Raw genomic sequence first — 143,568 nt, 5'->3', positions numbered from 1 at the left:
GCATGACGACTTATCCTAAGGAAAAAATATGGAATGTGGGTAGAGATTTATGTCTGAAACCGTTTATCATGACCTTACTTGTCGTAGTGGAAAACAAGAAACAATGCCACTTCCAACAGGAAGGGACTGGGGAAGTGGAATCTTCACAAGTAGATCTACACGATGGATGGCTACTGAGCAGGGTTCTCCACCTCAGGACCATCAGCACTGGGGGCTGGGTGATTCTTTGATGTGGCATCTGGTCTGTGCTTTGTGAGATGTTCAGCAGCCAGTCGGAATGCTCCCCATTCCAACCAGCTGTGATGACCAAAAATGTCTCCAGACATTGCTAAATGCCCCCCAGGGGGCAAAATCACCCTCGGTTGAGAAACACTGCTGTACGTTCAAGAAAAATAATACTTCTTAATGCCATGGGAAATGCTTTCATTGTTGTGCAGGGTTGAAAACAAAAGATGAAACATGTATCTTCAACTATATCCACACATAAAATAGGGAAAGGGCTGTGTTCATACACAAAGTGCTGCAATGTTCTTACTGAGGAAGGGCACTGTGTACCCCGAAGGCACTGCGCACACCTTGCGAAGGAAACATACCAAAATGTTAACAATAATCTTTGGGAGATGGGTAGAATTGTGAAAGATTTCCTTTTATTTCCTTATTTTTGTGTTTAAACATTCACTCACTCATTCATTCAACAGGTATTTCTGGATTACCTACCACATGTCAAGCATTATTTTGGGCCCTGGGGGATGGCTGTGTGCAAGACAGACGCAGATATTACACTGAACTCTCCCTCCACATAGGTTAATTTCTAGGGTAGGGGGATGGGGCTAGGAAGGACAGACATTAAACCCAGCACTTGCGAAGAACAACACTCGAACACAGTGAGAGAATCAATTCAGTTCAGTAGCTCAGTCGTGTCCAACTTCTTGCGACCCCATAAATCACAGTATGCCAGGCCTCCCTGTCCATCACCAACTCCCGGAGTTCACTCAAACTCATGTCCATTGAGTCTGTGATGCCATCCAGCCATCTCATCCTCTGTCGTCCCCTTCTCCTCCTGCCCCCAATCCCTCCCAGCATTAGGGTCTTTTCCAATGAGTCAACTCTTCACATGAGGTGGCCAAACTATTGGAGTCTCAGCTTCAGCATTAGTCCTTCCAATGAACACCCAGGACTGATCTCCTTTAGGATGGACTGGTTGGATCTCCTTGCAGTCCAAGGGATTCTCAAGAGTCTTCTCCAACACCACAGTTCAAAAGCATCAATTCTTTGGCGCTCAGCTTTCTTCACAGTCCAACTCTCACATCCATACATGACCACAGGAAAAACCATAGCCTTGACTAGACGGACCTTTGTTGGCAAAGTAGTATCTCTGCTTTTTAATGTGCTATGTAGGTTGGTCATAACTTTCCTTCCAAGGAGTAAGCGTCTTTTAATTTCATGGCTGCAATCACCATCTGCAGTGATTTTGGAGCCTAAAAAAAATAAAGTCTGCCACTGTTTCCCCATCTATTTCCCATGAAGTGATGGGACCAGATGCTATGATCTTCGTTTTCTGAATGTTGAGCTTTAAGCCAACTTTTTCACTCTCCCCTCACTTTCCTCAAGAGGCTTTTTAGTTCCTCTTCACTTTCTGCCATAAGGGTGGTGTCATCTGAATATCTGAGGTTATTGATATTTCTCTCAGCAATCTTGATTCCAGCTTGTGCTTCTTCCAGCCCAGCATTTCTCATGATGTACTCTGCATAGAAGTTAAATAAGCAGGGTGACAATATACAGCCTTGACGTGCTCCTTTTCCTATTTGGAACCAGTCTGTTGTTCCATGTCCAGTTCTAACTGTTGCTTCCTGATTTGCATATAGGTTTCTCAAGAGGCAGGTCAGGTGGTCTGGTATTCCCATCTCTTGAAGAATTTTCCACAGTTTATTGTGATCCACACAGTCAAAGGCTTTGGCATAGTCAATAAAGCAGAAATAGATGTTTTTCTGGAACTCTCTTGCTTTTTCAATGATCCAGCGGATGTTGGCAATTTGGTCTCTGGTTCCTCTGCCTTTTCTAAAACCAGCTTGAATATCTGGAAGTTCACGTATTGCTGAAGCCTGGCTTGGAGAATTTTGAGCATTACTTTACCAACGTGTGAGATGAGTGCAATTGTGCGGTAGTTTGAGCATTCTTTGGCATTGCCTTTGTTTGGGATTGGAATGAAAACTGACCTTTTCCAGTCCTGTGGCCACTGCTGAGTTTTCCAAATTTGCTGGCATATTGAGTGCAGCACTTTCACAGCATCATCTTTCAGGATTAGAAATAGCTCAGCTGGAATTCCATCACCTCCACTAGCTTTGTTCGTAGTGATGCTTTCTAAGGCCCACTTGACTTCACATTTCACGATGTCTGGCTCTAGGTGAGTGATCCCACCATCGTGATTATCTGGGTTGTGAACATCTTTTTTGTACAGTTCTTCTTGCCACCTCTTCTTAATATCTTCTGCTTCTGTTAGGTCCATACCATTTCTGTCCTTTATCGAACCCATCTTTGCATGAAATGTTCCCTTGGTATCTCTAATTTTCTTGAAGAGATCTCTAGTCTTTCCCATTCTGTTGTTTTCCTCTATTTCTTTGCATTGATTGCTGAGGAAGGCTTTCTTATCTCTCCTTGCTATTCTTTGGAACTCTGCATTCAGATGTTTATATCTTTCCTTTCCACCTTTGCTTTTCGCTTCTCTTCTTTTCACAGCTATTTGTAAGGCCTCCCCAGACAGCCATTTTGGTTTTTTGCATTTCTTTTCCATGGGGATAATCTTGATCCCTGTCTCCTGTACAATGTCATGAACCTCCATCCATAGTTCATCAGGCACTCTGTCTATCAGATCTAGTCCCTTAAATCTATTTTTCACTTCCACTGTATAATCATAAGGGATTTGATTTAGGTCATACCTGAATGGTCTAGTGGTTTTCCCTACTTTCTTCAATTTAAGTCTGAATTTGGCAATAAGGAGTTCATGATCTGAGCCACAGTCAGCTCCTGGTCTTGTTTTTGCTGACTGTATAGAGCTTCTCCATCTTTGGCTGCAAAGAATATAATCAATCTGATTTCGGTGTTGACCACCTGGTGATGTCCATGTGGAGAGTCTTCTCTTGTGTTGTTGGAAGAGGGTGTTTGTTATGACCAGTGCATTTTCTTGGCAAAACTCTATTAGTCTTTGCCTTGCTTCATTCTGTGTTCCAAGGCCAAATTTGCCTGTTACTCCAGGTGTTTCTTGACTTCCTACTTTTGCATTCCAGTCCCCTATAATGAAAAGGACATCTTTTTTGGGTGTTAGTTCTAGAAGGTCTTGTAGGTCTTCATAGAACTGTTCAACTTCAGCTTCTTCAGCGTTACTGGTTGGGGCATAGGCTTGGATTACCATGATATTGAATGGTTTGCCTTGGAAACTAACAGAGATCATTCTGTCGTTTTTGAGATTGCATCCAAGTACTGCATTTCAGATTCTTTTGTTGACCGTGATGGCTACTCCATTTCTTCTAAGGGATTCCTGCCCACAGTAGTAGATATAATGGTCATCTGAGTTAAATTCACCCATTCCAGCCCATTTTAGTTCACTGATTCCTAGAATGTCGACGTTCACTCTTGCCATCTCCTGTTTGACCACTTCCAGTTTGCCTTGACTCGTGGACCTGACATTCCAGGTTCGTATGCAATATTGCTCTTTACAGCATCAGACCTTGCTTCTATCACCAGTCACATCCACAACTGGGTACTGTTTTTGCTTTGGCTCCATTCCTTCATTCTTTCTGGAGTTATTTCTCCACTGATCTCCAGTAGCATATTAGGCACCTACTGACCTGGGGAGTTCCCCTTTCAGTATGCTATCATTTTGCCTTTTCATACTGTTCATGGGGTTCTCAAGGCAAGAATACTGAAGTGGTTTGCCATTCCCTTCTCCAGTGGACCACATTCTGTCAGACCTCTCCACCATGACCCGCCCATCTTGGGTGGCCCCACGGGCATGGCTTAGTTTCATTGAGTTAGACAAGGCTGTGGTCCTAGTGTGATTAGATTGACTAGTTTTCTGTGATTATGGTTTCAGTGTGTCTGCCCTCCGATGCCCTCTCACAACACCTACCGTCTTACTTGGGTTTCTCTTACCTTGGGCGTGGGGTATCTCTTCATGGCTGCTCCAGCAAAGCGCAGCCGCTGCTCCTTACCTTGGACGAGGGGTATCTCCTCATGGCCACCCCTCCTGACCTTGAACGTGGAATAGCTCCTCTCGGCCCTCATGCACCTGCGCAGCCGCCGCTCCTTGGACTTGAGAGAATGAAACACAATAAAAGCAAGACAGAGGAGAGAGACCTGGCCTGGCCCTTAGTACCCACTCCATGAAATAAAGAGTCCTTCAAAGCTTTTACATAGGGAAGCTAAATTACCTGATTTCCACTTAAAAATAATTTGTATAAAAAGTTTTCTTTTTTTTTTTCATAAAATGTATTTTCCAATAATTTTGTTTGGGATTTTTTTCCTGGTCTTTTTTAAAAAATTAATTTATTTTTTAAGTATTTTTTATTGGAGTATCATTGCTTTGGAAAGATAACACATGTCTGTGCTTATGCAAATTCAAGCAGCATCAAGGAAAACGTAAGAGAGAGTAGAAAAAAATCATGAAATGCAGCCACACAGGGTAAAGCCACAGCCAATACGTCAGTGGACATCTTTTCCAGCACGCTTCTCACTCTCCTCTCTCTCCCTCTGTTCCTGCCTATCTCTGCCTCTCCTTATAAATATATAAAAACGTTTTATGCAAGTGGATCCAAACCATTCATGCTGATTTGTAACCTGCTCTTTTCCTGCCCTTTGTAATTTTATGCTCATTGTAAACTTTCCACAGTGGGCATATATTACTTTTATAATCCGGAACATTAAAAAAAGCAAAAGACCACAAAAAATAAAGTGAAACCCACAAATACAGGATGAGGGATTGCTGGCTGTGCAATAAGACGGTGAAGAAAGGCTTTGGGGTTTAGGTGACCACAAACTCAGCATGAGTTGACGGCATAATGTGGTTTCTAGTTTCAGTTCAGTTCATGTTATCAGACAATTCTCCAGCTCCGAGTCTGGGAAAAGCAAAGGGCAAGATGAACAGGCTTCTTTGGGCTCAGCTCAGGGGAATTCAGTGTCTGCTCAGTCCCCCTGCCTCCCAACTTTCAAAGCACCTACTACCATGTGTTAAACCAACATGATACCAGCTAATGTTTAGTGAATGGAGTTTGGTGAACTCTGTGCCAGGCACTGTTCTAAAAGCTTTAGGTATATTAATGCATTTAATTCAACCAACAACCTCAGGACAGGGAGGCCATTACTATTCTCATTTTACAGATGGAGAAATTAAAGTGCAGAGAAGCTGTGTAACGTGCCCGAGGTCCCACAGCTTACTAAACACAAGAGGAACAGGGTCTGCCCTCAAGGAAGAAAGAAAGTGAAGTCGCTCAGTTGTCTCCGACTCTTTGCGACCCCATGGACTGTAGCCCACCAGGCTCCTCTGTCCTTGGAATTTTCAGGCAAGAGTACTGGAGTGGGTTGCCATTTCCTTCTCCAGGGGATCTTCCTAACCTAGGGATTGAACCTGGGTCTCCCACATTGCAAGCTTTACCATCTGAGCCACCATGGAAGCCCCAAGGAGCAGACAGTCAAAAAGACAACTACAACAAACTTACATTAATTCATTCCATGAACATTCACCACGTGAGGGGTCCCATGAATATATCCTCTTGGTCTGGCCTCAGTGGTTGTTCTTTTCTTTCAGTCATCCAACAGATGTTTGTTGAGCACCAACCATGTGTCAGACACAGCGGTAGACCCTGAGGAGACAGAGGTGAACAAGAAAAGTCCTCACAGTCCAACACACAGTTGAGTGGGTGATGCTGGTATTGTTGTTCAGTCACTAAGTCATGTCCGACTCTTTGCGACCCCATGGACTGCAGCACGCCAGGCCTCCCTGTCCATCACTATGTCCTGGAGCTTTCTCAAACTCATGTCCATTGAGTCGGTGATGCCATCCAACTATCTCATCCTCTGTCACCCCCTTCTCCTCCCACCTCCAATCTTTCCCAGCATCAGGGTCTTTTCCAATGTGTTGGCTCTTCACATCAGGTGACCAAAGTATTGGAGCTTTTCAGCATCAGTCCTTCCCATGAATATTCCGGGCTGATTTCCTTTAGGATGGACTGGTTGGGTCTCCTTGCTGAGTGGGTGATAGAAACACTAACCAAGCAAACAAGTACATGATTTCCTTTAACACGGGAGTAAATCCTATGAAGGAGAATCAAGCAAGGCGAGGGCTGGCATGACCAGTGTGGGGGTCTGAGCAGGAAAGCCAGTGTAGCGCATTTAGAGAAGTCTGTCAGGGAAAGCCTCTCTGATAAGGTGGCTTTGGAAAAGGGATCTGAATGAAGTGAGGGAGAAAGTGTTGGGAACAGGTGGGACGGTGCAATCCAGGCATGGAGAATGGACGTGCAAAGCCCTCGTGGCATGAACAAGCTTAGACAGGCCAAGAACGCCCAGGAGACCAATGTGTCTGGACCAGAGTGAGTGAGGCAGGATTGTAGGAGAGGCCGGCTGAGAGGTGGTCAGGCGTCGGAACACGCATGGGGGATGTGGCTGCTGGGTGGGACTATATCACATCTAGGCTTCAAGTTTTAAGCAGGGAGGTGACAAGACCTGATGTCCACTTTTGAAAGATCACCGGGCTGGAGGACAGGAGGGAAGGGGGACAGCAAGGGAGCTAGCACTGATGGGTCAAGATTGGGGTGGCGGTGAGGGGCCCGTGAGAGTCGATTCATTATTCCAATTAGCACTGACCGGACCTGCGGATGGGTGAGACGCAGGATGCGAGGGAGAGAGAGGAAGCAGGATGGCTCCAGGGGTGACGTCTACTTAGAAGCAGAAGCCTGAAGGCAAGTGGGTTTTAGGAACTTGATCTGCTTTGAGATGTGGCCAGACTCCTCCAGGTGGGAAGCTGGAAGTAAGAGTCTGGGGCCAGAGTCAAGGCTCAGGTGTGGAGATGGACATCTGGGAGGTGTCAGCATGTAGGGACTCTGTCCATAACCTCAGACTGGCTGAAACCCCCTCAGGAGAGGGTGGGGAAGAGCTCTGGGTGCTCCGACACTGATGGTTTTGGAATAAGAGACAAATCCCAGGAGGGAACCTGAGAGGTGTGGCCGGGGGAAAAAGGAGGGAAACCAAGGGTGTGGAGTCTTAGAAGCCAGTGCTTGAGACGGGAGGGAAAAAGCAGCTTTGACAAAGATTGCTCGGAAGGTGAGGGAGATGAAACCTGAGATCGCCCGCTTCGGCGGCTGGTTGCCGCTATACGTGAGGCATCTTCTCTTTGGCAGCCACAGACCGAGGATTCCCAATTCCTTGTTCCAGCCACAGACCCGCCGGCAACAATAATGACCTCTCTGCTCACCCAGGTGTCTGACCAAGGATCATAAGAAAGTTTTGGCCAGTGACCTGGCACCGCCCTCCAAGACCCCTCCAGGCACAGGGCCCCTCCTGGCCAGCAAGAGCTGAACCATACATGCTGCGGTTTGCCACAGGCCCTGGCCTGCAGCGTCCGCCTCCTCCATGCCTATTCACCCCGCGGCCTGGGATGATGGCCCTGCACCGGGGAAGGGGTAGATCGCTGGGAGGGTTCAAGAACCTCAGGAGAGTCCTTGTCCACTCAAAGGTGGCAGAAGGCACATTCTGTACTGCAAGCTCTGATCTTGGTCATCAGAAATGAACTCCTCCTTCCAACTGCTTTCCTCTCCTTCCTGCTCCTCCAGGACCAAACTCAACCATCCATTACCACGCCTCCTGCCCCACCTAACATAGCCCATCTCCCTTTTCAGGGGTCTCTTACAGTTCACAGTGCCTCTAAGTCTGCCAGCCCTTCTCCCTTTTTCCTCATCCCATGCACTCCCATTGTCTGCTATAGGAGATAACAGGGAAGGAGGAACAGAAGTTGGAGATACTGATGGGGTAATGATGATGAATATCCATATCCCTTACTGAGCATCTCTCCATGCCTGGCCTCGCAAGACTTGTCATATAGATTTCCCAACAGCCACTGAGGTAGGTGCTCTCATGGGGCAGTGGCCGTCCCTGACACCTGCAGGACAGCAGCAAAACCCACTATTTGTTAAGCATTTTTGATACGTCAGGTTTGGGATAAGCACCTTCTGCTCACTCTTCTTCCAGCCTAACGTCAACGGTAGGAGACACTCTTGCAACATCCATTTTGCAGGTGAGAAAAGGCTGTGCTGTTAAGGGAAAGAGTAAGTTGTGGATCAGAGTTCAACACTGGATTGCAGGGAGCAGGGGGATACGGGGGCAGAGAGACTCCGGAAATTCCTGCTAACTGTTGTTGCCACCCTGAGAAATGCGGGCGCAAGGGTGCATTGGACATTGGGTGAGGGAGCAGGTAAATAACACGACCCGCTTCCCTGTAAGTTCTTACCCTGGAGGAGGGATCCGTGAGTCTGTAACCTGTGGCACTGGGTGGGCTGCTGGAGAGAAATGAGGGGCGTGGCCACCAGGGGTCCCGATGACTTGAATGTGTCCCCAGAGGAACAGGGGCAGCCCTTGCATTTTTGTGGCCTGAGGTGGAAATTTGAAACAATAAGGAAGGGAGAAAAGTGACAGAAACAAGAAAGAAAAAGCAAGGAAACAATAAAATGTTACCATCTTGCAGGCGCCAGGCTGGGCGATGAAACCGCTAATGAGCCCGAGGTTCGCAGAGCCCAGCATCTAATTCAAACCAGACAGATAACAGCCCCAGAATGTATAAGAGCAATGGGGGAATGTGCCCTTGAGGAAGAGCTGGGGTTGGAGTCTCCCACACTCGCTGTGCTGCCCATCCAGCACAAGGTTGGGTCCAGCCAGGGTGGCGGGGAGAGACAGGGTAGTGAGAGTGTACCCATCTGGTCCAGCAAGCCGTCCTGCTGTCTCCTCGCAGGGAACCATCCATAGCATCACTGGAGGCCAGCCCACCCGCAGCTCCACCCCTCCCCATCGCAATCAGCATTTCATGTCGGGGGATGGAGATCCTGCTACACTTTTTTCCCCCCTATTTTGCCTACTTTTGAGTATTTGCAAGTGTTTTATTTTAGCTCACTTTTCATCAAGGCACTTGTTCATTTGAGTAATCTGTTATAACTGTATCTTGATCATTATACTGTGACTTGACTCCTTTCCAAGTACTTTGAGTTCTTTTTAGGTGTCTGGGAAAAGGATAATGTAGGGATGCTGGAGGGCAGCCTGGGTTTGAATCCCAGCTCCACCAGTACTAGCTGTGCCATTTGGACAAATAATTAACCTCTCTGTGCCGCCGTTTCCCACCTTTGAAATGGAGACAACGATAGTCTCTACCTCCTAAGCTTGTTGTCAAAATTAAATGAGATGATACATGTGCAAACCATTGGCATTGAGTAAGCACTCTGTGCGCTTAGGTGTTTTGTCTACTTTGATACTTTTTATTTATTTGTTTACTCAAGTATTATTTGAGCATTTCCTGAAGTCAGGTGATGGGTTAGGAACCAGGGAGGCAATAGAGAATGTGACAGGTCCCTGCCCTCATGGTGCCCCCTGTTCAGTCGGAAAGGCAGACCAGCCAAGAGTGACTGTAACACAGCGTACTGGGGGTGAGGGAGCAGAGACCACAACAAAGGCACCTAGGGAGTCATAAGCAATCAGAGGAGGCTTCCTGGAGGAGGTGACATCACAGTTACACCTTGAAGGACACGCAGGCACTAAGCAGTATAGAGAGACTGAGTATCTCAGCTGGAGAGAGAACAGGGTTTGCAAAGACTGATGAGCATAAAATGCCTAGATTCTCTCAGAGAACTGCAAACAGCGCTGCAAAGTCACGTGTGACGGGGATGAGGCAGCTGATACGGCTATGGAGGGAGCCAGGTGCCAGGCCCAAAGGGGCCCCCTAAGCCTTGGATGCTGGGCTGAGTTTGAACACTGTTCTAAAATTGATTTAAATCTTGCTTTTGAGCTTCTATTCCTCATTTATAAGCCTAGGATATCGTGCAGAGCTGTTAGGATGAAATTATACACGTCCTGTGCTTTGCACCAGGTCTGCCACGTAGCGAAAGTCATGCTAGCTGTAGTGAATATTGTTATTCTGATCAAGCAGAATTCTTGGGAGACTAAATGAGATAAGGCAGGGAAAGTTCTCAGTACTCAATAAAAGAGCATGATTGTTAAGAATTCGAGTTCTGGAGCCAGACTGCTTGGGTTTGTATCCTGGATCCACCACCCAAGAGTGGGCCAGTTCCCTCACCTTTCTGACCCTCAGTTTCCTCATCTGTAAAATGGGGGCAAAACTCCATAGCCTTGTGAGGAAGAAGAATGCATGTAAAGGGCCTACCTATTCCTGGCAAATGCTAACGCCTCAATGAAATTAAAAAGTTGGCAATTATTAGTGGTTACTCATTTTAAGTAGTATCTTTGCATCCTCCACCGGTTAGTTACACACAACCTCCACAACCTCTGATTATACACAAGACTATTTGGATACATATTAATAGTTTATTAGCAGCCAGGTTTTTTTCCAGATGGTCAGATCAGATCAGATCAGTCGCTCAGTCATGTCCGACTCTTTGCGACCCCATGAATCACAGCACGCCAGGCCTCCCTGTCCATCACCAACTCCTGGAGTTCACTCAGACTCACGTCCATCGAGTCAGTGATGCCATCCAGCCATCTCATCCTCTTTCGTCCCCTTCTCCTCCTGCCCCCAATCCCTCCCGGCATCAGAGTCTTTTCCAATGAGTCAACTCTTCACATGAGGTGGCCAAAGTACTGGAGTTTCAGCTTCAGCATCATTCCTTCCAAAGAAATCCCAGGACTGATCTCCTTCAGAATGGACTAGTTGGATCTCCTCTCAGTCCAAGGGACTCTCAAGAGTCTTCTCCAACACCACAGTTCAAAAGCATCAATTCTTCGGTGCTCAGCCTTCTTCACAGTCCAACTCTAACATCCATACATGACCACAGGAAAAACCATAGCCTTGACTAGACGAACCTTTGTTGGCAAAGTAATGTCTCTGCTATACATCAAATTCACATTCTACTGCTTTTTCAACTTGGATGACGTTCACAAGCCACTTAAAGTTACTGTGGAATTAACAGGTAAACAGAGAGACCTCTGCTAAATGCCATGTCCTTGACATTCAGTATCAATGTTGTTTGCTGTTAGTCACTAAGTCGTGTCTGACTCTGTGATCTCATGGACTGTAGCCCGCCACGCTGCTCTGTCCTTGGGATTCTCCAGGCTAGAATACTGGAGTGGGTTGCCACTTCCTTCTCCAGGGGAATCTTCCCAAACCAGGGATCGAGCCCATGTCTCTGATTTGGCAGGTGGATTTTTTTATGACTGAGCCACCAGGGAAGCCCCATCAGTATCAATAGTCCGTGTTATTAACAACAAGCACCTGTGCTGCACCACACATGTAACAGAGAGCTTTGGTATCTGTCACACTTCGAAGTGAGGCAGCACTTTGTATAATGGAGATGGAGACTTGGAGAGCTCAGGGGGCAGCCAGCATTCAAACTAAGGTGTGTGTGCGTGATGTCACACATTCGAAGTGTGATGGATACCAAAACTCTGTTACATGTGTGGTGCAGGACAGGTGCTCGTTGTTAATAACACAGACTATTGATACCGATGGGGCTTCCCCGGTGGCTCAGTGGTAAAGAATCCACCTGCCAAGCAAGAGACGTGGGTTTGGTCTCCCGGGAAGATCCCCTGGAGAAGGAAATGGCAACCCACTCCAGTATTCTTGCCTGGAGAATCCCACGGACGGAGGAGCCTGGTGGGCTACAGTCCATGAGATCGCAGAGTCAGACCTGACTTGGTGTTCTGAGTCAGGTTGTGTTTTCTCAGTGGTCCCCTTTCTGAGCTGAGTGCTGACGTCTTGGGTAGGCATTGGCTCTTATCCACCCCCTTACCAGCCTTCCTCTCCCCACAGGGTCTTCTCTGCGTAAGGAAGATCCGTTTCTCCAGGTTTCGCAGAACAGCCTTTCCTCTGTATTCTCCATAGAGCCTCCCTTTGGGGATAGATGAAGTATTGCCTCTCCTCAGATTCCCGCAGAAGCTGCAGTGACCTGTAGATCAAAGAGCTGGGTAGGCTCACCTACTATCCAGCTTTGGGGGCCCTTGTGCCTCCCACAAGCAACTGGAAATGTTCTTCCGAGTGTGTGAGGTGGGTGCTAGAGTCCACAGTGTAATGAAAGTGACCAAAAAAAGCAACGGACTGAGGGTTAACTTCTGACCTGCCGTGAAAAGTCACTGCCCCGTTCTGAGCACCAGTTACCCCATCTGGAAAATGGAGAACGTGGATGAGTTGCCCTGCCTTCCTCACAGGATACGGTGCTACTGTGCAGTTTATTATAAACCTCAAGGAACAATGTGCAGAAGGTCACCCAGCTGACTGAACACAGATAATAAGTATCCACTCTGTGGGGACAACATCGTAAGAATTTCTTAAGCACTGAGAGCGAAAATTCCTTACATTTCCCAAGCCACCACTGATCCGATGCTTCAGTTCCGTTGCATTCTTTTGATTGTAAGTGACAGATGATGAGGACTGAAAGGAAGAGGGACAGACAGAGACCGGCAAATCCTAACAAAAAGAAAAATGCTTCGGGCAAAATGATGAGACTGGAGGGAGATGGGGAACAGAGAGGTGCCTGTGACAATTAAAGGGGCTGAAAAACCAACGCAGAAAGAGTGAAGGGTGCCCGGACGGAGAGTGAGGACTGGGCGGGGCCGGAGGTGAGGACCGGAGAGGCTGCGGCTGGGGAGGGCGGGTGCAGGGCAGGGGGCAGTACACCCGACACCGCCCAGGGCTGGGCCACAAGGGCCCCGAGACATGAGTGATGGATGGGCGAGAATCAGCCAGTGAGTGGTCACAGGACCAGGGCTGCGTGATTCCTCAACTGCATGGCTCTGAGTCGGGTTGACGAGACAATATGTGCTCCCCAGACCCCACCAGAGAAAAGCCCATCTTGTTTGGTTCCTGATGCCAGAGCCTCCTATCAACCCCCAAAGTCCAGTCCAGAAGACCAGTGTCTGCTGACCACTCAGATATTAACCTTTGTACGTTAGATCAAGGATGGCTAGAAGGTCACAGGAGCGTGGAAACTTGAGGCCTGCTTGTCCAACCCTACCGCTCTCCCTGTCCGCTGTGAAATTTATTCAAGGCTCAGAGGGGAGGAGACCTGTTCAAATCACAAAGGGAGATAGAAGCTGCCCAGAAGCATTGCCTGAGCCTCCTGGCTTTGGAGAAGTACACAGAATGGGTGGGGGTGGAGAACGAGGGGCAAGAGGGAGGCTCGAAAGAGGAAGGAGGCGGGTGAGAGGATGGAGGATGGGGAAGCAGGGGCAGGGGGTGCGGAGGGCAAGGAGGAAATGGCGGGGAGCGGGGGGCACCAGTCCCCTATGCCCGAGCCGGTGTTCACGTTCGCAGACGGGTCTCCAGCGCCCAGAAGAAGGCCCGGCACTTGCAGGAATTTGATAAACATTTGCTTCAGATCTTGACGCAGAGGAACGCCTTCTGGTGACACTCCTGCCCTCGGCCAGAGTCTACCGTGGCCACCCTTAGGACTGGGGTGAGCTGGAGCTGAGGTTAGTACAGGGTGTGGCGGAGCTGGGAGCGGAGTTGAGGCCTGGCCTAGGAGAAAACTGACATCGGGTTGAACCATGGACAGGGCCAGAGTCAGGGCAGGGGTGCGTGGAGATACTCAGAGCCCGGGCTGGTGCTGAATGGGATTTCAAGGTGGGTGCTGAGGTCCAGCCTGAATTGAGCTGGTGCGGGAATGACCTGGAGATTTGGGCTAAGGCTGGTTCTGAGGCTATTGGAGGGATAGGACCTGGGGCCCCTTCCTTCCCTTGCCCTGGTCCCACGCCTCTCTCCACCAAGGCGTGCCCAGTGGGTTCTCCCCAGAGTCCTGCCGGAAGCCCCCTGGAGCCCAGGTTCCATTCTGAGAATCAGGGTTGGAGCTTGAGACACGGAGGTGCCCCAGGGTAGGGAGGGAGGAGGGGAACCAGCTCCCATTGAGATGGAGCATCCTAACAGCTCTGCTGGACTGGCCCGAAAGGAGCAAGGCCCTGCCACTGACTGCCTGTTCACAAGAGGAACACACCGAGTGAGACTCTGAGGCGACCGTGAACATGCATCAGTGTTGCGGCTTCTTCAGTCCCTGATTTTTAGGGAACCTGCATTGCAGGGCAGGATTCTTCCCAGAAGCTGCCCCGACCCCTGAGCTCATGGGTTAATGGGAGCCTGGTTTCTGCTGCACAAGGCTTGGCAGGGAGGTGTTGATAGAGCGGAGAGCAGAGATCAGAACTCTGTAACTGGGAAGACCCGAGATCCACCCTCTGAGTCTCTGTTCCCACCTCTGTAAAACATCATAGGATCTGCTGTCAGGCAAACCTCCATTTTATTTTTTTTTAAATAATAATAATAATAATTATTTATTTATTTATTCTAATTGGAGGCTAATTACTTTACAATATTGTAGTGCCATACACTGACATGAATCAGCCATGGGTGTACATGTGTCCCATATCCTGAACCCTCCTCCCACCCCCCTCTGCATCCCATCCCTCAGGGTCATCCCAATCCACCGGCCCTGAGTGCCCTGTCTCATACATTAACCCTGGACTGGCGATCTATTTCACATATGGTAATATCCATGTTTCAGTGCTATTCTCTCAAATCATCCCACCCTCGCCTTCTCCCACAGAGTCCCAAAGACTGTTCTATACATCGGTGTCTCTTTTGCTGTCTCGCATACAGGGTCATCATTACCATCTTTCTAAATTCCATATATATGCGTTAGTATACTGTATTGGTGTTTTTCTTTCTGACTTACTTCACTCTGTATAATAGGCTCCGGTTTCATCCACCTCATTAGAATGGATTCAAATGCATCCTCTTTAATGGCTGAGTAATATTCCATTGTGTATATGTACCACAGCTTTCTTATCCATTCATCTGCTGATGGACATCTGGGTTGCATCCATGTCCTGGCTATTGTAAACAGTGCTGCGATGAACATTGGGGCACACGTGTCTCTTTCAATTCTGCAAACCTCCGTTTTAGTCTTAGCTCTAGAACCTGTAACTCTGGGCTCAGAGAGGTTAGGTTTAAATTTCAGCTTTGCCACTCATTATCTGGGGGAATCTGAGCAAGTCACTTTGCCTTTCGGGGCCTCCATTTCCTCATCTGTAAAATGGGCAAAATAAGAGTATCTATCTCATAGGAACACATTGGTCAGAAGAAACGGTTGCAAGCAACAGAAGCGGACTCTTTCTCCCCTGAGCGCAAAGGGGATTTATCGGAAGGACCGTGGGAGCCCACAGAATCCACAGGAAGCTGAAAGACTAGGCCTAGAGAGCAGCCAGAGAGCAAGGAAAGACGCAGGACAGGGCAGAGGCCCGAGCAGCCCAGGTGCAGTGACGACCCCGACCGTCCCTGGACCCTCCCATCGCTCGTTCTCAGTGCTCATGGCCCCGCCTAAGCGACGGGACAACGCCCTGCCCATTTCTTCGGTTTCCATAGTGGAGGAGCGTGACTTCCTACCACTGCAGGGTCACCAGGGATTCCCCAGGGATCATCAGGTACTCATGAGAAGGGAGGTTGGAGCTAACAGCAAAGGTTCAGGATCGGGGCCTTTGAGGACAAGGTAAGACATTGCTCGTGGTTCCCTGATGCCTGGCACCAAGGAGCGCTCCTGGAATGGCAACCGCTAGCTGTGGTGGTGCCTGCCTGCAGAGACCCCTGGACGGTATTAACAGCGGCAGACACCACAGAGCGGGCAGTGGTGCTCGCCAGGAAACTGTCTACTCATCAGGCAGCCTGGTGTGAAGAAACGAGCCCTTGAGGGACTTCCCTGGTGGTTCAGTGGGTTAAAAATCCAACGGCCAATGCAGGGGACACAGGTTCGATCCCCAGTCCAAGAAGGCCTCACATGAGTCACATGAGTGCAGCAGGCAACTAAGCCGATGCGCCACAGCTACTGAAGCTCACACACCCTCGAGCCGCTGCTCTGCAAGAGAAGCCACCACAATGAGAAGCCCTCGTGCAATTAGAGAGGAGCCCGCCTGCTGCAACTAGAGGAGGCCCACCTGCGGCCGTGAAGACCCCGCAGAGCCAGAAGGAGAGGAAGGGAGGAAGAAACAGGCCCTCGGCCAGGAGTCCGACTCTGCTTCTCATCGCTCCCCTGGCACCAATTAGCAACACAGTCCTGACAGGCCCCTCACCAGCCCTGAGCTCCCAGGTTCTCAGCTGAAAAAAGCAGCATCGCGCGGCCGGCCCCGGTGGCTGTGTGACCGGAAGTTGGGAGGAGCATAGGAGCTAACACAGGGGAGTATTGTTTTGAAATGTTTCATGTTTTCTAATAAATCTAAAATCTTTTAAAAATGATTCACATCCCATAAAATTTACCCTCTTAAAGTATACAATCCTATCGTTTTTATTATAGTTCCAGGGTTGTGCAACCATCACCACTAATTCCAGAACATTTCATCACCCCCTCCCCCTGAAAGAAACCCTGTACCCATTAGCAGCCACTCTTCATTCCTCTGGCTCAGCCCCTGAAAACCACGAATCTGTCTGCCGTCTCTGTGGATTTGCCCGTTCCGGGCATTTCACATAAATGGGAATCATGCGATACGTGGTCTTTTAAATCTGTTTTCAAGGTTCATCTGTGTTGCAGGATACATAGATATCTCATTCCTTTTTCAGGGCTGGGCAACATTCCATTGAAGCAATGTATCGTGCTCTGTTTGCCCATTCACGCAGGACTGTTTTAGCACGCACAGGCCTGGGGCCGGGGCATCCAGTGTTCTCAGAGTGAGAGGCCAGTGCAAACCAGGAGGAGCGGCCTTGTCTGGATGCAAAGGTGTGCAGCAGCCTGAGCAGATCAGTCTCTGGCCCTATACACTCTTCAAGTACCTGAAGTCATTCCAGAAATCCCCTGGATTCTGAGCATAAAGACTTCTTGCTACCCAGGCTCTGAGATTTCTAGCACCTCTGCCTCAAACCCCAGGCTACTGTGTGCACTACAGTGGGGACTTGCTGAGGATGAGGTAGCAGACACAGTCCTGGACCAGGCACGTGGTCAGTACTCAACATGTACTTGGATGGATAAATGGATGGATCGAGATATATGGATGACTGTGTGGGAGGTTGCAAATAGAGGTGAATAGGCAGAAAGATGTGTGGGTAGAAAGATGGATGGATGGAAGGTTGGATTGCTAAATGGACTGGTGGGTAGTGCTGGCTCTGCAATCTTGCCAAGACCTACCTTATGCAAAGGAGAGAGAGACACTTCTTACCAAGAGAGAAATCCTAGCCCAAGACATTCTTGACCTAAAGGACCTATCTATTATTCATGGACTAACTCCTATTCAGGAAGGACTGAATGTCAAATCTTTGGAAGTTTAAATCAAAATGATCTTGGTTATGCTCAGCACATAGTAGGTACTTAATACCTGGTAAGCAAATGGATGAATGAGCCAATGGCTTAAACAACTGAGCACCTCTCTTCTCCCCCCATTTTATGTATCTAGAGAGTGACACTCATAAACTAGTAAAGTGACACCTAAGGTCATCCAGCAGACCAGGGGCAGAGAGTGGTGTGGAATCCAGGCCAACTAGAAGCCCAGCATTCTTTCCCCCGTACCTGGCATGCCCTAGTCCCTGATCTCAGCGGGGACATCTCATACAAACCAGACAAGACGTTCCATGCCTTGGAGTTTGTGTTCTCGTACTTGTGACAAGGAGGTCACTGAAGTGACCACATGTCTATTTGGTGTTTGTTTAAGAGCGGTAGTGTGCGCAGACTCAAGAATGCAAAGGCAAATACCTCTTGGCAGGAGCTTCCATCTTCCCGTTGTCCAGCTGCAGCACGTCAGGTGTATGGGGCTCTCGAGATAAGCTGGCTTTGACACATCACAGATGCCTTCCCACCTCACAGGGAGGTTGTGACGGCCCCTTGTGACAGGGACACTGACATTCAGCATCTGGGTAGCATCTTATGTGAGCCAGTGACTCCGCCGGGCACACAGTAAGTGCTTAACGAATGGTGGCTGCCTTCATTAAATAATAACACTCCCTGGGGCCCAGGCTTCCTTATCAGGCTTCACAGTTTTCAGCAGCATTGGACTGGGAGTCAGGAGGTCTGGTTCTAACCCCAGCCCTGCTACACACTCTCAGTGTGACCATGGCTGTCTAACCTCCCTGGGTCTTAGTTTTTCCGTCTGCAGCATGGAGATAATCATACCCTCCTCTCAGGGCTGCTAGGGAAACAGCAGGAGAGACAGCCTATGAGGGTCCTTTGCATGTGATATACTAAGCTGCTGCTGCTGCTGCTAAGTCGCTTCAGTCCTGTCCGACTCTGTGCGACCCCATAGACGGCAGCCCACCAGGCTCCCCCATCCCTGGGATTCTCCAGGCAAGAACACTGGAGTGGGTGGCAAAACACCAAGAGTCAAATCTGGCCCACCACCTGCTTTGGTAAATAAAGTTTTACAGGAACACAGTCACACTCCTTCACATGTGTATTGTCTGTGGCTTCTTTTATGCTACAACAGCAGAGTTGAGTAGTTACAACAGAGACTGTAAGGCCTGCAAGGTCTAAGACATTTATCATCTACCCATTTACCAAAAAAAGGTGGCCAGCTCCTGCCACTGAGCAGGGATTCCCAGGTCTCAGCTGCACAGATTTCTCCCCCATTCTCGGGAACTTGTTAGAAGCATACTCTCAGGCCCGCCTCAAGGCTGCCATTCAGTAGCTCTCGGGCTCGGCCTGCGTAACTCCTTTTTGACAAGTGTTTCTAGTGATTCTGATAAAGGGAGGTTCCCAGTCCAGATTTTGAAACAGACTGGGGTAGACAGAGCTGAGATCAAAACCCTACTTCTCTGCGTCCTGTCTGTATGACGGGGCACAAGTCATTTAAATTCTCTGAGTCGGCATTCTCATCTACAAAATGGGGATGACAATGCCTGTCCCTTAGGGCCCCTGGGAAAGTTAAACACAAATCTCTATGAAGTGCTCAGTTGGGTCCGGGTCCTCAGTAATTGACAGTGTTCTTTTTCTTTGATGGGGACAACTTTTAAAGTGTTTGTTGAATTTGTTACAACCTTGCTTCGGTTTTATGTTTTGCTCTTTTGGCCCCAAGGCTTGTGGGATCTTAGCTCTCCCAACAGGGATCAAACCTGTAGCCTCTGCATTGGAAGCAGAAGTCTTAACCCCTGGACTGCCGGGGAGGTCCCGACAGTTTTCTTTCCTTCCTGCATCCCGATACCTTCTCTTTTAACCCCTGGGCAAGCTTCTTCTCAGTTCTCCCAGAACTCTCCTAGGGCCCGCCCCCAGCCCTGCTGCAGCTTCGCTGAGGGATCCTACTCCCCCAGCATTTTGTAAGAGGCAGCATCAGGGGGCTGGTCTGCTAGAGCCTGGAGCTCTCGGCCTGTTTCTGACACTGAAACTGCTGCCAGCTGTGTGTTTACACATTTACTCTCATAATATTTGCTTTCCGTGGCCATTATTTGCCTGACGTCAGATGAAAATGATCAACTCCCCACGAGGGCTTTCAAAAAGCAAGGTCAGCACCTCCCTGTCCCCCCTTCACCGTCCCATCCCTTCTCTCCGTTTCCTAAACTAACCACCCTCCAGGCAACGAGTAACTTAGCAAAATGTGTTGACACGAGACCAAGAGAACAGGTACATTCTGATCCCTGACTATCACTGACTTTGGCAATCCTGGGCAAGTCTGGTTCTTTCCCTGAGCTTCGGTGCGTCATCTCTGCCCTGAGAGGTCTGGCTTATCTGGTCTCTCAGGAGCCTCCCCGCACCACGGTTCTGTGACTCAGGGACCCTAAGATCCTTCTAGGTGGGAAGATTTCAGAGTTTACCTGGCTCTTCCCTCCCAAGCTGATGGAAGGATAGGAAGAAAAGAGAACAGCGATTGTGAAAACAAAGCCACACTTCTCTTTATCTTCAACCTTGCAAACAGCACAATCTTTCTCTCATCAAGATAGAAAAGAAAAACAGAAAAACTACAAGCTCTCCTATTAGATCATCTCCTGGAGGCATGTTCCTCCATTACAGCAAATACTCCGCACCCCCAAATATCTTGGGGAGACTGGGGAGGGACCATAAGTTGAGCTTCTCCCACCCATCTGCCACTTACTCATGCTTGCTTAAGTCACAGGTGAAGCCAACTACTCCCCAGGGCCAGGTCTGTTTCCCAGGGAGGAGGAAGGGTTACACACAGGTTCAAGAGAAGAGAAAATTGCCGAAGTCAAGTCAGGGAGTCCCTGATCCCAATGACACGTCCGTCTGTATCAAGTACGCAGTGAGAGTCCAGTGAGGAGGGGACCCACACCTCCAGAGGACTAAACAAATCTTCACCTGAAACCTCAGCCTGAAACACTGTAGAAAGATGCGTGGAACCCCACGCGGCCGGGCACAAGGCAGGCGGGATCGGGCAGTGGTCGAAGGAGCTCCGTGAAGTCAGACAGACCCCGTGCAAGCTGCGTCATCCTGCCGGCATGGGCTCTGCCAACTGTGAAATGGAAATTGCTTAGGAGTTATCCCTCGTGGGGCCATTGGAATTTCAGGAAGGTAGTCAGGGGAAGGGCCCAAGCCAGTTCTAAGTTCACCTAGGGCTTTATCAAACGTTCTTCTCCTGCCTTAAGAAGTGTTGCTGAATGATGTTCTGAGGGTATTGTGTGTGTGTGTGTGTGTTAGTCGCTCAGTAGTGTCTGACGCTCTGTGACCCCATGGACTGCAGCCCGCCAGGCTCCTCTGTCCATGGAATTCTCCAGGCAAGAAGACTGGAGTGGGTTGCCATTTCTTTCTCCAATGTGAGTTTTAGTAGTAGTAGTTTAGTTGCTAAGTTGTGTCCAGCTCTTGCAACCCCACAGACTAGCCTGCCATGTTTCTCTGCCCATGGGATTCTCCAGGCAAGAATACTGGAGTGGGTTGCCATTTCCTTCTCCACTGAGGGTAATGATACCTTATTCAGGCATACAGAACGTCCGAGTTCAGAGAAGCACTCACACAAGCGCTCTCATTACAGCGTCGCTTACCACCGGCCCACAAAGCAGACACCATTGTTCCATTTTACAGCTGCTGAAGCGGAGGCTCAAAGAGGCGAAGCCGTGTCGAGAGCTCACCGTAATTCAGCAGCAGGCTGAGGGCCGCGGCCTGGCCTCCGGTCAGGGCTCTGGCACGTCCTCTCACAGGGCAGGGCCTGTGTGGCCTGAGCGGGTCTAGCTGTGCTCAGGGGCCCACCCCCAGGCACTAGCCCCCGGCCTCCCAGATCCTCTCCGGCCTCAAGTGGACGTTCTGGGCCGTCGGCGGGAGGCTCATGGAGAACTGTGAGGACACAGCGCCCTCAAGTGGCTGCTGTGCAGCAGTGCGAGAAGCTGAGGTCGCAAGTGCGTGCCTGCGCACTCAGGAGTCTGACGCTTTCAGAAAAACCTCAGTTTCAAAGGGCTGCAGCCCAGATCAGGCGCACAGCCCCATGACTGCCTGCACCTGTCCCAGCTGAGTCCCTGGGTCACTGGCTCCTTGACACCCAGTAGTCCCTCTATCCCAAGGCTCTTAGAATTTCATTATTTTAACCTGGGAAGAAACTTAATTACCACCTAAACTAACGATTTCTTTGCACAAAGGAAATTCTTTTTTTTTTTTTTTTTTTTATGTATTTCATTTTTAAAATTTTATTTTGTTTTTTGGGCCTTGCCAGGAGGCACGCGGGATCTTGGTTTCCTGTTGTTGTTGTTCAGTCGCCTAATCGTGTCTGACTCTTTGCGACCCCATGGACTGCAGCATGCCAGGCCTCCCTGTCCCTCACCATCTCCCAGAGTTTGCCCAAGTTCATGTTCACTGCATCAGCGATGCCGTCCAGCTGTCTCATCCTCTGACGCCCTCTTCTCCTTCTGCCCTCACTCTTTCCCAGCACCAGGGTCTTTTCCAATGAGTAGGCGGTTCGCATCAAATGACCAGAATACTAGAATACTTGAGCGTCAGCTTCCGCATCAGTCCTTCCAGTGAATATTCAGGGTTGTCCTCCCTTAAGATTGACTGGTTTGATCTCTTTGCTGTCCAAGGGACTTTCAGGAGTCTCCTCCAGCACCACAGTTCGAAGGCATCAATTCTTTGGTGTTCTGCTTTCTTTATGGTCCAGCTCTCACAACCGTGCGTGACCACTGGGAAGACCATAGCCTTGACTTAGTTCCCTGGCCAGGGGTCAAACCAGCGCCCCCTGGGTTAGGAGCATGGAGTTTTAACCCCTGGACCTTCAGGGAAGATGCCAACACAGAGGAAATTATTGAATGCAGAGTGGAGATGGCACATCCAAGGTCACATAGGAAGTGAGTGGAGACCAGAGCCCAGATTGCCCGTCTTTTCATTCAGACCCAGCCGGAAGTTCAGAGAAGCTGGGCTCACCAACCCTGCACCTGCCTCCCACCTGCTTCCTTTCTCCCCTCTGCCCCCAGGGTTGCCAGACACACCAGGCAGAGTGGGGCAGGTCGAAGAGGCAAAGCGCCAGCAACAGGCACTCACACTCTTGATGACTGTGTGACCTTGTGCAGGTTACTTGACCTCTCTGCGCCCCAGTTTCCTCCTTGGTGAAATGAATAATAAAATAATAGCGCCCACGTCAGGGTCGCTGTGAAGACCAAAAAGATGCCAAGCAGAAAAGACCAGCGGCACATTCCTGGTGGGTAGTGGCCAGCCCCCAAACATGTAACCCCTGCCACAATTTTTATTTTATATCGTTGGTGCCCTTAATTCACTGGCTTACTTCTAGGGGGCTAAAAGGTCTCCCAAGTACATCTCTCCTCCTCCCTTCTCTCGCTCATTTCTTCTCCTCAAACCTTAAAGTGGCAAAGGAATCCCCAGCCCCTGAATTTCACATCTCTCCCATGTGGGGTGCTGCAGACCCCAGCCCCTGAATTTCACATCTCTCCCATGTGGGGTGCTGCAGACCCCAGCCCCTGAATTTCACATCTCTCCCATGTGGGGGTGCTGCAGACCCCAGCCCCTGAATTTCACATCTCTCCCATGTGGGGTGCTGCAGACCCCAGCCCCTGAATTTCACATCTCTCCCATGTGGGGTGCTGCAGACCCCAGCCCCTGAATTTCACATCTCTCCCATGTGGGGTGCTGCAGACGAGGTGGCCTGGGTGGGAACTGAAGCGTGCACACTGCTCCCTTGCGGGTCATCAGGCCACGGTGAGCTGGGCTGAATTTCAGAGATGGGCTGAAACCCCTCAGGGTTCCTCTGGGGCCAAGAAGACACGAGCACGAGCAACACCTTCCAGGGCTTCTGGAATAATTCAAAAGGGCCCAGCTCTATCAGTCAGATGTCACCAGGCTCCGCTTTCATGATGGAGCCTTGAAAATCCCTCCTTGGTTTTTTTTTTTTGCTTCCCAACAGGCTTGGAGGCAGGCAGATGTAGGGTCAAATCCTGGCCCTACTGGTCACAGAGCTGTGTGATGTTGGGAAAGACTTGACACCTCTAAGCCTCAGTTTCCTCATCTGTAAAGTGGGGTGATGACAGGATTGCACAGAGCTGTTGGATCTGGAAGAAGGTGGACAGTGCAGTACACAAAGTGTGGCCCTTCGACTCGCTTTTGAACAGCAACTCAGGATAAAGTCAGCATTTTGCCCCCAAAGTCTCATCTTTCTCTTGGAGTCCCTGTCCTGGTAGGTGGCAGCATCTACCCAGTGACCCAAGGACACGAGACTCATGTCCTCCTACCTCGCGTCAGCTCGGTGAGTGAGGAGGTCAGTTCATCACGCCTTCCTTGCCGGCCGACCCTGTTCAGCCTCTTCAGCCACTGCTCTTGATCCAGAATTAGGTTCTGACGGTTCCTCCTTCCACATAGCATGAACAGTAGCTACTCAACAGATGGAAGTGATTCTTTTTATTCCCACGCCCCGCCCCCTGCACAAGATGCAAATTCTCCGAAGGCAAGATAGATCTTATTTGGGCTTCTCAGGTGGCGCTGGTGGTACAGAGCCTGCGTGCCCATGCAGGAGACATAACAGACATGGGTTCGACCCCTGGGTCGGGAAGATCCCCTGGAGGAGGGCATGGCAACCCACCCCAGTTTTCTTGCCCAGAGAATCCCATGGACAGAGCAGCCTGAAAGGCTATGATCCATAGGGTCTCAAGGAGTCAGACACGACTGAAGCAACTTAATACGTACATATCTTATTTATCTTTGTATCCCCAGAAAATATCATGGGCCCTGGCCATAGCAGAAGTTAGTAGACGTTTTTAATGGAAGGATGAATGGATGTGACTGAAAGAAGAGAAAAAATATGTAAGAACTGCCATTTATCTGATAATGAGGCAGTGACAGAAACATGCAGGGCACTTTACAGAGTGATGTCTTTGAATTCTCACCTCAACCACGGAAACAATTTCTTTCTCCCTAGTTTATAGGAGAGGAACCTGGCTCAGAGAGGTGAAGACACCTGCCAGAAACCATGGTGATGATGTTGGTGACACAGCCCAGATCCAGGGTCACTCCTCTCTGGCTGTAAACCCCATGTGATATCCACTTCTCCACACTTCTTCCTAAGAGGGGGGCAAGTCAGAATAGCAGCCAGCACCTGAAGGAAATAATAACTGCATTATTTAGAGCTTGTTAAAGTTGTCAGGGGACTTCCCTGGCCATCAGGTAGTTTATACTCCACCCTTCCAATGTAGGGAGCACGGGTTTTATCCCTGGTCAGGGAAGTTCCATGGGGTGTGGCCAAAATATGAATTAATTTTTAAAAGATTAATGAAAAAGAAAGCTTGTAGGTGCTTCACTTACTATCTCATTTAATCCTCACAAGAAGGGAGGCTGCTATTTATCACCCCCATTATACAGATGAGAAAACTGAGGCAGAGAGAGCTTGGGTAACTGCCAGCAGATGCCCGACTCTTTACTGCTACATAAGCCATTCTGTCCCCCAGATGCTCGGGGTACCTGTTGCAGCACAGAAGGACAGACCTGGAAGGGGAGTCTTGGGTCTGAAAGTCAGAAGCAGTATAGACAAGGACGCACAAATGTCTCCAGGCATTCAGGACCAGGGTATTAGGACGCCCAGGAGATGCTGCTGTTATTACTGGCATTAGTAACATACTCTGTTATTACAGATGCTATGTAGGAATATACTATCAAATTACTTACACTGTCCTGGCAGGTTACAGTCTTCAGAGCCCTTTCGCAAGCACAAGCAATTTTTCCTCACCAAAGTCCTTCAAGATATACAAGGCAGGGGATAGTATCACAATCTTACAAAGCAAATAGCTTCTGGTAAAGAGTCCGCCCGCAATGTGGGAGACCTGGGTTCAATCCCTGGGTTGGGAAGATCCCCTGGAGAAGGGAAAAGCTACTCACTCCAGTATTTCGGCCTGGAGAATTCCATGGACTGTATAGTCCATGGGGTCACAAAGACTCAGACACGACTGAGTGACTTTCACTTTCAGAGGAGTAAGGCGAACACCTTAAGGTCATGCAGCGAGGAGGTAGTCATATGGATCCGGACCTACGGTGTTCTAACTCATCTGTGTGGTTTCTCACGTACCTGCAGCCTCTCTGAGACCCTACATGGTATGGCACAGGTCTTGTTTAGAAAGTTGATGGCGTGTCAGCAGAGGAGGATGGGAGGAGAGAAAGCAGGACCATTAGGGATCTCAGGAGGGCAGCTCTGCCCTGCACTGCGGCAACTGGACAAGACAGAACAGGAAAAGACAATCCGGGCCTCCCGGGGCCCCCTCCCGGGGTCTTAACCTCTGCTCTGTGCTGCACGCCATCCTGGCAACCCAGAGGCTGACGCAAGGTGGCGCCCTTGGCCAGGGAGCTGACTGGAGTGAGCCGAGGCCGCAGACAAGGCAGCCGGTGTTTCCGCCCAGCGTCTGATGAGCCAGCTTTCCATTCGAAAGGCTCTTCCAAGCCTCCTCTACTGAAATCCTAGGTCAGTCCTCTCGAATCCACTGATAACCGAGCCACATGCTTAATCAGGGGTGGTGCACAGTTACGGCTAGCCCCGTGCATCCAAACAAGGGCGGATGCAGATTTTAAGGACCGTCCAGTGGGTTTCAGCAGATAAATCTTTCTAACGTTTATTGTGCACTTCCAATGGGACAGGCATGATGCTTCCTCTGCATGTAAGGTTGTCAGATAAAATTCAGGGGCCCCACTTAAATTTGAATTCCAGATAAACAAGGAATCATTTATTAGGATAAGTATTTCCCATTTACTGCACAGGGCATATTTGTACTAAAAAAAAAAAAAAAAATCCCTGCTTATCTGGAATTCAGATTTCACTGAGCATCCTGTATTTCTCTTTGCCAAATCTGACAACCCTATCTGTATTATTTCATCCTTACAGCCACTGAGGAGGAAGATTCTGGAACCATCTTCACCTCAACCTGCATCGTAACCAAGGTTCCAAGTCACTTCTGACTTGCCCAGATTGCTGTGCAGCAGGTGAAGTGTGGGGCTGTGGTTCCAGCTCTGCCCGATGTCCAAATCTGCACCAGTTTCCTCTCTGATCAACACAAGGGGCAGAGGGGGAAAAAAGACTGCATTCCTCTGTTCTGTCCAGGAAGTGACCAGTTAACATGGTCTTTGAAGGCGCCAAATGGAAATGTTCTCCATGTGATAATAATAGAGGTTCCATTGTAAAACGAGAAAGGGTCTTAGAAAGCATCCAGCTGAGTAGGCAGTTGAGATTTGGGGCTAAAACGTGGGCTCTGGAAACAGACTGGTAAAAGCCAAGCTCTATTCGTCATCAGCTGGGAGACTTTGAGCAAATGACCTTGCTTTGCTTTGCTTTCACTGTTAAGAATATGAGGAAATGCTATCATGGTAGGGTTGTTTAAGGATTAAATGAGCTAATACATATACAGCACTTATTTTTTGTTTTCATTTTTTAAAATTGGAGTATAATTGCTTTACAATGGGGTGTTAGTTTCTGCTGCGAAACAAGGCAAATCAGGCATATGTGTACATATACCTGCTCCCTCCCGAGCCTCCCACCCTACTCCCATCCCCCCAGGTCATCACAGAGCACCGGGCTGTGCTCCCTGTGCTGCACAGCAGCCTCCCACCAGCTGGATATCTGCACTTAGAACAGTGCCTTGTGCTTGTGAAAGTCGCTCAGTCACGTCCAGCCTTTTGTGACCCCATGGACTATACAGTCCATGGGATTCTCCAGGCCAGGAGACTGGAATGGGTTAGCCTTTCCCTTCTCCAAGGGATCTTTTCAACCCAAGGATCGAACCCAGGTCTCCCGCATTGCAGGGGGATTCTTTACCAGCTGAGCCACCAGGGAAGCCCAGCCAGGCACTTGCAATCACCCTTATATATATATATACACACTTACATAAATATAAGCTCTGTATATATGTAGCCCACCCACTTTACTTCACAAAGGGGATCACTGGAGCCCAGAGAGGGGGCAGTCTTGCTGAGGCCACACAGCAGGTAAGTGGCGAAGCCAACCCTCAGTCCCAGGTCTCCACACGGTAGGTGAGGATGTCCGTCTCAAAGGAAGGAGAGGAATCAACATCGCGCAGCAGGGAAGAGTCCATTTCTCGAACTTCCAACCCTGGTTTCTCCCATGACAGCTGGTACAATGGGATCATTGACACATCTGAGATCATTGACACAGCTGAAATCTTCTGGTTCTTTTTCTCCAATACAGTAGCGTAAATTCACTTTATTCCCTCCACGAACATTTACTGGAGAGGGGGCGTTGGGGTGGGGGGGGGTGGGGCTGCCACATGCCAGACACTGGGTTAGGCACACAGGACAGAAAAGCGAGTATATACTAAGAGACCCTGGTGTGATTAGTAGCAGGAGTGGGGACCCCAAGGCCTGTGGAAGCCAGAGGAGGGCCATGTGGCCAGCAGATGAGAGTGATGGAGAGGCAAGTGAGAGCTGATCTGAGCCCCTCAGGACAAAGGTGGCTGGCCAGGTAAAGAAGGGGCAGGAAAAACCTTCTAGGTTGAAGGGACAGCACAGGTGAAAGCCTAGTGAAGTGAAAGTGCAATTCGCCCAGTCGTGTCTGACTCTTGGCCATCCCGTGCAGCATACAGTCCACGGAATTCTCCAGGCCGGAATACTGGAGTGGGTTGCCATTCCCTTCTCCAGGGGATCTTCTCAATCCAGCGATCGAACCCAGGTCTCACATGTTGCAGGCAGATTCTTTACCAGCTGAGCCACAAGGGAAGCCCAAGACTACTGGAGTGGGTAGCTTATCCCTTCTCCAGCGGATTTTCCCGACCCAGGAATTGAACCGGGGTCTCCTGCATTGCAGGAGGATTCTTTACCAACTGAGCTATCAGGGAAGCCCTGGTGAAACCCTAGAGGCAAACCCCAAAACATGCCATCCTCTGCCGGGCCCATGACAAAGAGACTGGGGTTATATGCAAGTGAACCAAATGCTCCCCACAGTGCCCTGAGCGGGCAGGGTAGCAAGCTCCCTCCAGTGGGATGGCTGCCCCATGGTTAAGAAAAAAAAAAAGGCCAAAAAAGCTTTCATGTCATAAGGAAACCACTGTTCGCCCAAACTGCCAAGCAGGACCCAAATCAATACACTTAAGGAGGGACTCTGCCTTGGAGACAGGCTTGGGTTTGCCCTTGGTGCTGTTTTGAATATAAATTCATCCACCATGGAATGGAGGCCAGGTATCACAGCACATCCTGAGAGTCACCAGAATCAAAGCTGGGTGAGGGCGGAAGGCAGAGCTTCGGCAAATCTCCATCTGTCTCATCCTGACTTGTTCGACCGACACAGAAGCACAGTTCTGATTGCTATCAGGTCGGAGAAGCAGGCAGCTTTGCCCTTTGCAGTTGGTGTGGCTACAGCCCCTGGGTTCCGGACTTTCCCCCCAGATGGCCTTGTGCTCACTTGGACCTTCCTCTGAATGTCATCGACACCAAGGTCATTGGCAGCACTGCATCTCTGAGGGGCCAGGGGTATTTGCTGGTTATTGGATGATATTTCTTCCTGGGTCCTAAGGGAGCCTCCATTGTGTGAATGCCAGGAAGTCTGAAATCCTGCATTGCTAAAACCATTGACATCATCTATGCCCAGCAGCTCCCTCTCCTGCAGGTGCTCGCCGTTCTGCTACTGGGCACGAGTCTTTAGTCAGCGTCTCCTGGCCTCACCAGGGCGACCCCAACATCATTCTCACAGGCTTGAGGTTTCGTCTCTGGCTGAAGGCAGGTCACAGCCACAAGCCGTAAATGGCCACAACCCACCAGCTGTCCGAGTCAAAATGATGGGGGACCATCTCTGACTCTTGCCTGTCCCTCAGCACCCCCTTGGCCATCAAGTCCTGCAGCTCCTTCCCTCCCAAGCCTCTCCCTGCCCACTTTCTCCACCACCCCTCATGACCACTCTGGTCAAAGCCACCATGATCGCAAGCCTGGGCACTCTTAGCCACCTAGTAGCCTGTCCGGCAGCCTATGGTCCTAGGTGATCTATTTGCTGTTCTGCTGCTAGAGTGACAATTCTAAAATTAGAATTGGATCTTCCTGCTTAAAACCCTTCCAGTCACTCATTCATTCAGTCAGCCAGTTATTCACCTCTTCAATAAATATTTTGGTCGACCACATGCCAAACATTATTTATTATATGGTTAGGAATACGTCAAGACGGACGAAACCCCTGCCTTCATAGATTTACCGTCTAGTGCCTGTGTATTGAGAAATATACATGGAAACGGGTGAAAGTTGTCAAGCAGTGGTAAGCGCTGGGAATAAAAATAAACCAGAAAAGGAGATTTATTGATGGAGGAAAACGCCACGCTCTCTAGGGTGGTCAGGAAGGCCCCTCTGAGGATTGTTTGAATAGAAACCTGAACGCAGTAGGGGCCTAGAGCTACATGAGATGTGTCCTGGGCAATAACAGGATACTTCATTCCATAAAAAACAATATCCCATAGCAAACAGTATAATATTTTCTGAGTGCATAAAACTTAGCCAAAGAGAACTGGTTGGTCATCTTTGCAAAAACCTAGGAGATGTTTAGAAAAGCTTTCATTAGCTATATAACCTTCAGTAACTGACTTACCAGGCTTCTCTGGTGGCTCAGATGGTTAAAAAATCAGCCTGCAATGTGCAAGACCTGGGTTCAATTACTGGGTTGGGAAGATCCCCTGGAGAAGGAACAGCTCAGTATTCTGGCCTGAAGAATTCCATGGACAGAAGAGCCTGGCAGGCTACAGTCCATGGGGTCGCAAAGAGTCAGACATGACTGAACGACTTTCACACAACTGACTTTCCATGCCATTTCTGTTTTTCATCTATAAAATGGAGATTCTATCATTAATACCCACTCATCAGGTTGTTCTAAAGATGAAATGAGTTAATGCATATGACGTGCTTTAGCATGGCTCCTGGTACTTGTCAGCTATGATTCGGATCGTCATGTCATCACTTGTTAATGGGGATCAGGATCCCTTTGAGATTATGGAAGTGCACACGTATACACATACAATTCAACCTACCATTTTGGATGTTTACAGATTCCCTGAGGTCCATCCACAACTCTCCCCAGTGGTGGGGGAGGACCACATGTCCAGAACTCCAACTCCAGATTCAACCAGAGAAGCTCCGTGTTAACACGTTTTACATATTTGCATATTGTGTTTCTACATGTGATTTCATTGGAAGGAAAATATGAAAAGGGCTCTTTTCCATCTCATTTTGCAGATGAGGAAACTGAAGGCCAGTGATGGGTAGAAACACAACCCAAAGTCACAGAGTAAATTAGAGGCAGAGTCAGAAGGGAATCTACATCTCTTGTCTTCCAAGTTAGTGGGGAATATGAAAGGGAAATTGGCAGAGGCGTCACTGGGTAAAAATGGTCCCGCTGGACTGGGCATAGCTTAGTGGACGAGAGCATGGGTTTGAAAGACAGGCCTGGGTAATGAATCCTGAACTGGCCACTTATTCACCTTGAGTAAGGTTCTTAACCTCTCTGACCATCAGTTTGTCCTAAAATGATATAAAAAAATACTCAAAAGTCTTTATATTGTGAAGGGGTAGTGCTGAATGTGGGATGGAAAAGCAGTTTATGTAAACATGTTTGACATCAGGTTCAGATATGTCTCAAAGTCCTTCTGACCACGCATGCCTGCATTTATTCTGGATGAAAGTGATAAGATAGTCACTAAAAGAATCTGTGAGGTGGAAGGGAACGAGCCTTTGCCGTGCAGAGCGCAACAGGCCTGGGTGCAGGTCAGGGAACTGGAGAGGCTCTCCGCGGGGCTCGGCACCTGTTCCAAGTGCAGTCCTCAGTGGTGGCCAACTCTGTGACCCCGTGGACGGTAGCCCGCCAGGCTCCTCTGTCTATGAAAGTCTCCAGGCAAGGATACTGGAGTGGGTTACCGTTTCATTCTCCAGGCGATCTTCCCGACCCAGGGATCAAACCCAGGTCTCCGGCATTGCAGGCAGATTCTTTACTGTCTGAGCTACGACATGTAGCTGTGCCCTGTATGCTACTCTCTGGAAAATTCTACCTGGGACAAGATGGTTCTGTTGTTGCATTTACTGCTCCTCAACTGCATGCTTAGGGGAAAGAAATTTTGAGACACACTAATAATACCCACGTCATAGAACTGTTGTGACATTTGGAAAAGACAATGGATGTAACAAGTTTCACTCTGTGCTTGGCACGGAGTAAACTTCTGATGAGCGTGTGCTGATTTTAGAAACGTGAGGTCACTGTCACTGTTGAAAGCAAGAACAAAAAATGATGGGGTGTGGTCCGTGTCATTTATCACAGAATCCCTCAGACTTGGCACGGTGCCTGGAACACAGTAGGTGCTCAATAAATTTGGGAAGAACGACTATAGTCTGGGTGGAAGGATGAACAGCAAAATGGAAAAATGCTTGTTGGATTCATTATAAAAAATATAGAAGCATAAAGGAGAAGCCTTTACAAAACTCTTGAGAAAATTCCTACCACGCAGTCAGTGCACATTTAGTGAGCACGTTCTCTGTTCCAGGCACTGTTCCCCGTGTGGGGACTGAACCATGAACAAAGCGGGCTGTTTTGTTCCTTTGGGGTCTCTGTTCTCATGGAGCTCACATTTAAGTGTGCGGAGATAGCTAATAAATGAATAAACGTGATTTAATAATTGGGGCCATGAAGAAAAATAAAGCGAAAGAAAGGATCTAGGGAGTAATGGAGATGCTGTTATAAATAGTGAAAATCTCTCCAAGAAATGACATTTGAGCAGACACATGAGTGAAGCCATGTGGATATCTGAGGGAAGAGCTTTCCACACTTGAAAACAGTTGAAAAGAGAACACATGCGTTTTATCCAGTACCTAGGCCTCATTCTCAATCGACTTAAACAAAATAAAGACTCTTTGTAGTGCACTGCCTAAAAGTTGAACAGAAATCTACTCCACATGAAAGGCAAACCTTTAGTTAATCTGTTTTTGTTGTTATTGAAATCTTAAGTACCTCCTTTATCGCAGATGGCTCAAAACCTGCAGGGAAAGAGATGCTTTAGAAACACAATTCCAAATGAAAAACAAAAGAACCCAGCAATGATAATGGCCTCACAAGAAATAACTTCAAATTGTGAGTGCGCTGCTTGATGAGATTAAACAGTTGGAGGCAAATGATGCAAGCCCCAAAAAGGAAAATATTCCTATGAATCACTTCACAAATCCCGTGCTGGAGCACATCAAACTCAGCAATTTTCTGTTTGGGGAATAGTCATCCACTTACTCAAGAAACATTATAGAACATCCAATTATTGTGCTTCATGGCTTGAAAGATTACTTGAACCCAGATTTAGTTTATAGAGCTTTCATCTTGCCCCAGGTTGGCACATATTTATTATTTTTATTTTATTTACTATTATTTTATTTTTCAATTTAATTTTTGCTTTTATTTCCAGTCCATTCACCTTTCCCCCGTAGGCCCTGTTCTCAGGTTCTCGGTCCCTTTTATTTATATGTATAAATTCATTCACATAAACAAGATGTGATGTTGCTATGTGTGCATATTAATGTACGTAAGTGATATGTTGCTACATATCTGACTCTGCTTCTTTGAGATCTATTCATGTTGATTAACGTAGAGCTAGTCTTCTTTTTGATGGTAGCCTTATATTCCATCATTGACATGTGTTTTATTCAGTTATCCCTTACCAGGGCTTCCCTGGTGGCTCAGAAGGCAAAGAGTCTGCCTGCAGTGCAGGAGACCTGCGTTCAGTCCCTGGGTCGAAAAGATCCCCTGGAGAAGGGAATGGCTACCCATTCCAGTATTCTTGCCTGGACAACTCCATGAACATAGGAGCCTGGCAGGCTACAGTCCATGAGGTTGCCAAGAGTTGGACACGACTGAGTGACGAACACATACTTGGGAGTTTAACACATACACACTGCCATAGTTAAAATAGATAACCATCAAGGACCTACTGCATAGGCAGGCTTTAACAGAGATTTAACAGAGAACTCTGCTAAAATTCTGCAATAACCTAAATGGGAAAAGAATTTGAAAAAGAAGAGATACATGTATATGTATAACTGAATCACTTTGCTGCACACTTGAAACCACCACAACTTTGTTATTCAATGATACGCCAACATAATACAACATTTTTAAAAGACAAAAAAGAACATTTAAGTTATTTCTAATTCTGTTAGTATAAACTAGTGCTGCAATAAACATCCTTGAATATTTATATCTCGTAATGTACTTAATCAAGAATTTCTCTGGTGTTTACACTCAAGACAGGATTTTCAGTGTACAGTGATATGCATTGTGTCCATATCACTAAATATCCCCCAAATTTCTCTCCTAAAGACTGTACCAATGTTCACTCCCTGAACAGTGCCTAAAAGTTGCATTTTCCCCACATCTTTGGCACTTTGATATTATCCCATATTTTCCCTTTGGCTGTAAAGTGGCATCCATTTCTTTTTGGCTTTCTTTGATCATTAATAAGGTTAAACACCTGTATCTGTATATTAGCCATTCTAGTCTCTGGTTTCCTCCTCTATGAATTGCTTGCCCATACTTTCTTTTCACATTTTTATATAAAATTCTCCTCCTCCTTTTTTTCCCCTATGTTGTACATTTAGGATATTAAAGTCAGTCATATACGTCGAAAACATATTCTCCCAGTCTGTTAATTGCCAGTTAACTCTGTCTCTGGTGCTCAGTTTTTTCCATTCTTAATTCAAAAAACAAACTCTGATTTTAATTGGACACCAGGCCTCCTGGCATAAAGACTACACTTTCCAGCATACTTCGATGTAAGAGAAGGTATTATGGGAAATATGCAGGAAATATTCTTAAAGAAGAAGAGCTCCATTCTGTCCTTTTCTCCTTCTCACCAGTTGGAGTACCGGGTCATGAGTTGGGAGCCACCTGCTAAGGATGGAAAAACTGTGATGGAAGGACCAGATTCATGATGCCAGGCCCTGGACTGCTTACACATCTCAGAGCTAAACCTAAATCTAACAGATACAAGCAAAGTCTCCTTCGTCAAATCCATCTGTTTCCTCCTTCAAGATATTCTTGCTGATTTCAAAGTCATGGTGATATTTGCCTACACTTTTCTTCTAATAGTTTTTGTAGCGTTGCTTTTTCACACGGTTCTTAATCCATCTGGAAATATTCTGATTTGTTTCAGGAGGCTACCTTCATTTTCTTTACAATATGAGCCAATTCTCCCCCCACCACTTATTCAACAGTAATTGTTTCCTCACTGAGCTGTGATACCATCTCCACCATTTACCAAGACAGGATTTTCAGTGTACGGTGATACGCATTATCACTGGTTCTCAGCTCTACTTTGAACAATAGTGATATTGGGAAGTATATGTCGCATACATGTGGTATACAGAAGTAAATGTGTGGTTTCCATGTTAAGTGGATATCTTTTTTTTTTTTTTTTTTAATATAGTGTCTGCTGGCTCAGTGGTAAAGAATTTGCCTTCCAATGTAGGAGATGTGGATTCAATCCCTAGGTTGGGAAGATCCCCTTGAGAAGGAAATGGCAACCCAATTCAGTATTCTTGCCTGGGAAATCCCACAGACAGAGGAGCCTGGTTGGCTACAGTCCATGGGGTTGCAAAAAGTCAGACAGAACTTAGCAACAGAACAACATCTTTAACATTAGATCTTAGTTTCTCTTGTCATGTCATCTTTATCCCATGGATTATTTAGAGAGATGATTTTTAATTTTCAGACACACGTCCATTTTCCCTTTGTTAGTGATTTCTGCTTCTATTGCATTTGATTTAGATAGTTGTTCAATATGATGTCACTTCTTAAAATTTATTAATCATTCCTTTGTAGCTTAATATATGATCCCTTTTTACACATTTCATGTGATTTTGAGAATAATTTGTATTCTGGCTGTGTGGGTATATATAAAAGCTTAAACTCATAATTGTTCAAAAATCCTTTGAACTTTTTAACAAACTCTGCCCTCCTTATCAGTTTCTGAGAAGTATATGTTAAACTCACCAGCTACTGTTGGAAATTCACCTACTTTGCCTTGTAAGTCTATCAGATAAAAATATTTCTAAGTTATATTATTAGGCGCATATATGGTTATACTTGTTATGTTTCCTCAGTGTAAAGTTCTTTTTACTGATATTTGTGGCCCCTTTTAGTCCGTATAGATGCCTTGTGGGTCTAGCTTTCTTCTAACTTGTATTTGCTTGGTATATACTTCTGATCATCTGGGTTTTAACTTGCTGAGTAAGGAGCATGTTTACATGAAATGATGTTTAAAGGCGTACAGTGAATAGTTTTGCTCGTACCCAGTTTCCATCCACCGTATGCCAGTCATCAATCCATTGTCTCTCAGCTCTAAATGCATTCTTTTTTGTGTTGCTTTGTGATACTAGAAGTAGACCCTGTAAACATTTCTCCTTTGGCAGATGGTATCACGCTACACCTTGTCAAGCAGAGAGGGCTGAGGGAAACTGCAAGAGGAAAGGGCTTATCTTCTGATTCTGATGCTTTTCTTTCTGGCTTTTATAGCGTGGCTGCCAGCAGATGGCTTCCTTGCTAGCCAGTGGCTTCTCTGTCAGAGATGTGCGGGAAACAGTGGTGCACACGCTCCAGCATCCCATGGCCCTTAGAGGCAGCAGCTTACTCTCTACACCTGTGTCCTATATGGTAGCCAGTGTCCAAATGTGGGAACTTAGAGTCAAATATAATTAAACTAAAATCGATTTTAAAATTCAGTTCTGCAGCCTCCCTAGCTACATTTCAAGTCTTTCACAGCTGCACGTGGCTGGTTGACTATTGCACTGGACAGTGCAGATGTGGAACATGTCCATCGTCGCAGAATGTTCACCTGGTTGGTGATGCTTTAGCAGCTTCTCTATTTCTCTTAGGAGTTTTAGCTAGTAATTCTTTACATTGTTCAAATTAATTTTATCCTAGTTACATTGCTGTGCTGTGCTTAGTCACTCGGTCGTCTGAGTGACTCTTTGCAACCCCATGGACTGTAGCTGGCCAGGCTCCTCTGTCCATGGGGATTCTCCAGGCAAGAATACTGGAGTGGGTTGTCATGCCCTCCTCCAGGGGATCTTCCCAACCCAGGGATTGAACCCAGGTCTCCCGCATTGCAGGCCAACTTGTCACCATCTGAGCCACCAACATAGCCCAAGAATACTGGAGTGGTAGCCTATCCCTTCTCCAGGGGATCTTCCTGACCTAGGAATTAAACTGGTATCTCCTGCATTGCAGGCAGATTCATACTAGCTGAGCCACCAGGGAAGTCCACTAGTTGCATTACCAACTAATAATACTTTTTATTATTTCCTGTTCTGATTTCCCTGGTTTCTGGCTGCTGGTTGGCCCATGAATGATACACATTCTATGTTTCATATGTAACTTACCAATATGTTTATGCAAATATGAGCAAATACAAATATATATTCCTTTTTTAAGCTTTTTATTTTGTATTGGGGTATAGCCAATTATGGGTTTCCCTGGTGGCTCAGAGGGTAAAGAATCTGCCTGCAATGCAGGAGACCTGGTTTTGGTCCCTGTGGTGGGAAGATCCCCTGGAGAAGGGAATGGCTACCCACTCCAGTATTCTTGCCTGGAGAACTCCATGGACAGAGGAGCCTGGTGGGTTACGGTCCATGGGGTCGCAAAGAGTCAGACACAACTGAGCAACTAATACATACACATAGCCGATTAACATTGTGATAGTTTCAAGTGAACAGCAAAGGGATTCAGCCATACAAATATATATATCCTTTCTTCCCCAAACTCCCCTGCCATCCAGGGCGTTACATAACATTGAGCAGAGTTCCATGTGCTATACCGTAGGTCCTTGTTGGTTATCCATTTTAAATATACTAGTGTGTACATGTCCACCCCAAAGTCCCTAAGTAATGCTTCCCCTCATCCTTCCCCCAACCCCGCAACCATAAGTCCATTCTCTAAGACTGTGAGTCTTTTTCTGTTTTGTAAGTTCATCTGTATTAACAAATATATGTTCCTATCTCTATCCACTCCAACACATACACTTATTTACACAAAGACAGCAAACTACGTATATAGAGCAGAAGTCTGACAAACGACTGCCAGCAGGCCAAATCTAGCTAAATCTGTCCACACCCATATGTATTATCTGATTGCTTCCAGGCTACAAATGGCAAGTTGAAAGTCAAGAAGCTGCGACAGAGATTGCATGGCTCGCAAAGTCAAAAATATTTACTGTCTGGTCTTTTACCAAAAAAAAAAAAAAGTTTGTTGATCTCTGTTCTTCGTCTTGCTTTTTAAATTTAGTAATATATATAGGAGTTCTTTCTCTGTGAGAATGTTAGTGCTTCCTCACTCTTTTTGAAGCTGTATACTATTCAACTGAGTGGACACATCACAACATACTTAAGTTTGTTCCTTTGGTTTAAATCCCATCTTTTTTTCCTATTTCAAGGGTTATTTCAGTGAATAACTTTGTATATGCATCATTTTGTACATCTGTAGGTACATAGACAAAATAAGCACCTGGAAGTGAAATTATTGATCAAAGGGAAAATGCATTTGTAAAGTTTGATAAAATTTGTTAGTCTTGGGACTTGTCTGTTGGCCCAGGGATTGAGTCCACCTGCCAATGCAGGGGATGTGGATTTGCCCCCTGAGCCGGGAAGATTCCACATTAGCTACATAGTGACTAAGCCCATGTGCTAGAGCCCACAAGCCTCAGCTACTGAAACTCGCACGCCCTCGAGGGCTGTGATCCACAGCAGGAGAAGTCTGCACAGGGCAACTAGAGAGCAGCCCCCACCTGCCACAGCTGGAGAAAGCCCGTGAGCAGCCACAAGGGCCCGGGGCAGCCCAGATAAGTAAAGAAATGAAAGTCTTAAGTCCACACAGGAATGGTACTAATCTACATTCCAATCAGCGATGGAGTGCCTGTTTCCCATCTCATTGTCAAATTTCCAGAATTTTTTGAAATTTGATAGGTTTAAAAAAAAAAGATATTTCAGAGTAGTTTTACTTTGCATTGTTCATATCATGAGTGGGTTGAGCACATTTGTGTGTGTTTATAGGCCATCTTCATGTCTTTTTGTCTGAACTATCTCTTGATGTCTTTTTTTTTTTCCTTTGATTTTTAGAAGACTTTCAGTCTTATTCTTATTAATTTCTAGAAGCTCCTTTAGGGAAATTAGATCTTCATCTATACTATCTGTGGCAAATAAATCCTCCCAGGTTGCCATTTTTGTTTAAATTTTATTTATGAGCCTTTTAAAAACTCTGGCTAAATTGATCAATCTTTTCTTTTTCAGTTTTTAGATTTTGAATCAATTAGAAAGTCCTGCAGTACCTCAAGGTTATAAGGAAATTTGCTCATTTTTTCCTCTAGTACTTTAATGTCTACAATTACATAGCCTTAGTTCTTTGATCTATTTTTAGTTTATCCCAGCATAACATGTGAGGTATAGATAAAACTCTTTTTTCAAATGATTATCCAGTTATCCTCAAACCATTAATTATAAAGTTTAACTTTACTCTTATACCTTTAGAATATATTAAACTTCTGTATGAATTTTGGTCTAATCTTGGACTTTCTATTTTATTCCATTGGTCTGTCTGTTTATGTGCTAATTATTCACTGTTTTAATTGTTGAGGCTTTACAATGCAATTTAATATGATAGGTCTGGTTCTTCATATTCTTTGTTGTTTATTTTTTCCATAAGTAATTTAAAATCACCTTGTCCACTTGCAGAAAAAAAAATATGTTGTTGTGTTTGCTGAGAATTAACATTTTTATATTTAGTCTTCTTGATATTTAAGAAATGATGTATCTTTCCTCTCAAGTTTTCTGTTGTATTCTGCATCAATATTTGAAGTTTATACTTAAAATTAATTGATAATTTATTTTTTGTTACTATTGTATGTATGGTCTTTTCTTCTATTATCTCCTCTAAGTAGTTTCTGTATAAAGTTTATTCATCGGTATATCAGTCAGAGTTCTTCAGAGAAACAGAATCAAAAGGATACATATAGACATGAAAGAGTTTTATTTTGGGAATTCAGTTCAGCTCAGCTCAGTCGCTCAGTCATGTCCGACTCTTTGCGACCCCATGGACTGCAGCATGCCAGGCTTCCTGTTCATCACCAACTGCTGGAGCTTGCTCAAACTCATGTCCATTGAGTCAGTGATGCCATCCAACCATCTTATCCTCTGTAGTCCCCTTCTCCTCCTGCCTTCAATCTTTCCTAGCATCAGGGTCTTTTCTAATCAGTCAGCTTTCACATAGCTCACCTGGAATTCCATCACCTCCACTAGCTTTGTTCCCATAGTGATGCTTCCTAAGGCCCATTTGACTTCCATTCCAGGATGTCTGGCTGTAGATGAATGATCACACCACCATGGTTATCTGGGGCATGAAGATCTTTCTTGTATAGTTCTTTTGTGTATTCTTGCCACCTCTTCTTAATATCTTTTGCTTCTGATAGGTCCATACCATTTCTGCCCTTTATTGTGCCCATCTTTGCAAGAAATATTCCCTTGGTATCTCGAATTTTCTTGAGGAGATCTCTAATCTTTCCCATTCTATTGTTTCCCTCTATTTCTTTGCATTGATCACTGAGGAAGGCTTTCTTATCTCTCCTTGCTATTCTTTGGAACTCTGCATTCAAATGGGTATATCTTTCCTTTTCTCCTCTGCTTTTTGCTTCTCTTCTTTCCTCAGCTATTTGTAAGGCCTCCTCAAACAACCATTTTGTCTTTTTGCATTTCTTTTCTTGGGGATGGTCTTGATCACTGCCTCCTGTACAATGTCACAAACCTCCATCCATAGTTCATCAGGCACTCTATCAGATCTAATCCCTTAAATCTATTTGTCACTTCCACCCTATAATTGTAAGGGATTTGATTTAGGTCATAACTGAGTGGTCTAGTGGTTTTCCCTACTTTCTTCAATTTAAGTCTGAATTTGGCAATAAGGAGTTCATGATCTGAGCCACAGTCAGCTCCTGGTCTTGTTTTTGCTGACTGTATAGAGCTTCTCCATCTTTGGCTGCATAGAATATAATCAATCTGATTTCGGTGCTGGCCATCTGGTGATGTCCATGTGTAGAGTCTTCCCTTGTGTTGTTGAAAGAGGGTGTTTGCTATGACCAGTGCATTCTCTTGGCAAAACTCTATTAGCCTTTGCCCTGCTTCATTCTGTACTCCAAGGCCAAATTTGCCTGTTACTCCAAGTATCTCTTAACTTCCTACTTTTGCATTCCAGTCCCCTATGATGAAAAGGACATCATTTTGTTAGTTTTAGAAGGTCTTATAGGTCTTCATAGAAACATTCAACTTCAGCTTCTTCAGCATTACTGGTTGGGGCATAGACTTGGATTACTGTGATATTTGGTTTGCCTTGGAAGCAAACAGAGATCATTCTGTCATTTTTGAGATTGCCCCCAAGTACTGTATTTTGGACTCTTTATTGACTATGAAGGCTATTACATTTCTTCTAAGGTATTCTTGCCCACAGTAGTAGATACAATTGTCATCTGAATTAAATTTGCCAATTCCAGTCTATTTTAGTTTTCTGATTCCTAAAATGTCAATGTTCACTCTTGCCATCTCTTGCTTGACCACTTCCAATTTACCTTGATTCACGGACCTAACATTCCATGTTTCTATGTAATATTGTTCTTTACAGCATCGGACTTTACTTCCATCACCAGTCATATCCACAAATGGGTGTTGTTTTCACTTTGGCTCTTTCTCTTGATTCTTTCTGGAGTTATTTCTCCACTCTTCTCCAGTAGCAAAATTGGGCACCTACCGACCTAGGGCATTCATCTTTCAGTGTTCTATCTTTCTGCCTTTTTATACTGTTCATGGGGTTCTCAAGGCGAGAACACTGAAGTGGTTTGCTATTCCCTTCTCCAGTGGACCATGTTTTGTCATAACTCTTCACCAGGACCTGTTCATCTTTGGTGGCCCTGCACGGCATGGTTCATAGTTTCATTCAGTTAGACAAGGCTGTGGTCCATGTGATCAGTTTGATTAGTTTTCTGTGATTGTGGTTTTCATTCTGTCTGCCCTCGGACTGATAAGGATAAGAAGTTTATGGAAGCTTCCTGATGGGAGAGACTGACTGTAGGACAAACTGGGTTTTGTTCTGCTGGGTGGGGCCATGCTCAGTAAATCTTTAACTCAGTTTTCAGTTGATGGGAGGGGCTGTGTTCCCTCCCTGTTGTTTGACCTGAGGCCAAACTATGGTGAAGTTAATGAAGATAATGGTGACCTCCTTCAAAAGGTCCTGTGCATGCACTGCTGTACTCAGTGCCCCAGACCCTGCAGCAGGCCACCGCCTCTGCACCCTGTACCCACACTTCTGCTGGAGACTCCTGGACACTCACAGGCAAGTCTGGGTCAGTTTCTTGTGGGATCACTGCTTCTTTCTCCTGGGTCCTGGTGCACATGAAGTTTTCTTTGTGCCCTCCAAGAGTCTGTTTCCCCAGTCCTGTGTAAGTTCTGTAATCAAATCCCACTGGCCTCCAAAGTCAAATTCTCTGGGGGTTCTCAATCCCTTTGTCAGATCCCTAGGTTGGAAAATCTGTTGTGGGTCACAGAACTTTCTTACCAGTGCGAGAATTTATTTGGTGTAATTGTTCTGCAGTTTGTGGAAACAGTGAGAGATTCTATTTGGGGGCGGGGGGTGGGCTCCAAAATCACTGCAGGTGGTGACTGCAGCCATGAAATTAAAAGACGCTTACTCCTTGGAAGAAAAGTTATGACCAACCTAGATAGCATATTCAAAAGCAGAGACATTACTTTGCTAACAAAGGTTCGTCTAGTCAAGGCTATGGTTTTTCCTGTGATCATGTATGGATGTGAGAGTTGGACTGTGAAGAAGGCTGAGCACTGAAGAATTGATGCTTTTGAACTGTGGTGTTGGAGAAGACTCTTGAGAATCCCTTGGACTGCAAGGAGATCCAACCAGTCCATTCTGAAGGAGATCAGTCCTGGGATTTCTTTGGAAGGAATGATGCTAAAGCTGAAACTCCAGTACTTTGGCCACCTCATGCGAAGAGTTGACTCATTGGAAAAGACTCTGATGCTGGGAGGGATTGGGGGCAGGAGGAGAAGGGGACGACAGAGGATGAGATGGCTGGATGGCATCGCTGACTCGATGGACGTGAGTCTGGGTGAACTCTGGGAGTTGGTGATGGACAGGGAGGGCTGGCGTGCTGTGATTCATGGGGTCGCAAAGAGTCGGACATGACTGAGCGACTGAACTGAACTGAACTGAACTGAAGTGTGGTGAAGTCGCTCAGTCATGTTCTGACTCTTTGCGACCCCATGGACTGTAGGCTACAAGGCTCCTCCATCCATGAGATTTTCCAGGCAAGAGTACTGGAGTGGGTTGCCATTTCCTTGTCCAGTGGATCTTCCCAACCCTGGGATCGAACCCAGGTCTCCCGCATTGTAGGCACCTGCTTTTACCATCTGAGCCACCAGGGAAGTCACACGATACACTAATTAAAAGAGATCATAATAACATACAAAAATCAGTATGCTTCTAAACACTAACAAGAAACTATTAAAAAAGATAATTAAGAAAACAATCTTATTTACAATGGCATCAAAAAAATAAAATGTGTAGGAATAACTTTAACCAAGAAGATGAAAAGCTTATACACTGAAAACTAAAACATTGATGAAAGAAAATAGACACAAATAAAGAAACACATCTTGTGTACATGGATTGGAAGAATTCATGTTTTTAAAATGTCCATATTATTCAAGATAATCTACAGGTTCAGTGCAAACTTTTTCAAAATTTCAATGGCATTTTTTTTTTTCAGGAATATAGAAACAATCCTAAAGTTCATATAGAGCCACAAAAGTCCTCAAAGACCCAAAGCAATTTTGAGCAAGAAGAACAAAACTGGAGGCCTTCCACTTCTTGATTTCAAAATTTCAATGTATTACAAAGCTACAGTAATCAAGCAGTATGGTAGTGGCATTAAGAAAGACATATAGACAAATGAAACAGAATTGAGAGTCCAGAAATGATAACCTCTTCTAATAAGTGATGTTGGACAAACTGGATATTCACATGCAAAAGAATGAAACTGAATCCTGTCTTATACCATATACAAAATCCAACTAAAAATAAATTCAAGACTTAAATACAAGACCCCAAACCATGAAACTCCTAGAAGAAAAGAAAAACATAGGAAAATTCTTTTCTTGAAATTGATCTTAGTGATGATTTCTTGGGTATGACAACAAAAGTGAAAGTACACATGTGGGATTATGCCAAACTAAGAAGCTCTGAAGAGCACAAGAAATACTAACAGTGAAAGACAACCAATTCTACAGAATGGGAGAAAACACTTGCAAACTATATATATAATAAAGGGTTAATAACTGAGCTATCGGGGAAGCCCATACAACTTAATAGCAAAATAATAATAACAACTACGTGATGTTAAAATGAGATGCGAGAATTTTGTCAAAGAAAGAGATACTACTGCTGCTGCTGCTAAGTCGCTTCAGTCACGTCCAGCTCTGTGCGACCCCATAGACGGCAGCCCACCAGGCTCCTCCGTCCCTGGGATTCTCCAAGCAAGAACACTGGAGTGGGTTGCCATTACCTTCTCCAGTGCATGAAAGTGAAAAGTGAAAGTGAAGTCGCTCAGTCGTGTCCGACTCTTAGCGACCCCATGGACTGCAGCCCACCAGGCTCCTCCGTCCATGGGATTTGCCAGGCAAGAGTACTGGAGTGGGGTGCCATTGCCTTCTCTGGAGAAACTCTGAAAGTATAAACCAATAAAAACTTCCTAGAACTAATAATTATATTAAGGTTGCAGGATACAAAGTTAACATTAAAATGTCAATACTTTACAACATGCCGTCAATGAAAAGTAAATTTTGAAATTAAAAATACAATACTACTTAACAGCCCACAAGATTAAATACTTAAGTATAGACCAAACAGAATATGTTTGAGATCTTTATGAAGAAAACTACAAGATTCTGGTAAAACATAAAAGTAAATAAATGGAGGACTATGGGGCTTCCTGGATGGCTCAGACGGTAAAGAATCTGCCTGCAATGCAGGAGACCCAGGTTCGATCCCTGGGTTGTGAAGAAACCCTAGAGAAGGGAATGGCAATCCACCCCAGTATCCTTGCTTGGAGAATTCCAAGAACAGAGGAACCTGGTGGGCTACAGTCCACGGGGTGGCAAAGAGTAGGACATGACTGAGCGACCAACACTTTCACTTTCATTCCATGTTCATGGATATGAAGACCAAACACTGTCAAGATATCAGTTCTTTCAAACTAGATCTATGTACCCTATGCAATCTCAAGGAAAATCTCAGTAAATAATTTTGTGGATTTTGACAAACTGATTCTAAAGTTTTTATGGAGAGACAAGAGACCCAATGGCCAACACAATATTGAAGGAGAAGGACAAAGTTGGACACTACCCAACTTCAATACTTACTATAAAACCATGGAAAACAAGACTGTGGTATAAGCAAAAGAATAAATCAGTAGAACAGAATAAAGAGCCCAGAAATAAACCCATATAAAGTCAACTAATACTTGACAAAAGTAGCAAAGGTAATACAACGGAGTGAAGATGGTTTCAACAAATGACACTGGAGCAACTGGACATCCACATGCAAATAAATGAAGCTGGACACAGACTTTACTTTTCACAAAATCAATTCAAAATAGATCACAGACAGAAATGTAAAATGCAAAGCTCCTAGACAATAACATAGGAGAAAATCTAGATAATCTTGGCTATAGTGATGACTTTTTTGGATACAAACCAAAGGCAGAATCCATGAAAGAAAGAATCAAGCTGGGCTCATTATAATTAAACTTTCTGGCTCTGCAAAACACTATGTTAAGAGAATAAGAAGACAAGCCACAGACTGGGAGAAAATATTTGCAGAAGACATACCTGAAAAGAACTATTATTCAAATTATACAAAGAACTCTTAACACTCAACAATAAGAAAACAAACAACCTGATTTTAAAATAGACCAAAGACCTTAATAGATCCCTCTCCAAAGAGGATAAACAGATGGCAAGTAAGCATATCAAAAGATACTCCACAACATGTATCATCAGGGAAATGCACATTAAAACAACGGGATACTGCTCTATACCTCCTAGAATGGCCAAAATTCAGAACACTGACAACACTAAATGCTGGTAAGACTGTGGAGCTGTGGGAACTCGCACGCCCTGCTGGTGGAATTCAAAATGGTACCGCTACTTCGGAAAATAATTTGGCAGTTTCTTACAAAACTAAACAGATTTTTCTTATATGATCCAATACTTGTGCTCCTTGGTATTAACCCAAACAAACTGAAAAGCTATGGCCACACAAGAACCTGCACACAGATGTGTATAATACCTCTATTCATAATTGTCAAAACTTGGAAGCAACCAAGACGTCTTTCAATGGGTGAATGGATGAGTAAACTGTGGTACGTTCAGAAGATGGAATATTACTCAGTGCTAAAAGATAATAAGATACCGAGCCATGAAAAGACATAAAAGAAACTTAAATGTATATTACCAAGTGAAAGAAAGTAAAAGTGAAAGTTGCTCAGTCGTGTCTGCCTTTTTGCGACCCCTTGGACTATACGGTCCATGGAATTCTCCAGGGCAGAATACTGGAGTGGGTAGCCTTTCCCTTCTTCTCCAGGGGATCTTCCCAACCCAGGGATTGAACCCAAGGCTCCTGCATTGTGGGTAGATTCTTTACCAGCTGAGCCACAAAGGAAGCCCTAAGTGAAAGAAGCCAATCTTAAGAGGTTATATATTGCATGATTCCAGCTATGCAACATTCTGGAGAAGGAGCAACTATGGAGACTGTAAAGGCCAGTGACCTTCAGGGGTCTGGGGGCAGGGAGGATGAATAGGGAGAACACAGAGGACTTATTTATTTTTCAAGTTTTTTTTTAGCTTTATTTTTTATTTTTTAATTTTTATTTTATTTTTTAACTTTACAATATTGTATTGGTTTTGCCATATATCAAAATGAATCCACCACAGGTATACATGTGTTCCCCATCCCGAACCCTTCTCCCTCCTCCCTCCCCGTACCATCCCTCTGGGTCGTCCCAGTGTACCAGCCCCAAGCATCCAGTATCGTGCATCGAACCTGGACTGGCGACTCGTTTCATATATGATATTATATATGTTTCAATGCCATTGTCCCAAGTCATCCCACCCTGTCCCTCTCCCACAGAGTCCAAAAGACTGTTCTATACATCAGTGTCTCTTTTGCTGTCTTGTATACAGGGTTATTGTTACCATCTTTCTAAATTCCATATATATGTGTTAGTATACTGTATTGGTGTTTTTCTTTCTGGCTTACTTCACTCTGTATAATAGGCTCCAGTTTCATCCACCTCATTAGAACTGATTCAAATGTATTCTTTTTAATGGCTGATAATACTCCATTGTGTATATGTACCATAGCTAGATGAATATAATTTTTAAATTATAAACATAGCATATGAACACATTTATTAGAAAAACTCAATCATTACCAAATACATAGCAGAAAAGTGAAAAGCCATCTGCAAATCTCAGGCTCTGCCTTATATACAGATGTCAAGCAGTTAGGTGGGTTTACAAATTTTTATTTTTACAATAATTTTTGAATAGGAAATATATGCTAATAGTTCAAAATTCAAAAGTTACCAAGTAGTTTATAGGAAAAATTGTCTCTTTCCCTGTTTTCAGCAATTAAATTCCCTCCCTTGAAGAAAATCCTATTAACAGTATATATATTTGTGGGCTTTTTTAAAACTTTTTATTTTATAATGGGGTATAGTGATCTCTGGAGAAGGCAATGGCACCCCACTCTAGTACTCTTGCCTGGAAAATCCCACGGACGGGGGAGCCTGGTGGGCTGCCATCTGTGGGGTTGCACAGAGTCGGACACTACTGAGCGACTTCACTTTTGCTTTTCACTTCACGTATTAGAGAAGGCAATGGCAACCCACTCCAGTATTCTTGCCTGGAGAATCCCAGGGACGGGGGAGCCTGGTGGGCTGCCATCTATGGGGTCGCACAGAGTCGGACACGACTGAAGTGATGCAGCAGCAGCATAGTGATCCCCGGTGGCTCCGTGGTAAAGAACCTGCCTGCCTGCCAATGTAGGAGACCCAGATTCAATCCCTGGGTCACTGAAATCCAGTGGAGGAGGAAAGATCCCCTGGAGGAGGGAATGGCAACCCACTCCAGTATTCTTGCCCGGGAAATCCCACGGACAGAGGAGACTGGCTGGTTACAGTCCATGGGGTCTCAAAAGAGTCGGGTACGACTTAGCGACTAAGCAACATTTGTGTTTTTTTAACACTTTTTATTTTATATTGAAGTATAGGTAATTAACAATACTGTGTTAGTTTCAAGAGTACAGCAAAGGGGTTTTAGAGCAGTGAAACTACTCTGCATAATGCTGCAGTGGTGAATACATGTTATGTTGTTGTCGTTCAGTCCCTAAGTCGTGTCTGACTCTTTGGGACCTCACGGATTATAGCTTGCCAGGCTCCTCTGTTCATGGGATTTTCTAGGCAAGAGTACTGGGGTAGTCAACCCCTGGGTCAGGAAGATCCCCTGGAGTAGGATACATATTATGCATTTGACCAAACCCAGAGAATGTACACCACCATGAGTGAACCCTAATATAAACTTTGGGTGATAAGGGATAGAGGAACACCAGAAATTTATATATTTTCCTCTCAATTTTGCTGTGAACCTAAAACTGCTCTTAAAAATAAAAATATTCTATATCTTGATATAGTGATGGTTACATGAGTGTATGTACTTGCCAAAATGCCACTTTAAATGTGGAGAAGGAAATAGCAACCCACTCCAGTATTCTTGCCTGGAGAATCTCATGCAGGGTATAGTCCATGGGGTCACAAAGAGTTGGACGCAACTGAACAGGCACACATACAGGCACTTTAAGTGAGTACACTTTTTCTTTTATGTAAATTATATTTAATAAAGTCCATTCTCGATGAGATGACAGATTACACTGGCCTCAGTCTGCAGAACAAAGTAAAGGATAATTTTATTTTAATAAAACTGCAGGAGGAGGATAGGTGAGAGATATAATTCATTCAAACTTTGGCCATGGAAACAGAGTATATTTAGAGGTAAAATCAACAAGACTTGGTGACTAGTTGAGGGTGAATGACAAACGTGTCAAGGACAATTCCCAGCTGTCTAACCCAAGCGATCAGGTAGAGAGTGATGGGTGGGCTGTTCTCGCTGAGCTCAGGAGCTGCAGGGGAGAAGCAGACTGGGCTGGAAAATTACAGCTTCTGTTTTGGATTAGATGGATACGATGGGCCTGTGAGCCATCTCCAAAGATGTTGATTCCGTGAGGCTGAATGCAATACAGCCTCTTGTCTCAGGAGAAATTGAGATTCACGATATAAGACATAAGCAGACCAGACCCCACAGAAGTACCCTCGACTCTTACTGGCTGGGAGCCCCTTTGGAGCGAGGTAGTCTCTCCCTTCTCTTGTTTTTTTTGTCATCTCGGATGGATGAGCAAGCTGACCTTTCTGAGTCATTTGGAAAATTCCAACAGCATCCTCATCTGAGACTCTCTGGCCTCCACTGGGCAAGATCTGAAGACAAGCTTCGTTTGGATTGAAGAAAAGGGTAGTGGAATTCTAACACTTAAAAAGCCAGGGAAAAGAAGGCTAAGGCCCAGATACCTACTCTAGCAGATAAAAAGCATATGCTGAGCCTCTAGCAAACTTCACTTCTACAAATAACACCACCGCCTTGGGGAACAGCAGAGACATTTGACCAGGCGGCAGCTGTGCAGAGAGTGCTATTTAAAGACACAGCTTTTGCAGCCCAAGGACTCTGGGCTTAAGATTTGATTGGAAGGCGGAGAGAAGACTGAGGAAAGAACCAGATTTGGGGAAAAACATCACCAGGTGGTTGGCTGCTGATATGAACTCTGAATATGTTAAATGAGCTCATTTTAATAAAATTATGTCTATCCATCTCTTTCTGAGTAAATTAAATGTGTTAATTCACAGAAAGCAGTCGGAACAGTGTCCAGCTCATGGTGCTTATTGAAAAGAAACTGTCCTTATTACCGTCATTATCTCCCCATCTACGTACCTACATATATTTGTTCAGAGATGGAGAAATACTCATCTATAATGATATGTTACTGCTAAGTGGTAGGATTTAGACTGATTCTGTTTCTAACTCTCTTCTTTATATGTTTCTCTAATCCTTGAACTCTTTATAACAAACACATATATTTTGTAAAACCCACATGTCATTATTCTGGGGGCTGAGGGAAGTGAAGGCTCTGGAGTCAGACTTCCTAGGTTTTAACCTCAACTCCACTGATTAATCGCTGTGTAACCCTGAGCAAATTATTTACCTCCTCTGAGTCTGGTTTCTCCTCTTTAAAGGAGGTAACGATATTACTTACCTCGTTTGGTGGCTATGGGAATGAAATGAGATAATCTAGGTAGAACGTGGCATGGCACCTGGCAGCAAATAAGAGGGAGATAAATAGTGACTGTATTATTAGTGGTAGCAGTGGTCCTGGCTGTGTTATCTCCTACCGGGGCAAGGCTGATGTTCTACTTACCTCAGTGTTCTTGGCCTGAAGTAGTCATTCTGGAGACAGTTGGCAGTTTAACTGGGGCAACCTCAGGCATCGGCCTGGGAACATTTTCTGTTAAGGTAGAAAAGAGAGTGAAGAAACCTCAAGCACCTTCCCCCTGATGGTCAAGAGCTAGGTCCTTTTTGGTGATTGAGAAGTACAATTTCTCAAAGTTATTTCTCCAAAACTCTTGAGACTCTCCCAAGAGAGGAGGTCCTTAGAGAATCCACCTTTGGCTTCTTATTCTCCCATATGATGGCTGGCCAGAAGCCAGGAACAATGCTCTCCATCCCTTTATGCTATTCTTCATGGGCTGTAGGCAAGTCATTTTCATGAGAATTTCTAATAATACAAAACATCAAAGGAACAATTATGGGGGAACTGCTGCCGTTTTCCATTGACCATGTGTGAGTATGTTGGGGAATTGCATTCATTGTTATGTCTAAAGCAATCCTTCAATATACAGATGACCAATGGGCACATGAATTCCAGCTGATCTATTTAAAATCCTAGATGATGATGCTGTTGAAGTGCTGCACTCAATATGTCAGCAAATTTGGAAAACTCAGCAATGGCCACAGGACTAAAAAGGTCAGTTTCCATTTCAATCCCAAAGAAAGGCAGTTCCAAACAATGTTCAAACTGTCATACAATTGTGTTCATTACAAATGCTAGCAGGGTCATGCTCAAAATCCTTCAAGCCAGGCTTCAACAATATGTGAACTGAGAACTTCCAGATGTACAAACTGGATTTAAAAAAGGTAGAAGAACCAGAGAGCAAATTGCCAGGATCTATTGGATCATAGCAAAAGCAATGGAATTCCAGAAAAACATCTACTTTTGCTTCATTGAATACTCAAAAGCCTTTAAATTGGTGGATCATGGCAAACTGTGGAAAATTCTTAAAGAGATGGGAACACCAGACCACCTCACCTGCCTCCTGAGAAACCTGTATGCAGGACAAGAACCATCAGTTAGAACTGGACATGGAACAACAGAGTGGTTCAAAATTGGGAAAAGAGTCTGTCAAGGCTGTATATTGTCACCTCCCTTATTTAACATATATGCAGAGTACATTATGCAAAATGCTGGGCTGGATGAATCACAAGCTGGAATCAAGATTGCTGGGAGAAATATCAACAACCCCAGATATGCAGATAATACCACTCCAATGACAGAAAGTGAAGAGGAACTAAAGAGCCTCTTGATGAAAGTGAAAGAGGAGAGTGAAACAGCTGGCTTAAAACTCAACATTGAAAAACCATGATCATGGCTTCTGGTCCCATCACTTCATGGCAAACAGACAATAAAAAAGTGGAAACAGTGACAGATTTTACTTTCTTGGGCTCCAAAATCACTGTGGATGGTGACTGCAGCCACAAAATTAAAAGGCACTTACTTCTTGGAAGAAAAGCCATGACCAACCTAGACGGCATTTTAAAAAGCAGAGACATCACTTAGCAGACAAAGGTCCATATCATCAAAACTTTTTTTTCCCCATTTTTTCACACTTTTCCTGTGGTCATCCCTTGTAGCTCAGCTGGTAAAGAATTTGCCTGCAATACGGGAGACCTGAGTTTGATTCCTGGGTTGGGAAGATCCCTTGGAGAAGGGAAAGGCTACCCACTCCAGTAGTGGGGTCACAAAGAGTCAGACACAACTGAGTGACTTTCACTTTCACACTTTTCCTGTAGTCATGTACAGATGTGAGAGTTGGACCATAAAGAAGGCTGAGTACTGAATAATTGATGCTTTTGAACTATGGTGCTGGAGAAAACTCTTGAGGGTCCCTTGGACTGAAAAGAGATCAAACCAGCAATTACTAAAGGAAATCAACCCTGAATATTCATTGGAAGGACTGATGTTGAAGCTCCAATACTCTGGCCACCTGATGTAAAGTGCTGACTCATTGGAAAAGATCCTGATGCCAGGAAAAATGGAAGGCAGGAGGAGAAGGGGGCAACAGAGGATAAGATGGTTGGATGGCATTAGTATCAGTTATCAGTTCAGTCGATCAGTTTAGTTCAGTTCAGTTCAGTCGCTCAGTTGTGTCCAATTCTTTGTGACCCCATGAATTGCAGCACGCCAGGCCTCCCTGTCCATCACCAACTCCCAGAGTTCACTCAGACTCACGTCCATTGAGTCAGTGATGTCATCCAGCCATCTCATCCTCTGTCATCCCCTTCTCCTCCTGCCCCCAATCCCTCCCAGCATCAAAGTCTTTTCCAATGAGTCAACTCTTCGAATGAGGTGGCCAAAGTACTGGAGTTTCAGCTTTAGCATCATTCCTTCCAAAGAAATCCCAGGACTGATCTCCTTCAGAATGGACTGGTTGGATCTCCTTGCAGTCCAAGGGACTCTCAAGAGTCTTCTCCAACACCACAGTTCAAAAGCATCAATTCTTTGGTGCTCAGCCTTCTTCACAGTCCAACTCTCAATCCATACATGACCATTGGAAAAACCATAGCCCTGACTAGATAGACCTTTGTTGGCAAAGTAATGTCTCTGCTTTTGAATATGCTATCTAGGTTGGTCATAACTTTTCCTCCAAGGAGTAAGCGTCTTTTAATTTCATGGCTGCAGTCACCATCTGCAGTGATTTTGGAGCCCCCAAAAATAAAGTCTGTCACTGTTTCCCCATCTATTTGTATTGAAGTGATGGGACCAGATGCCATGATCTTCGTTTTCTGAATGTTGAGCTTTAAGCCAACTTTTTCACTCTCCTCTTTCACCTTCATCAAGAGGCTTTTTAGTTCCTCTTCACTCTCTGCCATAAGGGTGGTGTCATCTGCATATCTGAGGTTATTGATATTTCTCCTGGCAGTCTTGATTCCAGCTTGTGCTTCTTTCAGCCCAGTGTTTCTCATGATGTCCTCTGCATATAAGTTAAATAAGCAGGGTGACAATATACAGCCTTGATGTACTCCCTTTCCTATTTGGAACCAGTCTGTTGTTCCATGTCCAGTTCTAACTGTTGCTTCCTGACCTGCATACAAATTTCTCAAGAGGCAGGTCAGGTGGTCTGGTATTCCCATCTCTTGAAGAATTTTCCACAGTTTATTGTGATCCACCCAGTCAAAGGCTTTGGCATAGTCAATAAAGCAGAAATAGATGTTTTTCTGGAACTCTCTTGCTTTTTGCATGATCCAGCAGACGTTGGCGATTTGGTCTCTGGTTCCTCTGCCTTTTCTAAAACCAGCTTGAACATCTGGAAGTTCACAGTTCACGTATTGCTGAACTATGGACTGAGGTTCATGACATTGTACAGGCGACAGGGATCAAGACCATCCCCATGGAAAAGAAATGCAAAAAACCAAAATGGCTGTCTGGGGAGGCCTTACAAATAGCTGTGAAAAGAAGAGAAGCGAAGAGCAAAGGAGAAAAGGAAAGACATAAGCATCTGAATGCAGAGTTCCAAATAGCAAGAAGAGATAAGAAAGACTTCCTCAGCGATCAATGCAAACAAATAGAGGAAAACAATAGAATGGGAAAGACTAGAGATCTCTTCAAGAAAATTAGAGATACCAAGGGAACATTTCATGCAAAGATGGGCTCGATAAAGGACAGAAATGGCGTGGACCTAACAGAAGCAGAAGATATTAAGAGGTGGCAAGAAGAACTGTACAAAAAAGATCTTCACAACCCAGATAATCACTATGGTGTGATCACTCACCTAGAGCCAGACATCCTGGAATGTGAAGTCAAGTGGGCCTTAGAAAGCATCACTACGAACAAAGCTAGTGGAGGTGATGGAATTCTAGCTGAGCTATTTCAAATCCTGAAAGATGATGCTGTGAAAGTGCTGCACTCAATATGCCAGCAAATTTGGAAAACTCAGCAGTGGCCACAGGACTGGAAAATGTCAGTTTTCATTCCAATCCTAAAGAAAGGCAATGCCAAAGAATGCTTAGTCGCTCAGTCGTGTCTAACTCTTTGTGACCCCATGGACTGCATCATGCCAGGCTTCCCTGTCCATCACCAACTCCTGGAGCTTACTCAAATTCATGTCCATCAAGTTGGTGATGCCACCCAGCCATCTCATCCTCTGATGGGGTCACAAAGAATCAGACATGACTGAGCAACTAAGCACACATACATGCACTTCTATGTTCACAGGAGCAGCATTTACAATAACCAAACATGGAAACAATCTAAATGTCCATTGACAGATGAATGGATAAAGATGTGGTGTATGTGTGTATACACACCACACACACACACGTACCAATGGAATACTGAAAGAAAGTGAAAGTGTTATTCACTCAGTCGTGTCCAGCTCTTTGCCGCTCCATGGACTGTAGCCTACCACGCTCCTCTATCCATAGAATTCTCCAGGCAAGAATACTGGAGCGGGTTCCCATGTCCTTCTATATCCAACTGAATACTTGTTTGTTTGCTAAGTCACTTCAGTCATGTCCGACTCTGTGTGACCCCATAGACGGCAGCCCACCAGGCTCCCCCGTCCCTGGGATTTTCCAGGCAAGAACACTGGACTGGGTTGCCATTTCCTTCTCCAATACATGAAAGTGGAAAGTGAAAGTGAAGTTGCTCAGTCGTGTCTGACTCTTAGCAACCCCATGGACTGTAGCCCACCAGGCTCCTCCGTCCATGGGATTTTCCAGGCAAGAGTACTGGAGTCGGTTGCCATCGCCTTCTCCAAATTGAATACTACTTCACTATAAATAAGAATGAAATAATGCCTTTTGCAGCAACATGGATGGATCTAGAGATTATCATACTAAGCAGAGTAAGTCAGAAAGAGAAAGACAAATACTATATGCTATCAGTTGCATGTGAAATCTAAAATATGACACGGATGAACTTTCTATGAAACAGAAGCAGAAAGAGACTCACAGACTCATGGACATAGAGAACAGACTCGTGGTTGCCAAGCAGTGGAGTCGGGGTAGGGGTAGGCATTGGGAGTTTGGGATTAGCAGATGCAAACTATTACATATAGAGTGGATAAACAACAAGGTCCTACTGTAACGCATGGGAAACTGTACTCATTATCCTATAATAAACCATAATGGAAAAGAACATGAAAAAGAATATACATCAGTATTTATAACTGAATCTCTCTGCTGTACAGCAGAAATTAAGACCACATTGTAAATCAACTATTCTTCAATAAAATTTTAAAAAATAAACAAACCTTTAGGTGGAAAGAATTCTTTCTGTATTTTCTATACTTTACAACAAACGTATAGTCCTTAAAATAAGAAACAAAAACTTATTTAAAATCTCATCCTATTCTGTATAACCATAATCCCAGGAATTCAACATATCCACATTTCTCTTGCTTTCTCCTTCTTGTCTCTGCAGGATTCAATCTTAAATAGGGAGCATAGATTGTGTCTGCACTTATTTCTGTTGCTTGAGAATAATAAACCTCAAGCCATCCACATTTCCATACAGTAACTCGGGAATAACACTGCTCTTTAACAATTTGACTGATTGGATAAATATTTTGACAGCACCTACTATGTGCCAAGCAGCACTCTACGTGTTTGTTAAATCTGACAATGTGGTATTGAGTGCTCCCACCAAAGGAGAATGCAGAGATCGTGAAAATAAGCAATCAGGAGACACAATAGCTATAGGTGTGAGTCTAGTGACTACAAAAGTGACTGTCATCTCCATTAAATTTGACTCTTAATGTGACAGTGCCACATGACTATACTAGTGAAAGTGACTAAGTGGGCAGGAACGAGGACCCTGCACACCCAGTTGTGTGTGTTGGTCTCTCCGTCGGGTCCAACACTTAGCAACCCCACGGACTGTAGCCACCCAGGTTCCTCTGTCTATGGAGTTCTCCAGGAAGAATACTGGAATGGGTAGCCATTCCCTTCTCCAGGGGGGATCTTCCCGACCCAGGGATCTAACCGGGGTCTCCTGCACTGCAAGCAGATTCCTTACTGTCTGAGCCACCAGGGAAGCCCACCTATCCAGTTGGGGACTGTAATTGTTGACTGTGTGGCAGTGAAAGTAGCTGAGTGATAATGATGCTGAAAACAACTGAAAGGGTGACAGCTGAGCACACATTCCAATTGCTGCACTGCACAGGAACTGTTACAAGTTTGTGGTCACAGAGAGGGGAGGCCGCATACTGGACAGTGACTGTACAAGATGATGAACTGGGTGGTAGCAACAATGCAAATGACAGTTTTGCCCAGCAGATTGAATTTATGATTAAAAAGGTGACGGGAGTGGGTCCAACAATGACATCCTTCAGAACGACTGAATTTTGACACTGGGGATGGAACAGCTGTAACCGAAGAGGGAACTCGGCCTTGTACTGAGACAACTAGATTCGAGCAGCATGACTGGCAGAAAGAAAAATCTGCTGCCTGTCAGTGACAGAATGACATTGTGGGGTTCAGTGGGCCGGCATCGATGTGACTTAATTTATCTGACACTGTTTGGATATGATTTCATCTGTCCAGCTGGCACCCCACTCCAGTACTCTCGCCTGGAGAATCCCATGGACCGAGGAGCCTGTTGAGCTGCAGTCCATGGGGTCGCTAAGAGTCGAACACGACTCAGCGACTTCACTTTCACTTTTCACTTTCATGCATTGGAGAAGGAAATGGCAACCCACTCCAGTGTTCTTGCCTGGAGAATCCCAGGGACTGGGGGAGCCTGGTGGGCTGCCGTCTATGGGGTCGCACAGAGTCGGACACGACTGAAGCGACTTAGCAGCAGCGGTTTGGATATGATTTCATCTGTCCAGCTGTGTGAAGGTGGCAAGAGGAGCCCCCAACTGGAATGCATAGGGTGCGACAGCATGTTAACAGAAAAACAGAGCAAAAGCAAAGTTATCATTTCACCTCCAAACCCATGGATCCTAAAATGGCCTCTTAACGTCCGAGCCAAGCTTCTCCACCAACAACGAGGCGTCTGGGGACTCGGCTTGGGTCACGTCTCTGTCTTGCAAGTGAACTTGTTGTCTTTGGAAAAGTGGAAAGAAACCTTTGGTGCCTAATTCTCTCCGTGGTTTGAAATGAGAGAACCTTAGCGCGGCCTCACCCAGGCTGGTGGAAACCCGTTAGAATTTCCTCAGAGAGTGTGGGGAGGGGGGCGAGGGGTCAAGGGTCAGAGGTCGGAGAAGGAGTTAGCAACCGGCGGGTCCGAGCGAGTTTGTATTGGTAGAGTGCACGCGCGCGCGCGCGCGCGCGCGCGCGCGCGCGCGACGCAGGCCACGCCCCCCGTAAGGCCCGCCCCTCCCCCAGCACGTGACTGTGGCGCGCGAGGCAGGCCGGGCCGCCCCTTCCCCCTCTTCATACGCCTTCAGCGCCGGCCTCAAGATGGCCGCCCTCTGGCGTCTCTGGCGCTGTTGAATGGAGAAAGCTTTATTGTTCCCTTCGGGTAGGAGTGTTCGTGTCCTCTATGGCGCTGTCAATAAAGAACGGCAGTTTGAATCGGTCCTGAACAGGTAACCATAGAAACGGGGCCGGGACTCCGCGTTGGAGACCCCTTTTGCCGCTGAGGGCCGGGAGGCTCCCCAAACGAGGGGCGCGCAGAGACCCTTCGGCCTGGCGAAGCCCGCTGCGCCCTGCCGAGTTTCCCAGCCGCCTGTTCCCGCCCCGGGGGGAACTTGGAACTCCCCTACCGCACCCCCGGAGCGGCCCACACTCCTGAGCGCAGGCCCCGCTCTTGTCTCAGGCCGAGGGGTTTGCCCCGGGGTCCCGGCCGGAATGCTCGGCCGGGCCTAGGCCCCGCTTGGGGCCCGCCCTCCGCCGGGGACTTGCCCTCGCCCCGCATCGCCGACTGCTCGGCGTGATCCGAGGCCTCCTCGCAGCTGCTCCTCGCACTTTTTCCCCCCGCCCCCCTAAATCCCTACCCTTCTCCAGGCCTCGGCAAACTGTGCCCTTGGCCCAAAGCCGCCGCTCCCCTCCCTTCCCCCTTTTTTTTTTTTGTCTGCCGGGACCTAACAAGGTTTTACTTTTTTCTTTTTTACTGGTTGAAGGAGAAAGTATTTCGCATAACTTGTGACAGTTAACAGGAAATCAAATTCCGGTGTCCATCAGTGAAGTTTTCTTGAAACACAGCCGTGTTCGTGGTTTCTATATTTGTCCATGGCCGCTTTCCTCGTGCAAGAGCGAATTTGAGTAGTTGCAAGACTTAAATCTGATGCCTTGATCCCCAAAGCCGACGCTGTCTTTGGCCTTTTCGCAGCAGTGTGGCAGGACCAGCTGTAGACACAAGTAGGCTGGGTTAGTGTTGTCCTTCAGGCTTCAGGGACTCCTCAGGCCCCTTCCCACCCGAGTGGGAAACTCGAGTTACAACTGCCCTGTGCACCCCAGAGCTCTGTAGTTAACCACACACTCTGGCTCCCATTACTTCTGGTTTTATTGGTTTATTATTCAAAATGGAATTGTTTCCCCTCCTTTGAATAACAGTATCATCTACTGAGCACCTGCAGCAAGCCAGATACTTATTTATATTAATGCACAGCGCTTTTGTGCCAGCAACTTTTGTCCGTCCATGTGTCCGTTTTGCTTGGGTTGAAAGCCCAGGTTCTGAGAGGTTAAGCTGTTTTAGAGCCTCATAGATTACGGGTCTGGCAAGTTGCTCCTGGGTGCCACTTGCCTGGGGACCCATCTCATTCTGTTCAGATTTTATTCTTTTAGATCTGTCAACCTGGCACTATTGATTCTTCCTTGGAATGGAAGCCAAATCTTTGTATGGTTTGTGGATTTTAATTACAACCTCAAAATGAAAATTTCCTCTTACTTGGCTAAATCATCAAACTTCTGCTGCACCCCCACTTTCTAATTTAGACTTTGTTCTTTTATAGGAGTTGTTCCCAAACCCAACTATTCATCACTAGTTTAACTAACAAGTAGACTCAGAGTACCCAATGCTTGTATGCATGCATTAGTTAAGCATTCAGTATTTGTGGAGTGCCTACAAAATACTAGCAATGATTCAGACTCCTGGAAATAGAAATACAATGGTGAACAAGATCAATGTCATCTCTGCCCTTCCGTGGAACTAAATTCTGTAGAGGCTTGGACAGATGGCATACAGGTAATCAAAGATAATTTCATATACAGCTGTCATAGTGTCTTTATAGTCAAATTAATAGTTAATTTTTATTGACTGATTCCTGTGTGCCAAGGACTGCATTATGTGCTTTATTTCCATAGCCTGTCATTTACTCCTCACACCAACACTATGGCATAGGTTGTATTGATAGTCCTATTTTAAAGATGAGGAAGCAGTTGGAAGAGATGCCCAAGGTTCCATAGCTAATGCCTAAGGGAGCTGGGGTCTGAACCTAAACTGATCACACTAACCACCCTGCATTACCCATCTGTTTACTAAATCTTTCCTACTGCTTGGGAGGTCTTCAAGGGCAGGTGCACACCTTGCTTGTTTTTACATCAGCTGCTAGCCAGTGCCCACAACCTGGCATTTGGTAAATATTAAATAAACGCAGGTCATTCATTGAGCAAATATTTGCGTGGCTGCTGTTTACCAGACAGCAGTGTGCCTGGGATTACCAGGATGAAACATGGACTTAAAACCAGTGTCTTAACACATTAAAAGAATAGCCAAGTCATTCCAGGTTGTGGCAGCTGCTGTAAAGGAAGCGAAGCAGTGCTGACTTGGGAGACCGCCTGTCCCCAAAGGCCTCACTTCTGGGTAGTTTAGGCTGAAACTTGTGCAGTGACTAGGATCCAGTTCAGAAGAAGGGAAAGGGGAAGGAGTTGAGGAGGAAGAACTTTTCAGCAGTTCAAGCACTGTGAGACGGCACCAACTTGGAGAGCACAGGGCTGAAAGAAGCTGGTGACTGTGCTGGGTCTCACAGTCCTGTGCTCTGAGTCCTGGCCCTGTTCCCAGCGTTATTGCTGAGAAAGGGGCATCTCTTGGGCCAGTTACAAGTCATCATCTTATCTGATACATGTGGATAATGGATAATGGTACCAGAGGACTCTTGTGTGTGTTTTGTTACATATGTTGCTGAATTCCAGTTAGAACAGCCAAGTTTGGCCCCAAATGGAAACTTACTTAAAATGCTGGAAAGTGAAAGTGTTAGTGGCTCAGTCCTGTCCAACTCTGTAACCCCATGGGCTGTACTCCACTGGCCCTTCTATCCATGGAATTCTCCAGGCAAGAATACTGGAGTGGTTAGCCATTCCCTTCTCCAGGGGATCTTCCCGACCCAGGGATCAAAGCTGGGTCTCCTGCATTGCAGGCAGATTCTTTACAGTCTGAGCCACCAGAGAAGCTCACTCAAAGTGCTAAAATAATAACAAAAATTCAGAAGTGCGTTACAGTTGAATTTGAGGGTGTGTTTGTGCATGGGTATATGTGTGTATGTTTTTATCTTTGCGGGAGGGGACAGGTCTCATTTTTTTCTTTATGTTAAGAGGGGAACATTTCCAAATGGGGTTTAATTTTTTTAATAAAATTGCACAAGTGTCTGTAGAGTGTATTTCATCGTTTTGGTGTTTTAAGCTTGAAAATATTTGCATTCCTTCATTCTAAGCAAATGATAGGCTTATTCTAGTTGGTAGTAATTTTAGAATTTGTTTGCAAATGATTTGGGGTTTCCTCTAAAAGTTTTCAAAATAATGTTGCATACTATAAGCAGAATGTTGAATGCTTTGAAGCAGGTAGATTTTTTGCACAGGTAAAGACACATGATGATGTTTGGGCTCATAAACAGGAAAATTCACAGAGGCAGTAATATACCAAGCAGAGTATATAGGAAGGTCAGCAGTGTCAAGTTTTACTTTTACTTTCACTCTCTCCAGTAAGCGTACTGCGTAAGTCACCAGAAGATGGGATCCAGCCCAGCAAATGGAGCAGGGAACCCAACAGAGAGTGGCGTGTTAATGCAGTGTTAACCAGCAAGCCCTGAATTAAATTGCTATTTTAGGTTTGGGTGGGACCTTCGCATTTAAACTCTTGCAGTTTTACTCTGTGAGTTGGGTCTGTTGGGTTTCAGTAAAGAGTAGGTGGTAACACTATTTGAAGGATAATATAAAACTGCAGGAAAAGCCAGGGTATACCAATTTGTTTTTCAATCTATTTTATTTCAGTTCAAAGCATCATTGCAGACAGGCAGTGCAGGGAACCACGCCACACTTGGGCAGTCCTCACCTGCTTTTGGAGATTGAGGAAGAGTGAGTATAACCAAAGTGTGGCTTGTTTTCTTGGACTATCTGTCTGCAAAGATGCTTTGAACTGAAATAAAATAGATTGAAAAACAAATTGGTGTGCCCTCTTGCCTCGTACTGAGTATTTACATTACCCTTCTGGAGTACTGCCTGTGCCAGCACCCTGGGGGGAGGCGGTGACCCTTCAGCCTCTTTCAACTCTTCAAGAGCGTGAGCTCTTTGATTTTCACGAGGAAATTGAATTGGGATATGTGGTTTTTCTGGATCTCCAATAGCCTGCCTTCTAAAGCCATCATCCTAATAACGTGGAGAAAGCAAGCTATAACCACAGAGAGGAAAGAATTAAATATTAAGGGCATTTAAATTCAGAGATGAGGTTGTCACTTGCTTTAAGTTGTGCAGTGGGTGTGGTATTTCATTCACACAGAGTGCAGTTTTAAGACTCCTACAGCTCTCAAGGGAGAGAAGGGTAGGGAAAGAAAACTATCTTTCCTAACATTGCCCTAATAGTGTTATGTAACTGCATATCCTCAAAATCATGACATCAAGTATTTCATTTCCATAGGTAAAGTAAATATGTTACTGCTGATCCGCATCAACTTGTTAATCTGGGGTATCTGGTCAGGTTGTAGGGGACCTATGAAGCCTTTGAATTTGCCTGCAGACTTGTGTAAATGCCATTTTTAATTCTGGGAAAAGAGCCCATTACAGGCATAGCGTGGAGATACGGCAGGTTCAGTTCTAGACCATTGCAATAAAGTGAGTCACATATATTGTTTGATTTCTCAGTTTCTCAATTTTGATTTCTTAATTTCTCAAACATGACATGTAAAAGCTATGTTCACACTATACTAGTCTGTTAAGTGTGTAATAGCATTATGTCTAAAAAAAACAATGTACATACCTTAATTTTTTAAAAAACTTAGTAAAAAAATGCTAACCATCATCTGACAATGCGTGATTACCACAAACCTTCAATTTGTAAAAAATGCACTGTCTTTGAACCACAATAAAATGAGGTATGCTTGTACTTTAGTCAGATCTCAGAGGGGTGGGTCCTAGACCCCTCCAACGGTACAGAGCCGACAATGAACATACAACACACCACTGAACTGAAACAGCGAGGAGAGTCCCCCTAAAACCAGTACTTTCTGTTTTTCTTTGCCCTTGACCTCAAAGATGGAAAAGTATCTTTTCTGGCTTTGTTTCCTGTCTAAACCGGTTGAGCATAGTTGAATGTTTGTGCAGAAGCCTTTACCCAGTGAAGTGCTTCAGAGATGCTTTAGAGATCCTTGCTGTTGTTTCACGCGAGGCTGGTGAGTGGGGACATGTTGTCTCGGCTGCCTGGTAAGCAGATAAAACAGTCATTTCTTCCGACAGGTAAAGGGAAGAGCATAGAAGCCCAGTACTTTGGCTCTAGGCATCAACTTTCTGAAGATAGAGTCAGTTTCTCAGGATTAGAAAGCAGGGATAAAGGGGAGAGAGGAGGAGAAGGGTAGATTCAGAGGGGCAGCACAGGGGGAGAGGGCACTGCCCTGCATTTGTCTTGGGGCCCCCCTGTGACAGCAGAGCTGCTCTCTGAAACCAGACTCATCTCAGACTTTGTGGCTCAGACGGTAAAGCGTCTGCCTGCAATATGGGAGACCCAGGTTCGATTCCTGGGTCGGGAAGATCCCCTGGAGAAGGAAATGGCAATCCACTCCAGCACTCTTGCCTGGAAAATCCCATGGATGGAGGAGCCTGATAGGCTACAGTCCATGGGGTCGCAAAGAGTCGGACACGACTGAGCGACTTCAGTTTCATCTTTTACTTTTCATCTCAGACTTTAGCTAGTGTTAGGACCTCTGAAAAAGCCAATTTGTGGACATGTTTTCTGGTTTTATTAGTACCCAAAGCGGGGTGGGGAACAGGGAAGAAGGAAATATCTTTTACATCTTTATGTTCTGTGTGTGCATGCTCAGTCGTGATGACTCTTTTCGACCCCATGGACTGCAGCCGGCCAGGCTCCTCTGTCCGTGGGATTCTCCAGGCCTGAATGCTGGAGTGGGTTGCCATTTCCTCCTCCAGGGGATCTTCCCGACCCGGAGATCAAACCCGCATCTCCTGCATTGGCAGGTGGAATCTTTTACCACTGAGCCTCCTGGGAAAGCCCATCTGTATGTTAGGATATATATTTATTTAATGGGACCTTAGTAGAAAACAGTTTAAGCCAGAGTTTGGCCCATGTAGCATTTACCAATTAGTTGCTTACTTTTAAACATCAGAGATTTTACGTCTGTGACCCCTGAAGGTGTTTGCATGGGTGACCTCTGCTGTAACTAGAATCTGATTCTGGGACATACCATAGAGTATGTTTTGTGAAGGAAAAGACCCAGGAATGTTGAGGGAGATGAGAAACAAAGGATCACAAGGCTAAATAGCTTTTTAGGCTCCAAATACTGGTTGGTTGACTTTTTAAAAAATATAAAATCATAAGTGAACAGTATATGGTTCTGTTTCTGACTTTGAGAAAATTTTACTACAGGTAATCTAACTCTCCAGTTCCACCTGTTTCCCATCTTTCTAGGACTGTGGCCTGACAGTTGGGTCTTTCTTCTTGACTTCCTTAGCTCCCTGCCCCCACAAGGGGCTCCATTCTCCTTGCCATTCTTTCATCTGCCACTTCTCTTGGGCTCCTCGTCTCCGTGGATGGCGCCACAGTGTTGCCAGAGGTAGAAACCCGGGAGTTGTCCAGTGTTCTTCCCCTTCTCTTCAACTCTCCTTCCCCTTCTACTCCCCATCTACAAATGGCACCCACTTATTTAGACTACAAGCCCATTGAAATCCCCTTTCTCTTTTGGCCAAAGCTGCTGTACTCTCTTGTCTTGAATTACTGCCACAACAGTCTTCTAGCTGGCTGGCCAACTTCCCAGCTTTGTTTCTCTCCAGTCTATTTGTACATTGTTGCTTGTGATCTTTATAAAGCACAGATCTGAACATGTTACTCTCCAGGCTAATCCTCTGCACGGTTCCTTGGCATGGCTTGGGCTGCCCTCAAACCCTGGCTGTGCCTGTCTCAAGCCTCAACTCTTAGCACTGTCTCCACTCACCTCTCACCCTTCTACTTGAGCATTAGTCATTAACACTCAGTGGGCCATGCTCTGGGGCTTTGGGGCTGTTCGTTCACTCTGGATTTCTCTGGTCACGTTATTAACCAGGCAAGTAGCAATGCTGTTATCTGTACTGACCATTAGATTGCTGAATGTTTTAGTTTTTTATATGGTTTCTTTTGTCCTTCAAATATACACTATTTGAGAAGGCAATGGCACCCCACTCCAGTACTCTTGCCGGGAAAATCCCATGGACGGAGGAGCCTGGTAGGCTGCAGTCCATGGGGTCACTGAGGGTTAGACACGACTGAGCGACTTCACTTTCACTTTGCACTTTAATGCATTGGAGAAGGAAATGGCAACCCACTCCAGTGTTCTTGCCTGGAGAATCCCAGGGATGGGGGAGCCTGGTGGGCTGCTGTCTATGGGGTCACACAGAGTCGGACACGACTGAAGTGACTTAGCAGCAGTAGCATCAAACACTGTCCCAAAGTCTCTTGATATAATTATTTTCTCTACGTGGTTATGCCACCAACTTGATAATCAGACTGATTTTTGTTTTAAAATTTAAGAATTGCCTTGTAAAATTTAATTTTGTCTTTTTAACTATGAAAACCATGTACATGGTTCCAAAATCAGAACTGTGTAATAGGGGACATTCACTGAAGTTTTTATTTCCTGCCTGACCCTTCTTTTCTTTTTCTCTTAAGTCTTGCTGCCAGAGTTTTTGGGGTTCTGTCAATCTGATAGGTAAGAAATAATATTTCAGTGTACTTTTAATTTGTTTTCTCCTTTTATGAGTTCAGAATATCCGCCCAATGTCTGTGGTATAAGTTACAAAGGTATTTTTTCCGGTTTGTCACGTGCCTGACTTTTACATATGTTGTGTTATTGCTGTGAAGTTTTACATCTTTATATAGTGCTAATTATCAGCCCTACAGCGTATTACTTTAGATTTTGAGTCAGAGTTAGGAAGTTTGCACCATTCTCAATTTATGAGGAATTCATTAATGTTTTCTTCTAGAAGAATATATGGTTTCACCTTTTTTAAAAAAAATCTGAGTCTGATCCATTTGGAATTTATCTTGGCATTTGGTTTGAGGAAGGATCGAGTCCTATATTCTTTCCAGTGGCCAGCCATTTATTGTAACACTACTTATTAAAGGCTCTTATCCTTTCTTCACTGGTTTGAGATGCTGTCTTTAGCAGATACTACTAAACTCTTATGTGCGTTTGGGTTTCCTACCGGATTTCCAGTTTTGTTCCATTGGTTTGATTGTCAATTAATACGCCATTACAAAACTATCTCAATTTTAGTGGCTTGTAATTTGTTTTGCTATCTGGAGGGATTAGTTTTTCCTTGTCAGAGTTTTCCTGGCTGTTTTGCTTGTTTATTCTGCCATATGAGCTTCATAATAAGTTTGTCTAATTTCCAGATGAAACACTCGGTGGTATTTTTATTGAGATTATGTTTTAATTTATAAAGTAGCTTAGGGAGTACTGCCATCTTTATGAGGTTGAAATTTTCTATCCAAGGATCATGGTCCATATTTCTGTTTCCTCAAGACTAATTTTGTGATTTTTCAAGAGTATTTTATGTTTTTGCTTATATAAATTTTGTTTGCTTCTTGCTCAGTTTATTATACTTTTCATTCTTTAAAAAAAAAAAATTCATTTTAGAATCCCTCCAGAACTTCTCAGAGAAGTTGTATACACCCACATACTCAAAAAATTTTGCATATCATTTCTGATGGTTCATAGATACCCTCCTCCAAAAGCCCATCTGATTATATTGTCCCCTCAGAATCCCTCCTCTTCTCTCTCTTTCCCATTCTCAGTACTTAGCTCTGTGTCCTACATACTGTAGGCAGTCAGTGCATGTTTGTTGAATGGAATGAATAAAGCAGTAAGGGGAAAGGAAAGAGAATAAAAGAGTGGGAAGGAAGCCTGTAAGACCTACTCTAGGGAGGTTTTCCTTCTACAGATGCTAGATGTCCCTAACATTCAAAAAACAAAGATCATGGCATCCGCTCCCATCTCTTCATGGCAAACAGATGAGAAAATAATGGATACAGTGACAGACTTTGTTTTCTTGGGCTCCAGAATCACTGCAGGTGGTGACTGCAGCCATGAAATTAAAAGGTGCTTGCTCCTTGGAAGAAAAGCTATGACCATCCTAGACAGCATATTAAAAAGCAGAGACATAACTTTGCCGACAAAGGTCCACCTAGTCAAAGCTATGGTTTTTCCACTAGTCATGTATGGATGTGAGAATTGGACCATAAAGAAGGCTGAGTGCCAAAGAATTGATGCTTTTGAACTTATGGTGTTGGAGAAGACTCTTGAGAGTCCCTTGGACTGCAAGAAGATCCAACCAGTCTATCCTAAAGGAAATCAACCCTGAATATTTATTGGAAGGACTGATGCTGAATCTGAAGCTTCAGTATTTTGGCCACCTGATGCGAAGAACTGACTCATTAGAAAAGACTCTGATGCTAGGAAAGATAGAAGGCAGGAGGAGAAGGGGACGACAGAGGATGAGATGGCTGGATGGCATCACTGACTCAATGGACATGAGTCTGAGTAAATTCCGGGAGTTGGTGATGGACAGGGAGGCCTGGCGTGCTGCAGTCCATAGGGTCGCTGTGAGTTGGACATGACTGGGCAACTGAACTGAAGTCCAGTCTTAATTCACTGGTTCTCATTTTGTTCTCCTCTAATCCCCATCCCAGAACTTAAAAAGTACAACAGAATACCATGTTGGTGACGAGAGCTTCCGCTCACTGAACAGCTAGAAAGCGCCAGGCACCGCGTGAGGTGCTTCACCCAATCACTTCCTGTGATCCTCGCAGGGACTGAGCAATAGATGCCGCTATCCCAATTTAAAAATTATGATGGAACTTTCAACCTTAAAAGTCAGCTCCCATATACATGTTCACTCATTTTGCACTTGAGAAAACAGATTGTGAACGGTTAAGTAACTCATGGTTTCAGAGCTAAGGTCAGGCTTAGAACCCAACTCATTTATTTCCTTATTAAGATTGTTTTTTATATTTTCAACTGCAACCAGCCAGGGAAAAGCAGAAGCGAGGGAGACGGTCAAGAGCCACGCTTCTAAACGCCTGCTGGTTGTCGTCTGGTCCCTAAATCATGTCCGACTCTTAATACCTGAGGGACTGTAGCCCACCAGGCTCCTCTGTTTATGGGATTTCCCAGGCAAGAGGTTGGAGTGGGTTGCCATCTTCTTCTCCAGGGGATCTTCCCAACCCACAGATTGAAGCCCTGTCTCCTGCACTGGCAGGTAGATTCTTTCCCACTGAGAGCTGATACTGAGGTGGGTTCTGTACCACTTTACATTCTAATTCACATCACAATATTTCAATCAATCCACTGTTTGCCAACGGTAAGCCCCCCTCTCTCTCCCTCTTTACCGCTTCTCTTATGTTCTCTGCTTTTGCCCTGCCTTCTCTTTATCTGGTCTTATTAGTGCAGTCGATACTAGTTGATTTTTAAAGACCTGTCACTGTTTTGAGTACCTAGCTGCTAGCATGATGTTGGGAACATAGTAAAAACTTATAAATTTAAATAACAGTGAAACTTGCTGTTCTTACTCATTTAGCCCATACCCATAAGTTTGGTGCGGTGCTATAACTTTTGAGTGATGCTCCGAAGCCCTGGTAGTCATTAAATCTGACCACCTAGACTCAAGTTGCTCTTCTAGCTGGTACTTATAGCTGCTGTCAGCTGCCCTCAGTTCCAGTCAGATTTAAACCAGAGGGAGATTTTCTAAGGTCAGAGTCCAAGACAGCAGAATAATTGGCCCCTAGAGTTCTGGGTTTTGTTTTTTTTTATCCTGGGCAGCAAAATGTTGAGGATGAAATTTTCCATGTATTTCTTTGAACATTTTTGAGAAAATATTATGGAATCCCATAGGCTCTTTACAAAAGTTAAAGGCAAGAGAGAAGTTACCTTTTTTTTTTTTTTTGAGTTAGCTCCTTAAGTTAACCCTCTTGTCATAATCCTTGGTGATGAGTGAGAGAAAGATTGAGACGAAAATAATCGCCACTTCTTAAAAGACAAGAGAAAAGGCTTCCAGCACTGAGAGGAGAGGCAAATGGAGTTCATCTATGAAATAGACACAGGGGTGTCAGGTCACAGGGTGGCCTGAGTAGCGGAATAGGACAGTCTTGCAGGAAGTTAGGGCTCCACAGTCTGCCGGGGTCCAGCCTCAGCAGAGTCCAGGGATACCCTCAGGATGAACGGTGTCGGCGAAAGATGACACGGGGAGACCAAGCTTAGGTGAAGCGGTGTCTGCAGCTTTATTTTCAAAAGGAGCTTTTATACCCTGAGTTACACATTTCCAGAAGTGAAAGATGCAGAGTCAGCTCAACATTCCATCAGTTTTGACCTTTATCGAAACCAGGATGTTTTCTGCATACCTTTCCATTTACAAGGGTCTTATGTTATGTACATTATCTTCTGACCTGGAGGCCTATTGACATTTTATGACCCTTTTCTGATAAAGGTTCGTCAACCAGAAAACTTGTTTTCCCTTAAAGTGTTTTTTCTTTATTTTTCCAATCTGTGTCACCCTCAGAAAGTACTAAAGTTACATTCTTCTGGAGCAAAGGTGCAGTGGGTTACAACAAAGAAAGAACTTATTAAGGCAAAGGTTCAATGTTGCTAATGCCAAGGCTACTACTTGTTTTTCCTGCATTCCAACTATATTAACTAATGCACTCCCATGCACACAATGGATAAGGGATATGGAGACTTGGCAGCAAGCGTTGGCTCAACAATGAAACCCTTCACCAGTACTATTCTAATAATTTTTCACCCCTCGAAGGGCTCTATGCCCGTTAGGACTTTTAGAATGCTTAGGCTTCCTGTGCCTTTCATGGTTGGGAAGTTGTGAACAATCATGTGGGTTAGTTGCAAGAGTATGAATAAACCTGCCAAGCAAGCTAGAATGCCAACAGAGGGGTTAGAATTGAAATACTCCTTTCATGCCCAGGAGACTTATTCACTAGAGCCCTAAGTTGATTTTCTTCAGAGAAAGGTGGTCGGGGATAGCCCCCTGTTAATGTCAGAAGAGTTGGTGAAAGGCATAATATAGTAAACAGTAGACAGACTGACTGGTTTCAGGGTCGATGCTGAGCAGGTCCAGGGAGCCCCTCGAGTCCTAATCCGCCTTGCCTGTCAGGTCTCCTCCGCATGACCTTGTCATGGGTGGGATCTCCTGTGCTGGCTCCCAGCACATAGTCTCTTCAGTGTTTCTGCTGCTTAACTACAAAGTAGAAGAAAAGAAGGATCTTAAGCCGAAAGTGGTGTCTCCTTCCCAGCTTTGCCATAAACTCCTTGAGAGCAGGGAGTGTGCTGAACTTCTTACTCTGTGTAGTTCCAAGCCAGTTAAGGGCCTTTGGCTGAGCTCAGTGAAGATCTCCTGGACAGACAAGCACACACTGTCCACTGACGAGTCCAGGAAATGGGTCTTGGAGCTTCGCTGGGGCGGCATGAGGTTCGCATCCTCCAGTGGCACTTTTACCAGCTATGTGGCCTTGAACAAGTCAGGGGACTAGAGTGATGTGTGTATGGCGCTTCTTCAAATAACAGGGAATAAGGGCTTCCCTCATGGTTCAGCTGGTAAAGAATCTGCCTGCAATGCAGGAGACCTGGGTTCAATCCCTGGGTTTGGAAGATCCCCTAGAGAAGGGAACAGCTACCCATTCCAGTATTATGGCCTGGAGAATACCATGGACGCTATAGACCATGGGATCACAAAGAGTTGGACACGACTGAGCGACTTTTACTTCACGTAGGCTCTAAATCAAGGTCATCTGTTCTTCCTTAAAAAACCACTTCATTTGCTGTCTGTCTCTGCACTGCCTCTGAACAGAGAAGTTACTAAAAAAAAAGTAGGAGAAGGACTCAAGGATCAAGAGCTTCCATGCTTTTTAAATTCTCAAGCTTGGGCAATATCCAGTGGAAAAGGTTCTGGCTCCAGAGTCAGACAGCATGGGTTCATTTACTGACTCTCCCTCTCACTGGCTTTGTGATTTGGGGCCAGTCATTTTATCTCTCTAGGCCTCCACTTTCTCAGTTAAAAGGGGAGTTAATAATAGTAACTACCTCGCAGGTTTTGCAAAAATTACATAAGGCCACCCATGCAAAATGCTTGTCACAGTGCCTGGGCTATAATCCTCATAAAACGTTAGCTCCCGTTGTTAGGTTGCTGCCTTAACCCTTCCAAACTACATCAGTCTTTTCCCTTTTCCATCATGTCTTCCTTGTTGCTTTCCACTTAAAAAACACGTATCTGAGTCAGAGGAAACACAAGTGTCTGATTTCTAACATTAGTGAACTGGAAGATCTTGAAACACTTCTCAGGGCCTCAGTTTCTTCATCTGCAGATGAGAGAATTGGAGCAGGTGGTTTCAGTTCTTTGTATCTGCTATTAATTTTCAGTGAATTAAGGGCTTTCTGTGAAATCTCTAGGATTACAGTCCAGCATGCTGTTATGAGAGGCCCAACTCTCTCCCTTTCTTAGCTGATTCAGCTGTGAAACTAGCAATGTGATTGTCTAGAAATTCTTTTTTAGAAATAATGTAATATTTGACATATAGCATATAGAAGATACTGATAACATGTGATTTATGTAAGTGATGAGGCAAAGTGATTAAAAACAAGTAAATCTGTGAACTGACCACACAACCAAAAACTGTAAAAAGAATATTTGGCAGGTATATTTTTATGCTTCCTTTTAACATTTACTAAATGTTTACAATGTTACGGGAAAGGCTTTCATGTCTGTTGACTCATTAACAGTGACTTATTAATGCTTGGGCTTCCCTGGTGGCTCAGATGGTAAAGAATCTGCCTGTAGTCAAGGAGACCTGGGTTCTGTTCCTGGGTTGGGAAGATCCCCTGGAGAAGGGCATAGCTACCCACTCCAGTATTCTTGCCTGGAGGATTCCATGAAATGAGGAGCCTGGCAGTGTATAGTCCATGCTTACAGCTACCCCATGAGATATGACTAATATTATCCCCATTTTACATATGAGGAAACTGAGGCCCAGAGGGTTAGGCAACTGGCCTAAATTTGTATAGCTGGTAAGAGAGACTGGGCTGTGATGAATGCCCTGGGCAAGCTGTCTGTCTGTACAGCCTGTGCGCCAAACCTTTGCTGGTAAACACACAGCCTCTGGAGTCACATGGCCTGTTTTGGTGTTCTTTAGCTGCCTGAGCTCTCTTACATTAGATGGGTATCTTTGAATTTGAAATTTGTTCCTGAGTGGTCCGGACTTACTCCCTACTGCAGAAAAGTGTATTCTCATAATCAGATTGACAAAAAACTCAGAACTCATCCACACTTTCAGATCAAGGTAGAAGCACAGTGACAAAGCCGAGGGTCCTCTGTAACACCTAAGAGGTTGGCTGTGAAAGCACTGAAGTGGTGATTGCTTGTTGAGACTCTGCAGGCTGGGAGGGTCGGCATTAGATGTAATGCAGTCACAATCCCCAGTCACTCATTCGATGGCCATGTTGCTCGGGAGATTTTGCAGTTTGGCCTGTGAAGAGTCATCTTGGGTGAACGACTGGATCAGAGCAGCATGGCCCAGAAAGGCAGGGGAAAGGCAGATAAGCCTCTCAAAGCTGCCTTCCATTACAATAGCCTTGAAAAAAATCACTTGTTTCTATGAATTAGACAAAAGATAAGAGGACACAAGCAGTTTGTTATGCCGAACAGTTGGATGTTGTATTTTACAGAACATCTCAAAAATAGAGTTTCATTAGAGATTGAGAGAATCTGGAAAAAGAAATTAGTTGAATGTAATAGTTACTATAGGCTTTAAGAAGCAGATGCTAGCCGCCAGTTTGAGATGTAGAAAACAGCCTTTCCAGTGGTCCTTAGTCTTCTGTGTCTCTGCCTCCTTGAGAGTATGCTGGTGAGGTGGTGGTAGTGATGCTGACAGGGAGGCTGATGCTGGCAGCTAATTTATTGAGCACCTACTATGTCCCGAGCGTATAATGCTGGTGCTTTAGCTGTGTTAATTCTTTTGATCTTCCAACAGCCCAGTGAGAGAGGTACAGTTATCACCGCTATTTTGTAGATGAGGAAACTATGCTGCATGGAGTTTAGGTGATTTTCCCAAGATCACACAGCTTGTAACTGGGTGTTCAGGCTTCATACCTAGGTAGTCTGGCTCTGCTTCCAGCCTGTAAGCAGTGAGCTACGCTGCTGCTCGTGACTGTCTCCCAGAAAGTGTGCAGCTGAGCAGTGTCGTGTGTCCGGTGATGTAAAGACCCTATGGATGCCTCTTCGCCTTCCTTGTCCCTGGACTTGGGCTCAAACCCCACACTAGACATACGTCCCTTCCTGTGGGCCCTGACGTCATCTCATTTAACTTGCCTGGTACACGGTGGTGGTGGTTGCAGTTGTTTAGTCGCTCAGTCATGTCTGACTCTTGGCAGCCCCATAGACTATAGCCTGCCGGGCTCCTCTGTCCATGGGATTTCCCAGGCAAGAATACTGGCATGGGTTGCCATTTCCTTCTCCAGGGGGATCTTCCCAACCCAGGGATTGAACCCATGTCTCCTGCATTGACATGGGAACTCTTTACCACTGAGCCACCAGGAAAGTCCTGGTGCCTGGTAGGAGATAAATAAATATCTAATGAGTGTATAGTGTGTCAGAAGTGACACTAGCTTTGAAGCCAGGCAAATATACCTGGGTTTTTTTATTTGCAGATTATAAAAATAATTCATGTTTTTTGTAGAAAAATTTGAACTATGTGAAGAAGAAAATAAGTCCCCCATAGTGACACTACCTAGGGACAACCACTGTTAGCATTTTAATGTATTTTCTGTCTTTTTTAATGCATATGTATATATGCATTTACATATATTTTAAAACCACATTGCAATTATATATACAGTTGCATGCTGCTTTTTTTCCTTTTAGTATGTTGAAAGCATTTCACCATGTTATTAAAAATCTTCAAGAGCCTAATTTAAAAAATTTATTTAGATATAATTCACATACCATACAATTTACTGTTTTAAAGTATACAATTCAAAGCCTGTGTAAGTATCACCACTTTCTAATTCTAGATCATTTTCATCACTCCAAAAGAACCCCCACACCCATTAGCATTCCCTTCCCAATCCTTCCTCCTCCCAGCCTCCAGCAATCTCTGATCTACTTTCTGTCTCTGTGGATTTGCCTATTCTAGACATTATATAGAAAAGGGATCATGCTCTGGCCTCTTGTGTCTGGCTTCTTCAACTTAGCATAATGTTTTCAAGGTTTTCCCCTGTTTGTAGCACTATGAGTATTCCATTCCTTTTAATGACTGAATAATATTCCACTGTATAACTATACACCATTTTATTTGGTTATCAGTTGGTGGACGTTTGAGTTGTCTCCACTTTTTGGCTGTTTTACATTCTGCTACAGTGAAAATTAGTGTGCGAGTTTTTGTATAGACATATATTTTCGTTTCTCTTGGGTATATACCTAGGAGTGGGATTGCTAGGTCATTTGGGAACTCTGTCTTTAACTTTTTGAGGAGCTGTCAAACTATCCTTCACAGTGGCAGCACCGCCGGACGTTCCTGCCAGCAGCGTGCAAGGTTTGCAGTTGCTTCATGTCCTCAGCGATGCTTAGCTTTTCTGTCTGTTTTATCACAGCATCCCAGCAGGTGTGCAGTGATGTCTCGTTGTGGTTTGATTGGCATTTCCTCTGTGACTACTGATGTGGGGCATCTTGTCATGTGCTTCTTTGCCATTTTGTATGTCTTCTTTGGAGAGATATCTATGCAAATCCTTTGCCCATTTAAAAATTGGCTTATTTGTCCTCTTATTGTTGAGTTGTTATGACTTCTGGATACTTTGTTCTGATATGCTATGTTTATATATTCTGGGTACTAGACCCTTATCAGATATATGATTTGAGAATATTTGTGCCTATTTTGTGGGTTGTCTTTACTTTCATGATCATGCCCTTTGATCCACAGAAGTTTTTAAATTTGATGAAGTCCAATTTACTTTTCCTTTGATTACTTATGCTATCTATAGGTATCATATACTGAGCCTGATTTTTAATGGCTGCATACTATTCCATAGTATGCCTGTATACCATATTTACTTTAAAAATCTCATACATCTAAGTTTCTAGTTTCTTTACCATTAAATCTATTGCTCTGCATAAATATTTTATTATATCTCCAATTGTTAAGTATGTCGTTATAGATAGATTCCTAGAAGTAGGTCTAAAGGAATAAACATTAAAAAAAAAAAAACCTTTTTTCTTCTAATATCATGGGACTCATTCTTTTTTTTAATCTGTAATTATATAGCTGATTTATATTACAGATATATTCTGTAATATATCCTGGTAAAACATTCCCAGTAAAACATTCAAACAATGCATGTAAAGTATATTCTCCCCAGTCTACCCAGATTCTCATGGCTCTCTCCAAGGACATTTTTTATAGCTTTAGATGAGCAGATTACTTACTAGATTACATCCCTAAAAGATTTTTACCAGTTTAAACTTCCATCAGCACTGTATGGGTACCTGCCTCATTGCTCCTTCCCTCTGTTACACGTGCAAATATTATTTTTATCATAATAGGTAACACATATTGAGCGTTTACTGTTGACAGGCACTTTGTTAAAACATTTCAGATGCATTGTCTCATTTCGTCTTCACACCAAAACTGTAGGGATGTTGAGGCTCACAGTGATTGAAGTGAGTTGCCCAGGATCACTGATTGAGTGTCCAAGTTAGGCTTCAAACTGAAGTCTAAATCAGTCCATGGTCTAAAACCACTGCTTCACACTGAAATACTATCATCGCAAAACTTTTCCAAATTGATTGCCCCTAAATAGTATTAATGTTTTAATTTGCATTTCTTTGTTCATCAGGGTGAACTTTTCTGTTGGGTTGTTAACTGTTTATTTCTTTAGTGAATTATCTGTTTTTCTTTGTCCATTAAGAAATATAAATGTTGAGATTTTTCTTATTTTTGTATCATCTTTCTATTCTAATATTAACTGCTTAGTTTTCACTTCATGTGATATGAAGTGTTTATTTATGTTTTAATTTTGCTAGTGCTGATTTTCTTGGAAGTTTTCATTTATATGTAGTCAAACCTATTGATCATTTTTTATTGTTTCTTGTATGCATAGAAAGGCCTTCTCCACCCTGACCTTAGTTAAGTATTCATTAATATATCTTTTAAATATCTTAGTCACTTAAAATTTTTTTGTTTTTTGTTTTTTCTTGTTTTTGTTAAGTCACAAATCCACCCTACTACAGCTCTCCCTTGGGCAGTAGATTGGGAAATTTGCAGTTATGTATCCCCTGAGATACTTTTGGACAGTTCTGTGGCTTGAGAATAATTATTTTCTCATTGTTAGAGCTGTCAATGATTGATATTTAAATCAACATTCGAAGAAAAAAAACAGTAAACCAAATAACGTACCTACTACTAGCAGCTGCCAGTCTGTCAGATACACAGAAAGCCCCCCCGCCACCCCGCCCAATGAGGGCCTGTCTGTATACACTTAGGAGTCTGGTACTTGGTTCATGTGCTAGCTTGAAAACCCAGAAACCTAGATCCTGGCTCTAACCCTACCATTGCCTGGATAACATGACTTGGCAGGTCACTGAATTTCTATCCATTTCTTCACCTGGAACATGAGAGGGCTGAATTACATAGTCTCTACAGATAATTCTCATTGTAAAATTCTCTGATTTTTTATTATCCTTCTGATCAGGAATCATTCGTGTTTGTTATATATATATATATATATTTTTTTTTTTTTAAGTTTTAGTGGTTTGTGGCAGAGTGGTCTGAAAGAATGCAGAATAATAGGTGAACGAAGTGCATGGGAGGAAGGAGGAGGTGAGTGGACCAAGGGAAAGGGAGTAAGGACTGAATCTGGTTCAGCGGTGTAAGGCAGATGACCCAGATAGAAGTTAGAAGGTGGGTGAGTTCGAAGTTGAGCACTTCCTTGGGAATAGCCTCCTTGAAGGAGGAGTAGTTCTGATCTGCTACGGATAGAGGTTTGGAGCATCAGAAGAGAAGCCTGTGGGTGGGAGCAACCAGAGGGCACTCCCTATGTTCTACAAGACTGAAAAATTAGCCCATGGTCAGTGCTATTAGATACCTGCACAGGGTCACCTCAAAGGCAAAGCTGAGCTCAACTGTATCGGAACAGAGGCTAGAGCCACAGTAGAAACCAGGAACTTGATAGTGGAAGGGACAAGCCAGAATGTCAGTGGCCATGCAGTGGACTCTGACCCCCAGACTCTACCTGCCTGGTCTGGGGGCCACACATTTACTTCATCGCAAAGACAGATAGGCCAGGCCACCACTGGATGTTGAGAGATACAGTGTCTTCTGGGATTTCTCATTGTACTTGACCTTACTGCTGTAATTCTTTCACAGATGACTGCAAAGAGTAGGCATATTTCACTAATAAGTGAACTAATAAATTGACTTTCTGATTTATATTTCTTCTCTTGTAAGTTTAGACAGTGCTATCCAAATTCTCAGATGCCTTTGAACTGTGGTATTGGAGAAGACTCTTGAGAGTTCCTTGGACTGCAAGGAGATCCAACCAGTCCATCCTAAAGGAAATCAGTCCTGAATATTCATTGGAAGGACTGATGCTGAAGCTGAAACTCCATTACTTTGGCCACCTGATGCGAAGAACTGACTCATTGGAAAAGACCCTGATGCTGGGAAGGACTGAAGGCAGGAGGAGAAGGGGACGATAGAGGATGAGAAGGCAGGAGGAGAAGGGGACGATAGAGGATGAGAGTAAACTCTCAGAGTTTACTCAAACTCACGTCCACTGAGTTGGTGATAGACAGGGAAGCCTGGCGTGCTGCAGTCCATGGGGTTGCAAAGAGTCAGACATGACAGAGCGATTGAACTGAACTAAACTGAACTGATCCAAACTCCCCAAGTCTGATTAACTTTGAGACCTAGGGTGTTTGTATCTGTGCGGTTGATAGTCAGACTAGACCTTTGGTAAATGAAATTCAAACCATCGAGGGGAAGTCCCTTGTCAGTCTCTTCCTGGCAAGCCAGCTGGTCTGTTCCAACCTCACTTTTTCCCAGATACGAATTTCCATCCATCTTTTAGCAGAGATCACCAAAAGACAAGACGTCTCAAATTCAGGTGATCCTGTTGGACCTTCCAGCCTGTGGGAGGGGTTGAGGAACAGTGTCATTGAGCCCAGAAATCCTCTCAAGACTAAGGTAGTAATTAAGAACAGGTGGGTCTGCGTTTGAGCTCTGCTCGGACCTGTATGGTCTTGGACAAGGTCTTGCATAACCTTGTTGGGTAGTTTAGTTTCCTCTGTGTGTTAGGAATAATAATGAGATCTACCTCATCGGGATGTTAGGGGGATTAAGTGGGAAAGCCTGTGGACAGAGCTTAGAACAAATGCTGGGTGTCCTTATCGTCATAGAGCAGTTGATGACCTTGCCAATTAAGAGGTTCAGGGGTAGAGAAAAGGGCAAAGACCAGTGGATTGGGTAAAAAATAAATAAATACATAAAATGGTTTAATCATTTCCTCTTCACCCTGTTGAGGAGGGAGGGATTCCTACCCTAGGGTTGTGTGGATGGCTGAGCACACAGCAGTGGACACTGGCAGATGAGACTGACGGCATGTAGAAGTCACTTATACTAACAGCCCAGGGAGGACACAGTGGGTATACTCAGGAGCAGAGTGAGCAACCAAGGCTGTGGGAGGCAGGCTTGTAAGTATCAAAAAAAAAAAAAAAAATTGATTGCTTTTCGGTTATGCCAGAGGATGTGATTGGCTTGTTTGAGTAATTTTGGGGGCTGGCAGGGAACTGAAACCCACTGCCCAGGAATAAACAGAAACAGTACCTGCCCTCTTTGATAAGGAAGATTGTTTGGCTAGAGGACTGTGTCCACGGGAGCAAAGTGGGTATTGGAATTTATGGTTAGGACATTTGAGGCCCTCCTGATTTTACCAGATGTCAAGGCAGCACAGATTTTTAAGCCTTGATCTTTAGACTTGATACCATAAAAGAGAATATAGGCCTTGAAATGTTGTTTGATACAGCTTTCAGGGGATTTGAGTAGAAGGCTGTGGAAGACAAGCACAGTTGTCTGGTTCAGTGGGGAAGACAGATGGGCAAAGTAGTCAGAATGGAAATGTCACAGTAGGTCACACATGGTGTCATGAGCCCAGAATTGTTCACTCTGTCCCGTTCAGCCTGCATTTATGGATTGGCTGTACCATCCCAGGACATGACAAGGCTTAGCCAGGTTCAGTTAATCACTTCACTCTAGATCAGGAGCAATTTGACTTCCATTTACTTTGGCAGCAGCCAAGGAAGCTTGTCTATCCCTGAAAGTCCAGGTCACTAGAATGCATTCTAAAGGAGTTTGGGTTGGTTCCAGGCCACAGAGCTGTTCTCCTAAGGTTATTAGAATCCTCCATGTTTTGCAGGTTTTATTCTTAGAGCTGTCCTGACTGGAGAAAAGGGCAGGTGCAGAAGGGAAGGTTTTGAGGATGACTTAGAACTCTTTAGGGATGAAGGGTTGCATTAACATATTTGATAATTAGATGTGAAAAAATGTGATGTGAGAAAAATGTAGTATAGTGTTTTGCTAGTCAGAAAAGATTCCTTGGGCAAACAACATCTGAATCAATTCAGAGCTTATGAGAAATTCAGAATTCAGATCCCATCCTAGGCCTTCTGGATCAGAATCTTTTTTTTTCTTTGCAAGATCCCAGCTGATTCTTACGTACATTGAAGTTTGAGAGACTGTTCTAATGGGTAGAAGGGCACGAGCTTTAAAAGGCTCAGGCAGACTGGATTAAAATGTCAGTTCTTCCACTGACTTGGCCCTGTTGCTTGACCTCTCAGCTCTTGCAACTGAATTGTAAATTGGCTTTAGCTATCTTGCTGGGTTATTAGTTATTAAAGAGGGTAACATGTAAAACATGCTTAGAAGCATAGTAAGGTACTTTATTAGCAGCTCTTATTTGTGGTTATTTGATAAATAATATCCTTGTGAAATTTGGTAAAATATGAAAAGAGAGAGCAGGTACCATCAGAGCTAACTCTGTTCATGAGACATGCATTGGCAGTTTAGAGAACACGGTCTCCTGAGCTGACGGGCCAGTGGCTGTGGTGGGCTCACTAACCAGTTCCCCTCAGGGCGCTACAAGTGTCCTTGTTAAGTAACCAAGAGTTGATAGCTATACTTCTTAATGGCCACTGAGCTCTTAGAAGGGAGAATAATCTGCAGAAGTGGTAGCTAAGTCTTGGCCTCCAGAGAGGCCTTCACATTATAGAGAAAAGAGCTATGTCTTGAGAATAGTTTTTCTGAAGAGACCTGGGCTCATTTATGCCCCTTGTTAGCTGTGTGGCCTTCAACAAGCCATTTGACACCCCTGAGCCTTAGTCTGCATCTGTAAAACAAAGATAAATGGAGTGTCGAGGTTCCCAGTAGACAGCAAGATCCTATCCCTGCTTGGTATGTACCATAGAGCTCACTCGACAGCCTCCCAAATCCCCGAAGGTGAATCTTAGGCCTGATTCAGCTGCTTTAGAATCTTCCATACAGTAAATCCCCTACACGCAAACCTTCAAGGTGCAAACTTTCAAAGATGCAAACGTATGCCCCTGTATGCCAGCTGTTGTACAGTACTACTGCACTTTTCAAGATACTGTACTGTATGATTAAAATGTTTTATTTTTTGTGTTTGTTGTGTATTATTTGTATGAGAAGTATTATAAACCTGTTAGAGTACAGTTCTATTATAGCCAATTGTGTTAGTTGGGTACCTGGGCTAACTTTGTTGGACTTAAAAATTGGACTTGTGAACATGCTCTTGGAATGGAACTCATTCAACTGTAGGGGACTTGCTGTACTGCAGTTCTTCAGAGCTGTTCCAAATCCACACCCGGATCTCCCAGTAACCAGATTGTGCCTTAGGAAAGCACACAGGCCATTCAGGCATTGCCACAAAGCTGAAAGGTTGAAATAGTAGTAGACTAGCATTTGGGATGGATTGATGATGGTAGTGATGATAATATTAGAAACAGCAATGACAATATGTATAAAAAGATACTGTCATGAACCCAGGAGTGTCAAATATAAAATCTCCATCCTTTACACTATATATTGCTGCCTTTCAGGCCCTCAGTGTAAGAAGAGACCAAATGACAGCTGCTTTTGAACTCGAGAAATGTGGGCCCGCTAAAAGCTACAGTCACCCTTCTGTAACCTCACCAATCCTACTTGCGTTCTCAGAAATAATTGCTAGTGGTTTTCTTTTAACTTAGCTGATTCCTTAGATACCTTACATTTTAAATCGTCTTTTTGTGTGTAGCAAATGCCCCATTTCTTGTCTCTGAATGTGTGATCTTTGCTCTAATTATGTTGAGAGTGCCTGTTATTTCACCTGACTCTGGTTGTTTGTGAGATACTAAATAGCCATGGGGTTCAAGCTGACTTGGATCAAAGAGCAGCTCAGCCTCCCAGGACCTCAGTTTCCTCCGTTAGAAAGGGGAGGGATTGAACTAAGGTCATTTGGGCGTGCAACAAGAGTACGTGAAAGATAAAGTAATGAACTTGTGTTTGCTGAAAGCAATAAATAGGGCTCTCCAAGGTCCCTTTCCAGCTCTCTGGTTCCAGCAGAGCCCAGAAATCGAGACAGAAATAAAGATTTTATTCTGGAGATGGGATTATCAATAGCAACAGTAAAAGCAGAACTTTAGGCAGATAAGGTTGCTTTGAGCCAGACCAGAGAGAGAGATCTCAGACCGTGAGAAAGGTGTTCCCCAAAGAGAGTGCAGAATGGTTAGGAGAACCAGAATATAGGACCTTGACCAAGTCTTAGAATGGCTTTTCTTTCTTGGGTATTGGGGATACAGAAATCCAGGCAGAGATGGGTCCAACTTGTGTTCCATGGAACTTTCTTTACTGTTAGACAATATATATAGCATCCGTGTTCTTCCTTCCCGTTGCTAGTCACTTTTCCCTCTTAGACCGTGCCGTCTGTCGCTGGAAAAGCTCTGCTTTAGTTGTGCTGTTTCTCTTTCAGAAGCTTCTCCCTCAGTGCAGGTTAAGTTCGCCTGCTCCTTTTCTGGCCTCCCTAGCCTAGGCAGTCTGGTGCTCCACATTTCCTCTTACATACGGAGACCCACCGCAGCTTGTGTCCTAATGACGACGACTCCCTGGAGGCCTTTCCTGGGGGTGCAGTACCAGTTGCCTGTACGCACACATGATCCCAGAATATTCTCCGTCCCTTCTCACCCTTGCCTGGTGAAATTGTACTTAACTTGCATTTACCAACTCCAGGCCTTCCCTTTTCCTTTTCATTCACTGAGATCAATCTGTTTTTTTCCCCCTCTTCTCTCTTTCCCTCTTCTGTGTCTGGTGGATTGAGTCTTTTTAAGGCTTCCGTTTTCAGTCATTCCAGTTGAAATAAGCTGTCAACTTTATTATAAACTCCCTGTGGACAAGGACCTTGTTTTATATTTCACTTGGCTTCCACATGGCACCTAACAGTGGCCTGAGTAAATGGTAGGCAGTTGACCCATAAATAGTTGTTGGTTGACACGTGTATTGCTGGCTGAAGACCTACTGAGAAATAAGTGCAGTGAATTGGGAAATGGCGTGTCCAGTTCCTGAGGCCGCAGAAGAGTCTTCCCCTCCAGCAGTGGCAGCGGAGGCCTTGGTTTGAGCCTCACGAAGGACGTTGCCATCAGTTGTGGATTTCAGAACATCTACTTTAATTAAATGATGTGTATCGAGACTATAAGTCTTTAGTGTTATATTCTTCTTCTTTTTTTTTTTTTTTAGTGTTTGTTTAGTTGGCTGCACTGGGTCTTAGTTGCGGCATATGGGCTCTAATTTCCTGACCAGGGATTGAACCCATGGGCCCCTGCACTGAGAGACTGGAGTCTTAGCCGCAGGACCACCAGGAACTCCCTTTAGTGTTGTATTCCTTCTTGTTCACTGAAGGGGTTCCATGTTTCTTACCAGCTCTAACTTGGCTCTCACTTGTGTTTTTTCAGTTGTCATTTTTTTTTTTTTTCTCCCTGTGTGTGTGACTGTTGTTTCTTTGTAACTTGAAGAATTCTCAAACTTTGAAATCCTTTTTTTGGAAGTAGACAGAATAAAAATTGAAATAAATAAATAAATATTCTTTGTGCTTCTTTTAGAAAGCTGGCCTAGTTTCTACTTTGTGTTGAATTCCCATTTGTGTTTTGGGTCATTATGCAGCACTTGGTTCAGCCAATTAAGTGTTTTCTTTCCAAGTATCTTCTATATCAGGAGTCTTTTCTTGAGGCTTTAGTATTGTTCCTTTGAGTAACATCCATCTCTCTGGTGCTTTTTTGTTGCTTAAGTGTTCTTCCCTTGGGACCTCTGACAATTTTCCAAAGCCCAGCAATTTCAGTAAGTACTTAATAACATACCCGAGGTTGCCTCTATACAGGGATCTATAAGACTTCACGCACACAGTTCAGCGTTCTGTGTTCCACTGTAGTTTCTTAACTCCGAAAAGCACACTTTGATGGCATTATATTTAGTGCTGTATTCTCTCCCCTCCATTTGACTTCCTTGCAAGCGGAGTCAGGAGGAAACAGTGAAATACATGTTAAAGGCTTTTACATTTTACTTGTGAGGTTGGCAGTATAGTTCAGCCTCTCCCTATATACACGTCAGTAGCCCCTAGTGTATCCCTGATGACTATATATTACATTATTTAATAACAGTATTCTGTACTTGAAAGTGATCTACAAAGATTATATAGTTTAATTGTTTATGTACAGATATGTACTTTAGCTGTCATGTCAGATGGGTAGTTTCAAAACTATTTAATGAGGAAAGTTCAGTCTGTCTTGCTAGTAATAACGCAGCTAACACATGTAGTCTTTACTGTGTGCTAGGCACTGTTTTAAGTGTAAACACACCCACACATTAATTCTCTGATAAGCAACGTATGCCTGTGTTTTTTTTTAAAGACTCCAATCAGAGAGTTTCTGCCTTAAGAAGGAAGTTTAATCTGCTTCTTCACTGTGATCACTAATACATTTGGGCTTATTTCTGCCATCGTAAGTTGCTGTCTGTTTACCACACTTGCTTTGCCATTCTTTCCCCCTTCTCTACTCGCCGTTGTGTCTAATCAGTCGTTTCGGTCATGTCTGACTCTTCAAGACCCCATGGACTGTAGCCCACTGGGCTCCTCTGTCCATGGGATTCTCCAGGCAAGAATAATGGAGTGGGATGCCATTCCCTCCTCCAGGGGAATCTTCCCAACCCGGGGATCAAAACTGGGTCTCCTGCATTGCAGGCGGATACTCTACCACTGAGCCACCAAGGAAGCCCACTTACTATTGTAGTAATCACATTTTCTTAATTCATTTTTACGTCTCTTATTTGCAAATATTTGTTCAGGTTTTATTCCCTTATTTCCTTACCTATTAACATCCATCCTTCACTTAAGCCTAGGGCTAAAGTTAATCATTGTTTTTGTCATCCCCTTGGCCCTTAGAGAGTTCTAACTCTCATTCTTCTTCTCTGATCTTCCATGTTCTTACTGATTTTTCATTTCAGAGAGACTGTGGATTTTTGTGAATGTAGACCTTGGAGCCAGACTGCCTGAGTTTGGAGCCCAGATCTGCCACATGCTAGTTGTGTGACCTTAGGTAAGTTATATAACCTCCCTGGGCTACAGTTTCTTACATATAAAATGAGGATGATAAAGAGTACCAACTTTACAGAGTTGTTGAAAAGACTAAATGAATTAACAGATGCAAAGCATTCAGAACAGCACCTGGCACATGAGAAGCATGTAGAAAGTGGTGGCTCCTGTGGTTGTCATTATTCTACTTCATTTTTAACCTCCCCTTCCCTATCTGTTTTTAAATAGCTGGTGTATTTTAGGTATGCCAACACATTTCTTAATTTCTTTGTTATTGAGATAGAATTAACACACAGTATCATGAATTCTACTTGAAGAGTTTTTGACCAATACCTACTCTTTAACCACCACCCAAAATAAGACATAGAACATTTCCATTCCCTGGGAAAGTTTCCTCGTGTCTCTTTCTGTTTAATTCCCTTCCCCCACACCAGCCCCACAACCTCTGCAGCTGCTCTCTGGTTTCTGTCACTGTCGATCAGTTTTGCCTCTATGTCTGTTTCCTATAGCTTGGGTCACATATATGTACCCTTTTATGCCTGGCTTCTTTGATTTAACTTACTATTTTTAGGGTTTATCCATGTCATTACTTTTATCAGTGGTTAATCCTTTATTATAAGAAACCTCCACACAGTTCTTCAACGCAGTTGTAACATTTTTTACCTTCACCTGTAATGTATACGAGTTCTAGGCATTCCACATCCTCGCATATTCGGTGTTATCAGTCTTTCTGGTTTTAACTTTTAGCAGCTAAAGAATTGGAGAAGGAACCGGCAACCCACTCCAGTGTTCTTGCCTGGAGAATCCCAGGGATGGGGGAGCCTGGTGGGCTGCCGTCTATGGGGTCGCACAGAGTCGGACACGACTGGAGTGACTTAGCAGCTAAAGAATATGTTGAGCAGTTTCTTTGCTTCTTGGTGTTTTGTCTTAAATTCAGTACCTCCTTTCCCGTGCAGTATCCTTCTTACCGTAATTCTTTCTCTGAGCCTCTTACCTTTGAAGGTGATTTTAGTTCGATCTGTATATAGATACATGGTTAATTTTATTTTCCGTAATATTTGAAACTGTTAACTCCATTTTATTCTGATATCTGTTGTTATTAATGAGAAGTCTGTATCAGCCAACTTGTCACTCTCCTGTTAATAATCTTTTCTTTTGGTTTGCTTACAATTTCTTTTTCTCCATGTTGTTGATATTTTCAAGTTTTTATTCTAAAGACTCACATCTGACTTTAATTCTTGAACAGTCTCAGGAATTACACATTCAGATCGCTTCTCCCACACGTTCCTCAGTATTCCTGCCAGGAACTTCTGTTTAGATGCATGTGACGCCTTCCTATTCACTTTCCATGTCCTTTAACCTCTTTCGTATTTCTGTTTTTTGGTTGTTGGATTTTTTTTTTAACTTTGCTACCTTCTGAGTCATTTTCTCACACTTCTTTTCCTAATCAGTAATTTTCTCTTTCAGTTCAGTTCAGTCGCTCAGTCGTGTCTGATGCTTTGCGACCCCATGAATAGCAGCATGCCAGGCCTCCCTGTCCATCACCAACTCCCGGAGTTCACCCAAACTCACGTCCATGGAGTCAGTGATGCCATCCAGCCATCTCATCCTCTGTCGTCCCCTTCTCCTCCTGCCCCCAACCCCCCCCAGCATCAGGGTCTTTTCCAATGAGTCAACTCTTCGCATGAGGTGGCCAAAATACTGGAGTTTCAGCTTCAACATCAGTCCTTCCAAAAAACACCCAGGACTGATCTCCTTTAGGATGGACTGGTTGGATCTCCTTGCAGTCCAAGGGATTCTCAAGAGTCTTCTCCAACACCACAGTTCATAAGCATCAGTTCTTCAGTGCTAGGCTTTCTTCACAGTCCACCTTTCACATCCATACATGACTACTGGAAAAACCATAGCCTTGACTAGATGGACCTTTGTTGGCAAAGTAATGTCTCTGCTTTTGAATATGCTATCTAGGTTGGTCATAACTTTCCTTCCAAGGAGTAAGCGTCTTTTAATTTCATGGCTGCAGTCACCATCTGCAGTGATTTTGGAGCCCCCAAAAATAAAGTCTGACACTGTTTCCACTGTTTCCGCATCTATTTGCCATGAAGTGATGGGACCAGATGCCATGATCTTCGTTTTCTGAATGTTGAGCTTTAAGCCAACTTTTTCACTCTCCTCTTTCACTTTCATCAAGAGGCTTTTTAGTTCCTCTTCACTTTCTGCCATAACAGTGGTGTCATCTGCATAGCTGAGGTTATTGATATTTCTAGTAATCTTGATTCCAGCTTGTGCTTCTTCCAGTCCAGCGTTTCTCATGATGTACTCTGCATATAAGTTAAATAAGCAGGGTGACAATATACAGCCTTGATGTACTCCTTTTTCTATTTGGAACCAGTCTGTTGTTCCATGTCTAGTTCTAACCGTTGCTTCCAGACCTGCATATAGGTTTCTCAAGAGGCAGGTCAGGTGGTCTGGTATTTCCGTCTCTTTCAGAATTTTCCACAGTTGATTGTGATCCACACAGTCAAAGGCTTTGGCGTAGTCAATAAAGCAGAAATACACAGTCAAAGGCTTTGGCATAGTCAATAAAGCAGAAATAGATGTTTTTCTGGAACTCTCTTGCTTTTTCCATGATCTAGCAGATGTTGGCAATTTTCTGTTTAGCTTTATCTAATCTGTTTAATTCATTGATGGGTGAATTTCAGTGACTTAACTTCCGTTCCTAGAAGTTCTTTTGGTTCTTTTTCACATCTGCCTTTTCTTTTTCCATATTATCTTTTTCTTTCTTTATGACTTCCCTTCATTTTGCCTGTTTATTAAAACTAAACAGTTGATGGTGTTTCCATAGTGTTGTGTAGTTTTTAGGGTTTTCCGTTCTTGGGGTGCCGTTTGGGCTCTTTCCCGCATCTCACGTCTTTCCATATGGCAGTTCATTTCCTCATGTGACTTGTTGTTTTTACTGTTTGCCTTTTAGGGGTGTACAGAAATCCTCCTCATCTGTGACACTCTACATCTGTCTGTCTTGGTAAGGCTCTTCGTGTTTGATTTTTTTTTCCCTCCCTAACCTCCAACCCCTACTCCCATTTCCCTCCCGTTTTCAGCAGCCCCTCTAATGTATTTGAAATAATGTCTTTGGCTGCAGTGCAACTTTATCTCATTTATTGTTTTGATTATGTGTTTTTGACTCACATACATGGTATTACGCTCTAGGTCTTGTTCTGTTTGTAATTTTTTCCACTCACCTGGGTATTTATTCTGTCTAATAGCTAGTTGTTTGCTTCTTTCTAATGCTGTCTATTGCGTAGTATATATTCTGCATGTGTGTGCATGCTCAGTCAGTCATGTCCGACTCTTTGTGGCCCATGGACTGTAGCCTGCCAGGCTCCTCTCTCTCCATGGAATTTTCCAGCCAAGCATACTGGAATGGATTGCCATTTCAGGGATCAAATTCAGGGATCCCAATTCAAGGATCCAATCTACATCTCTTATGTCTCCTGTGTTGGCAGGCAGGTTTTTTAGCACTAGCACCACCTGGAAATCCCATATATTCTACATATCTATCTGCATATCACTAAATTCTTTTAATGATGGACGTCTAAATTACCTCCTGTTTCCCTGCTACCAAAAACAATGGCTCAGTGGTCTTTCTGGCAATGTTTTCTTATGGACTTGTGTGAGAATTTTTGAAGAAAATGTATCCAGGGATATGATTCTTAGGGCACAGGGCATACATGCACAGTAAATTTCACTAAATATTAGCAGCAGTTTTTTCCAGAAGAGCTATATGAATTTATATACCACCAGTTTTACCCTGGGTTCAATTCTGTGTTCTCCTATTTGTTACTGTAAGACCTTAGAGAAATTACTTACTGTCTCTGGGCCTTAGTCTCCTCATTAGTAAGAGGGAATAATAATAGCATCTGCATCATTAGGTTGTTAAGAGGATAAAATGAGTTAATATATGTAAAGCATATTCCTGAATACAATAAGTACTCCCTGAATGTATAATAAATATTACTGCCTTTACTGCTATTACAGCAACTACTATTACTTGTTAGCCAGTTAAGTAAGCTTCTCTTCTGAATTGCTCAGTTACATCATTTGGCCATCTTTCTCCCCATTGAATTTTTTTTACTCAAGGTTTCCAGGAATTTCTTGTATATTGTAGTAATTAATTCCTTGTTGTCTTTAAGCTTTGCGAACATCTCCTGGTTCTACCATTTGTCTCTTGTCTGTTCATCATGTCTATAGACGAGAGTTCTTTGACAACAACCTTTAATATCAATATAGTCAAATTCATTTTTTTTTTAAAGCTTTTGGGGCAGTGTTTAAGAAGTTTCCCTACTCCTGCTTCAAAGATACCGTTTGATATCTTTTACTGTAGCTTTTATAAATCTACCTTTCACATTCAGGTCTTCCTCATATGGTTTGTCATCGTGAGCTCTTTTCTATCTGTTTTTCTTTTTCCCTGTGTATCTCTGTGCTCTGGGTTATGAAAGTATTCTGGTTTTTTTCTCCCACATGTCAAAGACCAGATTTTGTGTAAATTTCTCAGCTCAAGACTCTTGTGTGATACAGAATGTAAATTTGGATCCTTCACCCTTTCTGTCATAGGCCTACATTTTAGATTTCTTGTGAGTGCCTTTTCCACTATTCAAGACCAGATAATTAGCAACTTTTATTGCCGTTTCCCTGAGCCAGTGAGACTTTTCAGACTGCAAATCAAGGAGGAATAGGTATTTGAGGCTCTGGGCTTTGTGCAAGGGTCTCAGTTCCGACTCCCCTAAATTCCACCTGCCTGAAGCTGCATTTCCGACCTCCACGTGAGCGTTAGTGCTTTCTCCTCCAAGCCTTTAGTGCTTTCTCCTCCAAGCCTGAGTTCTGATTTGGAGTTTAAAACCCTACGGGCCACCATGGTCTCAAATCCCCATTACTGTTCCAGCTTTGATTTTGATGTTACTTTCATTTCAGGTGCCTGGGGATTTCCTTTTTTTTTTTTTTTAAGTTTGACTATATATGTTAAAAGCATTTTTGTTATGTTTTATCTAGCGTTTCTGTGTGTGAAGTGGGAGGAAAAGGTCCATTTACATCAGCTCAGTGTGCCATTTGGCCAAAAGTCTTTCCTTAATTAGTATTCCTATTAATCTCAGTAAACTTTCAACTTTACCAACTCATATTCATTAAGTAACCTTTGATCACCCTTGAATTCATTCTGCCTTAACTATCACCATTCTCCTTTTCTTGCTCAAGTTTATAACCATGTTTTTAGTGTCTACTGAAATAGACATAAATTGGTTCAATTTTTTAAACCCTGCTCAGTTCCTTTTTCTATTACAGTTATTTTATTATTTTCTTATCTAATTCAGTGGTTTACAAAAATATGAAATAACTGACCACAAAAATCCTGTAGTTCATGCTCGAAATACCTCCCTCTGGATCATTGGTGGCTCTCTGTATTTTTTAATCTAATGAAAGACTGACCAAAAATGACCAGAAGAATGACTTCCAAAGCAACATTTTAAATAAGTTTTAGTTTATCCTAAAAATATAATCCTAGTAACTTGTTCTTTATTAATATGTTTGTTTAAACAGATTTATGTCTGTATTACTTTCGACATATTATAATCCATAGAGCCTATTTCTTGCCTTAGGAAGAAAATCACATTCTCTTAATATCATTTGTTCTTTAGAAAAACCACATCATGTTTGGTAGTTTTTACTTTGTTTTATTTGCAAATCAAATTCTGTTTTGACTTTTTTTCTCAGATATTAAAATAATTTAAAGATTTTCAGAATTAGCTCCCTTTTTTTTTCTCTAAAGATAGCTCCTACTTTTGCCTGTTCTAAGTCTTACAAATTTTTTTTTTTTTTTCTGTTTTCCTCAAGAATCAGGAGATATTCCGGACCTATTCCTGCTGCTACTACTATTTCAGCAAGTCAGTTAGCTCCTATGCCACAGTTTATCTGTCTTTACAAAGTATGTGTTCCTATAATACAGATGTTCAGACACGCTGTACACAAGCAGTATGGCTAGATGTTCTCAAGATGCTCTTTGAATAAACTTTTTAAAAAAATTATATGAATTCATGAATGTTCTACAGTGTTAGATACAACATAAAGTTTGGGGTGATTAATACTGAAAAATTTACATTCCTAACTGGAAATTATTTTTTAAATAAAAGAGCTTTATTTTTTAGAGCAGTTTTTGGTTCACAGCAAAATTGAGAGTAAAGTACAGAGAGTTCCCAAATAACCCTGTCCCCACACAACTTCTCCCACTATCCTGAAACAGGGTGATGCATTTGTTACAATCAGTGAACCTACATGGATGCATGATTATTACCAGAAGTCCTTAGTTTGCATTCAGTTCAGTTGCTCAGTCGTGTCCGACTCTTTACAACCCCATGAATCACAGCACGCCAGGCCTCCCTGTCCATCACCAACTCCCAGAGTTCACTTAAGCTCACATCCATCGAGTCGGTGATGCCATCCAGCCATCTCATCCTCTGTTGTCCCCTTCTCCTCCTGCCCCCAATCCCTCCCAGCATCAGGGTCTTTTCCAATGAGTCAACTCTTCGCATGAGGTGGCCAGAGTACTGGAGTTTCAGCCTCAGCATCATTCCTTCCAAAGAACACCCAGGACTGATCTCCTTTAGAATGGACTGGTTGGATCTCCTTGCAGTCCAAGGGACTCTCAAGAGTCTTCTCCAACACCACAGTTCAAAAGCATCAATTCTTCAGCGTTCCGCTTTCTTCATAGTCCAACTCTCACATCCATACATGACCACTGGAAAAACCATCGCCTTGACTAGACGGACCTTTGTTGGCAAAGTAATGTCTCTGCTTTTGAATATGCTTTCTGGGTTGGTCATAACTTTCCTTTCAAGGAGTAAGCGTCTTTTAATTTCATGGCTGCAGTCACCATCTGCAGTGATTTTGGAGCCCCCCAAAATAAAGTCTGACACTGTTTCCACTGTTTCCCCATCTACTTGCCATGAAGTGATGGGACCAGATGCCATGATTTTCGTTTTCTGAATGTTGAGCTTTAAGCCAACTTTTTCACTCTCCTCTTTCACTTTCATCAAGAGGCTTTTTAGTTCCTCTTCACTTTCTGCCATAACAGTGGTGTCATCTGCATAGCTGAGGTTATTGATATTTCTCCTGGCAATCTTGATTCCAGCTTGTGCTTCTTCCAGTCCAGCGTTTCTCATGATGTACTCTGCATATAAGTTAAATAAGCAGGGTGACAATATACAGCCTTGACGTACTCCTTTTCCTATTTGGAACCAGTCTGTTGTTCCATATCCAGTTCTAACTGTTGCTTCCAGACCTGCATATAGGTTTTTCAAGAGGCAGGTCAGGTTGTCTGGTATTCCCGTCTCTTTCAGAATTTTCCACAGTTGATTGTGATCCACACAGTCAAAGGCTTTGGCATAGTCAATAAAGCAGAAATAGGTGTTTTTTTGGAACTCTCTTGCTTTTTCCATGATCCAGCAGATGTTGGCAATTTGATCTCTGGTTAGTCTGCCTTTTCTAAAACCAGTTTGAACATCTGGAAGTTCATGGTTCACGTATTGCTGAAGCCTGGCTTGGAGAATTTTGAGCATTACTTTACTAGTGTGTTAGATGAGTGCAATTGTGTGGTAGTTTGAGCATTCTTTGGCATTGCCTTTGTTTGGGATTGGAATGAAAACTGACCTTTTCCAGTCCTGTGGCCACTGCTGAGTTTTCCAAATTTGCTGGCATATTGAGTGCAGCACTTTCACAGCATCATCTTTCAGGATTTGAAATAGCTCAGCTGGAATTCCATCACCCCCACTAGCTTTGTTCGTAGTGATGCTTTCTAAGGCCCACTTGACTTCACATTCCAGGATGTTGGCTCTAGGTGAGTGATCACACCATGGTGATTATCTTGGTCATGAAGATCTTTTTGTACAGTTCTTCTGTGTATTCTTGCCACCTCTTCTTAATATCTTCTGCTTCTGTTAGGTCCATACCATTTCTGTCCTTTATCGAGCCCATCTTTGCATGAAATGTTCCTTGGTATCTCTAATTTTCTTGAAGAGATCTCTAGTCTTTCTCATTCTGTTGTTTTCCTCTATTTCTTTGCATTGATCGCTGAGGAAGGGTTTCTTATCTCTCCTTGCTATTCTTTGGAAGTCTGCATTCAGATGCTTATCTTTCCTCCTTTGCTTTTTGCTTCTCTTCTGTTTTTTTTATTTTTTTTTATTTTTAAACTTTACATAATTGTATTAGTTTTGCCAATTATCAAAATGAATCCTCCACAGGTATACATGTGTTCCCCATACTGAACCCTCCTCCCTCCCTCCCTCCCCATACCATCCCTCTGGGTCGTCCCAGTGCACTAGTCCCAAGCATCGAACCTGGACTGGCATCTCATTTCATACATGATATTTTACATGTTTCAATGCCATTCTCCCAAATCTTCCCACCCTCTCCCTCTCCCATAGAGTCCATAAGACTGTTCTATACATCAGTGTCTCTTTTGCTGTCTCGTACACAGGGTTATTGTTACCATCTTTCTAAATTCCATATATATGCGTTATTATACTGTATTGGTGTTTTTTCTTCTGGCTTACTTCACTCTGTATAATAGGCTCCAGTTTCATCCACCTCATTAGAACTGATTCAAATGTTTTCTTTTTAATGGCTGAGTAATACTCCATTGTGTATATGTACCATAGCTTTCTTATCCATTCATCTGCTGATGGACATCTAGATTGCTTCCATGTCCTGGCTATTATAAACAGTGCTGTGATGAACATTGGGGTACACGTGCTTCTCTTCTTTTGACAGCTATTTGTAAGGCCTCACCAGACAGCCATTTTGGTTTTTTGCATTTCTTTTCCATGGGGATGGTCTTGATCCCTGTCTCCTGTGCATTAGGGTACAGTTTTGGTTTCATGCATTCTATGGATTTTGGCATGTGTCTGATACTTGAAGTCACCACAGTTCCATAGAGGATAGTTTCTCTGCCCTAAAGACCCTCCGTACTTCCCCCGTTTATCCCTCCCTGCTCCTAACCACTGGCAACCACTGATCTTCCGCGATCTCCATCATTTTACATTTTCCAGAGTATCGTATGGTTGTATACATATAGTAGCCTTTTTCTGTTGGATTCTTTCACTTATGCATTTTAAGTTTCCTCCACGTCTTTCCATTGCTTGATAGCTCATTTCTCTTTGCACGGAATCATATTCCATTGTTGCGATGTACCACCGTTTATCCATTTACCTGATAAAAGATGTTTTGATTGCTTCCAAGTTTTGGCAATTACGGATAAAGCTGCTGTAAACATATGCACGCAGGTGTTTGTGTGGACGTAAGTTTTCAGTTTGTTAAATACCAAGGAGCACAACTGTAGGATCGTATGATAAGAGTATGTTTAATTTTATAAGAAACTCCTAAAGCGTTTTACAAAGTGCTGTACCATTTTGTATTCTTGCCAGCAGTGAATAGCGCTTCCTGTTGCCGTCCATCCTCACCTGCATTTGGTGTTGTCAGTGATCTGGGTTTTGGTGTTTCTAATAGGTTTTCTTTGCAATTCCCTTATAACATATGAAGTTAGACACCTTTTTATAGTCTTCGTTGCTATGTAGCTCTTTCTTGGTGGGATGTCTGTTAAGGTCTTTGATCTATTTTTTAATCAGGTTGGGTTTTGTTATTGTTGAGTTTTAAGAATTCTTTGTATGTTTTGGATAACAGCCTTTTAACAGATGTGTCTTTTGCAGATATTTTTTCCTAGACTGTTGCTCTGTGGCTTGTCTTCTCTTTCTCTTAACATAATCATTCACAGAGCAGAAGTGCTTTAAGTTTAATGAAATCCATCCTATCTGTTATTTCTTTCAGGGATCATGGCTTAGGAGGTATATCTAAAAAGTCATTGCCATACTTGAGTTCGTCTAGGTTTTCTGCTGTGCTAGTTTCTGGGGGTTTTATAGTATCGTGTTTTTGCTTTTAAGTCTGTGATCCATTTTGAGTTAAATTTGTGAAGGCTATGAGGTCTGTGTCTATTTAATAGATTCTTCTTCTTTTTTTTTTTCACATATGGATGTCCAGTTGTTCCCGCCACATTTGTTGCAAACGCTGTGTGTTTTCCATCACACTGTCTTTGCTCCATTGTCACAGAGCAGCTGGCTGTACTTTCGTGGGTCTCTTTGTTCTTGCGCTGGTCACACACCGTTTAGGTTGCTGTGGCTGAGGATTGAAGTTGGTACTGAGGGGTGTTAGTCCTCCTACTTTGTCCTTCTACCCTGACGTTGAGCTGGCTATTCTCGATCTTTTGCCTCTCCATATAAACTTTAGAATCCGTTTGTCAGTATCCACAAGATAACTTGATGAGATTTTGATTAGGATTGTTTTGAATTTATAGATCAAGTTAAGAAGCACTGAAATCTTGACACTGAGTCTTCCTGTCTGTGAACATGGAATATCTCTCCATTTACTCAGTTTTTCTCTGATATCTTTCCTCAGAGTTTTGTAGTTTTTCTCATATACATGTTATATATATTTTGTTAGACTTATTCTTAAGTATTTCACTTTTTAAATTTTGCTTTTTGGGGGTGCAACTGAAATGGGAATGTTTTAGCTTCCAATTCCACTTATTCATTGCTGATGAGGAAAGCAATTAACTTTTATATTTATCTTGTATCCTGCAGTCTTGCTATTATTAGTATTTTTTGTCAGTTCCTTCAGATTTTCTATATATCCTCTAATCAGACAGTCGTATCATCTGTGAACAGGCTGTTTTGTGCCTTCCTTCCCGTATGTATACCTTTACTCTCTCCAGAATGATATTGAAAAGCGATGGTGAAATGAGACATCCCTGCCTTGTGACCATTCTTGGGTAGAAAGCTTTGACTGTAATCTATGTGCATCTTTAAGTGGGTTTCTTGTAGACAACGTGAGATGGGTCTTGTCTTTTGGTCCACTCTGACAGTCTGTTTTTAATTGGTGTATTTAGAGCATTGAGGTGGTGAGGCGTGAGGAGGAGGAAGTGTGTTTTACAGACAGTCGGTCTCCGTCTTTTGGCGCCTGCGCCCCCGGCCTGTGAGCCTCCCCAGCGCTTTTACCCGCCCCTGCCACACCTTTGAGTGGTTCAGGATGACTGGAGTGGGCTGAAGTTGAAATTGGGTATTTCCCCTCCTCCAATTAGGTTAGACTCTGGTGAAATATTTTCTGATTCTACACCTTGTTGAGAAGAACAGAATGCTTTGTCATATTTTAGAATGGTTACTTTCTCCTTCCTCCTGCCAGAACAGAAGGGAATTTTTCTCCAGGATATGCTATTAGAACTCAGTAGAACTCTTGGAGTTAACACTCACAAAATTATGACTCCACCCCTCTGGGGTTTTTAACTCTCAGGCTTGTCCACCCTGAGCCTCTAGCAGTTTGTCAACTTAAGCTCAATTTTCCTGTTCTGGTGCTGTTTCCCATGGACTTGTGTTGGTGGCTTTCTCTCTGAGAAGCTGTGAGTCTCTGCCTGTCTCTCCAATTTTGGGGGCAGTGCTTTTGCCCCGTGACTTCACTTCTCTGACAGAGCTCAGAAGCGTTCTTGATTTTTCCATTTACCTTTTCACTTGTTGTCAGGGTAGAATGGTGACTTTTAATCTCCTTACATGCCAGACGAGAAACCTGGAAACCAGAAGTTGGAAATATTTTCATTTCTATTTGTCAATTTTAAATGTGGGAAAATATGGAAATAGTTGTAGAGTGATAAAGTAGTCATAATCCTTCTAACAAAGGCAACCGTTGTTATTTTGATAAATGTCTTTCCATCCTTTTTGTAGCTTTTAAAAAATTTATACAAGTGAGATTATATAGTTTTGCTATCATCATAACATCCTCAGACCCAAAACAGAAGTAGATGTCTCGTTCCCTAAACTCTTTCGTGTTATCTGGATCATTTCGCATAACTCACTCACCAAACCAGGAACCTGGGAATTGTCTCTGACTTCCCTCACATCTCTTCAGATACTAAGTCATGACGTTACACTTTCTAAATTATTTTTTGCTACCTCTCTCTCTCCCTTCTGTTACCACTTCTCCTGGTCAAAGCCCTCAATGACTTACCCCTGAACTTCTGCAGTAATAGAGCCCGACTCTAGCATTATCCCCTTCATATTCTGCACAAGTGTCGCTTGGATGGTACATTCCCAAATGCATATCTGACATGCGACTGTCCTAGTTAAAGTCCCTCAAAGCTGTCATTGACTCCACTGCCGTTAGGCTAAATCCAAGCCCCTGAGCGTGGTCTGTGTGCCTCTCTGCGGGCGGAGCCTTGGCCTGCCTCTCCAGATTCGTGTCCGGGCGCTCCCTGTCCCCTTCTTTATGTCCCACTATCACTGATCTCCTGTGCTCCCCCCTCCTAAACTCCTTCCTGCCACCGTGTAACGTGTTCTTATCTGTGCGTTTCCCGCGGGCTTCCCTGCTTGGAATGCCTTTTTCCCCTCATCAGTGCCTACTCATTTCTTAAGGCAGGTTAGCTGTTAGCTCCTCTGCAGAAACCTCACTCTGACTTTTGGATATCCCTGTTCCCCAAGCTGGGCTTCCAGGTACAAATCTCTATCATTACATTTCCTCCCATTCATTTATTCATTCCACCAACTAACCAGCAGTGTTCGTGTTGGGCAGAATTTTAAGCACTGGGATACAGCAGACAATGAGGGGAACAAAGCTCGTCTTCTAACGGAGTTTATGTCCTAGTGAAGAGAGGTACATAATAAGTAAGTAATAAAAACGTGTCAGTAGCTATGATGAAAAATAGAATAAGAGGGACGGAATGTTCTGAGGTTGGAGAGGAGGCTACTGTTTAAAGAACATGGTCAGGGAAGGCCTCGTTGATCATGTGGCTTTGAGCAGAGCCCTGATGGGGGCGGGAGTGAGCCACACACACATGTGAAGAAACCTGTGCACAAGTGTGCTTCATGTGTTCCATGAGCAGCCCATAAGGCCTGGGGCTTTCAGCACATGGGTGAGGGGGAACAGGGGGAAGATGAGTTCTAGAGCTAATGACAGCCAGAGTCAAATTCTGGCATTTGGCTTTTACTCTGAGATCAGGAACCACGGATTCTTTTGTACAAAGGGACGGTACCTGTCTTTGTGCTAAAAGATGATGCTGACTCCTGGGTTGAAGACAGAGAGAGTAGGGTAGAGAGAGGTAGGGCTCAGAAGGGGCGGAGGCATGGAGACCAGTTAGGACGTCGTTGCAGTAACCCGGATAAAAGGTGATGGTGGCGTGGGCTGACCGAAGTAGAGCCAGGGGAAGTGGTGATTAGTGATTAGAGTTGGGATGTATTTTGAAGATAGAGCCAACAGGATTTATAAAGCCTTGGATAAGGGACATGAGAAAAGCAGGAGTCCAGAATGATTTCCAGGTTTTGTATCTGAGCAACAAGAAGGGACAGAGTTGCTGTGAAGTGGGGGGAAGGTGGCAGGGGAGTTCGGATTTAAGTTTAAGAAGCTGATTGGGCCTCCAGTTGGAGGTGTTCAGTAGGTAGTTCCAAGTGTGCGTCTGGAGTTCAGAGGAAGGGTCTGAGCAAAAGATATAAATCTGAAAGCTCTGAGCATTTAGATGTTTCAAAGGTGTGGAATCAGATGAGAGAGAAGATAAGATGTGAGATGACAGTCCTGGAGCAAAGAAAACTTTGGAGGCCAAAGTGGTGCAGAGGACCCTGCAGAGGAACCAGAGAGTGCAGGCGCAAGCGAGAAATGCATCTTGGAGGGCGGGGAATGGTGACCTGTGTCCAGTGCTCCAGGCAGGTCAGGGTTGTATTGTAGACCTGTTCATATGTGTTTGTCTCCTTCAGTTGGCTGAGAACTCGGGAGCAGACACATTTAGCAGTGTTGTTACTTACAGCTTTGAAATAGTGAGACATGGGCATGCCATTTAATGGCTATTTTTCCTTAGGCTGGTTCTCTCAGTCTCTTTGAGCTTCAGTCTCATCTGTGAAATGGGAAGGTTAGAGTATCTCGTAAGGATCAAATGAGATCGTCCAGATGGCACACAAGCAGACTCCCTTTCATGCAGTCAGACCCATGCCAGTTATCTTCATGATTAATTCAGTGCACCCACCCCTTGCTATTCAGCAGCATTTGCTGAATGAACCAGTGAATTGCATGTGCATTTTAATATTTCATTCAGGGCATTTCCCTGTGTGCTTGTGAAGCGTTAACGTGGCATTTCTGGGGGTTCCTCTAGGATCGTGTGCTGACCCTCACCAAGCGTTTCTGGAAGAAGAGAGGAAGGGGAGTCCTCGGACAGAGCTGAAGTGATGGAGCTCCCCAACTACAGCCGGCAGCTGCTGCAGCAGCTCTACACGCTGTGCAAGGAGCAGCAGTTCTGTGACTGCACCATCTCCATCGGGACCATTTACTTCAGGGCCCACAAGCTGGTCCTGGCTGCTGCCAGCCTCCTGTTCAAAACCCTGCTGGACAACACAGACACCATCTCCATCGACGCATCCGTCGTGAGCCCCGAGGAGTTTGCCCTCTTGTTGGAAATGATGTACACAGGCAAACTGCCTGTGGGCAAGCACAACTTCTCCAAAATCATCTCCTTAGCCGACAGCCTACAGATGTTCGACGTGGCCGTTAGTTGTAAAAACCTTCTGGCCAGCCTCGTAAACTGCTCTGTCCAGGGTCAGGTGGTGAGGGACGTCTCCACACCATCAGAGCCGTCCAGGAAGGAGTCGGAGAAGCCTGAAACGGAAATCCTTTCCTCTGAGGGTGCTGGAGAGCATCACACTTCCCCGGAGGTCTCCACTCCTCCAGGGGGCCCCGTGAAAGTGGAGGTGAAGCACGGGGTCCATACGGCAGTGCAAGAGATGAGAGTGGATCCTCCTGCTGCCCAGGAGGTTCAGGGGCACACAGACACCCCGGGGTCTCATTCAGCTGAAGTTTGTCCCTCCGCCCCTGTTGTACAAACCTTTAGGGAGGCCAAGGAAGCAAGCACAGAACAAGGTAATACTCACTTAATCGTTGTTTTGTAACCTGTCCTTCTATTACTGGACTCAGTGACCTTTATGAGTTTTTTTGTTTCATTGATAAACTTGTCAAAGACCACTGTTAGATTGGAAACCAAGATCCAATAACCGTACTAGGGCATTCGTCTTTTAAGCACGTCTGTGGTTTTAAGCGTTGGAAGCCTGAAGGTGAACCACAAAGCAGAAAGCAGTATTGTATTGGAATAACCGTGTACTGGTTTTATTTTTACCCGTTATCTTAACTAGGATGAAGATGACACAGAGGAGGAAGCTGTGAGACATGGTGTTTCTGCTGCTCATAATTGATATGTTAGACACCATTTATAAATGCAGTGCATGACCTAAAAGTTCTCAGCTTACACTTGTAAAAATCATTTCAAGTAATCAGCCACTGATTTTTTAAATTTTGTTTTGTTTTACATTCAGAGTATGAGGGGAAACATTACCAGCTGAATTTTCTTCTAGAAAATGAAAAAATCTTTTCAGACGCACTCTTGATTACCCAGGATGTTTTAAAAAGACTGGAAGAGTGTTCAGAAATTAAAGATGTGCAGAAGCAGGTAGGTACCATGAGTTTTATTTGTTTGCTGGTTTCATATTCTCAGGATAGATCAGGTATCAGGGTCTCAATTTTTTTCAAACCTTAAGCTTTTTTTGGGTGGGGGGACATTTACCCCCTAAAAGGACAATCTTGCAAAAGTGCTAGGCAAGGTATTTTCAAAGCAAAAACACGTTTTGATCACTAGGTGAATCCCCAGTTTTGAACCAGGATACTTAACTGAGGTTACCATTTCCTCCTGATTAATCAGGAATAAAATGAGGCAGAAGGCAGTCACAGATAACCCCAAATCATAGATCAAATAATAGAAACAAAAAACAAAATAACCATAAATACTGAAAACATGATACAAAAAGGATTTAATATAAACTTACATAGTAAATTGCATCCAGTTTTTAGGAATACAGTTGCTATTTTCAGACAATAATGGGGAACTTGTATTAAATACTTTACCTGTGCTATGCTTGGTACATATGTTAGTTATCTCATTTAATCCTCACAAAAATCATTGAAGTGGATACTATTTTATTATTTTATATCCCTGTTTTACGGATGAGAAGTATCTCAAAGAAGTGATATAGCTTGGCCAAGGTTGCGGAGGTCATGAAACTAAACTCTGAGCAAGAAGTCAAACCTGAGCGTTCTGATGTTAGAGCTCTTCTCTTGCACTGAGTTATTGCCTCCCAACGGGGTAGAAATGATACGTGTATGTCAGGGTGTATAACTGTTCAGTGTTGTCTACAGAAAACTGGCAAATGCTTATCATCTCTGTTACTTGGTTGATGTTTTCTGTTTTTCTGTCATCTCAATGACATGCGTCCCCACCAGTGGGCTCCCTCACTACCCAGCTCCTCACGCCTGACGGTGCAGGGCTGACCACACGGCCACTCTAGGACTCCCTCGCTTCCCCTTTCTCGTGGCCTCGCCTCTTATTCTGAGGGCTGCTGGCAGAGTGAGCGGGCGCTGCCCTGTAGGCTTGCTCATCTGACTGGCAGGTCCGGGGGGAGGCCTCTGGTGCTGTAGGCAGTTTAATGGCTGTTAGTTACTACTGGTGACTGAGTTGGTAAAGAATCCGCCTGCAGTGCAGGAGACCCCGCTTCGATCCCTGGATCGGGAAGATCCCCTGGAGAAGGAAATGGCAACCCACCCCAGTATTCTTGCCTGGAAAATCCCATGGACAGAGGAACTTGGTGGGCTACCGTCCATGAGGTCGCAAGAGTCGAACATGACTTAGCAACTAAATCACCAGTTACTATTAATCCAAGCAATGCATGCCTTCTACTATTTAAATAGTTCCCTAATTCATAGCAAGTTACTTTTTATTTTATTGTTTAATTTTTAATTGGAGGATAGTTGCTTTACAGTGTTGTGTTGATTTCTACTGAAGAACCCAAATCGGCCGTAAGTGTGTATGTATGTGTGTATCCCCTTCATCTTGAGCCTCTCTCGCTCTGCCCCACAACAAGTTACTTTTTTGAAAAAATAAATTCAAGGTCAAGTGTTTACCGCAACCATAGTTTACTGACAATTGCTGTAAGTTGTTTTCTTGAGAGAGAAACTGTTTACAAGACGGCGTGGACCCTGATGGCTCTCTTAGGGGAGGTTTCAGACTGTAAATCCTGGCACTCTTGGCGCTGATTATGCAGAAGGACATGATGGTTTTATATTTTTGCACTTGGATGTTCTCTTAACGGTCCAGTCCATCATGTCTGTCACTAGGTTGTTACCTCGATAGCTTACAGACACCCCTCTTCGTTTTCTCTCTTACGACTTCCTGCCCACTTAACTTGGGCTGCAGAGGGGCATCGTCACTCCTTAGACCGGCAGTCCTCGGATTACCAGTGTCACGTGTGTACTCACCCACACTGTGTCTGACGCGTTTTCTTCTCTTAACACTGGTACCTAAAAGTGTCTGGCACATAACAGGTGCTCAAAAAATATTTGCTGTATAAGGATTCATTCAGCATTTCCCCCCTTCTCCTTGCCCTAATCCTTTGATGGCAACAACAGTAATAGTACTTTGCAACAACACTGATTCTCCGTGGGTGATCTTTATAGGATTATGTTATTTCTTCCTCGGTTTTAGAGGTCAGAGTAAGAGCTCTACAAAATACTTGGTGGCTACATTTAACACTGATTCTGTTTTATTCTATAATAAATTGTTCAGCTACAGAAAGAAAAAGGCAAGAATACTGTAAGAACATAAGATTAAATTAAACATAGAGTTGGAGGAGGAATTCCTTGGTGGACTTGCCGCTTCCACTGCAGGGGTCCCAGGTTCAGTCCTTGGTTGGGGAGCTAAGATCTGGCAAACTGTTTGGCAGGGCCAAAAAAATATGTGTGTATATGTAGAGCGAGCAAGCAGGAGAGAGTTAGGAGTCCCTGCCTTGTGCATAGGCCCTGTATACTTCTTTCTCTCACTTTCCCTCACGCTCTCACTTTCTTTTAGACAGCTTGAGGTATGATTGACATATAGCAAACTGCACATATTTAAAGGTTGCAGTTTGCTAAGTTTCAAAACCTGAAATCATCATCACAGTCAAGATAGTGACCATGTCCATCCCCCCCTAAAAATATTTTCACATCCCTTGGCAATCCATCCATCCTCCCCCTTTCCACTCGCCCTTCCCCAGGTGACGCTGGTCTGCTTTCTGTCTTGATGAATGTGCATCTTCTCGAGTATTACATAAATGGAGTCCTACAGTCTGTGTTCCTTTTGGTTTGGCTTCTTGCATTCAGCATAACTATTTTGAGGTTCACCCAGATTGTTGCATATTCACTCCTTTTTATTGCTGAGCGGCATTCCATTGTATGTATATACCATTTATTTATCCAGCTCTACTATTTACTAGCTCTGGAGTAGAAAATGGGACCCCACTCCAGTATTCTTGGCTGGAAATTTCCGTGGGCAGAGGAGCCTGGTGGACTATAGTCCGTGGGGCCGCAAAGAATTAGACAGGACTGAGTGACTGAGCATGCGCACACACACCCCCCATTTACTAGCCTTGTGACCTTCATCGGCTTAATTTCTATAAGTCTTAATTTCCTAATTTGTAAAATTTGGGAGAGTTATCACCTACATCATAGGGTCATTGTGAATTAATTAAGATTTATGTAAAACTCATACTAAGATGCCAGGCACATAGAAGGAGCCCAACAGGGGATGACTGCTGCTGTTTGCTGATACATTAACTCGGTGTTTTTGGACTCAGTCAGCCTTGAAACTCCTTTTTCACTTAATGCCTTATAATATCCTAGTACTGTGGTCACTTCCTTTGACACGAGATGGTTTACTGTTGATGTTTAAGCTTAATTTGCAAGTCATGCTTTCAAATGGGTGCCATTACCCTTGAAAGTAGTTTTCTGAACTGCCAGTGTAGTGTCTCACACGAAGCCATCAGTCTCTAGAGTAACAATTCAGTGTATATAAAAATGATCTTGTTAAAATGTACGCCTCCAGACCACATTTCCGGAGTCTGAATCTTACATTCTGGTAGAGCTTGGGAATCTCCATCTTGAACGAGTTCCCCGTGGATGGCTTTTTTGGTACCTCTAGACTACATTTTGAGAAGCATTGCTGGAGAAGTTAACGGCCTACAAAATTCTTAATGTGTGATGGCAGATGTCACAGCATCTATGCTGACAGCTCTCAGTGTTTTGAGGAGTTGCTGAATGCCCATTTTCCCAAGTGTTATTCTTTGCTTTCCTCTTGATTCAGCAAATATTTACTGAGCAACTGGTATGTGCCAGGCATTGAGCTGGTTGCTAGGGGAAAAAAAAAAAAAAAAAACATAAATAAGGCTGGATCCCTATCCTTATAGAATGTCTTGACAGCAAAGAAACCCTGGCACATAGGCACTCTACATTTCAGCTACAGTTTTAAAGGTTGTTTGGGGAGTTTGTTTGGTGGTGTTGTTTTATTTATACATTTCTAGCTCCCAGATAGCTTTGACTGTTTTTGGTAGTAGTGGTGGTTGATTTTGGTTAATCATCATCATATTAAAAAAAAAAAAAAAAATTAGCTTGGGCTTCCCTGGTGGCTCAGTGGTAAAGAATCCGCCTGCCAGTTCGGGGGACACAGGTTCGATCCTTGGTCCGGGAAGATCCCACATGCTGCAGAGCGTGTAACCCTGTACGCCGCACACTCGGTAGTGTGTGCTCCAGAGCCCAGGAGTTGCAACTCCTGAAGCCTGTGCACCCTAGAGCCCATGTTCCACAAGAGAAGTCACTGTAATGAAAAGCCCACACACCACAGCTGGAGAGTGGCCCCTGCTCGTCACAACTAGAGAAAAGCCCACTCAGCAACAAAGAGCCAACACAGCCAAAAATAAATTAATAAAATTATATAAAAAGAGATAGCTCAATGTTAAAAATAATTTACACTTAGATGTGTAATTTTGAGGCCTCTTAAGGCTTATAGTGATATTCTGATTGAGATGGACTAGTCGGTTCCTTTTTTTTTCCCCTAAAAAACGGATATGAGATAGGCAGTTGGCCTGGATTGAGTTAAGGAGGACACATGAGCCAGTGTCCTGACTGTTTTATTTCCTGAGATGAGTGATGAAAGGTGGCAAAGCCAATGCCTGAGCAGCGATTGCAGCAACATGAGAAGAGGCTGGGCGGCTTGAATTGTGTGAAACCAAAGCCAAAACTGATTACGGAGAAATCTCTGGGGTGTTGGGATGGAACAGTGTCTTCCGCTTGTCTTCATCTCAGTGTAGTATCTCTGACCCATTAGAAAAAGCAGGTACTGACCTAAAGGGCTTTCTGGCTGAGCTGAGTAAAAGAAAAGTGTGAAAGTGTTAGTTGCTCAGTTGTGTCTGACGCTTTGCGACCTCAGGGACTGTAGCCCCCCAGGCTCCTCTGTCTATGGGATTTCCCAGGCAAGAATACTGGAGTGGTAGCTATTTCCTTCTCCAGGGGATCTTCCCAAACAAGGGATCAAACCTCCGTCTCCTGCAAGGCAGGCAGATTCTTTACCACCTGGAACCACCAGAAACTTATACTTTTTTTCAGCTTTTGTGCTAAAACTTTTAATTTATTCCTAGCCATGGCCCTGCTTTTTAAATCATTGTGTATATAGCAAAGTGAGTCTGACTAGAATAAGGAGATATCTCTTTCCACTATTGATTTCCTTGCTGTTTGATCTACTTTTCACCTAAAGTTCTAGAAAGACTTCCCAAACCAAAGGCCTGGTAGCATCCTTTTTTCCTTCACCTTTGTTTCAAAGGCAAATAACATTGAAGGCTCTTATGTGAACCTGATGTTTTCAACTGTGTCATGACCTCAAGGGTTTGTTAAGAAGTGCAGGTCTGTGTTTTGTGGGCTGTGCTCACTGACAAAGTAGGGTAACTTTCTTGAGAAGTGAAGGGGTAGGATTCACTTTACAGATCTATGAGAGATAAACAAGTTGGTTTTTCAAGTCTCTTCTAATTATCAAGTCTAAGATATGCAGCTATAGCTCAAAGGGCTGGTGGTCTTATGGGAAGGGAATTTCATTCAGTTGAACAAACATTTATTAAGCACCTATTGTATACTGGTCTCCGCACTAATCATTGAGACCAGGAGGAATGGTATAGATTGTCTGGAGGCTAACCAGTGTTCCATCTGATGTTGATTCTAAGAAGTCCAGTAAAATCCAGTGAAATGGATTTGGTTACACTCAAAGTCTGGAAGATGAACCTCGCAAAAGAGGCGCCAGGAGCCGGCGTTTCATCCTGGTATTCTGCTCACCAGCCATGCAACCTTGGGCCAGTTACTGTGCCTCTCTGACTCTCCTTTAGGTGGTCGTGGTAGCGCCTGCAGGGTCTGGCGTGGGGGGTGAAGTAGACGGCACGTATGCACAGCGTCTGGGGTGGCGCTGAGCTGTCGTGGTCCGTCTCGTTGTCACCCTTGTCTGGCCCTCAGCGTTCAGGGAAGGTATGAGCAAACAAGAGCGTGGTGTGACCCAGACAAGTCCAAAGGCCGTAGGCGGGCAGTTGGGAAAATAAGTAAATGCCATTAAAAGATCTGAGTGTAAAGGAAAGATGGAGTCATTTTTTTCACAGACAACAGAGGGAAAGAAAACTGTTCCGTCTTGAAATATATTGACCCATATTTCACTCATGGATAAAAGTACTTTGAGTATTTGTGTGACCATGAATTGGTACGAATTTATTGAAGTACTTTTAACTCTAAGAATCAAAGGGGTTCTAAATGTCTGGTTGAAGAATAAAAGTCTGTTTTGGTTCATTTCCCTAAAGTTCTGTTCCGTGATAGCAATCAGTGAGTTCCAGCCTGTTGCAATATGTGACACCCTTCTGTTTAGGCAGATTCCCTATTTCCAGAAAAGGGCTTACTCCGCTGTGGAGCCCCAGGCAGCCTAGGGCGCTGATGGAGCTAACAGTTAACTGCGCTGGCTCTGATGCAGGTCCGCAGTAGGTTCTGGAAGAAAGAGCAGGGCGCAGGGCCGTCCCGGCAGCTGATTGCTCACTCCTGGCCCTTTCATCAGCCCAGCCCCGCTTCTCTTCCCAGATGGCCACCCTGGTGTCACTGCTGAGCAATGAAGTTAACAAATGTTTTAATTTCACTGCTGAGCAGTTCGGCAGAGGAGGAGACGGCGGTGAGGATAATGAGCAGCACATCAGATCCCACCGTTGATGAAAGCTCCCCTCCCCACCGGCTCAAATGATAATGCAGACAAATTGGATACTGAGAGTGGCGGACCTGGGATATCCGGAGAGCTTCGGTGAACGAAAAGTGGCCTAGGATACAATGAGATAGCTGTAGACTGTTATCTACTAAGTGCACAAGACGGTCGGAGGGAAGGAGGGAGGGAGGAAATGGAAAATAAAGAGGAAGAAGCAAGTTTAAAACTAAGGGTATGAGCAATCATGGGTCTTTAGGAGATACCTATTCCCATGGTCCTACGTTGAACGGATTTCTCTTAAATTTTAGCAGCTTTAAAGAACAGGCATCTATGCTCTCACGGTTTTTGGGGGTCAGAAATCCAGGCACAGTTCAGCTGAGTCCCTGGCTCAGTGTCCCTCACGGAGCTGCACTCAGGGTGTGAGCCTGGGCTGCAGACACGCCAAGGCTCAGCTGGGGACGTCTCTTCCTAAGCTCACTCATCTGTTTGTTGGCCAGGGACTGACTTCCTTGCCACGAGGGCCTCTCTCTTGGGCCCCTCCTAGCATGGCAGCTTGCATCCTCTAGAGCAAAGACGCTGAGAGAGTCCACACAGGGGTGAGATGGCAGCCACGGTGACTCAGCCTCACACTTGCCGGCCCGCTACCTGTCCCCTATTCTTTTTCTTAGAAGCGAGTCACGAGGCTCAGCCCAAGGGCGTGAAAACCTGGAGGCGGGCATGCTAGGAGCTGTTTCAGAGGCTGCCTGCCGCAGGTCCCTACTGCTGTCAAAGAAGAGGCATTCTAAGGAGACTATAGGCCAACTGCTGAAAGCCAGAAAGCCCGAATAAATGAGACCAAAGAGAATTAGGCGTTCAACTGATATCTTTATCTTATTTATTATTTTTAAAATAGAGACAAAACGATTTATCTTTTGTTCATGAAAGTTACTTATTCCAGTAAAAGCTTAGTGTGGATTATGTATTTTATCTCTGTTTACTTTTGGAGATGGCCGAAAAACATAGGAACCTTTTTTTTTTTTTTTTAAGTTAGCTTTATACAGTCCTTTCTGATCAGGAAACAAGCTCGAGCAAACTCAAGAAACACAGAGTCTGACTCATTTATAATCCTGTTTATTTGGGAGGCAAGGAGATCAAGTCTCTCTAAACAATAATTTTAAACATGTAATTACTGTCAGAATATGTAATAACTGGGTGAACTTTGCCAGTGTACATATTCATGAGATCCTTTTGTGTTGTGTATATTGCTGTGAGTGTGTGTGTGTCTAGAAAACCTTAGATTTTTGTTCTCTAAAGACTCTCCTTAGAAAACTATTTTCTTTTGTAGTATCAATACTAAAAAGCATCAGAGGTAGGTTGTAGTTTTGCCAAGTAGGAATATAAAGATTATATATAATGCTATCCACATGAAGTTAAGTTTTGATTACCAGATTTTTCATTACTGCTGAGATAGAAATATTAATTCTGCCTTCCAGTTGGCCTTCCTCCCATCTGCATGAGACACTCAGTTGAATGCTAACATTGTTTATCTTCCCCCTGGAGTTGTTGGCATTTTAGTGCTCTAGGTTTAAACAGTCATGGAGGTGAGTTGGGTGTTAGGCATGTGGTGCTGAGACCCCTGGAGGATCAGGTACATCCCACAGACACTGTGACTCTTGATTGAAACAGAGTTCAGGATGAGCATGCTGGTTTTCAGGGCTGTCTTCATAAAGCGACGTGTGTGAGAGCTTTTCAAAAGGAGAGTGTATAAGGGAGAAAAAACAGAGTTGAGACCAGTCTCAGGGACTGCTTTTGGTTACCGATTTGAAAGAAGAGCCATCGAGGAAGGCAGAGAAAGAGTGGCCAGAAAGGCACTGGACTTTGGACTTCCCTGGTGGCCCAGGCGGTAAAGCGTCTGCCTGCAATGAGGGAGACCCGGGTTCGATCCCTGGGTTGGGAAGATCCTCTGGAGAAGGATATGGCAACCCACTTCAGTATTCTTGCCTGGAAAACCCCATGGACAGAGGAACCTGGTAGGCTACAGTCCATGGGGTCGCAAAGAGTCGGACACAACTGAGAGACTTCACTTCAGTTCAGAAAGGCAAGTTCTTACCAAAACACTTCCGTGTCAGGAAGTCAGAGAATTGTGTTGCAGAAGCGATAATACCATCAAGTGTCATAGAAAGGTCATGTCAGCAGGGACCATACTGTTGAGGGCCTGCTTGTCCAATCCAGGGAGCATGGGATCCCTGACTCGTCTCTTTCTGGGCACTTGTGTTCCGCAGACCATAATGGGATGCCTTGAGGGTGAAGGACAATCAGCATTTCAGAGAATCCTGGATAAAGTAAGAAGTGAGAGCCTGGGTGTTCAGACCGTTGTGTCCCTGTTGCGGCTGTACCAGGATTCCAATCCTGCAGTCAAGACAGCACTGTCAGACAGAAAGCTGGAGGCTGTAGAAGCAGTGCAGCCAAAAGGTAGGAGAAACCCCATCCACCTGAGTGACTGCGTTTTGTTCTGGGAAGATGCTACAAAGCTTGCTCGAGTGATCCCATTTTTTTCAGTGGTTTAGTTATTATTAAGTGATTTGCACATAAATTTCTACCTATAGTTCCAGAGGCTGCGTGTTAACATATACAAACTGAATTTGAGTCTTCATTTCTGCCCCCTAGTTAGCTAAATCTGACACCTTGAAGTTGCAGAATATCATCCGTGTTCTCCTGCCCTTCAGAAGCCACACGTCCAGATCAGTGTTTGGCGTGCCCAGGGTGGACTGGTTGCTGACAGCACGTAAGGGCTGAGCTTTTTCTCGTTTGGGCACAAAGCGGTGGCCTTGCCACGCAGACGCTAACCTCTGCTGGCTCGACTGCTTTGTGTTTCGACAGATAAATGAAGCACTTTCCCTTTCATAGAAGAGTTTAAACGGAATGATAAAGTATTTTCCTCTCCAAAAAGAGATTCTGCGTTCGGGTGCTCAGAATAGGCTGAGAATCACTTTACTATTCTGTTAGATCTCTCTTGACAAACCACACTGTCATTTTCTTCAAATTGACTAGCTTCTCTTGTCCGTCTCCAGCTCTTTCTCCCCCAGGGAGCACAGAGGAGGGAAAGACCTTGTCTGTTCTGTTACTGGAACACAAAGAGGACCTGATCCGGTGTGTAACACAGCTGAGACCCATTTTGGAGTTCCTGGAAACAGTGGAGGAGGAATTCCTGCCTGGCTCTGAGAAAAGGGTAACTGTCCAGTGTCTCTTGCTCCCTCCTGAACTCATGTGACACTTATTTTTAAGCCTCTCTTGTGGCACAGAGCACCTTTCCCCTTGCAGTATTTCTTCACATGCTACACGGAAAGCGCCTTGAAGCTCGGGTTCTTACTTCATGCCTCCTGTATCCCCTGCATCCTTAGATGCACAGACGGATGGGTCTCCCTGCTCTGACTCTGTAAGATTCTGACTCTGTAACTCTTGCCCCCAAAAAAGTTAGATGTGTGTGTGTTTAGGCGCATTTCTAATTATTATGACACTTTTTACAGAAATGATAACACTGTTCATCTTTAGTGATGAAGTCACTAAAGTAAGTAGTCACTTCCTAATAAAGTAAGTAAGTACTAAAGTAAAGAAGTCACAATTGGGAAAGTAAGCAGAGAGGAAAAAACCTAAACCTCCCAGCATCTCGGCACTCAGAGATCGTCACTGCTAACATTTTGGAGCCTGTGCTCCCACTTTCCTCGTCTAAATCACCCTGGGACGGGAGTATCACATAGTTTTGTGAGTTTATTTTTTAATTGGATATATTGTGCATGTATTTCCATACCTGCAGTATGGATTATGGTAGCTGTATTCTGTTCTAATGGCTGTACCATGATTCTTTAATGCTTTCCTGTTGGGCATTCTTTTCTTATTTTTTGCTTATTCCAGTATTTTGCTATCATAAATGATGCTGCAGGGATCATTTTGCACATAGATCTTTGCATACATCTCAGGTTATTTTCTCAGAGGAATTTCTAAGAAGTGAGAATTTGGAAGAGAGAGTGTCAAGTTTTCCAAGTGTTTGATATATATTGCCAAATTGCCCTTCAGGAAGGTTGTACCAATTTACTCTCCCTCCAGCCAGCTGCTAAAGTCCTCATAAAACTGCTAGCATGACTTCTCAAGCCAACTAGATAACTGTATTTGTTGGTGTTATCGATTTCAACTTTGTGCTAAAAATATTTTGATATTGGGAAGGAAGAAATAGGGAGATAGAACTTTCGTGCCATCAAACTGTGGGAAGTGGTTTAACTGTTCAGGAGAGAAAATGTTTACGAACCATGGGTGTGATGGCTGAGTATTGGACTCACAGTGAGGGAATGGATCCTAGATTTTCTTATTCTTGATGATATTGCGTTGCCATTTTTTTTCATATAAAATGGGAAAACTTTTCATCTCAAAATTGTATTTTTAAAATTATATTTTTAAAAATTTAACTCCTTTGAACTTCTTGAGAAAGATGATATACTCACAGGATAAGATTAAACCCCTATTTTCTCCTTAGACTTGAGATTAAGTGTAATTTTAGGCATTCAGTTTAAGTGAGCTGCTTCTAGCTCTAGAGGTACCCCGTCCTTGTTTAGTGATTTCATTCAGTTACTCATTCAGACCTTTTCCTTATTAGCTAGATTGAATGTGTCCTCTGAACTGCTTCATTATCTTGGTGAAATAGCCCTTATAGGAAGAGCCCAGACTCAGCCTCGTTCCCCGCAGCCCGGCAGACCCCACCGTCATTTTCCTCTGTCACTTTCGGTTTGCTTGACAGAAAGGGCTGAAGCAGAAGAACTTAAATTAGTTGTAAATCACAAAAGCACTTCTTAGGACTGGGGTTCCACCAGAGCTTCATTAAGCTACTCTTTCTCACGAAAATTGGAGGAGCATAATAAGGCAGGAGTGCAGAGAGGGATGTCGAGCGCATAGGCACGGTGTTTTCATACCATCTGGAGCGTGCCGTCTCGGGCCTTTGGAACTTTCTCTCCTCTGGCATGATGCTAATCACAAGTACCACAGTCTGTAAACATACCTTGGGTGCTGTAAGAAGTGGTAAATAGGCATTTCTTTACTTCAGGATTGGAAACAGATACAGAAATAGTAATTACTATAGCTGCCACTTATTTATTGCTTTCTGTGTGCCAAGCAGTGTGCTGAGGACCTTTTAAGCCTTACTAAATTCTACCCTTGTAGTAACTTTATGGGGGGAAAAAAGTGAAAGTGAAGTTGCTCAGTTGTGTCCGACTCTTTGCGACCCCATGGACTATAGCCTACCAGGCTCCTCCACCCGTAGGATTTTCCAGGCGAGAGAACTGGAGTGGGTTGCCATTTCCTCTATTACCCTAATTTAAAGATGGAGAAACAGAAGCTTTAGAAGTGTGAGCAGTGCACCCAAAGGCACGGTTGCCTGGGCCAGCACTGGAACCCAGACTTCTGAACACAGCACATCTGGGACTTCCCTGGTGGTCCAGGGGTTAGCATTTCACCTTCCAGTGAAGGGGTGCTGGTTCGATACCTGCTTGGGGAGCTAAGATCCTACATGCCCCGTGGCCAAGAAACCAAAGCATAAAACAGAAACAAGATTGTAGCAAATTCAATAAAGACTTTAAAAATGGTCCACATTTTTAAAAAAAAGATCTTTTAATGAATAAGTGAACAAAGCACATGTCTTAACCCCTGTGCATCTTGGTTCCTATTAATATTGGTAACCAGTGTCATTTACTAGCAATCACTTGTCCTAGGAGTTAGGCTTAGCTCTACAAATGGGAACTTCATTTTAGAGAATCCGCATAACAACTGTGCAAGAGTTGGTATTGTTATTTTCCTTTGCAGATGAGGAGATTAAGGTTTAAAGACTTAAATAACTTGCCCAAGGTCACAGAGGCCATACATTTTAGAACTTGGTTTCAAACTAGGCCTGTCTGGCTTAGCAGTTCCTTCTCACTCTTAACAGTATCCACCTGCTTCATTTTGGATCAGGTTATCGCTTAGGATCTGAGAGGTAACGTGGAAATCAGAATAGCTTTTAGGTATAAGTCCTTATTTTAAATTATGTCTCATTTAGTTGATAGAAATCTGATATGTATGAGACATGCATATTTTAAGGAAATATACATACTTTAAGGAAAGAGAATGACTGTGTTCTGTATGGACAAGAAATATGACAACTTAATTTATTAATATATATACATGCCTTTAATAGATATAATACTCCTTTTACATATATAAAACCAATTTGGTTTTATACCTGATTTTATTATTTTTTAAATGGGAGTAATTTGAGAGTGGCATCCTCTGACATGCAACAATGACTGATCTGCCTAACTCTTTCCCCTGAGAGCTGGCTTTTTCCCAAGGGAAGCCTCAGGATTCAGTTACTGTGAACCTATAGACTACATGTACTGAAATAATCCCCAGAGTTATCCACAAGAACCAAGTTATATAGAGTGAGTTGCAGCCCATGAAGAATTAGTTCTACTATAATAGGAAAATAGCTATAAAGTAACTAACTGTCAGGGATTTGACTTTTCAACCTTTGGAGTCCTGTGCCCTGTTGACTCAGAGAACCCTCTAGCATGCCAGGGAAGAACCAGTGGGTAGAACTGTGGGCTGACAGCTGGAACTGGTATCTGTGGCCACTGGGGAGGAGAGGGGTAATGAGGAACGCACAGGGAAAATAATCTGAAAGTGCACTTTGAATCTGGTTGTTTTGGAGACCACAGACAAACGGAGTGTCTGGATATTCAAATTGCTGTATCAATAAAGGAAGGAAAATAATAGCGTTGCCCTGAACTCGCAACTTCTGGCCACTTTTTGGATAAAATGGGAAAACACTGTAACCGTATTTATTAATTGCTGGTCGATTTCTCAATCTTAGTGTCTGAACAGACTCAATCTAAAGCTTTGATGTAAACTGCTCGCTCTGTCACATAGGCCTAGCGTAAGAATATGTTCGCAAAATGCAGTGAGGTAAAGAATATGCACAGACCTGAAGTTGAAAGAGAAAGATTTTCATAGAACTGTTTGTTTGGAGAATGCTTTGGATTTTATTGAAACAGAATAAGGAAGAGACTGTGACAGCTAGCTCTAGAGATGAGCAGGAAAAGACTTGGAGACGGGGCAGTTGGTAATGCAGTCTTGCTGGGCTTTCCAGTGGTGTGTCAGATACTCTCAGAATTGCCAGTAACTGGTGTCGGGTTGATTGCTCGCCACTGCAGGTGATTCTGAATTGCTGTGAGGGCAGCACGCCCAAGGAGACGATAGAAAAGTTGTTGCACAGGATGTCTGAAGAGAAGACCCTGAGTGCTGAGAGTCTGGTAAAACTGCTGCAGGCTGTGAAGATGACGTTCCCAGACTTGGGCCTTCTGCTGGAGAATTTGCAGAAATTAGCCGCTTTGCCGAGCACCACAGGTATAAGTTAATTATTGACTCTCTGGACTGGGATCACTGTTACAGAAAGTGATAACTAAAAACTCCCCATCTGGCTTCTCACTGGGGAGATAAGACAGTGTTAGGAAAGGCCATTGTGAAAGAGAAACTTGCTGTCTCCCATCAGTGATTCTCAGCGTTTCTGGAGTTAGGATTGGAAATCCGAGAATTTCTCCTCCATTAAACTCCCCTGTGATGTGCCCCTGGTTCAGGGTTTACGAAAGTACAGCTTTCCTGGGGCTGAACGCCTGTGGAGCAGAGGGGCTCACAAACATGAGCAGCAGGAACTCACTTCCTGACGCCCTCACGCCCACTGGAGTGCCGTCTGCTTCCAGCAGTGCCCAGAGTGGACCACCCCTCCTGTCCAGTCAGTTTGGGTTAATGGGTCCACATCACATCCCTTAGAAAAACAACCCAGCTCTAGCCAATCCCACTCCCACCCCACTCCCCCCACCCACCCCATCCCAGAGCATTTGAAACTGAGGTGGGTTTCAGAAAAAGGTATTTGGGAAGTGAGACAACATTTTTACTAGCTGATAGAAATAACATATCCTTCTACAAACCTGAACTGTTCAAAAAATAAAGAAGGAAAGAACCTCAAATCCCACTTGGTTATGTCAGTGTTAGCACATTCTGTCACATTAGTTTTACAGTGTTGAGATACTCTACTACATTTTATCATTTCCCCCACTTAACAGTGTAACCTAAACATTCTCCAGATTTCAGAACACTCCCTAGAGTTCTGGATTTGTTTTTTTAAGGCTGTATAGTTTCCACCATCAGGATACATAGGCTGTTTTACTTGTGCCCGTATCCGGGGGCACGTGTAACCTATCAGTGAAGTCTATCAAGATTCCCAGGGTTTGCATCCTGCCTTCTTTGGTAGCTGTGTGACCCTGAGTAAGTGACGTAACCCTTCTGAACCTCATTCTTTCCTCCATGAGACAGGGGTAAGAATGGTACCTGCTCCTTCGTTTTCATGGCCACTATGCGATAGGATGTAAACACTGAGCACAGAGCTCAGCACAGATTTTGTCCTTGTCTAGTCGCCAAGTCGTGTCAGACTCTTTGCAACCCCGTGGACTGCAGCTTGCCAGGCTTCCCTGTCCCTCACCATGTCCCGGAGTTTGCCCAAGTTCATGTCCATCGAGTCGGTGATGCCATCCAACCATCTCATCCTCTGTTGCCCTCGTCTCCTTCTGCCAGCGTCAGGGTCTTTTCCAATGAGTTAGCTGTTTGCTATCAGGTGGCCAAAGTATTGGAGCTTCAGCTTCAGCATCAGTCCTTCCAAAGAGTATTCAGGGTTGATTTCCTTTAAGGTTGACTGATTGGATCTCCTTGCTTTCCAAAGGACTCTCAAGAGTCTTCTCCAACACCACAGTCTGAACACGTCAGTTCATCAGCGCTCCACCTTCTTTATGGTCCAGTTCTCACACCCGTACATGGCTACTGGAAAAACCATAGGCTTCACTATACACAGGATAGGCACTCAGTAAATGTTAGTTATCTTCTTCATCGTCGTCATCTCAAGCTTCTTAGTGGCAAGTATCTGTCTTTAATTGGAGGGTAATTGCTTCCCAGCGTTGTCCTGGTTTTGCCAACACGGGCCAGCCATAGGTATACGTAGTGGCAGAAATCTGTGTACGCAGATTTTTTTTTTTTTTTGCCTTCAGATCATTTCTTAAGGCTAGATTCCCAGAAGTGGAGTTACTGGGCCAGAGAGGAGACTAAATTTTTAAATATCTGCAGAGCTAAAGGGAATGCCTGATAGTTTTGATTTTTCTTTGCTTTCAAATAAATATGACCTCTTGAAAGAGAGCCGCTAACAGATTGGCTCCGAGGGCATCTAAACAGAAGGATGGGTCAGCTTCGCTACTGCACTCGCGACTCGTGCCTGCCTGTACTTGGGATCACCACGTGGATGCTTTACCTCGGGCTTGATGGATAATATCCCTTGAATCTGTACATCTGAATCTCTTACAAGTGCAGCCTTCTAATTACCCCCCTGTTGAGCAATCACTAGCTTCTCCCACTGGGCGCTTTCAAAGTGCTGGTGGGTTTCGTGGCCCTGCAGCAGTGAGTGATTAAGTGTAGCCCAGAGGAGACGTGAGCACATGTGTGTGAGGCCCCATGCCAGGAGCTGCAGTTGTGCTCCAAAGGAGGCCAGGCTCCCACACCGATCTGCTCCCCACCCGCATTTGTAACTCCCCTCACGTCACCTGGAAGAAGCCCTTAAGGAGGCTTTGTCGCATCAAACATTGTTGTTTTGCTAATATCCTTACAGCCCAAGCAAACCCTGATGATTATGGGATTGAACTATTGAGACGGTATCATGAGAACCTCTCTGAGATTTTCACAGACAACCAGGTGTTACTAAGAATGATCCCACACGTGAAGAGTATAGTCCCTGGAGAAAAAGAGGTAAGAGAGAAGGAGGAAGGGTGGGCATAATGAGACAGAAGGGAAAAGATGAACATATATATATTTTTTTTGTTTAATATATATTCTATATAAGCACCACAGCCATGTTGAGAAATGATAGGCTAGGAAGTCAGCAGAGAAGGAGAAATAGAAGGCGATTCCATTGCTAAGGCAGAGTGACAAGTAGGGTAGTTGTAATGTCTGCAATGATGTGAGGAAGGGCTTTCCAAAGAAGGAATGGAAACCCTTCTCATGCATCAACATCTCTCAGGTTGAAGGAGGTGAAGGATGTTTAAAAACTCCCCAGAAATATGTTCACTGTGACTCAACGCCCAGACTTGCAGTTCTGTAGCTGGACCGCCAGCTAGAAAGTGCCTTACGTGTGTGTTTGTGCTTCGTCCTGAAGGTCATGGAGAAGCTCGTGAGACGTGCTGCTGGTTCTCGTGGTGTCCATGCTCTGATGTCAGCAGTTCTAGAGAAGCACACGGTGTCTGCAGCGGCCATCTGGCAACTGCTTCTGGTGGCTCAGGAGACGAAGCCCTGCCCATTGAGTCTGCTCATGGAGGAGATACGAAGGGAGCCCGGCGCTAACGCTTTCTTCCGGGCAGGTAGGGTGCCAGGGACCCTGTGCTCGCTTTGCCCCTCCAGAGGTTATTGTCAGTCTTGCCAGAAAATAGAGCTCTCTTTCAGTCTTCCACATCCCAACCCATAGAAGTAAGGACTGGCAGTTTTGTTCAAGGAAATGGGAGTTTGTAAACCTTTTAAAGTAAAATATGGGCAGTTATTCTACAGTTCTATTAATAATATCATTTCTCCAGTGCTGTTTGGCATTTCCCCCGGCCCCTGCCAAGGTGGGAGCCAGATAAAATAGATTCTCATGCTGAAGAATTGAGTTGAGAAAAGGTGAAAGGGAAAAATGGAGCTCAGAGTTCTGCTCATGAGTTTTCAATCCTTCTCTGTTCAGTGATGACCCCAGAAAGTGCTGCCTTCGAGACCATCCTGAGGCATCACCGGTCGATCCTAGAGGCCATCCAGCAAACGGCTCAGCTCAAATGCCTGGCCTCAGAGGAGGAGCGGCTGGCGGAGACTGCGAAGGAGGTGCGCTGGGGATGACAACGCAGCTTCCAGGGGAGTCTCCTAGGGGAGGAGCCAGCTCCGGTTCAGCGACTGTTGTGGGCGGCCCCGGGGCCAAACGGCATCTGGCATGCTTTCGCTCTTTTAATCCTCCCCACTCTGCGTGGCGGGTGGTGTCACCCACATCTTACAGATAAGGGACCTGGAGCTCCGAGGGGTCAGTGGCAGATCAAGGATGTGCCAGCCGGTCAGAGAAGCAGCCGGGATTGGAACGCGGGTTCAAGTGACTCAGATGCAGAGTCTGTTCGTCTGAACCTAGGAAAACTCAGAGGGAACCATGATACTCTCCTGTCACACGTTCTAAGAAGCAACTTTTTTCAGAGGAAGAAAAGTAAAATTGGTCTTATTACACGCTCTATTCTGGCTTCTAGAAAGAGCCAAAATAAACATAGAAAGAACAAAGCTTTTGCCCATATGGGGTAGCAAATAGTGCCAACTCATTTTCTGTAAGGCTTCTCGCAATGTGGCCAGTGTCCCAGAAAAACCAGGTGGGGATGGCGGGGGGAATTCACGGATGTTCATCCCAGGATCATGTGCATCTCAAGTGCGAAAGCATCATAAAGGAACATGAAATTTAGCTACAGATTCACCTGTGGTGCTTTTTGCTCCAGATGGGCGTGGCTGTGGTGTGTAGAAGGGCAGTTTCTAACCCTCTACACAGGTGACAGCCCCACCTTGGTCTGGCTTTCAGATGGGCAGAAGATGGCACACGTTTCTGTGGGGCTTCAGAGGAGAGATGCATCTGCTAGACTCTCCAGCATGCCTCGCACTTCAGAGATGGGGCTTCTGCCGTTGATCAGTTTTAGCCTCACTAATTGGTCTCATGCCTGCCTCCAGGGACATCAGGTTTATTTAGATAGACTTGAAAAGAGCAGAAATAAAATATCCCCCAAAATGAAAATTCCATTTGGCCATCTGCGGATGGTTTAGTTTTATTTCTCAGCATACCGATTCTTTCTGCTGATAGCTCTAACATTCTGAGAGGGTGGCTTTGAAATAATATTCTTGGCCTCTTTAAAGCCCCTATTTGAACCTTCTTTAAAAAGCTGAGTTTCTTTATGAAAGAAAATGATGTTTAAAAGGGTACATCTAAGTATCTAAAAATGTGAAGCCTGCACTGATCATGCAGAATTGCTTCCCGACACTGAGACCGTTATATACAATGAAAAATTATCTCAGTCTTCGAGACAGAAATGCCAGCAGCCATGTCCTATAGCTCTCCCCAAGCATTTGATACTGAGATCTAGAAAAGTTCTTTATGAGACTCCTGCTTTCTGAGAAGGTTTCTCGTAGAAAATCCTCAACGGTTCCTTGCTTGCCCCTTTGCATTTGCACAGTGGTCTTCACATGTGTCTCCTTGTTTAAATTTTGTGAATTTCCCTGCGCTTGGAGAAAAGGGGGGGCCCTCCGCTATATGTATAGCGAGAAACGTGTTATTTATTATAGATGGGGCAATGCCTCTCTGAAATTAGCTTTGTTTTCTAAGTTGAAAACCATAGAAAAAATCTGCTGATGTTAACCACAAACCTTGGTCTCGTGGTATTCATTTAGATTCTGAGCAGCTCCTCTGAGACAGCCAGCCCCGAAGCTTCCCTGGGAGCACTGCTGAGCAGAGCTGCGGAAAAATCCATCTCAGCCACTGAAATATGTCAGCTTCTGTGCAGCATCCACAGATCCTCCCCAGGCCTGCAGCCCGTCATGCGGGAGTTAGCGTGCGCTGGTAAGAAACGGCTGGTGGGGTCCTGTTAGGCCCCAGCTTGTCTCCTTGTTGGAGAGAAGAGGCAGCAGTTCATAGAAGAGTTCATCCATCACTACCTTATTTATTTTGTGTGCTCGCGAATACTTAGAGATATCATAGACCACAGATGTGATTTGTGTTTGTCAGAGAGAAGAGATGACGATGATATTTCATTAGAGTTTGATGAGGGTCCTAAGTAGTTTCCAGTCTCCCCCAAAGAAGGAAAGTTAGAAAGCAAAGTAGAAGCCAGGAGAATTCCCAGAGCCATGCGATCTCTCTCTCCTGCACAGGTTTCCTTACTCAGGAAAAGGGAGAGAAGGAAAGGTGGACAGTGAGTGGTAAATTTTACTCTGAAGGCAAGGACAAAGCAGGTGAAAAGCCAGCTGGAGAAGACTGCCAGCCTGGAAACCAGGACAGTCAAGGCGAGACGGCTGCCTTGCCCGAACAACAGGAGAAAGACGCGTCCGCCTCCCCAGACTCTGCCAAGAAGAGCTTCGTCTGTAAGGCCTGCGACAAGAGCTTCCACTTCTACTGCCGCCTCAAGGTGCACACGAAGCGCTGCCGGGTGGCCAGGAGCAGGCAGGTGCAGTGTACGGAGTGTAACGAGACCAAGGACTCCAAGAAGGAGCTGGAGAAGCATCAGCTGGAGGCCCACGGCGCGGGTGGAGAGCCCAGCGTCCCCAAGAAGAAGAAGAAGAGGCTCCCAGTGACGTGTGACCTCTGCGGACGGGAATTTGCTCATGCCTCAGGTATGTTCAGGAAGGCGTGGTCACGGAGGATGGTAATTCAAACACAGTGAGTCCCCTACATACGAACGACTCCTGTTCTGAGAGCACGTGCATTAAGTCCAGCACAGTTAGCCTAGGTGCCCTGCTAACAGGATCAGCTGTGTAGTACTGTATTATAATGGGTTTATAATACTTTTCACACAAACAGTACATAAAAAACAAACACAGAAAACCTTTCAAATCTTACAGTACAGTACCTTGAAAAATACAGTGGTCCAGTTCAGCAGCTGGCATACAGGGGCACGTTTGCGTCTTTGAAAGTTCGCAACCCGAAGATTCATACGTAAGGCACTTACTGTGTTGTAGTTTGGATTCCAGGCCTTGCCTCCAGGATACGGGAAGGACTATGTAAGTGCTTAGAAAATAAAGCAGAGGCAGGGGACTGTTTTGAGAAGAGCAGGAGCTTGGGAATCGGCATCCTGAGCTTTCATTTCCCCCTCTGTCAAATAGGTACCCTGATTAACACCCACTGTTTTGGACGTTATGACGATTTAGGGCTTCCCTGGTGGCTCAGCTGGTAAAGAATCTGCCTGCAGTGCGGGAGACCTGGGTTTATTCCCTGCATTGGGAAGATCCCCTGGAAAAGGGAAAGGCTCCCAACTCCAGTATTCTGGCCTGGAGAATCCCATGGACTGTACAGTCCCATGGGGTCGCAAAGAGTCAGACGTGACTGAGCGACATTTCGCTTTCATGAAGATTTGAGACAGTGTAGCTGAGACATCTGGTGCAGTGCCTTCAGCAGAGTTAGTGCTCAGTAAACTGTGGCTGTTGTTATTCATAACGATAGCCAGCTCTTTCTCACCTGATACTCTGGTTTCCAAGTATCGCTGGTTTCTGGAGAGTAAACAAGCGTCCTAGAAACCAGCAGAAGTAGATTGTTTTCCCTTGCCTAAGACCTAATGAAACAGAAAAGTGAGTTCATGCCGTGCTCTCTCTCGAGGCCTGGCCTGGCAGTGCTCAGGTGTGTCTTCCTGCTGGATTCATAGCTCTGATCACTCGTATCTCCGGTCCCTGGCACGGCTTCCCTAGGCATGCAGTACCACAAACTGACGGAGCATTTTGATGAGAAGCCATTCTCCTGTGAAGAGTGTGGGGCAAAGTTTGCGGCCAATTCCACCCTGAAGAACCACCTTCGCCTTCACACGGGGGACCGGCCGTTCATGTGCAAGCACTGCCTGATGACCTTCACCCAGGCCTCTGCCCTGGCCTACCACACCAAGAAGAAGCACTCAGAAGGTAAGGCGTGGAGGACGTCTTCATTCTTCCTGCAAGCATTAAGTGTGAGCTGCCTAGAAACCCACTGGAAATTAGGCATGATAAAAAGTCTCAGGTAGATCAAAAGCAGACAGAATCTCCAGGCCCACAGATGATGGGAAAACCTTTGTGCACAGACATGTAAGATGCTTATGGTGAGAGTCTAAAGAGTGGCCAGCTGACATAATATGGTGACTTACGGTTACAGAATTTACATAAAGCCAGGAATCCCATGGGCTTCGAGGTGGAGGTCAAGCATAAGAAAACTGTGGTTGAGCACACGCTGTGGATCAGGCAGTGGCGGGTGCTAAGTGTCTTACCTGGAATCCCTGTGAGCACGGAGCTGATGGTCTCGAGTGTCTCTAGCGACAGAGACCTCAGTGGTGTTAGGTGGAATAAAACCATTACAGGGACACACGGAAGGCGGGTGTAAGGGCTTCTAGTCCAGTGGGAGGGGAGGAGGTGTGTGGTCAGGAAAGGCTTCCCAGAGGAGGCTGCACATCTTTTGGAGCAGATACACATGAGCACAGATGCCGCCATCATCTCCCCTGGATCACTGTTGTCGCATCCTAACTGGTCTCCGCCTCTCGCCCCCTTTCTCTGGGCAGCTTTCTCTGTGCTCAACGCGCAGGCCCAAGTGAGCCTCTGAAGGCTAAACTGTAGCAGGTCACTTCTCTGCTCAAAGCCCCACAAAGGTATATCACCTCAGTTAGTGTGAACTCTGAAGGTAGCCTGCTAGTCTCCTGATCAAGCCCCCTGATGCCCCTCCGACCTTATCCCTCACTGCTCGCCCTGGCTCGCCCTGTTCCACCTGTTGCAGTCTCCCTTCGAGGCCTCTGACCGGCGGGGCACCTCCTGCTGACCTGTGCTCTGGCTGTTCCTCTGCTTGGAAGGCCTTGCCTTCAGACGCCTCCAGGCTTCACTTCGTCCCCACCTGCAGGTCCTCGCGCATGCCTCACCTTTCCCGTGAGGCCTCTCCTGCCCTCCCTGTGTGAAGTCTCAGCACTCCAGCCCCCCTGCGCTGGTCTTCTCCATCGAGCTTACCATAGGGTCAGTCTGTCATCTCCCGTCTTAATTTATTTTGTTTATAGTTGATTTTCCCCCTGTTAGAATGCAAGCTGCACGAGGGTAGAGCACTCAGTCTTTTTTTCCCCTCCTTCCGCTGTATCTGTGGAACTTAGAATAGTGCTCAGAGAGAGGAGGCCCTCAATAAACATTTACAGAGTGAATGAGTTTCTTGAGCATCATTCCAGGCACTAGAGATAGTGCAACTATACACACCCTCGTGGAACTTACCTTCCAGTGGGTAAAACTGACCGTATATCAATGCCTAATATAAAGTCAGATAGTAGCCATTTCAGTGAGGGAAAATAAAGCCAAGCAAGCAGTAGCGGTGGGGGTCGGGCCTGTGTGCTTGTGTCAACAGTGAGGGCAGATGAGATCTGAGTAGAAACCTGAACGCAGTGAAGAGGGAACCAGTGGAAGATCTGGGAGAAGAACATCATGATGCGGACCACACCCCCCACATCCCACATGGGTGTGAAAGAGGGGCCCGAGAGAACTAGAAGGGGCTGAAGCACAGTCCACAAGGGTCCAGTGTTGAGAAATAAGCTCAGAGAGGTCACCAAAGGCCGGCTCTTACAGGATCTTAGGAGCCAAGGTGAGGACTTGACTTTTAATGTGAGGAGTGTTAGTTTCTATTGCTGCTGTAAAAAATTTCCAGAAACAGTGGCTTGAAACAGCATCAGTGTATTATCTTTTACCATTTTGAAGGTTAAAAATCCAAAACGGGCCTTTCTCGCAGCTGCCGGAGGGGGTTCCGTAGCTGCAGTCTCTGCCTCGTCATTGTGCCCCGCCTTGCCTGTCCTCCCTGCCTCTTCGAAGGACCTTTGAGATTCCAGCTGGGCCTACTGGGGTGACCCAGGGTGCCGTCATCTCAAGATCCTTAGTCGCATCTACCCAGTCCCTTTTGCCATGTAGGGTGACACGCACCAGCCTTAGGGCCGAGGGTGTGGACCTCTTTGGGACCTTTGTTCTGTCCACCACAAGGAGGGATAGGATCTGACGCACAGTTTTTCAGGTTAACTCTGACCGCTCTGGACAATAAGGCTTAACAAGGCAGGCGTATAGTGTAAACAAAGAGACAGTTAATCCGTCGTGGAGGTGCTGGGCTTTAAAGAGATGGTTAGTCCATTGTGGAGGTGATGGGCTTTTTGATGAGAGCTGTGTTGGGAGAGGTGTAAAAAAACGTTCAAGTTGGGGGCTGTATTGTTGAAAGTGGAAGTGACAGGATGGAGAATGGATTAGATGTGGGATGTGAGGGAATGAGAGGCATTAAGGATGGCTTAGGGGTTTGGACAGGAGCAACCAGGCAAGTGATGCTGCCCTTTAAGGAAATGGGGGAAACTGGAGGGAGAAGGAGAGAGAGTGTGTGTGTGTGTGTGTGTGTGTGTGTGGTAGAGAATCTGGAGCTCTGTCTTGGTACATGATAATTTGAGATAACCTCTTAGACTTCCAAGTGGAGAAGGAGACTGGTAGGCAGTGACTGTAAGTCTGGACCTGATGCTCTAAATGTGGGAGCTGTGAGTGTACAGATGGAATGCAAGGCTCTGAGATGAGATCATCCAGAAGGTGGAGGTGGAGAAGAAGGCCAAAGGCTGAGTCCTGGGCTTCTCAATAACTTCAGTTCTTGGTTCTAGAAACCCTTTTCTTTCCTAACAAAATTTTATTCCAAAGGGTAAACATACAAAAAATGAGAATGAGGTTGATCCCCCTAGTTAAGGTCGACCCTGCGATCTGGGGGATCTGGACCGTAACCTTACAGGTTTTCCCCCTTTGGTGTTGGCCCCTGAGGGAGATTGGAGGTACACTTGTTTTTTAGCTTTTTTTTTTTTTTTTTTTTTTTTTAACAAGTACCAGGTTTCCTGACATGCTCTTTACCAGTGTTTTCTAATACTCTTTGGCAGTCTAGTCTGGTCATTGTATTTTCATCCCATGCGTGAGAAAATAGAGAAGGCAGGAGAATCTTTAGAGCAAGTTGCTGGCAGAAAACTTTGATTCTTCTCTGAAGCCGCGTCTGTCATTTCTATATGCGTTTCTCCCCTACGTGTTTGCTAAGGGCTCCAGACTCAGGTGTTCCTGGGCTCAAGAATATATCCGTTTCCTGGGAATGGAATAAGCTCTTCCACACTTGCAGTGGCCCGATTAACAGACGGCTAGTTGTGTGGGGAGAACTCTGTCCTTCCCCTCAGGGCAGGGGGACCACACTGCTGCCCTCTCTGCGGTCAGCTGCGTTGGTGAGGTGCCATCTGATCGGATGGCCCAGACCTCGCACCCAGTGCCTTGCACATTCCTGGTGTTTCCCTGTCACCTCCCAGGTTCTCTTTCCCTGCCGTGTGCCTTAGAATGTGAGCGTGTTTTTATGAATGCCCTACGTGTGTACTGCTGGCTCTGATAGACTCCCGTGTATCTCCAGGGAAGATGTACGCCTGTCAGTACTGCGATGCTGTGTTTGCCCAGTCCATCGAGCTGTCCCGCCACGTGAGGACCCACACCGGCGACAAGCCGTATGTCTGCAGAGACTGTGGCAAGGGCTTCCGGCAGGCCAACGGCCTTTCCATCCACCTGCACACCTTTCACAGTATGTACTGAGGCTGCGGACGTCAGGCCCTGGGAAGGCACGCAGCAGTCCTCACAGCGCCTGTCTCTCCACCCTCCTGGGCCCCTGCTCAGCGCCTTCCCCTCCCCTGTCCTCCTGCAAAAAGCTGGAGTCCCTGTTTGCTATTTCCAGAAGAATCCCATTTTAACGTGTCTCTGTGTGATGCCTCATTTCCCCGTCTGGGCTATTTCCTTGTCTCCTGGTTTAGCCCACCTGGCTCTGCTTGGCTGACAGAGGCCAATTATGTTTGAAGGAAAGAGCCTCTGTGACAGACAGGCTCACAGGGCCTCAGAATATTTCCCATTTGTCCACTGAGCTGCTTTCTTCTCCTCCCACCCCGCCTCTCCCCACTCTCCTCCTGTTCATAACCTGCCTTTCCCCCAGGAGCAGCCCAGACACTGTGAATTAATGTGTAATGTGTGGCCCCTCGCCCTGCTCCTTAAAAGCCTGCTGCCAGCATCCTCTTCACTCAGTTAGTGGGGTCTGCCCCGTCTTTGTCCCCTTTGACTAGAACTGCTACAGGTAGAGACACATGTCCGTTCTACACACGCGGCAGGGAGGGAGAGGAGATTTTATGATCCCCCATCATCAAGAAAGGGTTTCTTCCCCTGTGCTCAGTGGGTAAAGAATCCGCCTGCAATGCAGGAGACACAGGAGATGCAGGTTCAGTACCCAGGTTGGGAAGATCCCCTGCAGACGGGCAGGGCAATCCACTCCAGTATTCTTGCCTGGAGAATCCCATGGACAGAGGAGCCTGGTGGGCTACAGCCCATGGGGTCACCAAGAGTCGGACGTAACTGAAGCAACTGAGCACGCACGCACTCATTGTCAAGAGGCCATCAAGGAGACATCCGCGGTCACCCCGTCTCCAGCTGCTCTAGTTGTAGCAGGCGCGTGATCAGCACAGTCCGGCAGGGGCTTAAGAGCCCAGGTCTGAAATCACACGGGCCTGAGTTTGAATCTTGACTACTCTGCCATTTACTTCCTCGAGGCCTTAAACAGATTTCCTTATCTCGCTAAGCTCCGCCCCATCTGTAAGCTGGAGGAAGTGGTCATGCTGCCACACTGGGCTGCTGTGAGAGCAGCAGCGATCTCACACCCAGAGCGTGACGCCCCACGCCTGATGCACAGAAGCGCAGTGAGCGCCACACTGGGCTGCTGTGAGAGCAGAAGCGGTCTCACATGCAGAGCGTGACGCCCCACGCCTGACGCACAGGAAGTGCAGTGAACACCACACTGGGCTGCTGTGAGAGCAGCAGCGATCTCACACCCAGAGCGTGACGCCCCACGCCTGACGCACAGGAGTGCAGTGAACGCCAGGTCGCGTTGGTGACGAGCAGCCGTCTCCGGCGCCATCTGTCAGACCGTCAGAGCCCGTCTCCTTTCTCACGCCCTGCACCTTGCACTCCCTTCTTCCCTTTTCCCTCCCTGCCTGTGTTCCCCACTCACCAGTTTCTAGCTGTTGGCAAATACAGTATCTCACAAACATGTGCTTTCTGTCAACACATTCAGGCCTGTTGTCAGCTGGCCAGCAAGGCACTTGGCCAGAGCCTGCATGTACCCAGCATGTGGCTGGACACTGGGCAGTGCAGGAAAACGTAAAGTGCCTCCCACCCCGACCCCCCGTTCCCCGCAAGGAGTTTACAAGGTTGCCCAGCAGATCTAGTTGCCGTAGACTTGCAGATGGGTGAGATCTGGCTTGGAGCCAGTGCCACAACTTGGAAGTCCTCTCAGCCTCTCTCAGTGGCATTCTGCTCCAGTCACAGTGTCCCAGTAGCGTTACGTGGGGTCAGGAGAGGGGCAGACTTCATTGATTTCCAGAATAGAGTAGACCCTGAACACTCTGCCATGACTTGGCGCGCGTCACCTGCAGCCGGTCCAGCATCCAGGCCCCTCTCTCGTCGACTGTTCTTGCCTGTTTCATGGTCTCCTCGCTGCTTCTGGAGAATTCCGTCAGGTGTCTTAGAAGACAGTGTGAATCTGAGATCTCACGAGCTCATATCCGCAGGGAAACTAGTTAACGATCCCGAGTGCTGCTGCATGTCGGAATTCCCAAGCTAATCTGAATCAGCAGAGCACACAGGAGATTGGCTTGTGGGCTGGGCCTTTCTTGTGGGCAAAGGATTTTATTATTAAAATATCTTACTTTCTGTTCAGAGAATGGACTGAAGTCTCCTGCCACAGGGCTGGCAAATGTAGCCTTCGTCAGTGCCAGTTCTCATTCTTGAGGTTCCCCCAAGGAGTTGCCTTGTCCAGTTAAGCACGCAGTGCAGAGGGTGGCCTTGTTACCCAGCTCCGAGGCATCCTACTCATGCCATTCTCTAAAGCTCGATTTTCCTAATCAGTAAAGTAGGACTGGTCATAGCATCTGCACATAGGGTTACTGGAAGGGTTGAGTGAATGAGGGCATGGAGGGCACTTAAAACTCACCCATCATTTGGCACTTAGCAGACACGGCTCAGGAAAATGTTTCTGTCGTTGAATCTAAAGTGGGGATCAAGGACGCATTCCTCCTCTTGAGTCATCCTACTGACCGCAAAGGAAGTAGTGATGCTTCAGGAGTGACGTGCAGGTAGTCTCTGTAGAGAGATGCTTCAGGAGTGATGTGCAGGTAGTCTCTGTAGAGAGATGCTTCAGGAGTGACCTGCAGGTAGTCTCTGTAGAGAATTAGAAAACTTCACAACGCCCACCACCATCCGGGGAAGGGAAGAGCCATGCTTTCTGGAAAATAGTAAAACGAAGTTTGACTTGTAAGATTCGAAGTGAGGAATCGAGGTTAAACTGCTTAATGCTCCGTTCAGTTCAGTCGCTCAGTTGTGTCCAACTCTTTGTGACCCCGTGGACTGCAGCACGCCAGGCCTCCCTGTCCATCACCAACTCCCGGAGTTTGCTCAAACTCATGTGCATTGGGCAGTGATGCCATCCAACCATCTCATCCTCTGTCATCCCCTTCTCCTCCTGCCTTCAATCTTTCCCAGCATCAGGGTCTTTTCAGATGAGTCAGTTCTTTGCATCAGGTGGCCAGAGTATTGGAGCTTCAGCTTCAGCATCAGTCCTTAAATGCTCAGTCTCTAAATGGTGCTTAATCCAGAAGCCTCAGAAGAGCCTCACCACCGACCCAGGACGGAGGTGGAAGGCGCTTGGGTGGTGGATGCAGTGGCTCCCGGCCCTTGGACCCGTGGCCCCGCGTGACCTCTGAGCAGACTTGCCTCTGGAACTGCACACAGCCAGCCGCTTCTCACTGACTGTTGCCTGTGGTGTCTCCCCCGCCCACCAGACATCGAAGACCCATACGACTGCAAGAAGTGCAGGATGAGCTTCCCCACCCTGCAGGACCACCGCAAGCACATCCACGAGGTGCACTCCAAGGAGTACCACCCCTGCCCGACGTGCGGCAAGATCTTCAGCGCCCCGTCCATGCTGGAGCGACACATGGTGACCCACGTCGGGGGGAAGCCCTTCAGCTGCGGGATCTGCAACAAGGCCTACCAGGTGAGCCTGGCCCCGGCGGGAGCCTGCCCAGCCCGCCCCCCCACCTCCGCCCTCCCTCTGGTCTCCCTCGGCCCCCCGGGGCTGGCGGCTTGTGGGACATTCCTCGTCTCCAGGATATGACCGGGCGGCTGGTTCTCAAGAAGCATGCAGCTCATGGCTTACTCGCTCCTCTGCCGTGACTGGGCAGAGTGGGGTTGCGGGGAGCTTAATTGGAGCCAAGACTCCTTGCCCTCCTTCTCTTAGAGTTCAGCCTTGTCCTGAACTGAATGCTGCTTTTCCCCTGGATACTCAACATTCTTTGGAACCTATTGATCCGTGTGTCAAGGGATGTGAGGATGACAATAGCTGGAATTATCTTGTTTAGCGGAATTACTGGTGTTTTGTGGGTTTCTTTTTTTTTCCCTTAACTCCTAGGGAAGAGCTCTGTCTCTGTTTTTGTTTTTTTACCTTAGAGTTCGCTGTGTAATTAAGTGAAACCCCATATGGATCTAAAAAGAAACCACATCTATGAAAAGCTCTCTGAGACCACAGAGCAGAGGATGGCCCTTGCTGGCGTCTGTAACATTTGGGTACAGAGAAATGCCCAGCAGCTCATTTCAGCTCAACTGAAATGGACAGCTAGCTTTGTTCTGAGCCTTGTGCTGAGACGTTGGATTTGCAGAGCCGGGTGAGACCTGGGCTGAGTCTCTAGGAAACCCTGGAACTGTGGGAAGAGTGTCACAGCGCCGCTCTGGCACCCGAGAAGAAGGGACACTGGCTTTCGGAGCTGGCACAGCAGCCTCTCTCCAGGTTTCCCTGCTGCACCCTGGGCCTCTGAGAGACAGCTGGATGGTGAAGGACAGTTTCTCCAGTCGGCAGGCCAGGGTGTGACTCCTGGTGTTTCTGTTTGCTAATCGTGTGACCTTGGGCACTGCAGAGAGCCTAGCGCCTCCCTCCTAGGCTTACTGTGAGGCTGCGTTTCTGAAGGGCCCAGCCCTGCCCTGTAGTGGCCTCAGTAAATACACGGGCGCCTTGTTCCCATGAACAAGCCTTCCCTCGCCTGTCAGCTTTCACGGTGATGGGTAAGAGTGAGACTCCGGTTGACTAAATGGGCTCCCCACTCCTCAGAGCTCCTTTCTGTCTGCTAAGATTGGCTGCTGCCTTATTCAAATCAATTTTTGCTCAGGTAGACTCCTTAAAAAAAAAAGAGAGTGGGACTCCAGATCGTAAGCTTCCCTGGAAGCGCTTGTCTCTCCTGAGTCTTTGTGAACTCTCTGGCTTGCCAGAACATTTAAGACCTGACGCTTGCCACATTCCTTTCAGCAACTGTCGGGCTTGTGGTACCACAATCGGACCCACCACCCGGATGTGTTTGCTGCTCAGAACCATCGATCTTCCAAGTTCTCGTCCCTCCAGTGCAGCTCCTGTGACAAAACCTTCTCCAACACGCTCGAACACAAGAAGCACATCAAAACGGAGCATGCAGGTGGAGCTGGGGTGCCCGGACGGGGAGTGGGGGCTGGCGAGTGGGAGGGACTTGTGGCTTAGCGCCCTGGGCTCCAGCCCCGAATCGCTCCTCCCCGTGCTGGAGCACGGGGTGCTTCGGTGGCTCCCCGTCGTGCCCCGGCACGCCCGCGGGTGCCACGTCAGTCAGTCTACCCATGACACTGGCTTGAGTGGCAGAGGTTGTGGAACCTCGAGCAGCGTGAGTCCCACCGTCCCTGGGTGGCACGCAGGCCGGGGTGGGAATCCTGACTCTGCTGTGTGACCTTGGAAAGTGACCCCTCGCTCTGAACCCGTTACCTGCTCTTCAGAAGGTCGATTATTCACACCTGTGTGGCCGGTAAATGGGGCCAGAATGACAGCAGCTCGCACTCAGGGAGGGTTTCCTGAGCACGTGGCATGTTGCTAAGCACCAGTGTTTCCTCCTCTGATTCTGCAGTAATCCCCTTTACATCCAGGCATTCTGGCGCTCTTTACCACACATTTCGCTGGTGTTTTGGGTTGGCCAGCAGCCAACATTGGGCAGAAAAACCGAACGAACTTTTGGGCCAGCCCCTAGCGTACATGTCGGGCTCCTAGCAGTTGGCAGATGCCCGCCACTGTGCGCCCTCGCCCCAGCCCCGTTACTCCCCAGACTGCGAGCGTCTTCCTTTCACTCTCTCCGCCATGCCTCTGCTCGTGCACCACGCAGACGTGAAGTTCCACGAGTGTGACCAGTGCAAGGAGCTCTTCCCCACGCCCGCGCTGCTGCAGGTCCACGTCAAGTGCCAGCATTCAGGTCGGTGCCCGCGAGGCGCCCCAGGGCAGGGCAGCCCGGGCTGTGCCCCTCCCCGTCGCCTTACAGCTGTGCAGCCCAGGCCAAGCGACAGCCGAGTTGTCCTCATCCACAACACGGGGCCGACGGTACTGCCTACCTCACAGGGTAACTGTGAGCCAAACACGCTAGTGCAGGCCCCGCGCAGGGAGGCATCTCAGCATCACCTGTGATTAGCCTTGTTCCTGCTGTGTCCCATCAAACCTAAATGCCAGTTATTTAAGAGGCACCATTTTTAATGAACCATTAGAAAAACTGGTTATCCTGAGTCCTGCTCTGAGCTCACTTTGACGTAGATTTGTATACACTCTCATCTGCCGTTAAGTAAGTTGATTAACATAAGAACTCGGCTTCCCAGAGCAGCACTCAGGTGAGACTGTTGCCATGCGTGTTATTCCGCACGGGGTTGTCCTCTGCCGTCAAGGGCGCCAGTCGGGGGGCGCATGGTGACGCCTGCGGTTTTGGTCTCCTGAGCATTAGTACAGCTAGTCTCTTCTGATTCCTCTTCGGGAATGCAGCTGACCGTCCTACCCTGACCTCTCATTTAGCACACATTTGGTTCCTGTGAGTTAGAATCACGCGCCGCTCCGTCTCGGGGCTTTTCTTTGAGGCAGTGGACAGGCGTCCTGCGGGCCTCCATGCTGCCCCTTAGGCGTGCGCTCGCAGCGCCGGTTGACACTCACACCCGACCTCCACGGCTTGCAGCAGCGCAGCTGTCATTGATCCCGTTTCAGAGATGTTAAAAGTGACAAAACAGCGTCATTACCACTGAATCGATGAATAATGGGCTTTGGCAGACGCAGGTTTAGCCTGAATCAGATGCTAAGGAAGCTGGACTTGGGGCCTCTCTCTGGCGGGACTTTTCCAAAGCTCTGCCCCCAGTCCTGTGTGTGTAAATTTGTACTCATTTTCCTAAAGAGGGCTCCCCAAGTTGTTCAAGCTCCAGGCCCCACACAAGCTGAAGAGTTGCCTCTGGACGCCCTGCCCCTTCCCGGCCCCGCCCCAGCCATGCCTCCGTCCCCCTCCCGCAGGGTCGCAGCCCTTCCGCTGCCTGTACTGTGCGGCCACCTTCCGCTTCCCGGGGGCCCTTCAGCACCACGTCACCACCGAGCACTTCAAGCAGTCGGAGAGCACCTTCCCCTGTGAGCTCTGTGGGGAGCTCTTCACCTCCCAGGCCCAGCTGGACTGTCACCTGGAGTCTGAACACCCGAAGGTGCTGGGCGCGGAAACCCAGTCGCAGATGGTGCAGGTGACTGTGGGGCCTTGGGTGCGGGGTTTCGGGCCCAGGGGTCTTGAGGCTTCTCCGGAGGCAGCCCCTTCAGACAACTAGCCTTTCTCCCTGGGACTCTCAAGGGGCCCCGTGAGTGATGACTTCATGGCCAGGAGGATCTTGCAGAAATCTCTCTGGACCACCTGGTGGCTACCTGTGAAACGGCCCCTGGGTCTAGAGAGGCTGGAAAAAGAATTCTAAAAGCAGAATGACCTGGGCCTCTCCTTCGCATTCACATCCTCGCTCACCCTCTGCGACCACCATGGGGTGTGGTCAGGGTTGCAGGAACCCTCGGAGGAGGTGGGTGAGCTCTTTGTTGGGATCACCTTCGGTTGAAAGCCCTAAGCTTGATAGCCCCTGTGGGCTGGGCTCAGAGCATGTTTGAATGTCTGGGCTTTTCTGGGGGAAGCCCCACCTCTTCTCAGGTCTCAAGGCTGTGTTTGCTCCCGCCCCTCTGTGTGTCTCTGGGACTCTTAACCGCTCGTCCCATCTTTTCCAGAGAGGGTGGGCAGAAGAGGAAATGAAGCTCCATTCTGTTGATTGACAGTAAATTGACAGTAAATTGCAGATGGACCAGAGAGGGACTGAGCTGGCCGGGCTGCGCCCCGTCCTGTCCCATTGAGCAGTCCCTTTGGCCGAGTTCCTGCAGGCCCCTGTGCAGAGCAGAGGGCAGGGCAGGTGCCAGGCCTCCGGGTGCTGCTCCTGCTGCCATTTCAAGAACGGCTCTGCTTTTATTTATTTTTTAATATATATATGTATTAGGATTCTTGGTAAGATGTCCTTTGCAGGGGAAAACAGAAAACAGTCCGTTGCTAAAAGAAAACGGCAGTTTGAAAGCTGCTGTCCTAGATGATTTTTTATTGAACGTCACAGTCAGCCTCTCCCCTCTCACAGCAGAGACGTGGCGGAGCTTGGCGTCCCTGTCTCTCCACTCCTGTCTAGAGGAGGACACTCTCCGCTCTCGGCCGCCCCTCAGGAATCAGGGTGGCTGAGCCATCTGTGGGCGCTCCGCATTGACGGCGTCAGCTATTCCGAGCTCCGTGGCTCAGAAGGTTGAGGTTCAGGCAGGAAGCAGGTGTTCTTAAGCAGACTGGTTCTCCCGGTGATGGGGGCGTCATCTCTAAGAGCTGGTGCACATTTGAAAGGGGTGCGTGTGGCCTGTAGACGCCTGTGCCTCAGCCGGGTGAGCTGTGCGGGGGAGCTGACAGAAGCCACATTTTGCCCGCCTGTTCTTCCTCCTGTAGCCACCCAGCCTCCCAAGTGAGGCCTCCTGCCTGATCAAGGCCCAGACACGCCACCTACGGCAAGCCGAGGCTTCTGGCCAGCCATCCCCGTTTCCCTGGTCCGAGCACGGCATGAACCACCTTCATTCAGTAGCATCTTTCACATAGCACTTAGCTCTGTGGTGTAACCCTTGAGACAGGAAAACCAGTGTGAGAAACTGAGCCCACGTTCACTGGTGTGTAATCATAGAGTCCGGGCGCCCTGAGATGGCGTACTGAGCTAAATTATAGCAATTTAGCACACAGAGTTATTTAAATTGTTTGCCTGCCTTCTCTTTTGCATCACGGGTGTGTTAGACTTGCCTCTTCCCATTAGGCACATGTAATTGCTCTCCTCAGGTGAAAACATAAATACCATCATTACAGTGTGAGAGAAAGACCATGTAAATTCTGGGGAGCCAGCTGTGGACACTGCCCAGCCCTGCCTCACGGTCTTTCCCTTGCAGGTGATCCAGACCCCAGAGCCAGTGGCCCCGACGGAGCAGGTGGTCACGCTGGAGGAGACCCAGCTTGCCGGCTCACAGGTGTTCGTGACGTTGCCGGATTCACAGACAGCCCAGACCAGCTCTGAGCTCGTGGCTGTGACCGTGGAGGACTTGCTGGACGGGACCGTGACCCTGATCTGTGGGGAGGCCAAATGAGTGGCTGCTCATGGCTGGGGGAGGGGGGTCCTGCGTGTGCGGTGGAGGAAAAGCTCCACACTTGCCTGTTGCCCCTCCTCCCTGGCACAGTACTGAGCATCTTAGCTTCACACCAGCCTAAGTGGTCTCCCTTGGGAAGGGGCAGAAGCATGGCTGTTCTCATAAAACCAGCTTCTGAGTCATCGGTAGCCATCACAACCGCCCCCCGTGGCTGGCAGGCCTGTTCCCCACAGGCCTCCTGCGGCGGCCTCTGTGACCCTGTCCACCCACAAGCGGAGTGTGGCTTCTGAAACAGAGGCTGAAGGAGCAGTGGGGCAAGGGCCGGTGATCAGAGGGACAGGTGTGATGCGCCGGCAGCCCTCAGTATGCGGAGGGGCAGTTCCAGGCGGGACTGTGGCCCGCGGAGTGGGCCAGCACACGCTGCAGGGCCTTCTGGCCATTGAAAAGCAAGAGAACCGCACCGTCAGGCCGTGCAGGATCCCTTTCCTCGCGTCTGGCATCCTCCCAGCCCCTGCACGGCAGCGGTAGGCCTGGTAGCAGCGTGCCCATCAGGAAGCCCTCGTTTCCAGGCCGAGGCCCACCCTGTCGGCTCCATCGGCCCTTCCCATAGCCGTGCGGGTGTCCAGTGTGAGGCCACGTGGCTGCAAACCACGCCTGCCCTCCCGGAAACTCCTCATGGTGTTCTGCACTGGAGGCTGGTTCCCACAGTGTTTCCGTGGTGCCCTTATCCCCTGTCCTTAATCAAAGCCTCACGCTTCCACCCAGCCTGGAGGCCTCGGCCCCTCCCCTGGTGCCCAAGGCCCCCGACTCCTCCTGCTGCCCCGGGCTCCGCTGCCCTGTGTGTAGCCCCACTGGCAGCGCCCTCCTCGGCCGCCACGGGGAGTGCTGGCCAGCGGGCCTCTGGAGTCTGAATTTCACAGAGCTTTTTTTTGTCTTCAGTTCCCAAAATATAATCTGATAATTAATGGTTTATGGAATCCATTATGAAGTGCAATTAGATGGATATAGGTTCCTGCCGTTCAGAGGGAATAGCTAGCATTTATCTTCCTTTCCTTGATGCCAGAAGGTTGATGTCTGCGAGGGTAGCGTGTCCACGCCCAGCACGGCTCCCTGCCAGCTTGTGCCGCTGATCCCCTGTCTGATCCCTCACCCTCACGATACAGGCCGCCCAGAGACAAGGCCACCCCTTCTCTCTAAGCGCATTTCACATCACCAGGCACCAGCAGGGGAGGGGGTCGATTCGGGTCGTGGTCAGTCCGTTTATCGCCATCACACTTTGCCGGAAGGGCCACGGTATGGCCCTTGCCACCGGCCCACTCTCTGCAGGCAGCTCAGCAGCTCCCTCCCACCTCCAGCCTCGTGCTCGTTTTCTGTGCTCGTTTTCTGTGCAGATCGCTTGAGCTTGTCAATTCAGGGATCTTCCCGTTAGGAAGTAAATGAAGTTTTCAAAGGCCAATGACTGACCAGAAGATGGTGCTCAAACCTTTAAGACTTGGCCTCCCTGTGAGGCCCTCACTGCTTCTGCCAGGGCTGTCTCTGTCTTCTTAAGGTTGCTCAGCCCCGTGAGCTGTCAGACCAGGACTGCTCTTGATCAGCAAGTGACGAGATGACACCGAACCTCCGCTTGGCACCAGATAAAACCCCACTGAGATTACGGAGCTGCCCAACCCGCAGGGCGTGGAGGCCGAGCCTAGCAGATAAGAAGGCACGGGTACTTGGGAATCGCAGCATCATCAAAACTTCTTCCAGCCAAAAAAAGAAAAAATTTAAAAATTAATGACTGCGGACCTGTAGGGGAAAGTGATTTTTTTCTTCTTAAAAAAGTTCTCTGAATAAAGAAAGCTGTAAACTTTCAACCCAACTTTCCGATCCTTTTCGAGTACCGAGACAGCCTTTTCTCAGGTTTCAGACGGAGACCCGGGTGGAGGCAGGACACTGCTTCGCCTCAGAATCACTGGACCTGCAGCTCGCTGTGCCGAGAGCAGGCAGGGAAGCAGGCCTTGCTGCCAGCTGCACTCTGAGCCCCGGCACGGCCGGCCAGTGGGAGCACCAGGCCTATGCTGGTTCTGGTCAGCGCGAGGGGAAGGTCCAGCCGGAGTCTCGTTTCTGCTCCGAGCGGACCTCTGCAAGATGCTGCATCAACAGTGATTTTTACATCATTGCTCCCTGGAGACCCCCAAGCATGGATTACATTGTAGGAAGACTTTCCTAGTTCTGTCTGCGCAAGAGACTCTCTGGATTGCCACCAGGGAGGATGCTGTTACCCAGGTCCCTTTGTCCACGTCACTGGCTCTCATGTGGCCTTTGCTGCTGGGTTGCTGCCCGGACAATCTCGGGGCTGAACCTTGGGGCACTGGCCATGGTACCCAGGAGTCTGTGGGCTTTCTTGGAACCCTTGGATTTATTCATGAGACCCCCACCCCCCTTCTCTAATCCAATCCCAGAGCTCGTGAAACACCTGGTGAGGAAGAAGGCAGGCAGATTCCAGGCTGGAGTCTGACTCCATGGGAACAGTGGGGGATCCGTGATGGAAAGGCATTTGCTCATCACAGGTGAGTGAGGCAGACAGCAAATAGATGCTGAGGAGCGAGGCCCACCCTGGGAAGATGGGCCCAGGCAAGTGTGTGAACAGAGCCTGAAAGGGAGTGAAGCACAGACAATGGTCTGTACTTGTTTATTTGATAAAACCTGTCTCTTCCGTCTCAGAATGTTTGTATGTTTGGGAAACTCTGAGCCCAGAAAGTACCACAATGTACAGTGTGAAAGCAGGTTCCCCTGGGGGTTCAAGTCCTCTCTGAGGAAGCTGTCTGATTCTCCCTGCCCACCCCCCCCACCCCCCCCCGCCCAACCACGGTGTGTTCTTCAGCTTCATCACCTGCGGAAGAGCCCTGAGGGCCGAGGGCCGAGGGCGAAGGAGACCCAGTCAAACAAGGGCACACAGGGAGACCGGGAGCCCGTTCTCTGCCCATGGTATAACTAGCACCAAGGAGAAAGGACGGGCCCAGAGTTTCTCTATCCCAGGCGACGTTGCAGCCACCATACCATAGGCTAACTATATATTAGTATGGGTGGGAGGGGTGTTTTATTTCTCATTCCTGAGATCTACGAATGGACCAAGGGTTGGAGGAACTGCCAGCCTTACACACAACGGTTCCAGGGGACGAGTGGTATCTCTGTGAAGTTGGGGTAGATAGCTGGGCAGCAGCGGAGAAAATCCGGGGGTGCTCTCATCACAGGAGGGCTTGAGCAGCCTCTGCCCAGCTCCACTGCGCCCAGCGTGTTCCAGGGTTCTGAGGAGTCAGGGAGAAAGTGGGCATGAAAGAAGGAGATCTAGGGTCGAAGGGAGTGTCTTGTGGCCATGGAAAACATGGGGGCTGGTAGGACTTGGGCCCAAAGCTCAGCAGCACAGCCAGAGAGAAGTCGGAAAGTTGCTCCCCTCTGACTCGGCCTGGGAGGAAAGGAGAAGACGTTGTGCTTTGGAGATGACATTGTTGGAAAAAAGAAAAAAAAAATTATCCCCGGGCTAATTTAGATTTCTTCCCAATCGGGGAAATGTTTAATCACATCCCTTACGAAGGCCAGCCACACCGGCCAACACCCGTGGTGAGGGCAGCTAGCCAGCACAGGATGCTGTTGAAACTGGATTACAGACCGTTAATTCGCATTCAACTTGCACTACTCTATATAAATAAAATACGTACTTTGGAAAGAATTATGCTGTGTGAGTTTCAAATGGACTGTGATAATAGACCCGTGTTCTCTGTGGTTGTGGGCAGCTGTCAGATGGGACCAGGCTGGACAGGCCTGCTTTCCTAGGGGCTCTTGAACCCGCGGACGTGTGAGCGCGTCCTGGGGGCGGCTAGGAGCTCGCCTGTTGGGTGGAGCCTGCTTTTCCTGAGCCCTCGCTCCCAGAGAGCAGGCGTGGTGTCGCTTTCAGAGACCAGCCTCGGCGCATCCTGGTGCTGTCACTGTGACTCTGTGACCTTGGCGAGATCCTTATCCTCTTCTAAGCTCCCTCCTCCCAGTGCTCATTCACAAATAGAGGAAATTATTGTATTCACCCCACAGAATTGTAGTTCTAATTAAAAGCCTGGATTTAATGAATTTGGTGTTGGAAATTGTAGTTGTTATTAATAAGTCCTTCACATACAGGTCAGCCCTTCCCTACATTTTCCAGCACTGGGGAGAGCATTCATTCCTGCCGTCTCACCTCTCCCTCTCTCTGTCTGCACCCTTGGGGATCTTGAGAACACCCACCACTTTCCATTTATCTCTTGAACCTCAACTGCCCCCAAAGCGCAAAGTGCTGAGCAGATAACTGTGAAATAAGCAGAAACCTTTTGTGGTGAACAGCTGAAAATGTCACGTTGCTGGCAGCCAACATGGGAACGAGAGGTAGACACGCGGACAGGATGTTCATAATTTCTGCAGTGAGAGTCCTGCGGGGAAGGTGGGGGCATTGTACCCTGTACCCACCAAAGCTCAGGTCTGCCCCGAGGCAGGGGTGGGGGTGGCTGTGCTCAAGTCTGGGGCAGTCCTGACCTTGGCCCAGAGCCCATGAGGCCTCTAGGACGTAGGCCCTTCTGCCTGAGCAGTGTGTTTGGGGAGAGGGGCTGGAGCCGTCAGTCGTATCTGGAGCTGAGATCCTGGGGTGTCCCCGGGAGCTGGGCTCTGGCTGTGGAGGTGAGTGTGTACAGAGATGAAGTGCTGCTCTGGATCAGGAGTGGCTGAGCAGAGGTAGGAGAGGGGCCCAGCGATTCCCCGGAGGTGGTGTTACCTTCAGTCTGGGCCAGGGGGTCGGCTGCTGGAGGCAGAGTCGTCGTGCAGCTTCCCATCCCCAGCTCCCAGCTGACCGTGACCTTGGGCGAGTCATTCCTGATGACGGCTGTGAGGGGGAGAGTCAACATCTGTAAAATGCCCAAATGGTACAGATGCTTCATAGATGACGTCTGTTCCTGATTCTAGTACTTGAACCTGAGGGAAGAAGGCAGAGAAGGGCAGGAAATGCCCTAAGATGGAGGGCCTGGAGCAGAGGGCAGGAGAGACCCAGAACCAGATCCCAGACCCCAGACCCGGACCCAGACCCAGAAGGCCCCGTGGAGCTCCCCAGGCCACACTATATACAACAATCCAGAGCCTCTGTCTCAGGCCGGGGTGGACAGTGATAAGAGGGGGACAGGAGCTCCCAGGAAGGAGCCGGGATTCTCGGAGCTCCTTGGCACCGCAGCCTAAGGGTCCCGTCCGAGGAAGGGCACAGATTGGAGCTCTGGTGGTCACGCGTCCAGTGAGAGGGCGGGAAGCGGAAACACCGAGGATGCGATGGTGTCCGGCCATCCCGCCTTGCCTCTGGAGCTCTCAGATTCATTGTTCATCTTCCCTTGCACGAGCTGGTACTCAGGCACGTGTTTGGGTAAAACAGAAAGAACTTACAGCTCCACGTGCCTTGTCCTAGACCCTTGTTGGGAAGCACTCCAGGACTCACGGTTTTACCGAGAAGAGAGGATCTAGGACACGGCTGGGGGGGTTGGTGCGGGGGGCGAGCCCAGCTTCCTGTGAATGCTCGCCAGGCCTTTCTCGTGCGTCTGTCCTGCCTTCTGCTCTGCCACCCGGTGCTACCAGAGCGTTGGTCCCACGTCCACTGGACACTTGTATTTCCCACACGCCTGGCACCAGACATCGAGCTTTGGGAGTTTGGCGGGTGCCCCTCCTGCCCAGCCAGGGACCCACAGAGCTCCTCCAGTTAGCCTCACACCCTCAGGCAGGACCCACCTTCCACCTCTCCCCACCGCCAGCGACTGGGTCCCCCGCCTCACTTACCTATGGGCGGGTCCATCAGGACATCCTCCTCTCTCTGTCCTCCGAGAAGAACCGGGCAGAAGGCTGACAGCAGCTCGCCCAGCCCGGAGCTCCCCAGCTGCTCTGATCAAACACCACTCCTGCCGGCTCTGCGTGCACCGGTTCCCCCAGCGCAGGCCAGAAACAGCTGATCAAACACATCAGGACAAGGTCAGTCCAGGGACCCACAGTCCCTCTCCAGGAGAGATTTCACAGACCTGCCATCAGGAGGGTCTGATAAAAACGGACGGGGTGGGGAAGCGGACCCACGGGGCCGGCCCAGGACCAAAGAGCTTCTCACTCTATTTTGAAACCTCTGTGCTCCACGCAGAGTTCAGGCCAAAGCCCACATTTCCAGACAGGCCAGGGCCAGAGCTGCCTGTGAGCCCAGGGAGCCAAGGGGACGTGTGTGTGCACACAGGACTGTGGGGGTGAGAGAGATGTCAGGTAGGAACGCGTGGGCTTGGGAGCGTGGGACTGTTAGATTGTCACAGGATGACTTGAGATCCTCCCTTGCTAAACTGTGACCCTTTCAAGGGCAAGAACTGCATTATCCTTTTTGTTCACACACACAGTGTTAGGCTGGCAGAGCAGGTGTCCTTTCGAGCTGAAGTTCTGGAGCCCGTGGGGTCCTACTGTGTACACGGCCCCATGCCCGACGCTGTGGAGGTTGAGGATGGATCAGGCTAATACAGCAAGGAGATCAAACCAGTCCATCCTAAAGGAAATTAACCCTGAATATTCATTGGAAGGACTGATGCTGAAGCTGAAGCTCCAATACTTTGGCCACCTGATGGGAAGAACCAGGACCCAGACCTCGATGCTGGGAAAGATTGAGGGCAGGAGGAGAAGGGGGGTGGCAGAGGATGAGATGGTTAAATAACATCACTGACTCAGTGGACCGTGAGTTTGAGCAAACTCCGGGGGTAGTGAAGGACAGGGGAGCCTGGTGAGCTGCAGCCCTTGGGGTCGCAAAGAGTCAGGCATGACTTAGTCAACACGACTGGACAACAGCAACAACAGGCTAAGACAGTGTGCGATGCCTGCTCCAATGGGACTGCTAACCTGGTCAGCAAGGGTTGCGTATGAGAAACAGGTATGAAGAACAGCAAGCCAGTGCAGATGGGCAACCTGCTGCTGCTAAGTTGCTTCAGTCGTGTCCGACTCTGTGCAACCCCATAGACGGCAGCCCACCAGGCTCCCCCGTCCCTGGGATTCTCCAGGCAAGAACACTGGGGTGGGTTGCCATTTCCTTCTCCAATGCATGAAAGTGAAAAGTGAAAGGGAAGTCGCTCAGTCGTGTCCGACTCTTCTCGACCCCATGGACTGTAGCCCACCAGGCTCCTCCGTCCATGGGATTCTCCAGGCAAGAACACTGGAGTGGGTTGCCGTTTCCTTCTCCAGTGCATGAAAGTGAAAAGTGAAAGGGAAGTCGCTCAGTCGTGTCTGACTCTTCTCGACCCCATGGACTGCAGCCTACCAGGCTCCTCTGTCCATAGGATTTTCCAAGCAAGAGTACTGGAGTGCGGTGCCATTGCCTTCTCCGGATGAGCAACCTAAATGCCTATAAATGCTATGGTCCTTTGTCTCCTTTTTTTTTTTAGTTTTGTCTTTTTCACTGGTGGCAGGGGGGATTAATATTTTCCAGAAATGCTCTCATAATTAATAATTGGTGTTAGTAAGTGCTTAGCACATGATGGACACTGGATGGAGAGCTTTATGTAATTTTTACTTCCCCAGCACCATGATGTAGGGGCTGTTGTTGCCCCACATTTCAGGCAAGGACACCTACACCAGGAAAGCCACCTGACGGGTACATGGCCATCGAGCAGCTCGGCTGGGATGTGATCCAGGCCACCTGACTCCAGAGCTCAATCCTCCTTTTAACTTTTTATCTTGTATTGGGCTTTAGCCGATTAACCACGTTGTGACAGCTCAGGTGAACAACCAACGGACTCAGCCACACATATACGTGTGTCCATTCTCCCCCAAACCCGCTCCCATCCAGGCCGCCCAGAGTTCACTCTTAAACACCAGGCTACATCCGAGCATTTCTTGCTTGATACCCAGTTAGCAGAAGATACCTGGGCCACCAACTTCTCAGTCCTTGGGCCACTGGTCAGGGCCACCTGGACGGTCATAGACCTACCACATCCCCTGACCTGCTTTCTCCTTGACCTCCCCCTCCGTCTCTCCTGCCTGAGACAGCCAACCAGGCCGGAAACTCTGCTTTTATCAGCTGGAAACGTGTCCAGTAGCAACAGGAGTCATGCCCTTTGCCTTGTTTGGGGACTAGATCGTTTGTGGTCTAGGAGCTGTCACTTTGAGGGGCCCCTGCTGCCTCTCACAGAGTCACCAGTCCTCAGTGGACCCTTGATGGCTCAGCCGGGGCTCTTCCTTCAAATCAGAGGACCATTCAGGCCCTGTGTGAGCTCCCGCTGAGCCCAGCCTGGGGTCAGCACCAATGTGTGAGGGTGCTTCCCCCCCAGACAGCTCAGGGAAGCATCACAGCCTCACTGCCTTCCCCATCTCTCCTCTTATCCTGGGATCCTGAAGGAAGCAGTGTTTCCTAGAACAGCAATCATTTTTTTGGAGAACTCAGGATCAGGAGACAATAGAGAATGTAGTGGTTCAGAGCCCGTTGTAGAGTTACTCAAATCTGAGTTCAGATTCCTGCTGTGTCCCTTGATAGGTGTGTGCTTTGGGCATGTTTGCATGTCTTTTCCTGATTGTTTTTCTTCTCTGTAAACTGGAGGTAATGAAAATCTCAAGGTAATCGTGGAGATTAAAAGGAACACCTTTGAGATTCTGGTATAGGTCATCCGGGTGTCACTAGTGGTAAAGAACCTGCCTGCCAATGCAGGAGACCTAAGAGACACCGGTTCGATCCCTGCGTTTGATAAGATCCCCTGGAGGAGGGCGTGGCAATCCACTCCAGTATTCTTGCCTGGAGAATCCCATGGACAGAGGAGCCTGGTGGGCTCCATTCCACATGGTCGAGAAGAGGCAGATATGACTGGAGCAGCTTTGCATGCACACATAGGTCATGGTATGTAGGAAGAGCTCCATAAAAATGGTACCATTCATCAAGGGACCCAAAGCCTCGGGCAGTCCTTGTCCCAGTGCAGAGAGCCCACGGGGTGCTTCCAAAGCTCAAGTAGGGTAGACTTCTGTAGGGGAGTGGAAGGTGAAAAAGAGGGCCAGCCGGACAGAGTCCCTGGAGGTCAGGGCCCGGCCTTGGCATCTCTCTGTCCCCCGTTTCCTTGATGTCTGGCATCCAGGGAGCACCTTATGTAAGACTGGAGAGCGGCAAGCCCAGGGCTGGGGTCTGCATGCCTGGAACCATGCTCCTGATGCTCCTCCTTGCTGTACCTCGGGGCCACCTGGAGCGAGATCCTACAGCCCAAGGGATGGGTCACAGGGGCAAGCAGACTTCCTGGGTAGAACCTGGCCCTGAGGCCCCAGTGGGCTCGCTGTCTTGTCCTGGCATCAGCAGAATAGGTCATCTCGACCCATTTCTGTGCCAACCTGGTCTCTCGGCTTGGAGCAGGAGAGCCCTGGGGTCGGGGGTGGGTAGAGGGGAGGGGGCGTGGAGCACAGAAAGGAGAGGAGGTGGCAGGTGCTTGGCCCAGAGACTGGGTCGCCCTCGTGTTGTGCAGGAGCAGCGGATCCGTAACGCCTTACACTTGAGGAGCACTCTGCTGCTCTCAGATCACTTCCATTTGCGTCACCCATCCTCAGGGTAACGTCAAAGTGTAGAGTCAGTATCTTCACGGTTACCCTTTTCCAGTGAAGGAGTTCAGATGCAGCCTCCTCTGAGGACCTAAGGGTCCTCAGCTAGTGAGATGGTTTGGATACCAGATGGAGTCTTTCCCCACCTCGCCTTGCTGCCCTGTGACGCTCTGGTCCCCCCAGTGACATCATGACTTGGAGTCATTTGCTTGCTTGACTCTGGGCAGCATCGCCCTGAGGCTGGAA

General features: G+C 46.0%; 1 protein-coding gene and 1 long non-coding RNA gene across 14 annotated transcripts; one reads left to right on the top strand and one right to left on the bottom strand.

The window, feature by feature from the left end:
- Window positions 1-47,085: 47,085 nt before the first annotated feature.
- LOC109577142 (uncharacterized) lies at window positions 47,086-57,352 on the bottom strand. Of its 3 annotated transcripts, none has more exons than XR_011563118.1 (4): window positions 57,060-57,352; window positions 50,215-50,301; window positions 50,053-50,110; window positions 47,086-48,632 (listed from the first exon to the last, which is right to left on the bottom strand). It is a non-coding gene; the product is annotated as an uncharacterized lncRNA (long non-coding RNA). The 3 variants fall into 3 exon arrangements; XR_011563117.1 differs by lacking the exon at window positions 47,086-48,632 and adding an exon at window positions 48,639-48,998; XR_011563119.1 differs by lacking the exon at window positions 47,086-48,632 and adding an exon at window positions 48,639-48,993.
- A 151-nt stretch (window positions 57,353-57,503) lies between these two features.
- ZBTB40 (zinc finger and BTB domain containing 40) lies at window positions 57,504-135,611 on the top strand. 11 transcript variants are annotated; one of them, XM_070777028.1, is made up of 20 exons: window positions 57,504-57,664; window positions 84,082-84,173; window positions 87,141-87,191; window positions 98,388-99,148; window positions 99,598-99,731; window positions 108,620-108,809; window positions 109,409-109,566; window positions 113,570-113,762; window positions 116,065-116,201; window positions 116,608-116,809; window positions 117,166-117,299; window positions 118,887-119,055; window positions 119,364-119,822; window positions 120,891-121,097; window positions 124,591-124,755; window positions 128,051-128,265; window positions 129,568-129,730; window positions 130,439-130,525; window positions 131,593-131,810; window positions 133,561-135,611. In XM_070777028.1, the coding sequence occupies exons 4-20, from the start codon at window positions 98,461-98,463 to the stop codon at window positions 133,753-133,755; spliced, it is 3,714 nt and encodes a 1,237-aa protein (XP_070633129.1). In that variant the 5' UTR covers window positions 57,504-57,664; window positions 84,082-84,173; window positions 87,141-87,191; window positions 98,388-98,460; the 3' UTR covers window positions 133,756-135,611. The 11 variants fall into 11 exon arrangements, with proteins under 11 accessions (XP_070633129.1, XP_070633166.1, XP_070633146.1 ...); XM_070777054.1 differs by lacking the exon at window positions 57,504-57,664 and adding an exon at window positions 59,030-59,262; XM_070777039.1 differs by lacking the exon at window positions 57,504-57,664 and adding an exon at window positions 59,294-62,708.
- Window positions 135,612-143,568: the final 7,957 nt, after the last annotated feature.

Source organism: Bos indicus, chromosome 2 (genome assembly GCF_029378745.1).
Source record: "Bos indicus isolate NIAB-ARS_2022 breed Sahiwal x Tharparkar chromosome 2, NIAB-ARS_B.indTharparkar_mat_pri_1.0, whole genome shotgun sequence".
Taxonomy (NCBI): Eukaryota; Metazoa; Chordata; class Mammalia; order Artiodactyla; family Bovidae; genus Bos; species Bos indicus.
The sequence above is the reverse complement of the archived record's forward strand: the minus strand, read 5'-3'. Positions and strand labels throughout refer to the sequence as shown.

Excerpts from the sequence above, each read along its gene's own strand:
- ZBTB40 (XM_070777070.1), top strand. The coding sequence starts at position 98,461 with ATGGAGCTCCCCAACTACAGCCGGCAGCTGCTGCAGCAGCTCTACACG. Across the intron at positions 99,149-99,597 it reads GGAAGCAAGCACAGAACAAG|AGTATGAGGGGAAACATTAC; the intron begins GTAATACTCACT and ends TTTTACATTCAG. Across the intron at positions 117,300-118,886 it reads TGGCGGAGACTGCGAAGGAG|ATTCTGAGCAGCTCCTCTGA; the intron begins GTGCGCTGGGGA and ends GTATTCATTTAG.